The sequence below is a fragment of the Sabethes cyaneus genome, chromosome 2 (genome assembly GCF_943734655.1).
Source record: "Sabethes cyaneus chromosome 2, idSabCyanKW18_F2, whole genome shotgun sequence".
In the NCBI taxonomy this organism is placed as follows: domain Eukaryota; kingdom Metazoa; phylum Arthropoda; class Insecta; order Diptera; family Culicidae; genus Sabethes; species Sabethes cyaneus.
Genome location: NC_071354.1, coordinates 348,238 through 492,416, shown reverse-complemented (window position 1 = coordinate 492,416; position 144,179 = coordinate 348,238). Strand labels below are relative to the sequence as shown.

Sequence of the window (144,179 nt, the reverse complement as noted above, 5' to 3'; positions counted from 1 at the left end):
ACTGGTTATATAGTTCATGGGATAAAACCCTCATGAAAACAAATTGTAACATCATTTAGTTTATTATATATACCTTCATAAAAGAGCATTTTTCCCTCATTATGATGTACCGTCATTGGAATTAGCATGTTGTACCAGTCTGGCTACTATGGTTCCAATTGTAGTTGTGCCTTCATGTTTCTGTTTGCTGTAGAGCATGCTGTAGGCGAAATTAAATTGTCCCGGAGCTGCTACATTCTAATTTCGAAATGTGACAGCGAGCGAAAAATTTCTGGGGATGGGTTTTGTATTGAGCCATCTGAAATAGGATAGTTTCCGACACCCAGTATATGAAATCGAATTGCGTAGAATTTCTTGACCAAGGTACTTCATTGTTATTAAATTTAAAAATAAAGTGGGTTTGGAAGCGGCACAATCGTTAACAGCACAGAAAATACATGCAATAGTGGTTAATAAATTGTTTAACATGCCTTTCGATAGAACCTGCTCCACTATAGCTTGATAATCGATTGTTGAAAGTTGGTTCGTTCACGACGCAATTCTGAAGACTGTAACAAGGCAGACATCATAATGATTGTTTCGTTACACAAAATTAAGTATTGCGAAAAAACCCTGAGTGTGATCCTTTCTGTATTGTAACAGCAGCCGTCAAAGTTATTTATATTCAGTTATTATATCCTTTTTTAAAAATAATAGTTCACTTTTTAACTATATTGTTAACCGTCGACGTTTATTTTGCAAATTTATCATCATAAATGTAATATAAAAATTATTGTCTTATAGAAATAAATCCAGAAGGTACACTCAAAATAATCCTCTCGTTTTTTTCGCGTGAAAAAACACGTAAAAGTGTCCACAGGGAGTTACGTGATTTTAAGTTGATTGTTATTGGAACAAACACATTAGTATGCGTACGAACTACCTTGAATTCATGTAAATAGTATAGGAAAAGTTGAACAGGAAATATTCATACAACTTTTTCTACAATTTTGACATGAAAATTATATTGAATATGTTTTTCTTGGAAATGTAACATCAGGTTTGATCGGATTAGATTAGAGCGGCAAGTCCATCAAGGGGGGCTCAGTTGAAGGTCGAACAATCTCGTTGCCAATATACAATTTTTTTGGTAAATATTGTATATTTTCCAATAAGTTGATATTGTGTATAAAGTTTATGAAGAGATGTTTGAAATTAGAAGGAAACTTTTTAAATTTAAATTGCATGTTTTTAGAAATTCTTGATTGAATCCTAGATGAAACTTACACTAAATTAAAAAAAAAAAACTTGGAAAAATTTGTTTAATGATGTAAATATTAATAATTTTAGTAAAAATAGGACCAATAATATAAGCCAATAAACCAATTAGGACTAATAATAGCACCATCATCCTACTACCTATTAAATATCCCTGCGGTATTTTGTTTTCATGGTCCACCTTTACTCGATCTTTTAATCGGATGTGGTGGCTTTTCCATTAAAACATTATCCAAACTAACTTATTTATGTGCAAACTGTAACCCTCCTCCATCCGGCGGTAAATTCTACGTGCTAAGAATCTAGCAACGCCTACACTTTGCCGAAGTAATTTCTTAAAGAAGGCGCCCTGCCTGACAAATTCATCAGTGGGTTGGAGACGGTAACCGCAAAAGCAAAATGATTATATGTACCTCTATTCTAACACAGAAGCCTCGCAGGTACCAGAGTGATTTGGTTTTGGTGCAGAGTCGACCAACCATCTAACCGACATCGCCCGTTTTCAGCGACAATAAATATTTGAACAGCGTAAAGTATGTACTTTATGGGTAGCGGACTTTCAAACCCGAGAAAGTCAGAAAGGAAAAGGCTTTGTTTGATGGAAAACGTGTGGTATGAGGCGTGCCGAGAGAGCAAAAAGCAAATTTTGCTTTGCTACATCCTACCGCTACGACCCGTGCAAAAACCATCATACTTTACATCTCCCCAAGGGATTCACACCAACCGAAGGCAGGTTTCATCCCCTATGGTATCTTGCGTACTTAATTTGGAAGGATTTTTTCTTGCTTTATACGAACATGCTGAGCATAGTGCATACTGACAACGTGCACGTTGAGTGTGATACGATAATTAGCCTTCGGTTTACATCTTTTTCGCATGGTTGTTAGTTGCTCGAGCAAGCATGGAATGCAGCGTGGTCCACTTCTGCCTGCTTCCTGTACCTTGGTTAGGTTCTTTTTATCACTGAACCACGGATGGCTGCCGGTTTGACCGGAGTCTGCTAGATGGATGGGAAAATGATGATAATTCTGTTTACTGATAGCGCTGGAAGCTTTTTTTTTTTTATTCTTCAGTGCTTGGGCAGATGATATCGCGAATAAGAGAACGCCCGCCCTGAAAGCGAAGAATAATAAAAAAAGAAATGAATGTGAAAGTAGTTTTGGATGCAGACTCACGAGACAGTAGTTTATTTGAGCTGTAGAAGTAGTTAGTGGATATTTAGATTTTGATAATGTTGATGATATTATTTTTGAGAAACTTATTTTTTTTAAATTTTGATATAATATGAAGGCGCGTTATACCTTAATTCATAGCTTTAACTTGTTAGATGTCGATTATATTTCGAATAGAAGTTTAAAACATTTTTAGAATATATGTACTTGCACTGTATTATATGTACTTACTCACTTACTTACTTGATTATTCGGTTACTTACTTACTTGCATATGCATAATGGAATGTAGTTTCTCCAAATCAAACAGGTTATAACTATTCTACAGACAGCACCTCGATCCAGTAAACAAGTTAACAAGTATAAAATGCTAATTTGAGAATACAGTTGACGCCCCAGAGTGTGATAAATAAAAACAACACTTTTGTTGTGTAATTAAGATAAGAGTGGAGGGCTGAACAATTCTGCAGTTCAAGCATGAACTATTATGTAAAGATCAAAAGATCGCATTCCCAATTACAAAATTCCACGCTGCCGGTCAATCTTCGAAAATTATTTAAACAGTATTTATACACTTCCAGCAAACCTATATGTATATTGTATCAATATCAGGATAATACAGACGGCAAGACCGATTCGAAGATGATGCCTTGTTTTTTGTGGACCGAAAATTACCGGCTGCTGAAGCTCCCGTGTACCTATCATGTAACGAACTTATTTTCCAAATTCTAAAAACCAACTTCGTGCTGCATATCAATTAAGTAATTTAACTTTTCGATATCACCAAAATGTTAATATAAACAATCAAACTTAAGCTTCCAAATACTTAACTTTTAAAAACATAAGCTTCTAAAAACTCAACGTAGGATGTTTTGCGATAGAAGGTCAACAGAATAGATGAAAGTGGGCGAAAAACTTTTCGCCCAAATGTATTCCTAAGTGCGAGACCTACGAAGAACTTTTCTCATCTGTATTTCCAACTTGTACAACATACAATCTCAACCGTTGTACTAGCTCTATATGATATGAGAAATGAGTGGGTTGCTGATGCGGAAAGGATCATCCGAAAAGCGAACCACCGAAGCTAGCAACAAGACGCCAAATGAGGTCATTTGGAAATAACAAAACACGAACAAGTTTATATTCCACTCTCGAACTATGCCAAACGTCAACCAATGTTTGGAATATCGTTATTATTTCGTTGATGCTCCCTGTCATCATTGTTTAGTTATGTAGTTGTTGCTGAAGTTATTGCTGTAGCATAACTTTCTTTTTTGTGTACTGTTGGCCTTCGAAGCCGAATGAGCATAAACAAATTTTACTTCAAAGTATGAATTACCGTATGATATCGGCTGGTAATAAAAAAAATCGAAAAAACCAGGATAATTATTGAACTATTTTAAATACGTATATGTGTAAAGATTGTAATGCTTGTTGCACTAGAATTAAATGCAACATAACACGAATTAACATTTATGGATATACTTTACCGCAAACTTGCAGTATAGGGAACAAAAGAGACTAAAACTTTTTAAAATATTTGTTTATAATGAGCATTCTACGGAAAATAACGACCAAATTAGTGTTATGGTTTGTACTATACAATGTCGCAGGCTTAAAATAGGCGTAGCAACCTCATAATGCACTCCGATATTCAGTAAATGTTATTCAAGTAATTAATATATGGAAACGATAAAAAAAATTTATTGCTATCCTTTGATTCTACTACCAAGTTAAAGATTAGCAATAACCTTTGTTCGCTTCTTGTCGTTTCAGGTATTCTACTATGATGCTCAAATAAACAATGGTTAGTATGGAAATATTGTCTCGTATTATTGCAAATTGCATCAAAGACGCGAAATGCAAGAAACTTGCAGACATTTTGCAAGCAAAATTCCAGCAGTGAGCCGTCAATTATTCATGTCAATTTATTGGGATTGACACTTGCAATAAGTTGACATAAATATTTGACAGCTCGCTGCTAGCATTTTGCTTGTAAACTGTTTGCAAGATTTTTGCATTTCGCGTTTTTGATGCAATTTGCAATATTAGAATTTCAATTTAGTTTCTAGTTCAGTTACAGCTGACTGAAAATTTCCAAGACCTGTTATATTAACACGGCTGTAATTTTGTTATATGTAACATCTAAGCTGTGAGCAAACACAGGTTGATTAGATTTTTTCCCAATCTTTCTTTGTTTCTTAGCGTTCAAGTTGATATCTAAAACCTGGCCTTCTCTAGAATCGTGAGAAGGGTGCGTTGCGTTTTCGCAACGCTGAGAGGAAATAGGTTAATCGTGTAATCCACACGTTTTTTCACGACACTGATGAAAAATAGAATTATTAGGTTTCGGTAAAATACTTTTAACGATATTTATTATTCATACCACTGGATGCTATGGTTGCCTATATTTTAATTTCTATGATGTATCCCTCATTAGCAATTTTCGCTACGAGGGCCGCGTGTAAGAGAAAAAAAACCTCTCTGAAACACCTCGTTCCCCTAATTGTGCATGCACTTCAGCTACCAGAATTTTCACTGCTGTTACGTTCTGTGAAAATACTATTCTCGTCAGCGCTGAGGCACTCACAGAGCGATTGTTTTACACCACTACGGTGGTAGGTAGCTGATGAGGATGATGACTGTAAAACACTGAGGCTTTCGGCGTAGCAAAGGATTGTTATCGAATCTGACAAACGTACATAACATGCACGGTGAAATATGTTCCGACGCCAATAATCGTGCGACTGTGTGTGCTCCCGGGAAAAGATATGATAATTCTGTACAAAAACGTGACTTTTCCGGTTTTGCGCATGTCACCACAGCAGTGAGTGAGAGAGGAAAGTGAGTATACCGTTGCTGCTTGGAAATTCTAAAGTATCGCTATTGTACCAGTATTCTGGAGAGTGAGTGTATGAGTGTTTAGAAACACCGGCTAGACAATAGAGTAAATACGGCATAATTTGACTGGATCAATTAATAATTGCATTAACTGTCACTCAATTTTTACATATAACAACATTTGTAAAAAAAATTTTAGACATGGGTTCAAAAAATTATATCTCGCGTATATGTGAAAGTAATTATCGATTATTTTCTTAGGAGAATAGTAGTAGTTTTAGTTTTTTATCCTGTTCATAACTTCTTACTACACATGAAATAAATAAAGAAATTGAAATTTATCCACCATTATAGCAACCATAACAGGGATATTCACGTAGCGCTTGCTATGTTACGTATACGATGTCCCTGTTTTTATGGAGACGGAGCTGTTATGCGATTAGCGGCAGCATATATACATATACGCAACATAGGAAGCGCTACCCCTGATATATTCACAATTTACTGTAAATGCCAAATTAAAATTTAAAAATTTTACACATGTTTTTAAATTCCGCGCTTAGAGTTTTGTTTGGTGAATTAGAATAATGCAAAAAACCGTTATTTTTCCTTTTATAACTTTTTTTTAAATTCCTATATATAAAAAAATTAGTTTTGATAATGAAATGGAGACGCAAGGTGTGCTAAATTTAACTACAAGAAAACGAATATTTTTCCGGAATAGGTTTTTCGTTGTCAGAGATACCCGTTGTAAAGGAAAAGGGTCTTCCGCTGAATGTATCATTTTATCGCGCAGAACAAGTTTTTACTGCTTGTACTTGTAAAATTCATAATTCAATAATATTTATTAGTTAATAAAATACTTTTGAAAATCCCAAGTTTGTAATTACTAATTATGTTATTCCTTATATTATTTAATATTAGAACAATAAACATTGTAATGCCTCTCAGATGTCTTTGAGGTACGACACTGGTCTAACAAGTCAGTCGTCCTATGTTTGAATCTCAGCCTTTAGAGGCTGTTAGAGTCAACAGGAACGCGGCCCTAGTCCCGGAATTGTCCTGTACTCTATCAACAGATGCGAAGTTAGCCGAATGAAAACAGAAGGTCAGTTTTGGAAGCGAAATGTGCGCTTTGCTTTATTTTCAGTTTTTGCGGCTCGAGCAGCACGTTCCCCATAATCGTGTCACGAACTTGCTGTGTTTTACTTTTTTATTAAGGTGAAATTAGTCGTCATCAATTCTGCAAATTTCAAAAGCAGTTTTTTTGTTTAAAACAAAAATTTTGTTCATGAGAATATATTCGCTGTGTTCAGATTGGCAAGAAGAATGCAGTGAATACATTTCTATAAACAAAACCCCACCTTTGGGCTTAAAATTGCTTCCGAATTGGGATCTCCGACGAAAAAGTAATGATTGCTAGTTATAAAAATGCATAAATGCATTGTTACAAAAATTGAAAAATGATAAATTAGAAAACTATGATGCGGCAAACTGTGAAAAATATTAAGTCGATATTTTTTACGAAGATTCATTCTTCAATCTACAAAACCAAATGGACTCACAGCCCACAGCGTACCCAATCTTCATGCGTTTTGCCTCGTATTGTACTCGCTTCGACTGATGTTCGCGTCCACTTCGTGGGAAAACGCACACTTGAAATTGGCACGTCAAAACAGATGCACCACCATCATCTTCTGCTACTAGGGTGTAGGTAGCTACCAGCTACCTCTAGGAGCAACAATCACAGTTGAATAAAGAATACAACATGATTTTCCCGTGAACGACAACGGCTGAGATTTTCCATTGCAGTTACCAAACACGCCTACGGAGAGTAAGAGAGTGAGTGACATCCAACAGCATCGGTTCTTTCTTCGATATACAAATGCATCTGGGTGATTTACCGTTGCCGAAAATTTGAACAACCGTTCGGTTAACAGGACTCTCGCAGGCTTACTCAGGTGCACCACGGAAAATTTCTACTCCTAAGGTTGTTGGTGGTAGTGGCCATGGAGGTATTTCTAGCATAAACAGCTTCACATTGTGCCGAAGCCGCTTCAGTTTTGCTGCGAGTGTCAATTCGTTCGGTTCTGTTTCAAAGTCCGCACAAAGTAGTCGGTTCACATTCGGCAAGATTGGCTCTCCGGGGCAGCCAGGTGATTTAGTAATTTTTTTGCCAAGCTTAGTAGTCTGTAGTGGGTGTTTGGAGTATGATCATGAATCGGAAGGTTTGCGGGGGTTACCCCTGTTAACAGTCGTCACCGTACATGGGAGTGCTGCTCCCTCCTTACAAACAGTAAAAGAGGCGTAAGCGCTCCCTGGAGTTTCGTCAAAGGTGGAGGGATTCTGGGTGGTGGCATAAGAAGTTCTGAATATCGCAAAAGTGCGAAACAACCGTTCTGATCCTTATTAGTATGTATATCAGTTTAGAACTGTCAACAGTTTTCTTCGGCGGGTTTTCGATGACAAAGTGATTTAGTGTTAAGATAGCGCGCGTTCTCGCTGAGGATTACAGTATGCAGTAGCCGAAAGGTTTTCTTCGTGTGATGGAGCGCTACTTGCTAGTGGCTACAGAAACAGTGTGGAAATATCGTTATGAGTCACTGATACGGGTACTACGGAATTTTACGAGGTGAAAATTATGTGCTAAGCATTAGCATAACAAAGCAGCACTACTTATTCGATGTGAAGTAAAATATAAACCCTCCGATTCGTATGTCTTAGGGTGCTCGAGTAATTCTGTTGATGATCATTCTTGACATGAATAATTTAGTTTTGAATTCATCTCGGGTAAGGATTGATAGCTTTATAACCTAAAAATAGTAATAAAAAACAAATCTTGTATCATCATAAGTAACTGATTGGTATGGCAATTATCAATAAGTACAGATTTAATCAGATTTAGCCACTGAGAAATGATTCAAAACTAAATAATTCGGCTGTATTCTTTAATAGTCGCGAAGTGTTGAAACCGGTGAAATTTATATATTTTTTCACCGCAATAATAATTGACCACCCTATTGAACCTACTGGTGCGTAATTGGAAGGATGTAAAACAATTTCGACATTTCACAGGTCATTTATGTATTATTAGCGAGGTGTTTGTGCGTGAAGCGACCTACCAAGGGATATCGAGAAGGATAGTGAGTGATTGCGTTGTTTTGTTCGGACAGGACTTGGGAGTCGTATCATCCTACCAGTCGAATGTGCCACCGGATTTTAATAAGATTGTGTACTTTGACGCAATATCAGAAACTCCTGACTCCAGGGATTATTCACTAGAGACTCATTTTCGGTGAATCTGCTTATTTCACCCTCACTTTGGCTTTGTCAAAAGGAAGAAAAGCCACTCATTTTTCTTACTCAACGTCGAAAGCAGCGTTTCATGTGTGTAGAATAGGAGAAAAGCAAAAGTTTCTGATGTTTCTCCTGATGAAATAAAAAAACGGAGGAAACCCTCACTGAGTGAAACTGATAATTGAGTTTTGCGCGGGCGAACGGAAGTTGATGAAAATAGCAATTTAGACGGAAAATTTCCTCTTGAATGTATGTTCAAAGCGGAAATTATTTTTTTGTGATGCTATGGTATGCAACCAGTTTTTATTATGTGAAGTGATGAAAGAATTCAGGTGTATTATGCGATAGTGTTAAAAAGATAAAAGCTGCTATGCGTACCGGAATAAAAAAATTACCAAATATTTTTAGAACGGTTTTAAATCAAAGGCAGCTGGCACTCAAAAAATTGTAGTTGAATAAAAAATCTAGGAATACAAAATAGAAGACGTGCAAAAAATCTGTTATAAAACTTTTCGCTAAAAGAAAATATCTGAGTGTGAGCTTCAATGTTTGTTCGACATTGGGCTGGTGTAAAAAATGCGATTTCTAAAGTGTGGAGCAGCAACAACGTTGAACGTGATTTAGTGACGCAGCTCTTTTAAAATAGAAATTCGTTTTATTTGTTCAACTGGAAAATTTGAGGAAGATTTATCGCAGATCTCTCAGCGGTCATCTAATAAAATCTGAATAACACGACTCAAGAAATCCTCTGATACTCGATGTGAACGGTCCAGTTCTATGAAAATTGTAGTGTACAGATCGTAATCATTTCAAGTTCGTGTGGCTAGAATAACAGAACGGTAGGATTCAAAGCCTGAATAATTCGGATGTATTCTTCAGTAGCCATGCTGTGTCGAAACCGGTGAAAGCTGTGCTGCGCTTGCGCCTGTGGCCAAAGCACTCTAACCTAACAAAACTGGAATAATAATTGCATTTAGTTCATATTGTATACTCGCTAACCTCGGGCTTCTGGTCGGGGTAAAACACATACTTTCACTGGTAAAACAAAAAGCTCGCATGAGTGCTATCATCGTTCGGAGAAGCAGCTTTAGGCAAACATCCGGTAGCACAATAATAGCAGCATCCTCACGAGAAGCAACAGAGTCAGCAAGGTACCGTATTTAATTTCCTGTAGTTTCCTTTCTTTCTACTGAACAGTTGAGAAACTTTTTGCAACGCTAGATCTGAAAGGAAATAGTGACTGAGAGGGGCATAAAAGTTTTGTTGTACTTATAAGAGACGACGAATGTCAGTGCAAAGCTGTATAAGAATGATTATGTTTTAGATATCTAATTATTTTATACACGTTGCAGGCTTTGATTGAGTTCATGATAACTTTGCACTAATCTGACATTTACAATTATATTTATATATTTAATAGATAAATCTCTTTTCGAATAACGCAATGTAAACTTGAATAATGATCTAATAGTCTCCTTCTCATGGAGAATTTCGTAACTAGTTCCAGTTCTTAAACCAGCTCAAGTCCCAGGCACATAGTGTATCAACAACTCGAAGGAAATATAGTTAATGTTTTTCTACATTTTCTCGGCATGCCTTACGAAGCTTATGTTTTCATACATAAATTCAAATTTTGAATGCACTCGATAAATAAAGCTTTTAGCTTTCTTGATAACGTTAAGCTGGAAGTATCGCTAGCATTCAGTTTTTTCGCCAAATCATAATTCGAGATGGTCGGATAAGCCTTGACATTCCGAACGATCTCCAACCGCAGCTGACGATCAAGGATTCCCTTCCAACGATTGGTTTGTACTTTGCATCTGTCGGTAAGGTAGCAGCGAGCGTCTAAAGGACACCCCGATGAGAAACACCTCAGGGTCGGTACACTTAATTTAAAGTTAGCGGGGATCAGGAATTGCTTGATTAAAAGCCTTATTTAGCGTTTCACAAACTTCCGTTGTCTAAATATTATATTTCCCTCTTTCTTAACCCTAGCCAATCTTTTTATCCTATGGGGCCCTGTTCCTGCAATAGTACCTCTTCCTTCTCCAAATCCAACTTTTTCTACTCCGGGTTTTCACCTTCCTCTACCTGTCTACCTCTACCTCTACCGCCCGAAAGATTCGAAACTACAGGAAATAAGGCGACACTGCGACCCTTCGTAGCCGGACCACAACTATAGCGATGGGCGGTATCAAACGAGGGCGGTGACAATGTTTAACACCAGGCCAGCCACGGCAAAGAAATGCGGCAATGGCGAAGTCCTTCATTAGGTGACCACGATGGCGGTGGCTTGTATCGGCCACTGGCAATGACGATTTCTATATCCGAAACTACGGGGTTCTGTTGGTTAACAGAAAAATCGCACCATTACATGACTGGCGGGTTGACGATTCCGCAAAGCGGGAATAACCAGGGCAAAGTCTACATGCTGTCCGTTGTCTTGCGTAAAAACTTCACTTGCTTCTTAGACTAAGACACTGGCTTTGTATTCTTAAAGCAAAAACACGGGCTTTATAATTGTATAGCCTTTAATTTTACGTCTAGTTTTTTCAGATTTCTGTTGGGAAATGATCCTTTACCCTAAGACATGTGGTCATTCCCTCTTGATCAACGGTCATTGCCCTTGTTGCTGTATATAAACATTTGCTAGCCAATCATCAGCTATCTCGCCTCTAGTCACCCGTGAGGTGCCCGCGATTTCGCCTTCTTTTTCCTGTTGATTAGGTATAAAAATTCAATGGGAGGTATGTGGGCTGCGTGCTTTAGGAAGGTGTGGGTCGATCAATTCAAACTATCAGGAGTTTTAAAAAACTAATTAAGCGATGACAAAATTTAAACAAACAATCCATTAGACCTTCGTGGCCCAGATACTTTGCAGATAGTCATGAGAATTTCCTTGCACTTTTTAATCGCTCACGCCACAAGAATTTCAGGCTAATCTAACAATTTTTTTCTTCACGTGTTGTCTCCCCCTAGACATACTATAAACACCTTTATTACTTTCATTACTTTCATCTACCATTTACTAAGTCTCTTGAAAAAACTATCGTTTTATTTCAACAGATGTTCAACCCCACATTTTCAAGGACTGGTGATTCTTTACCGCCCGTTAAATGAAGTGTTTACCGTTAAACCGGGTAGTTTCGATGTACGAGCTCCATAATTGTAGCTCCATCATTGTCCTGTACTCTAATAACCAACTGCGAAGTCTGCCCAGAAAGAAGGGTCAAGTCTTAAAGACGTGTGAATACTAAAGGCTTTGTTTGATTTTTTTGCTATGCAAACTATTGACACAATTGATAAACCATACTGTCTATGAGCTAGTGTAGACAATTTATCAATAAATCTTTTTCTGTTTGGCTGATAGATTCAATTTGATAAGCATATCTGCTCTTGCCACCCAGTAAAGCAGATACTTGTTCACAGCTTCAAGAGTAGCATAAATTTGCAAATATATTCTATCGGACGCAAAACAATTTCGTGTTCTCGACAGACCTTCACTCACACACCAAATAAGCAATCTAATCCTGAATAGAGCGACGATGACGATGGCGCCATCGGACACTAAGGGTAAGCATAGGCATAGAGCATACAGCTTCAGGAACAACAGAAGCAGTACCGTTGCATCTCGGTTATGCGCCTTTTCGTTCATGACCGAAAATATGTGTACGAAATAATGAAATTTTTTACGACCTGGGCACGAAACGATATGATGTGTGTGAAGCTCAGCCCGAGTGGTTCACTCGTTTAAGTTTTCGAGCAGGATAGTAAACCCAAAACACAAATACACTGTGTGCTAGCGTGAAAGTTGATATGCGCTGTGTAACGGTGGGAAAGCATGGTGCAAAAAAAAACAGAACAGAAGGCCACTTTATTATGCGATGAATTTTTGCCTGCAATAGGAATTAATGCAAGCAGAGTATTGCTAGCAAAATTCTGTACTACAGGATGCTAAAAATTTTAAATTGAATGTGAAATCATAGTTGAAGGCAATCTGTGTAAAGATGAGATATCTATTAGCTTGATCGGGATCCAAACACTGTTTTTACTAAATATGAACATTTCATAATATTCTATACTCTACCTTTAAATTGACATTTAAACTGATAACGTGCGATTTTCAATTTGAATATCTATTTTGAAATTTCATTTCGTTTAATGACATTCTTTGCAAAAAAAGAATTTAATTACACTACTCTTTTGTAATCTGCTGGTTTTAACAGATCAATTACAATTCAAATGTATGGAGATAACTTATGGCGTCGAACAACAAAAAAAAATTATTTTACCAGTAGCATAAAATAAAATTTCAATTTCAATTTTGTACAGCCTATTTGAAAATAGCAATGCAAACTAGCAGTATTTAGTTATGACGTTCGTCGGTCAGTTAATTAACGGTTAATTTTTAGCTGAACCTCGGTAGATCTTTCCGGAACATTAAAAAAATCGCGTAAAATGTATTTATTATGTTATTTATAATTAGCCAAAAAGTGAAAATTGAGCAGGATAAAATACGCATGCAGACCTTGATTTTTGTGGAAAATTAAGAATTTGATTTTTGATGATAAACGGCTTATGATGTGACAAAATTGGTCTGATTTAGAGAAAGATGAAACTTTTCCTTTTAATTTAACTGTGTCTGCTAAAAAAAACATTTATGGTCTAATATAACACAGGAAAAATAATCGGTTGAGTACTGACTTTTAGGAAATGCTTATATTAGTTGAATTGAAAAGAAGGAGCTTCCAATTAAAAGCTTCTAGAGCAGCGGTTCCCAAATGGGGGTTCGCGAACCCCCAGGGGTTCGCCAAAACTTTAGTTTGCTGCAGAATAGTATAGGGAAATCCGTCAGGGGGTACGCGAACCAAAAAAAGGTTGGGAACCGCTGTTCTAGAGTATAGTTTGATGATGAGATGATAGCCAAACACTATTTTGTTGATTTTTTGTGGATGATTTTGGATATGTGACATGACATGTTCAAATGTCCCTTTATGGAAACCGGTTTCGGGTTCATAGTGAGTCCCTGGATCCAGATGGAGTGTACCACGGCTCGTAACTGCAGAAAACTGAAGATGGTGGTTTTATGACTACAAGAGAATGGCCAATATTGGGCTCCATAGAGATCTAAAAGGTCGGATGGATTCAAACAAGAAATAAATAAATTATACAAGAACTGGTTGGACCTCCCAAATGGCCTCGAGGTACGACATTAGTCAAACAAACCAGTTGGCGTATGTTCGAATCTCAGCTGGGAGAGACTGTTAGAGTCAATAGCATCGTAGTACTAGCCCCGCAATAGCTGAGGGCGAAGTCTGTCGAATACACAGAAGAGCTGAAGTTTCGATGGCGGAATGTAGTACTTAAGCTCTTTTTTGTTTTACAGGAGCTGGAAAACGTGACCAGTTGTTAAGTTTGTACATTTCCCTTTATTAAGAGAGGCCCATTGCTATGAACGGTTTTCTGCTAAGATAGGTGGTAGTTTCATACATACATATATGCAAGAGCGGAGTACATTTTGAATGACTTGATTTTTCTGTAACCTATAATCTCTAGAGCTGTAGTTGAGGCGCACACGTATTAATTTTATCCTTGTGTAAAGCTTATATAAATCCACGAAAACATTGAGTCATGTCAGGGCTTAGTTTTCATCACAGACCGATTAAGGCTCTTATATAGTAGAAAGTTTTAGTTTCCTGCACGACTGTTTTTTTCTTCATCATAACTTCAACTCTCTAGCCGATTCCAGGCCAACTATAGATAGTTCCTTAAAGTCCATCTAACCCAGAGCCTCGATATTTCTATTATTATCGATAGTATTTTCGCTCATTCAAAAGCTTACAATATGTAACATTTATTTTATTTTATTTATTTATTTATTTCTTCATCATATAGTTGCACAGATTATTCACTAACTTAAGGCCTTAATTCTATGTTTATAAGTACATTTACTGATATTGAAGTCGAACACACTTGACGTTTCATCAAAAGCACGGCAGCACATAGTCCACGGTTCATTGTGGCCGTAGTTAGTACGATGGGAACGATGCCATAGCATTGTATGGTTACGCAGTTGCCTATGAGGGACATGTATGCAAATCATACTAAGAAGTGGGCTGCAGTCAATATCCCCGTTGATTAGTCCGAAAATAAACATTCGCTGCAGTAGTTTTCTTCTGGCTGCTAACGTATCGATGTCAATAAGCCTGCAACGTTCTACATATGGAGGAAGATTCGTTGTATCGTTCCACGGTAGGACACGTAATGCATATCTTATAAAGTTCTTTTGGATGGACTCAATTCTATTCGCATGTACCGCGTAATAGGGTGCCCAAACAACGACCCCATATTCAAGCAAGCTCCGAACGAGTGTACAGTATAGCGATTTCAGCGCATAGATGTCTTGAAAGTCGTTAGTGTTTCTTTTCAAAAAACCGAGCGTTGCATATGCCTTAGCAATAATCGTGGATACATGCACTGTGAATCTGACTTTCGTGTCAATGTAAATGCCCAAATCCTTAACAGTATGGACACGAAGCAAGATACTGTGTCCTATGCTATACTCGTGATGCAGCGGCTCGCGTAAACGGCTAAATGATATGACCCAGCATTTTGATGCATTGATTTGCATGCCGTTCAATGCACACCAGCGTAAAAGTGAACAAATGTCTTCCTGGAGAGCGCAGCAGTCAAGCGAGGTTTTGATTTCACGAAATACCTTCAAATCGTCTGCGAACATAAGCTTAGACGATCGTAATCTACTGCACAAATCGTTTACGAAGAGAATAAAAATTAAGGGCCCAAGATGGCTTCCCTGAGGAACACCCGATGGTATCATAAAACTGGCCGAACTAACACCGTTAATGCTGACAAAGGCTGAGCGATCGGTTAAATAGGACAGCATCCACTGAGTAACCCAGTTGGGAAATCCTAAGCATCTCATTTTGTCAACTGCGAGTGCGTGTGGAACCATGTCGAAGGCCTTGCTGAAGTCAATATAAATCGCGTCAACTTGCCGTCTTTCTTCGATGCTGGAGATTAACGAGTTTACAAATACCATCAAATTAGTCGTCATGGAGCGTTTCTTTACAAAACCATGTTGATGCTCAGATATTATTGGCCGAACCGCACAATATACCACATCATAAACCACTTTTTCGAGAACTTTGGGCAGACAGCTTAAGATAGAAATCCCACGGTAGTTTTCGATATTATGGATGTTACCAGCTTTATGAATTGGAGTGATGGAGGCGACTTTCCACACTGTGGGAAATACTCCACTAACTAGTGACAGGTTGAAAATAATTGAAACAGGCGAGGCGAGGGACGTGGCGAATCGCTTAATGAACGAAGGTGGCAATCTGTCTGGACCCGGACCTTTAGAGGAGTCAACATTCAAAAGAACTTCCTTCACTTTTTCAACCGAAACATTCAATTGCGGCAGATGCATATCGTAACGCACTATACTGTTCAACCAATCTCTATGTTCGTCCGAAGAATGAACTGGAGGGGTGTTCGGGTATACATTACCAAAAAAGTTTGCAAAGAGGTCTGCAGCTCCTTCAGCAGCATCAGCGCGAGCTTCCTTGTAGAACACGTCGTGAGGTACACCGCCATTACGCCGCAGCTTTTTTACGAAAGCCCAAAACGACGACGGATCCTGCTTGGCATTCGACTCATTTCGTAATATGTACTCGTGGAAGGTTGTATTCAGCCGATTGTTGAAAAGTTTCTCCATGTCACGAAGTAAGCACTTGTTTTCCTCTGAACGTTGTTTAAAATAACGTTTCCTCGTTTTACGCAATCTGTTCCGAAGATTCCGTAGTTCAGAGGTCCACCAAGGTTGATTGTAAACAACGCAGGCCCTACGTCGTCGAATAGGAGTATTTTCGTGGATGATCTCGAAGAGAATGTCATAGAACTGGTGAACAGCGATGTTGACGTCACAATCCGCTAGAAGCGTCGTCCAATCTATTGAGCGTAAGCGAGCGTGAATCGAAGGTTCGTCGCAGGAGTTAAAGTCGTAATCAAACCAGTCATTTCCAATGTCGTCAGTATTACAAATATGTTGGGAATACTTATAATTAGAATGAAATGAGTAAGCCAATAAGTGACTAAAATATAGAAGATGTTTTCTTCTTTGCCTTTCTACTATATAAATATATAGTATAAACCGAAATCGAAAGAAGGGCCAGTGGGAGTGTCAGGTATTTTTTTCAAAAGCTGTGACCGAGTTATGTGAAAACTTGATGCGTACTTAAATAAAATGACAATTCCATCTACATCTTGCTTGACATCGAATGCGCCGCATTTCTCACTGCGAACTGTAATAGTCAATCGTAAGTTCATTTCAAGTATTTTCAATTATCATGTCCTTCTGGGAAAATGCAAAATGTTGTTTCTAATTTATTTTAATTTTCGTCGCTTGCGGTGCATGTAGTTTAAAGATGGTAACCAGCTCAGCTGGGATGGTAACGGGAACTCTTTTCTGTACCAATCTCTGCCCTGCAGGTTTAAGCGAAAATTAATAATAAGCGCAAGTTGATTGAATAAACAGCATTTTCATCATCGCCATCATCATCATCATCATCATCATCATCATCATCATAGGATGTAGCACCGGGTATGCTTATTTTATGTGCAAGAATCAGCTTTACAAATCCACTTGAATTCCTCGGTGCTTTGGTGACGCAGATGGCTCCAACCACGGAAATCAGTCTCACGAGAAAAGTGGTTGGAAAAAGAATAAAATATGGCAAAACTTGAACAAGGAACTTTTTTACCGGTAGTGAAATTTCCAGCTGGTTAAATGGTGGATTTTTCCTCGCTTCGTGCATAGTCATATTACCTGTTTGCAGAGTGCAATGGGGTAAAAAACGAATTTGTAACGAATTTTTCACTATAAACGGCTTTCGGGCAGAAATAATCGCGCTGCTTAGTAATCCATTTGGCAATTTTTATGAATATTTCTGGTGTAATATATTTTACTCCAAACACTCAGTTTGAATACTTGAGTTCGGTCCTGTCGTATTTACTGATGGACCGGTTACGCTTCGGTTTACCCTTGTCACTGCCCTTGGCTACACTGTCATTCATGCCATTCTACGGCGAGCCATCCGATAGCCATTTCATCCACCCGGCAGACCACCCACTCATTCTAAAAACCTGCATCTGTCAGGCAGCGGAGTCGGGATCAAAAATCACGCTCTATGAACTGGATTCTGTGGTATTGTTCAAATAAACGTCCAGGTGACAGATTAGTGCTGCTCACTGAACAGAAGGAATAAGCACAGTCATTATATTGGAAATAGTTAGAAATAAATAAATTGAGCGCTGTCACTAAAGTCGGGCCACTATTAGGGTCAGGTCACCGCGATTATACAGTTCTAGTAACTTCTACTATCTATGTAAAAGCATTGTAAAACTTCATACTCTGGCAGCTATTTTTAAACAATATTGCGAGTTTCAATCGCATATACAAAAAACGTGCACGATCAGTGCAGTGCAGTGAATTCAGTGACAAAACCTCAACTATAATGCAATCATAATTTTAGGCTCAGAAGCACGCTAGAGTCGCTAGAGAACGTTAGTCATGTGAAATGTGACGATATAAAGTAAAATTAGAACGATTTATGACATTTTGGAACAGGCGATCGTACTCAAACAGGCCGTTTTTTTGCAGAATTCATTTCTTTCATGTCTTTATATAGAATTTCAATACATATTTCAGCAGTCGCCCAACCTTTACAATATGACTCGACTTTAATAACAATTTTTGTCTCTATGTAAATGCCTAAAGCTATACCTATCAACTCTCGAGCAATCAGACGGAAATTCGATCGAGAAATATACATTATTTTTAGATCTTTGCAACGATGTATTTAGATTCCCAAACTTTCTTTTGAAACGGAAGTTATGGGCGAATGCCAAAAAGTGATCAAATCACGCCGACATTCTCTTGTTTGGCCATAAGCACACGCATGTTTGACAAAGAGTCTGTGTGACAAATTGAAGGATTTCTATGAGATAATTTTCATCTATTAACGCACTGAAAAAATAAGTACAAAAAATAGTTTTTCCCAATCGACATTCCTATGATGAATATTGGTACCGTCAGATGGGGTGAGATTGTGCCAAAAAGCAACAATGCTTGTTTGTGAAAATATATTAGATCTATAAAAAATGGTGGCTCAAATTCTTATAGATGTGAACCATAACATATTCTTTAATAACTTGGAATGGAAAACAGATAATATTGGCAAACTATTTTGCTTAAATAGGCTTTCAAAGTTCGGGGTCGAAAATACCCGAAAAAGACGTTGTCAAAAAATGTCCCTTATCAACCAACCCGTATCAATTTGTTATTCTGAAGGTATTTACTTACTTATCTAAAGGCGGGGATTTACTTTGGGGATGTTTTTCACTATGTTGTTTTAAAGCAACATTGCGCATTTCAGGGTTAAGAATGTATTGCAAAGTTACTATGCGTTGGGTGGCTTTTTATTACGAAAATAATATTTTTTCTAAATTTAACATTTTTCGAGCTTTACAGGGGTGAGATTGTGCCAAACTATATATAATGGCCGGTCCAATATGTGGAATTCTTATGCACAACAAAAATACGTTATTGTACACCAATATACTTGCATTACTTACTATCGAGCACAATATTTTGACTAATTAGATTGCATTATGATTTTAGGAGCAAACAGCATCATAATTCAAATTAACTAATGTTTATTTGAGCGTCTTAGTGAATACCTGAAACAATAAAAAAAAAAGAAAACAAAAAGTTATTTATATCCTTTAATTCTACTACTGTGTCTACTACACAGTAGTAGAATTGAAGGATACTTGTTTTCTTCTTTTTTATTGTAGCATCATAATTGCAGACTTACAGTAGTAATTAAAAATCATTTTTAATTTATCTTTATAAATTTCCAATCGTTTGAATAAATATTTTAATATGAGACAAATATGCTATATTCTCTATATATAGCTGGTTTTCAAGGGTGGATGTGGTTACGTGTCCTATGGCTATGAGATCTCGAACAAAATACATGGTTAACCTACTTAAATAATCCAATAGATTAGTTCTCTGAGGTTTTAAGCTCCCTTTCGCTTCCCCTTAATGAAATCTGGAGACGCTACTATCTATATAGAAGCTATCCTTAAATCAAATAACCATTACCGGTTATCACAGACCTCCCCTGAGTTGTTTTGTTTGTATGATGCACAACTATAGTTTATACAACTAAATACAATAATAGAATTTCTGATAAAATAAAAACCAGATTTGATTATGAATGTTGTGTTTTTTATAGAGAAGTAAAATAGGTTTAGAACATTCTTGGATTGTATGTACATAAGAGAATAAAAACAATTGACCAACAGCCCATCGCCGGTAGGATATAGGAAGTTAAACGAGTTTATTTCCCAACCACTTGCTGCTAAAAAACGAATCAAAGCACTGGAAACGGTAAGCCAAGATGATGAGTTTTTCACCAATATTCTTAAGATGAGTGGTGTTGAGAATGAAAAAGGGTTTCGTTGGATTTCTCACCTCAACGCTTGAGTACACATTCGAGTTTACTGCTTCCTACCTTTTAGGCTCGGTTGACCGACGGCAAAATTCTTTTAACCATTTTTTATGTTCACAATAAAAAAATTTAAGTTCATTTCACGTGGTTGATTTTGTTCTTATCATGCTACCGTTTTAGCTTCTTTTATTTCGTTGACATTTTTTTGCAACTGGAAGTCCATATTTCGACAGGTAGCCATTTGACAAAATGCTTGTTCGTGGCATTTTATAGAATAAAAAACTTCAATCGCTTACTACTTTTCTATTATTGTATGTATTTTTTATTATTATTATTATTATTGGTCTTTATTATTCGTAACTTAAGACAGTGTCTTGTAATGTCACATCGTGTAAAAGGTAGAATGAGTGTCACGTAAACTATTAAAAAAAAATTCTACTGTACGTTTTTTACCATTAATCATAAAGCTCATTGATTGAAGTGCTCAATACATTTCCTCTTAAATGCGGTATGAGATATTTCCAAAGTTAAGTCATTTGGCAAACAGTTCCAATAGGATACACCTCTGACGAAAAAGGTATCACTGTATTTTGAAGTGTTATGGCGACGTAGAACGAATTTGCGGCATCGAGTACTCCTGAAAGGCTGAAGTTTGTTGAGTAAATAGCCTGGTTCCTTGTTATCAATTAGCTTGTGTAAAAATAAACAGCATCTCATACGCCCATAGTTTTCGAAAGGACATCCAATTAACAGTTTATGTAAGTGGGACACACTAGAGAGTCGACTGAGGCCAAAAACAAAACGAGCGCACATATTTAAAGCTACTCTCAATTTAGATAAAATTGACGCAGATGCCTCCGAGAGTAGAAAGTCACAAGCAACAAAGTACGGAAGGATTAAGCTTTTAAAAAGTTTCAATTTTATAATGGAGCTGCAATTCATAGCGGTTTTATGCAGGGACCGTAAAGCAGCATGTATTTTGCCACATTGTTTAAATAGGTATTTATCCCATTCCAAATTACTCTGGATGGTAAATCCAAGACTATTAGCGCTATCGACAAAATTAATTTTTACATCGTTAAGTTTCAATATAGGTTTTTGACTAATATGACACGTATTTCTAGTAATAAATAAAGCGTTAGTTTTGGATATATTCAGAGATAGTCTGTTGGTAGCGCACCACACTTTAACCCTGGTAAGGTCGAAGTTTACTTTAGCCGCCACGTCGCAAGAAGACATGCACTCACAACTGAAGTATAGCTGCACATCATCAGCAAAAAGGTGTACTGTGCAGAACTTTAGTGTATCAGGAAGGTCATTAATGTACATTGAAAATAATAGTGGTCCTAATATAGATCCTTGAGGCACTCCCGATGTTATACAGATATCTCTAGAATACGAACCGTCGTTAAAAACCCTTTGACTTCTTCCGGTAAGGTATGAATGAATAAGACTTGATGCATGGTTTGAGAAATTGAAATTAGCTTGGAGCTTCGTGCATAAAATATTGTGAGAGATCGTGTCAAAAGCCTTGGAGAAATCTAGCAAAATCAATACAACTGGCCTGCCGCCATCAATAGCAATAGCAACATCATCTAGGACCTTAAGCATAACAGTCTTTGTACTGTGTTTGGCCCGATAACCTGATTGGAATTGCGATAAGAAGTTGTAACGTCGAACGTGGTCGCTGATTTGAATCTTCAAGATCTTTTCAAGAATTTTTGATAGTGCACACAGAATGCTGATTGGTCGGAGATCTTGTAAGGAACTCGAGTTAGTTTTCTTTTTAATGGGAATTACTTTAGAATTTTTCCACTGGCGTGGGAAATTTCCTGTGTTGATGATGCTGTTAAAAATGTGTGTAATAGGCTTAGTTACCAAGGGGCAAATGGATTTTAAGAATTTGGAAGGCAATTCATCGGGGCCGACAGCATTGGATTTCATATGGTACATTGCACTCAACACATCTATTTCACTGATACGTTGAAAATTAAATGAATTCTGAGATGTTTCAGTTGGGCAGTAAATATCAGACGAATTGGAAAAATGACTACCAAAGCTGTCATTAATTTCATCAGCGGAAAATGGAATGGTAGTATGCGCTTTGTAATCTTGGATGCCTGCATTTTTTAACCTTTTCCATAACTCTTTAGGCGGCAAACGCGAATGGAGGTGTGAGTCTAAGTATTGCTCTTTGGCCTTGCGTTTTAAAAAGGTTACTCTATTGCGGAGCCTTTTGAAAAGAACGTGGTCGCTATCGTCTCGAGAAATTTTCCATGTTCGATATGCCAAATCTCGATCTCGATTTTTATGTTATGTTTCGATAGTTAAATGAGCAGCAAAACTGTTTTCATGTAATATTTTTGCTAGATTTTTCAAAAAAATTTACTTTCGTTCATATTTTTTATTGTGTTTAGAAAGAGGGTTACGAATTTTTAAAATAAGCCATTGTGGAGTAAATTGAAAAAATTCTCTTGCAGTTTTTCGAGAAAATGGAAGGCCTCAAACTTTGACTTATTTTTTGCGACGAGCCAAGTGTTGTGAAAAACGAAAAATGAATGACCTTGAAAAATATCAACTCGGCTGATAGAACTTGACCCTACAACTGTTGATTGCCGGATCAAGTATGTTTCCAGTTACATTCGAATATAGCAAAGCAAAGCCTAGATGCTACAACCCGCTTTCGAAACTTGACCTTCTGTTTTTTTTTCAACAGACTTCGTAGCCAACTGTTAGAGTACAGGACAATTGGCGGGCTAGTACTATGATCTTATTGACTCTAACAGCCGCTCGCACCTGAGATTTGAACATGCGATGATTGACTTGTTAGTTAGACCAGTGGTGGTACCTCGAGGCTATCTGGAAGGTCAATATATAACAACATATTAATGTATAGAGTAAGGATGGGGAAAAGTGCGATTCAATGATTTAGCAGTGCAGATTCCGCGTAATTTGACAACATTAGTATGGACGGATGACCACTTTGACAGCTTTAATTCTTTTGTAATCATTTATTGTTTGGTGAGCAGTTGGTGACTAAAATGGAAATGTCAATTTAGTGAAGTTTGAATGTAATATTTCGTTATACTGCAAAAACGATATCAACATTACCTGTTGAAAAGTTGTAACAGTGTTTCACATTACTCAAACATCTTTGCTGAAAATACGATAAAAAATACTGAAGTTTTTGGAGTGTCTTAGTAAAATATGAAACCTAAAATTGAAGAAAAGAAAAAAACATATAGGACTAAGCTTTTGACCGTTTAGGAGTTTTCGTGAACCGTCTGGTGTTCCTCACTGAACACAAAATTATATGCCGAACTATAATGACCAAAAAGGCAAAATTTATTCACAATTTTCATGGATAAAACCGAATATCCCAATATTAAGAAGACTGGTATCTCTGTCTGTCAAGCGGCATTTTTTAGCGAAGGGGTGAATTTTAGTGATGTTAGTAAGCTTTCCAAAATTCTTTATTGGTTTTTGCTCGACTATGTTGGCATGGCAGTATGAATTGTAAGTTCTGACTAAACAGAGCCACGAGCGAAGTATGGACCTCCTGAACTTGTGCCTCAGGGTCGGCTTGCCTATCCAAGCTTTCGCAGGTAAAGGGAAATGCTCGTAATTGTCAATGGAAAACTCGCGTTTGGTGTTACGATGGGTTCACCACTCACTTCTGGATCCATTACTCCCACTTTCTTACTATCTAATCCTTCTATCTTTATATCGTTGACGGGGCCCTTTTTCAACTACGCACACCTGAGAAACTACTACAGTCGAAATAGGATCGTCGCACCAGTCCCGCCATTGTCCGGCAAAACTTCGGTGAAATAAGTTCCATTTGATATGTTGAACGATATGTTAGCGATATTGCATTTACATACAACATACACGATGTAGAATTTTTGGACTTACAACTGGAGATTGGTCTACCCCTAAAATAAAAGACAAAGTGGCAGTAAAATTTTCTTAACATTAAATCTATGGCTCGCCGTGAACTCTCAGGTTTAATAATAAATTGGCTTTTTCATTACTCTAACCTATCGATAACAGTAAAGACTATTCCGGTTTGTGCGGATTAGTTTAACCTGTCACCGAATGCAGACTACTTTACATCAAAAGCCCATTAACTAAATAAGCCGAAAAGCTCCAAGTCTCTATTTTTCTATTGCTCTCTCTGTCTACTATCCGTGTGCAGTTGTAGCATTGACACAATTCGCCTGTATGTACCTTAATCGTCCGGTTTTAATTGCAGTGGTTGCGCTCTTCCAAAGGTTTTCAAAGCTGGGAATAATCTCCCATCACCGAAAAAGGGAAAGCACTTTGGGTAAGAATCTGTCAGTCGCCGCCACCTCTAACAGCCATGCTTCCGGCAGTAGTCTTTTATACATATCCTATTCATTGGGTTTTTACCCTCCATCTCTCTGCGAGGTGAACGGTGTTGAGTTTCATTTAAAAGTTATTCCATATTTGCTTTGGGTCCGAAACTTCCAGCCCGGAACGAATCTGCACAAATACATATAAATACATATGTACATCTCGTGTAGGGGATGAGCGATTAAATAAAATAAAGTATCGTCTGACTCCGGGCGGTTCAAAACAATCTCGAAAGCCACAAATAAAACTATCTTTGGGTTTTTTGGGTTGTTTAGCTTTTACGGTAGGAATGAATGCTAGTTTTGTACATCACAAGCCGGCTCTTGGCAAAAAGGAACGATCCGATGAAAGCGTTTAAAACGATAATTCTTAAGACCCCTCTGACCTAATCCCAATCTGGTAGGCTAGTGGGTGGATGGGATACTAATTGCTCATGGCCGTATGTGTATCAGCGCCACCAAACCATTGCCGCATACTGATTCATTCCGTCTCATTAGAGGTTACAAAGCTCAGACAATAAATTTAACTTCATTTGAGTTGTCAACTTGTTTGAAATGTTGGATTTGGAATAATGCTACTGAATTCTCTCTTGAGTTTCACGATTGCCATTTGGTACTGGTATATTTCACTTAGAGAGAAATTGAACTACACTGACGAAGCTGATTTTGGCTACCTTGCGTAAATTTGACAGTTTTTCAAATATCCCGGACGTAGTCAAAAACCAAAACATAAGGTTTGCGCCTTAAAGTTGCCTTCTAGCTCAAACGAAGAAAAAAGTCCATTTATGAATCTACTATTTTTGGTTGGAATGAAATTTTCTTGATATGTTGGATACCATTTTCAGTGATCTCAACATTTGTTTGTCTTCATATAGATTAAACTTTATTATTTTTCAAGCAATCAGTTCGAGAAGTAATTACCTTATTCTTGGACCTTTGTTACGATGTATTTAGATGTTCCAGATGTACCAGATGTATTACCGATGCACTACTATGATTGCATATGGGTCATTCCACGCGAAGTGTCCGAGTCACCTGTAATCGACCTTCACGGATTTCAACCAAATTTGGTCAGATTGTTCGTTTTGGGCGAAAAAGCACAAATCCCAAGTTTGGTGCCGATTGACCCCCCCCCCCTCGATTAATGGGAGTCCCCCTCTTTTTAATGAATAGCCCCATTTTTGCTAAATGCATTTGCTTATACCTCCGTCAGGGATGGAAGATCAGTGATTTTGAACAAATCTGTGAGTTATCGCCACACGCACAGATCACGATCCGTACAGATCATGACAAACAGTGAATCTTCAGCGTTGATCACAAGATTTTGTTCTCTAAACAGTCTCAGCAGTCGATCATAGTGTTACATCTTACTTAGCTGCGAGAAAAAAGGTCACGCATGTTGTTTGTATTGTGATTCATACGATGCATACAACCAATCGTCTGTATCTGTTATATTTCCCAACGCAAGCATGCAATGAACATGATCTGACATGAGGTTTGTCATAATCTGTTCAGATCGTGACAAAGTGTTTGTCGCATACAAAGAGTGATGTCAACGAATCTGAATCTGATCGCTTCTATGATCTTGATCGCTAGAAGCGATTTTTTCCATTCCTGATCTCCGTAGATATTAAGTTTAGAAACATTCTTCTGCATTTTCTAGGAAAATTATCCAAGGAATCCGAAAAAGATATCAGTTTTTAGCAACAGTGCTGCCAAATATTGTTATTTTCGATTTGAAAACTAAATTTGCATTTTTCTTTCAATGAAGACAATTTGATCTCGAAAATTTCAACACCATCGTATTCCTCGGACTTTTTTACTTAAGAAACACTCATCACCCCGAGGTATTCTTAGCCGATTCCGAGATACAGCGTTTTGAAACAAGCAATTCCCAGTTTCTCGTGCCTTTAACCATGCGAGATGACCAGCAGCAGAGAGAGGTGACACAATGTCAACGGTGCAACAATACCATTCGCTTGCGTAAAGCAAAATGCAACATACTGATCACTCGTGTTTTAAAGCAGAAGTGTTTAGTTTTGGTAAATCTGAAGGAAATATATGCCCTGTATAAAGAAAAGTTCCCGAACGAAAAAATTGGATTTTCGAAGTTTGCAGAATCTCGGCCACCAGAGGGCGTGTTGCTTTTTCGCCCAAAACGAACAATCTGACCAAATTTGGTCGATATCCGAGAAGGTCGACTACACGTTTGTACTTTTTCTCGGTCACTTCGCGTGGAATGACCCATATACGTTTTGTGGTGATAAATTAGTTTTTTAGGTTGTTATCTGACAGACATAGACTAATACTTAAATAAATAAGTTTAGAAAATAATTCGTTGAAATCAGGTATGCTTTCTCCACCAAGTTTCGTTTTATGTCAATATAAGCTCAATTCAAAGCAGTTCAGTTAGATGATTTTAATCGAATACGAAACCAGACATTTCTATAGTTTTGTAATAGTAGCTTGACATGAAACATAATAATTCAATTTGTTGTGGTCTGTTTTACCATTTTTAACACATTTCATTCGGAAAGAGTATTTAATCATAATATGGCGAGATCATAACGTTTATTAAATTCGACGTTGAGTTTTTTATGTAATCACACGTGAAAATACTTTGTATTATGGGTATGAAGCTACAGTACATTCCTACTAGGGCTGTCGGTATTGGGCGCTTTTGGTGAAAACCGCTTTTGGTAAAATACCGGTATTGGCAGATTATTCAAAATCAATAGAAATGTTGATGTTTTTCAGTAAATCTTTTTATTTTGAAATTTTAGCTTCATTATTGTTGCTTAGCAAATTAGAATTTAAGCAGATATAATTCTCTTAGGGATTTATTTACCTTGCTAGAACGAATTTTATTGCCAACACTTCCAACAATTGTAAAAACTTCCGCTTTCTCGACGTCTGGCGAGCGGCTCTAAGCACATCAGGAATTTTCCTTTCATTTCTTCAAATTTATAGTAGGGAAACCTGCCTTTATTTATTTACAATATATCTTGTATTGTAGCTTCCAGCATAATTAATGCCCCGGTCTCCTACAGGCTCTTCACAATTTATCTCCATCCTCAAAACGGAACTCCTGCATAGCGTCATCCTCTTCATTATCGTTCACAAATATCTTCTTTTCTCTGTTATCAATCCCACTATTCGGAGATGGTGGGATGCAGATTTCATTTCCTTGTTTAATCAATGTATCACTCGAAAGACTTGAAAAATAATCCAAATTCTTTCCTGGTAGATCCTTTGTTGGTACGAATGCTCAAAAAGCGCAAAGATTCCCGTATTCTGATCAGGGCCCTGCATCTGCGAAACAAATAAATGAAGCTGACTTTCTCTTACCTTCGCTTCATACATGAAGCGACTTGTTTCATTCCCAAGCAGCACAGTTTTCGCCCTTTTTGTTGCAACAACTTATTTATGACTAGAATTAGACACATATCCGTTGCTACAACTGATTTGTAACAACCGTGCTAGTAGGGTTTGTTGAACAGAACGTTTCAAGCAAGCTTCAGCTAGAGACTGTGTCAAATGACGACGATTAGCAATCATGCACGATTTGTCTATGTTGAGTAGGTTAATCATAATATGCGTTAAACTGTAGGAAATGTTACTCAAAATCAGTTCAATTGCATTCTAATTGCATTGCATTGCTGGCCTTCTTCTGAATATTTGTTGGAGAAATACAAATGAAACTTTAAACCGGTCGTCATGATGAAGGGAAAATCGTTTCAATGAAGCTGATTGAGCCAGTTTTAAAACGAAGCGGCGCTGCATCAGTTGAAACTTAAGCTTCATTACTTCATTGTTAAATAACAATTTACTATTGTAAGTGACGTTTCTGGGCCCTGATCTTGTTTCCTAAATTCGTTACTTGAGTGCTTCGAATAATTTGGAGGCTTTTGAATAACAAGTTGTGCAAAAATAAATTGAAACGCGACGTCTGGCTCATACAACGAAACACTTTTACAGCAAACCCACCCACAATTTCACTCTCTTCATTGTTAGTAGTCGAAGAAACTCGTCGGCAAGTTGTTTTTCTAAGGGTTTTAAAATCTTTTATCAAATATAGTTCTTCTTCTAATAAGGGTTTGAAAAAACAAGCTGATTAGAAAATACCGGAAATACCGGTTTTTTACCTTTCCAAAACCGGTATTTCGGTATCCAAAAATTGATCGGTATTACCGGTTTCGGTACTACCGGTACTACCGGTTAGACAGCCCTAATTCCTACCAAATTGTCACCTGAATTATGTCAATGAGCATGATTGATTAGCGTCAAATATCGAATGAATCGGGTAGTAATTCGTTTTTTTTTCTGGCTGTTGCATCCGGTATCATGAAAGCATGCCATTCAGTATCAGTGTCTGTCAGTTGAGTCTAAATTCAGCCGTCATATATGTTCGAAAGTCATTTCTCATTTTAGCCATCGAATACGCTTGCCTGAGTTAGATCCGAATGCTTTCCCCATTGACCACCCATCAAAGGAATCGGAAGCAGAAAATCGTACAACAGTCTACATTCTTCGTCGAGTAGCAAAAAAACGATCTATCAATCAACCTTGGCTGCAGTTGCCGGGACTGTGGAAACGAACTTCTTTTCAATCTGGCCTGGAACGATGCATTCATGAACTCTCGCATTTCAGCCAACCCTTCCTTTCGATCGACAGTAGATGGGTCTGCTTCAGCAGATATGATGGCATTTTTTCCAGTAGACCAGTCTGCCAGATCAAATTTTGAAAGCGTTGCACTTGGTAACAGCTGTTATTCTTTGAATAGATTAGGTGGAAAAAGTGAAAATCCCAATACCTAAACAGTCAAGCTATCAGCCGTCTATTTCGTTTCCGCTTCGAAGAATTTTTCTATTCGTCATGTTTCTTGAACATGTACCTACCGTCGTTGCCATGTCGTTTATTAGTTCGTTCAGACATTTTTTCAATCCAGCTCAACTGGACCGTGTGTGTGCTTGCTACTATATTGCATCACCATAAGAATATGCCTATTATAAAATGAAAGTTGTTAACCAAATTCTTTTACAATCTATTAATTGAAAAAATATTTAGCTAGGGGTTTTCGGCTTTGCAGTCATGTAGAAATCGAGATCGCCTGTTTTGTAATTTGTAATTTTCGATCTGATGCTGAGAAACGGAAATTAACGAACGTAAAATTGTTGTTATAAAAACATAAAATTAAAAAAGAAGAAAACTTATGCAATTTAATTCTACTATGTAGATTTTATTCACGATAGATACGTATTTCGCCAAAGACTTGCAGGCTTCCTCAGTGTCTGTTTTCGAACAAGTTTTCTTCTTTTTTAATTTTAGGTATCAAAGCATGTCTAAGAGTTTTCCATCTAAACTGAAATACAATCAATAAAATATTCTTTGATCTCTAATAAATAACACAAGCTGATAGGAGACGTCAGTATTACACAAACGATTAGATGCAAAAAAATCTGATGACTGCTACTGAAATGTCATTAAAATTTCTTGGAATGGATTGTCAGAATACTTTCCTACTTGGCATCGAAACAGGCGATAATTTCTCTTATACAAGAATATTTATTTGATCAAACGTTTATTTGAGTTTTTTCAGTTGTGTTAATTTGCCAGAACTAACGAAAATGTTTTTCTGTCTCCAGACAACACCGCTCATTTTCATGATTATGTCAGACGTAGAAAAGCAAAGCCTTGGGCATATAAACGTCTTTTCTAAGACCACATAACCCTTCTTTATCGACATACTTCACAGCCGGTTATTAGAGTACAGGACAGTGCAACAATCCTACTGACCCTATGTAGCAGCACCGCCTAACTGAGATTCGAACATACGACGACTGGCTTGCTAAACCAGCATCGTACCTCGAAACCAACTAAGCGGGGTGCCAGACGTAAATATGTTTGAGAGTGATACCTATAAGTTTTCATATCAAGTCAATTATACAGCAGAATAGAATTTATAGGGGTCAATCCCGGCGTAGTGGTTAGCATTCACGCCTCTTACGCCCCGGGTTCAAATCCCAACCCCGCAGAAGTCACGAATTACCTAAGCAGTGTTAAAGTGACTATAACCAACAAAAAAATAGTAATTTATAGGGTAATACCCGTACACTAACTAGAAGAAAGACTTTATTCTATGTAGAACCTTCATTTGGATAATGGAAAATTCAGTATGAAGGAAGAGTAAAAGGAGAACAAAGGATTAACCCTTCCGTTCATTGTAGTACGGTTTCACCAAAATAAAAATTTTTGCAGATCTGGAGACCAGGCGACCCCATCAAACGTGTAGATAATATGAAGTTTATTTTCTTTTTCTTTATTATGTTTTAAACATTGGATCGACTGTATGTTAGACTATATTCGTTTCACTATAATTACTATATATAGTAATTAGCAATCTACTGTGGATAAAATTCAAGTCGTAAGGAAACGTTTAAAGTAAATCTCCCCTTAACTGTTATTTGTTGTTAGCTTCGCTTTTATTCGCTCGAAATTCAACAAAACAACGATAACCAGTTGCAAACATATAATTTGCATAAAGTTGTGATAATGCTGACTAAACATAATCTCAGCCCGTCCAGTCTCGACACCCCATGATAAAAACGTATAAATCATAACACTTCAACGTAATTTCCTTCAGCCCTTCGTGCTAAGAATACACATTGGGTTAGCATTCCGGGTGGTCTACCAAACGTCCCGCAAAGAGAAAAGGGTGCAAACATTTCGTGACACCGACATGACTTAAAGAAATTTAAATCAATTACACTTACTTTTTCTATCGCCTGCTGGACGTAAACACTACATGACTGGCTTAAAAATTGATTTAAACAACGTATAACAACGCTGCCAACATTCATTTCTGCCCAGCACGATATGACTGCACCTCCGTGCCCCATCACTCATTGCTGAGTACATACCTACTGTTTGGTCGAGGTGCCACGCGATCCCAGCAAGGCTCGTTATGCCGCCACAAAACATTCTATCGCGAAATAATCGACTTGTCGTGATGAAGTTTGCCGCTCTGTAGAACAGTGAACAGCCTGCCCATTTGTGATATAAGTATGTATGTTTGTGAAATGGTGGCAAACAAGAGCACATCGGTTCTGTGTTACCATGAAGTATGGTTATGGACACCAAACCGATCGACTTTTGGGGGAATGTGGAGGAGGTAGAGAAAAAAAATACAGACTGTACAACATGGATTTCCTGCGAGCCACATGCAGCCGACAGTACAGTTTCCGCATCGGGCGGTAGATGACAGGCCTAGACCAGCAAGACTGTGCAATTGGCCAACTTGATCGCTATGTAACAATAAACGGCTACTATTGGTGAGATTGAAGGTTGCAATGAGGAGGCCTGCAGGAGAAGCACGAAGAGGAATATACTGTCAACGAACCCCGGACACGCCAATGCCGGGAATTTCCGATTGTCGACGGTTGCACGGAGAAAAGATCTTGTTTTTTCTGCAGGGCAGTAGGTAGTAAGTGGAAAGGGGTATTGTTACTAAGTTACTGTGGTTTTCATTGAAAGCACTGAAAAAGACAATAACTAAAAATCAAAATACGCAAAATTGTGGATTGTGTGTGCGAAGTGGACTTTTTTAAATATATTATTCATATTATCATAAAGCCAATGAAAATTGTTTTTAAAGTTTTTGGAAAATAATAATGTATATATTAAAAGCAAGAATAGATTTGGGTTTTACGTTTAAACTTTAAGCAACCATTTTATTTTGCTCGATTAAAAAATTCTCTTTGTTTTTTTTTCGACCCCCCTCCCTTCTCCGGCCCAACACCGGAGGGACAAAAACTTTTTTAAATATTTGTAATGGCCTAAATCATATTTCATAAATGCTTACCGGGAAGTACCATCTTTACAGAAAAAGCCCTAGCAATATAAACTACTCTGAAATAAATCACTGCTGGTTGCCGTGGTGAAATGTTCAATTACCCAGAAAAATGCAGCCAGTTTTCATAATTCCAGTTGCTTTTTGTTGGACAGGTTGTAGAGCAGTATGTAATTGTTTCGCGTCTGCTTTTTAATTTTATTTTAAAACATAACACACGAGAATATGTTCTGGTGCAATAACTAGTTTCACTCGAATGGACGGTTTGGCATTTCTGTAAGTTATGTGGCGATACTATTCTAGCATTTATCGCTATTCAAGCTAAATAGGTGGCTAGAAAGATTTCACGCGCAATTTATTCCGCGTTGTTTGTCCCGTCCATATATATTGTTGATTGCAAGGAAGATCAATCAATCAATAAGTGCGCAATCGCTCATAAAAGTGCTATTTTGGCTTAAATCGTTTCAGTCTCTCCGGCGCACTTATTGGTTGGAATGTAATGAAAAAGTGCACCGAAGATACCAATACGATTTAACGCAGGATCACACTTCTATGAGCGATTTTGCACTCTAGAGGGTAAAATTTTCCTTGCAATCAGCAATACAATGACATGATTGTTGGCTGTATCATAGATAATCTGATTACCATTAGTGCGTGTGTTTCAAAAAAAAAATCGTTGTACCGTAACGTTTCATTTTGAATATATTTTAGATCGTTCTTAGTATAACCATCAGTATTCTTAAAATTGATTAGCAGTAATGTTACAGAAACGTTATCTATTTAAATTAGCAGTTGCACCTGAGCTTTGACAACAGATGGCTCCACTAATACATACATAACATTTCTACGTCATTCGGAAGCATTCGGATTGACAATCGTTGGTGTATACGTTTTTACTGTCGTAGATAATATCAAAAATTGGTAGGTAATATACAGCATATTCTGAAGTATTACTTTTTGCCAGGAAATCCTTTGCCGAAAGTGATCATTATATTTTGGCGTTTAGTTTTGTTCTTTGAGTAATTTTGAAAAAAAAGTTTGACTGAAGTTTTTGAAGCGTCTTAGTATAATACGAAACCTCGAATTAAATAAAAAGAAAACTAATCCAATTTAATTATACTATGTATATATATATATATATATATATATATATATATATATATATATATATATATATATACATATATATATAGTATAGTATATATATATAGTATATATATATAGTACATAGTACATATATAGTACGTCCATAGTAGAATTAAATTTGATTAGTCCTCCTTAAGTGGGGACCCTACTCTGGAAAGTCGGAAAAATCGAATTTTATTTTTTTTCATTTTCGAGACGCTTAACCCTTTAGAAATGTCATGCCAACAGGATTTTTTAATATCTGATCTCGTTGAAAACTTACGGCAAATATTGTGGAGTCACCCCAAGGGAAGTGCATCGCTGTACGAAACTTGAAACGCGTTTTTTTCGAAACCTTGTTTATTCAGCTGGCGGTACGTGTATCTCAGAATCTAGTGGACCGATTTGGCTGAAATTTTTTTTCAGCATGTAAGAATGAATTATCTAAATTGATACGCAGCCGTTTTTTGACATCTCAATTTTTTAATTTTTTATGAGCTTTTAATTGGCGATTTCTGAATAAAAAACACCTTTCTTTTGGAAAAATTGCCGCCATTTTGGTAATTTTTCGAATTTTCAAAAACCGCTATGTAACAATTTAGGTATTAACCTAAAGCTTCAAAATCATCCTTGAAATCCGTTCTACGATACTCAGTTGGTTCCCGGCACGTACCGCCAGCAAGGAACTATTTTCTAGAGGGCATTCACGCGCCCACCTGCCACCAGCATAATAATCACTATTCTGGGCACTATCACTATTATTCTGGTAAATACATACATAGGAGAATTTAAAAATAGTTTCATCCTTAATGGAAATTGATGTTGTCCAATTCCTATTGCGGTGGTTGCAAGTGTATTTTTGAAGAACAGTTCTAAGGAATTATAAATTTAATTTAGAATAAATGAAACTGAATTTTCCGAATTGTATAGCTCGCCGTACAAGACGAATCTTCCATCCGATTAGACAAAATTCTGAGGAATTAGCTGGTGATGCAGAAGCTCCGAAATATCCATCAGAATCGAACCTCCACCCTCCTTTTTCCCATTATCCAAAAATTTAATTCTACGACCCAAACCTGAAACCATCACCACTAAGATTAGGGCTCTAATTCAATTTCGTCACTGCATAAATTTGAAAACCATCATCTCTCCAAAGTCACTTAGTTCCTCACTTTTCTTTTCACATCTGCTCTGTTCCCTTTCCTCTGATATGGTTGGGCTTAGCCAAACGATGTGTGTCCGAGCAACCTGTACCACATTGCTTCAAGTACAAGCGAAAAGGAGATCATTTCCATAATGTTTTATTCAAAGGCTAGCTCTGTTCCTTCCGGATCGAACCGACATCATCACCAACATCATACAATAACGATGGTGATGATGATGACGACGTTCTTTCATCTTTAACGTTCGGAAATCAGTTTCCTATATGAAGTAGGTATACCTTGATAAAGCATTCTACGTCTAATTTTGGGGTTACACACATGAAACTATCGACTATCAGAAACCGCATCGTCCTTACAGCGGTTTAAGGCTCCATACCAGTCTACAGCATCTTTTGTTGTATAAAGACGTATATTTGGATAGTAGGTATATTTGCCGGTAGTTATCGTAATGTGTTAATTTTCGTGTCTACGAAACTCATCTTTGCAAATTATCGGCAACAACGGATGAAGGAATTGCTAAAGCCTGTGCTTTGCTGTAGATACTACTACTATTCGATACAATGTATGAAAAACGAAGCTAACAGCTATCCAACAAGCCGAAAAGCTCGTTTTTCGCTTTGTTAATTGAAGATAAATTTCGTCGTAATTCGATCTCTGCTTTCCGACAATTTAATTATTCGTTATAGCAACGGTATAAGCAAAATCAGGTTAGTCTAGAACCCTTCTTTAGTATATTGGAGTAGACAGGAGACGGTACTTTTACCAGAAACTCCTTTTCATAGATAACGGCAGTTGTTTGTGTTTCCAAGTCATGTAATGAACGCTTATGCGAACTTCTCGTATTGTTTGTTGAAACTAGCTCGAAAAATTGGCAGCTTTTTTTGTAGAGTGTTGCTTTAGCTCATGATTTACAGAGTGTATCAAACTCCCTATCAGCTTGGAAGTGTATTGTCTTGTGCATAGTCTACTTAAAGTAGTTTGATCAATTTCAAAATACAGATCCGAACCTTGACCATCGAAAATCTAAGAAAAGCTCATAGATTTATTTACTTCAGGTTTAGTGTGCCTAAAAAATTAAAAAAACATTTAATTTAAAACTGTTTAATTTTGTGTATTGTTCTAGGTGACAATTGTAATGAATTTGTTATTGTTCATTATCAAACATGGTACCAGCGGTCACGAAAACCAATCGAAAAAATTCAAACTCGGAAATTGTTCAATCATTATTCTAAAAAACTTAGTTCCCCGACAGGATCCTGAAGTGAACCGTACTGAAACATTGCTATTCTCGCTGTTAAAATTTCATGCATTTTCAACAATAACGGCCGCTCTGTAACCAGTAACTGTGTTAGCATGTAACATTATTTTTCCCACACCGGAACCGAAATAGATCGCCCATTGATGGTTGAACCTTTTCTCCCAACCCAAAACGAATTGATATTGCTCCACATCTGTCCGATTTAGCTAACCTTCGAATTGTATCCAACGCTCGAAGAAACTTTCTTTGGAAAGAGACCGAGAAATAAGGGTACCACCTGCGTTTCAGGCTGATAATGGTTAATGCTGTAGAATTCCTTCATTCACTTTAGCTTCCGACTGGAGTAAAAACAAATCCACCTTATATTAGTAAGAACATTTTTCTTCCGATTATCCGCTTCTTTTGTTACTTTCTTAGATTTGTTTTTACCTAATGGAATTCTGTAACGTGTAATACGTATGTGTACAATTCAACCAAAATATGAACTGAAAAAAAAAACAGAGTGCTCAAAGATTTTTTTTTTGGATACGTAGCTTTCGATTTTAATTACCATTATGTAGAATGTAGCGTGACCAATCAATACTAGATTGCAAAATATATCAGTTAAGAAAAAAAATTTCAGAAAATTTCATCAATGATGGAAAACTTTCAGACGGAAAAATTATGTTCCAAATGATGGACAAAAAAATTATATTTAAAATATATACTTTTCTTGTAAGCCGATTTCAATATTTTCATTTATTAAAATTTGTCGATAGCGCTAAGTGGTCATTCAATAATAACAGCTACGATCTAGGAGGGCGACGGAGGTATCAATTTGGCCAGTTTCGACAGACGTGGAACGGAGTTGAAAAATGTGACATATGTCGAGAAATAATATTTTTAAGGAAAGACAACACATGAAGTGTTTTGATGGGCATGCAACCATCTTGCTATCTCATGATGTCTGAACGTTTCCATCATCATTTAGAACTTTCCAATTTTGATAAAGTACTGAAAAACTGAAAATTGGAAATGATTCTGCGGCTGAATGTAACATTTTTGCCATCGAAATTAAACTTTTTGAGTGGTTTAATTCCAAAATGTTGCTCATATCGTGAAGTATTTCGATTTAATACCTTTTCAAGTAACGTCTGCATTGAAATAATACGTAATTTCATTTGCGCATGAAAAATTGTGAACGCTTCAAAAAAGTGTATAATGGTGGGGTGAAATGGACAACTGCTAGTGTGGCGTGTGGGTAAGGTGGTCAGTGAACATAATTAAATGGTTGATTTTGCTTCTTAGTGATATCTCAAGCATATAAATGAAAATTTAACCGGCAAACGTGAACTTCAAACAAATTAGCAGCGGCCAGGTATGAAACAGTTTTTGGAATGCTCGTTCATATCGCCGCTGCCAAACAATTTTCTATTGGCTGCCTCTAGTGGGAGGGGGTAGACTAGCACCTTCATTTTTTGCACGCTACACCACCATATTATACGTATTTAATTTGTCAAGGGTTAAAAATAATAATATGCTCTCAGTAGGGGGGATTTACAATACCTGTCCATTCTACCCCCACGCATTGTCCGTGTCACCCGCAGCACTAAAAAGTTCATTTTTTCGGACCATTTTCAATACCCAAAATACACATTGAGAAACATTTTTTGCTAAATATTTCACTAGTTGCTTTTGAAAACAATATATTGAACTGAAGTAAACTGTATTTAGGTTTTATAAATCATAAGTTCTATTAGCTGTTCTTCTTAACCTGTTCGTCTTACCCACAGTTTCCCTAATTCTCATCCATCACACTTTTTATGTAACATTCACGTGAATTGTTAGTAAGACCATTGCAAATCATATTTAAAGTTTTTGTCACCCTCCTCCCTTGAAAATTGGCTTGAAAAATCGGGGGGCAAAAAAATAATTTGTAGGATTTAATTTACAATAATTTGAGTCAAATTTATTTTTATAAAATCAATTGTCTGTGGGCCCTACCGTCTGAAAAACTCGAAAAATGAGTCTCCGAATTGAATTAACGCTTCTAGCACGAAACAGAAATGGAAATTCAAACAATGGAATTTCCGAAAATCGTCCAAAAAAATTTTCCTTCGTTTTTGTCTTTTTTCGTATATTTTTGCATAGAAAATAATAACGTATATATTACAAGCAAGAATAGATTCGGTTTTCACGTTTAAACCTTAAATAAAAATTCTTAAAATCCATGTTTTTTTTTTGCTCGATTAAAAAATTCACTTTGTTTTTTTTTCGCCCCCTCCCCCCTTCAGTGGCCGAACACCGGAAGAACAAAAACTTTATAAAATATTTGTAATGGCCTAACTCGCACTCATATTAACCAGTTTACGTGCGATCCCGGTAAATTTGATCAGTTTTCCCATTAACATGAAGTACATGAAGTTCATGTAAGTTGCTGTACAGAAGTTCACATAATTTTTCACGTGGATGCGGCGTGTCGATTTTTTAGAGTGTATCACATTTTGTCATGACTTGTCATGGTCTAAGACTTTTGCCCTGTTCTTGGAATGTAAAAGTTTTGCTACCTTAGTTTTAAATTAGGTGCACCTGCCTCATTGTGTCTCATCGATCTTCAATAGAGTGTCTTAAATTAAAAAATTAGTTCAGCAATTTCTACTATGCTACGATTTCATTTATATTTCCAACACCTTCTCTTTGTGAAAAAGGTATAACACCAATGAAATCACACCAGCTCTGCCATCCCCCAGAACTACTGGCGGCACGCAATCAAATGTCGAAAAGGATGGTGAAATCATGAGTGGGAATTCCAAATGAAGGTCTGCCTGTTTGTCTTGGTTCCGTGACATACTTGAGCATGCCAGCCCACCCGCTGGGACGATGACCCGTTTGCTTTACGCTTCGCCCCTGCGCCCAACGGCCTTTCGCACGTTCTTGATTAAGCAGATGCTATCACTGCAACATGTTCTCGTTGAGCCCACGGATGAAACCAGTTTCGTAGAGAAAATTGGCACTATCAAAAGATGTCTTTGGCTCGGTATTGTACTTCTCAGTGGAATGCTGAAGATTTTCAAGAGGAAAAATCGTCTTAGAGTGATCAGAATAAATTTAATAAAGACTGTCCCTGTGGAATGAAGTACACCCAGTGAAGACCAAGCTCTTCTTGGAAACCTGATCTATAATGAGTTTGTGGCAATGCTTACCGAATAATTTCATTCGAGAAACGTAAAAATAAATGAAATGTTATCTGTTTTCAAGCAGTGACAGGAATTTCGTAAATCAACAAATGCTAAAAGAATATTGAATACAAAACCAAAATAGTACTCAACTTGTTTGAATACAGTAAACTGCGTTTTTTCGCCCCTGCTGTACAGAAATCACAATATACGAAACGAAAGATTTAGGCTTAGAATGTTCTTCATCTTAAACATAACCCTGTGACGAAGTGAGGGATTGTGAAGTGGATTTTCTCATGCTCACGTTCGTGTTCATTGCCAGCTTGGGCCCCAGAGGCACTATTGAATGAATTTTCCCAGCACCCGTGTAATCGCATAATTGAATTAAAGTTGATATTACAGGAATATATTTGCATGCAGATGGTGATGAGATCCTAAAACGATTACTGCTTGAATGAGAGAGATTTTGTACGTGTGTATGTTTTAGTGATCTGAACGGGGAGAGATAAACAGCACGACGTGGAAATGAGAAAATGAAAATGTGCCAAAAGCGCTTTGAAAATTTACGTACAGAAAGACGGCACGTAGAAAGTGGGTCGGAGCTGGTATTTTTTTTACAAAGTCTTCAGAAGATATCTGCTATGAAAGTATAAGGCCAAAGTATTTGGCCAAATGAGGCGCAACGAATGAGAATATGTTTTATTTTTATACGAGAACGATGAAGTCGAAGTCTGGTATTTTTCAGCAACCACCCATATAGCCGTTGTTTTTTGATGAGAATCGAAACGACACCGGTATAGCTTGCAAATTTTTATTATTTCGTGTCTAATTTTATAAGGCACATCTTTAGTCTTCTAATATATTTTTAGATTTTGAGGTATTTCTGGGGTTTCTTTGAAATCGGTCATGCTCATAATGTGAGCTCGTTGAATGTTTTCAATGTACCAAAACTAAAGTAAATAATGCAAGTTAAAGGCTATCTTCTAAAAAGCCAGGATATCAATTAAGAAAATCAATGATTTACATACACTGAGGAATGCTTTTGATCATTTTCATCTAAAAACATACGCTCACTTATGCGTCGCATTGTCTACTTGATTTCAATAGTATGCGATTCTCAACTGTATGATTCTGCAGCTCTGGAGATTCGACCGGCTAGTTCGACTTGAAATCAGTCGATTGATTTGTACTATAACATTTAGAATACTTTTATCAAGCACTTTTAGACATTGACTAGTATAATCTGTTCAAATAAAACAAAAAACCTGAAGGAATATATTCTATGTAAATATGACTACAAAAACATCAGATCAATATCATCAATGGAAACCAGCTTCTAGATTCAACAGGTTTGATTTTGCAACAATCCTTATCGATTTACATTAGACAACAATCCATGTAAAGTTTGTTTGAGAAAGAAAATAAGCTGGTCGAATCACGCTTCATTGAATATTGGCACCAAATACCATGTTAGCGACATTTAGGATAGTGATAATGATATTACAGGTATTCAGGTACAGGTACTTGAATATTTGCAAACCGTAGGTTACTTTTACCCCAACTATGAATATTTTATCGCCGTTCAATAATACTGCACTAAACGCTGCGAATCAAGGTGTCCTTTCATTCGCAGGGCTATGGTTCCCCACCAAGTGTATGAAATGGGAGGAATCATTGCCACTAAGGAATAACAAAATCTTCTTCGTCATCCGACCAACCTTCCTAACCTTACGGATCTAATTTAATCAGAGAGGAGGAAATATTTTCACAAATATAAACATAAATATTCATGCTTGAATAAAGCCACTTCACCCAACTCATTCCCCTGTTTTGTCGACGTCAAGTCAGCCAAAGGGCAAAAGGCTTCAATCTGCCGAGTAGTCGGGACTGTTGATGAAGGTGCCTGTGTTAGTGGCTTCTTGACTTCATTTCAGTTTCATGCCTATCTAGTCAGATGTTTCAATGCTAAACCATAGAGATCAAGCGAGCTGTAAAAGATTTATCGAGACCAGATGCTTCATCATCGATTTAAATTTCTAACATTTCGGACTTCCTATATATTTTCTTACGAATGAATGAATGCCCCCACAAAACAAAGGAAAGAAAGACAAATGGGTCAAGGTAAAGACACCGTACCTACATGAAATAATTTATTTATCCTCGAACATGCAATGCATTATTAGTGCATAGCGCATAGGGCAAAGAATAATGCGTTTAAAAAACAAGTATCCTTTTTTTTCAATTGATTCACTGTCATCGGTAGAGCTCAAAAATGTCTCCAGTGCAATCGATTCTATTACTATCCGTTATGGCAAACAGCAAACTCAATTTTCACATCCGCTTTCATGAAAATCCCATCACGAGCTGGAAATGGCTGCAGGCATTCGGCAGCAAGTGAAACTTTTTAGTTTCCACGGCGAATCGAGGCCGGTCTGACCCCTTGGCGCCGCCATGTAAGCCAGTTGCCAGTAATTCGATTTTATTTTTGTTTGCTTTCTGTCTCCCTCATTTTAGCTCTCTTTCAATCCAGTGGGTTGAATGACAACAAATAAGGATATATGTTGTACAGTATTCCGAAGTGCCTGTTGACCTTCGTTTTGACTGCACGCTTGTTTTGAGTACCAGAGCAACGATGGAGTGGCAATAGAGTCTTATGGGCATTCTGAAGACATTTTGCTGTAGTAAATAGGCATGGAGGGATGAAAAGCGATTTTCGATTTTAGAGTATCATATGATGACTCTTGAGTGAATAATGCCTCTTTTGAAACAAACAAGTAGGTAAGCCAGACTATAAGTAAGTTAAAACTTCATGTGGCTTCAGGAAGTTAATTAAACAAGCTGTTTACATTTGCTACCTATATAACGTATGCATTTAAAAAATTGACTTTTTTTGGATGGTGATAAAAACCCGATTTAATCCACCTAGTGGTGAAAGAAACCTTTGTTATACGGTCTTACTTGCTATTTGAGATAGAAATCGACACGTCTTCGGAACATAATTCATCTATTGGTTCTATTCATCGTTGCGTAGCGCGTTGGTTTACATAAAATTTTTGAAAATTGAATAAGTTTACAAAATTTGAACAAAATAGGAACACTTTTAAATTTTGATAGTTCCTTTTTTCATGAAATTGCTGAGTAAGGATAAGTAAGTTGTTATTAATCTGAGTAAGTGCAAATAAAAGTAAGTTGTAAGAGGAAATTTTATCCTTTAGCATATACATTGTCTAGTAAAGGTCTAGTTTATAGGTTTTTGAGCTATGCATAGTTTCCTGTAATGCCATTCTATTTGAATCACATCAATAGAGTTTTCTTGAATAATTTTCATCAATTTTTATTAATACACGCTGTTGTGTTTTATACAACACGTGTAGGGTTTTCAACGCCATATTGTTATAAAGTTACAAATCGTTGTTTAACTAACGTATATTCTTCAACAAACTTATTGTGAGCAAAATATCATAATTATTCAATGCCTTAATAATATAAATTGTTGGGAAAATTTATGCAGCAAAACTATCAGCAAATGTAAAATGTTTGAAATGTATCCGTCTGCTGGTAGTCGAGTAATTCGGAGTCAAAATTAGGGTATTCTTTATAATCAAAGTTCTACAGTTCCTAAACAAGCAAACATACAGGTATACTATTTTCAGCAAAGTTGTGTATTTTTACTATTTGTACAATTTTGTAGTACATGGAAAAGTCATACAACAATTACAAAAAGAGCAAAAATAGAAAAACTGACTTTACAAATTTATATACAATAAATAAGATATTTCGATTAAGATTAAGATATAAGATCTTCGCTGCAGAGATAGAAGGTTACTGTCTTTAGCAAAATTTCTTATAATAATATGCTCTATAACTTTGCAGAACACATCAATGTGTTATATTGAGACTGAAGAAAAATATTTTTTTTATTTCACTTTTAGGGGGATTAATAAAAATTTAAATTCTACCAGACGATAGAGCTTTCAATTTCAAGAAACTCTTCCAAAGGTTCGATAAACCTAAAACCAAGTTTTCCTAGTCAAAACTCTAGTGCACACGTTTGGTTTGGGGCTATTGTGCGCGCGAGTAACTGTGTTACAAAAGTTAGCGCGAGTGTTCGACGGTTAATATATTTCAACCGGTAATACCAATTCTTATGAAATTTTGCATATATATTCGTAGTGTCAAAACCTCTCGTTTGATATTAAAATAATTGAAATTGGGTAAGTTATCTTGGTTAAAATCATTATAAATTATTGCTAATTTTGGTGTGGTGTATACGGTTGCTCATGACTTTCAAATTAAACGTCCAATCAAAAAATCATTCAATAGTGATCTATTAGGATATATTATCTTTCAAATGAGACTAATAGCGCATAAATCGGTTTGGCCATCTCTAAGAAACAGGCGATAATTATTACCTTGTCAAAACAGGTTTTTTAAGCATAACTTTTAAACTACTTGTTTGTTTTCAATTAAAAATTCCTGAACAATTTAGCTTTAATAAGGGCTTTCATTTGATACTAAGATCGTTGAAATCGGTCATGTAGTTCACGTATTTTTCACATTTTTGCTTATAACTTTTAAACGAAACGTCGTATCACGAAACAACTCAATAGTGATCTACTAGACAATAACACCTTTCAAACAAAAGTAATAGCGAACCATTCGGTTGAGCCATCTCTAAGAAACACACACACACACACACACACACACACACACACACACACACACACACACACACACACACACACACACACACACACACACACACACACACACACACACACACACACACACACACACACACACACACACACACACACACACACACACACACACACACACACACACACACACACACACACACACACACACACACACACACACACAAATCCATAGATAAGCTTGCCCGCAAAAAAATTCTACAGCTCTATCAGTCGAACTCTAACCGTGATGGCGAAAATGAAGAAGCTACTCCGTTCAGAAGTGTGCGCGGTACCCCGCTGCATCGAAAACGGACATCGTGCGGCACTTTGTGGACGCCGGATTCGCCCGTTCCGGCATCTACAACATCTTGGCACTATTGGACAACAATCAGAGCATCGAAAGAAAGCCCGGTTCCGGACGGCCGCCGACGCTGAGCGACAAGAAGCTCCAAAGGATGCTGAAAAGGAAGACCGGTGAAAAAGTGGCTACATCGCTGCGTGCGCTTGGCCGGGAGGTTGGTGCAACCGGCCAAACAGTGAAAAAGTACCTGGCGAACATGACCTGGCATACATGTCAGGAAGCGGCAGTTCCGTGCACTGGTCTCGGAGCTGCAGGTAATGACGCACCGGCAGCGACTGAATAAGATAGCCAAAACGATTTTCCCGGCGAATCGCGAATTACAGTGGTGATGGACGCCGAGACCTATCTGCCCCCGGATGGCAACGACTGACAGGGCACTTCGTATTTTACTTCCCCCACGAAGGAAGTGAGCTCCGAGGGGAATTTCATTTCACACACCAAGTTCCCCAAGAAGATGCTGCTGTGGCTGATAATCAGCTAGAAAGAGATGTCAAAGCCGCTCTTCTTTCGCTTCGGACTAGCCATGGACGATGAAATTTATGGTACGAAGTGCCTACCGGAAGTTGCGTCGTATTACTATTTGGACGACAGTACTCCCAGGAAAGCTCACAGAGCAAGAGACCGTAGATCTTGGACAACCGGGTCGGCATGCACTAGGCAATAGGAGGGGCTACGCGTACAAATCGTGCAACAATTACGGCATTCCTAGGAAGTTCGAATTTGGGGGAATGAAATCTCTATTTTAACATTTACTGGTTAATTACCACAAAAGTGTGCGTGTGGGTGGTTAGTGTTTTCTAGTTAGTGGGCAACTGGGGTTTTCGTTGCGGTACGTACCGGATCCTGGGCGCTGAGGTTCGTTACTGGTTCAAATGCTGCTTACGGGTGGGCGATTTCGGGTTCTATTGTTACAGTTTGCTGGCATTCCAGCAAATTGCAATGACGGACTGGCTTGTCAGGGAATGGCTTTCTTCTTCGACGTCTTCCTTCGTTGACTCGATCGGTGGGCCACGGACGATACCGATACCGAAAAGGGTCCTCTTTTACGATTAGGGGCTTCTGCCCGAGGATTCCGCGGTCGGTGCCTGGTCACCTTTATGGTTAGGCGTAGATGGTGTTCACCACCTAGGCCGACTCGTGTGCGTGTGAGGGATCGACAATTGGATTAGAATCCGAACCAAAATGCCAATACAAAAGGCCCTGAATAATTTTGCCGTATTCAACTAGTTTTGACTACTTTTAGCAAACAACTTTTCTCTTCCGCTCACTTCTTTCACACACGAACGAACGTCGCTACATATCTGACCATTTGGCGGTTTTTCTATTATGTCTTTGCCCTTTCGTTACCACCCACCATTTTCTTCTCCTTTCGCTGCTAACTATGCCCACCCCCTTCAGGACTGAACTTTCTAACTAACAATTTATGTTTTGTGTTTCTTACTAACCTACTAACAACTTAACAAACATATTTCTTTTTTATTACTTAACCCTACTAACAATTAAGAACATGGAAATACAACAGTTATTAAAAAATAGCACATTTAAAAAATCCTAAGGAGAATTTGTAACAACGGTTACAGTCGTTCATCAAGAAATACCATAGGGGCGAAGATACGGTGTTCTGGCCAAATCTGGCGTTGTCCCACTACTAGAAGCGATCGTTGGAGGAGATGGAGCGGCTGAATATCAAAGTCGAAGAACCCGCCCAACGGCCCTCAGCTGCGTCCCATCGAGAATTTCTGGGTAAACCTGAAGCGTAAGATCTACTTCAACAATTTCCACTTTGTACAATCTGAGTTAATGGAAGTATTATGAATATAGCAGCAACAAAACAACATTTCACTGACCGTAATAAGGGACATTTTCAAATAGAAAAGAGTGTCTCCTAATTTTACTAGCTATACCTATTAGAAAATGTCAATGAGTCGTTTGATAGTAACATACTGCTGCTATTTGCTATTGTTTGAGCAGTTAATATATGCTGTGGACGCTTATAGTGCGATGTGATGAAGCGGAGGGATGTCGTGATGTAAAATTAGTCGCTCATGTCACGTGTCTCATTATGATTCACTGTTAAAACAGACCAGTGGATATCTATTATTGTTTATTCCGTGTATTTAGCTAAATTCAATGTACTAAACCGGGGGTAGGTCCCCGCGTATTGGTTAGCATTCACGCCTCTCACGCCGAGCACCCGGGTTCAAATCCCAACTCCGCAGAGGTCACGAATGACCCAGGCTGTTAAAGTGACTATAATCTAACAAAAAAAATGTACTAAACCAAGAAAATATGTTGCACAGTAACTGTGCTATGTTTTCAATGTTTACAAGCGCTTGATCTAGATTATTCTTACATTAAAGCAAATATACTATATTAACAATATAGTTCACTCCTCTATAATCCTGAAGACACGACTACTAGCGCCATTGCGGCATAAAAGGTTACCAAAGTACACCGTAAATTGAACACGTCTATCGGAAACAACTCAACTTTCAGTATAGAGTTTAGCCATTTCTAGATAGAATTAACAAAAGGGCGAATGTCACAAATGTAACCCAAACGGATGAGTTATTTTCTGCTGGACCAGTATAAGAAAATCAGCTCTCGCTCGGTTTGTTAACGTTTGCCACATTCTCTGGTTTGCTGGTTCTATCTTCAATTCAATTTAATTCAATTCTCCATCATCCCTTTTACACTCATGGAGTTGCGCATATGAAGATAGAATCAATAAAAGGGCGAATGCCGCAAGCGTAAAAAACCATTTGAGAGTTGATTTTGCTAGGCTCGTCCAGCAAAAAATAACTCACGCGTTTTGTTTACATCTGCGGCATTCGCCTTTTTGTTAACTCTATTGAGATATGTGAGTGTAAATGAAGAATTATTGTCAAAAATCTTTCTGTTCCTCACACTCTTTAATGATTTCCTGACCTTGCTTGTTTTGAAGACTAAACATTTACTGGTGGCAGCACCTTATTTTCGTAGCGGCGTATTAAGTGAAAATTGACTAGACGGTTTAAAATAAAAACGTTGCTACAATTTAAACATTTGGTTGGATCGCTAAAACCAAGACTTTTGTCAATTTTTCATGTAACAAACTAATCCGGTTAGTTTTCTTATTGTTCATATGCTAAATTTGTGAAACGGGTCGTATATACATATTAAATGAAACTCCCTCCACTGTTTTCTTTTTCCGAATTAATTCTATCAAAAGGTAAACTATTTCGATTTCCAGTTATGTTATAATAAAATACCATTAGGCAAACGGATACGTGGGCAAGGTTTTGTCGCAAACCGTCAATCAGCAAAAGTAGTCTGATTTGTTCCCTACATTTCATGAATCCAATTTTTTTCATTCCTGATAACAAACGTCAAGGGTTAATACAACAGAGCATGAATGAAAAATTATGACAATTATAAATTAATTGTTTTTAGTTGATTCCTGCACGCTACTGAAATGTCAAAAATGTTGTTCAACTATTACGTACACGTCCGACATTATGGTTCGTAAAAACCTGGATAGTTTCTAGTATTCACAATTAATTTTTATATCTAATGTTACAATTTAGAAGAATGACGTCATAGGGTTAGAGATAGCATATTCAATCTACCGCACCTTTTACTTATGCATTGGTTGCACGCTTAAAAATGTTTGTTACAAAAAGCTTTTAGTCACCTTTTTGTCCGCAAGAGGGTGTTACTTTTGCGTCTTTTCGGATATATATGAGATTTTGCGAAGTGAACTATATTGTTAATATAGTATATTTGATTAAAGACACCCATTGGTAGTATTTCAACTCTACGTAGCGATGAGAGTCGCGCACTGAAGCCATCGTATGTCTGAAGAACGAGCTGCTTTTCTTACTATAAGTGTGAATTTAGTGACATAACATACCATACTGCTGATAATTCTTCCATTGTGAATGCGAAACTCATTTTTATTTGCCTCGTCGCTTCACAATATGGACTCAGTGAGAATTCAGAGCAACGACAGATGCGTGACGTAGCGGAAAGGTTAAATTGCATATCTGTATCCTGCTTCCCTGACACTACCACGCAATATGTTTTCAACTTTCAACTTCAGCTTTCAATCTCTGCTGCGCTCAAAATCCCACATCCAACAGAACCCCCGGAGTACGGAATAATATTACTTAAAATGAATATACCATCAGCTTGACTATTATTATCATCTATAGGACCTTCGTACTGGTAAGCGCAATTGTTGTGTACAACACTTGTTATAATTAGACACCAAACAAAATCCGCATATCGACGGGATCCAGAATTCGTGGAAAATTGCATACTTGACTTAATAAAATGGATTGTATAACACAACCCTAAACCATAAATCTTTTGCAACCTGCAACCATAGCTACAACTGTTTTGGTTCTCGTTTCAAATTCAAGTGGAACATTCGCTCACTCCCTAGCGCTCAGAAGAATCCTTTAGCAATTTTCCAGTAGTCATATACCAAAACAGCACCAACGACAGTGCCTGTCCCTTCGGGGCTGAGGTTTCCGCAAATAACAAGCTCATTAAATAGTTAAATTTATTCAAACATTCGGAAAACTTGTCTCGGCTCCCACGTTCGTCGTCGGTACCGACTGTCCAGCTCACCACATTGCAACCGCTATCGCCGAAGCTGATCCTCTCGTTTCATTTATCCAATTAACTTGCTTCAGAGAGCAGAAGCTGAAGTGCATCTCGTTACCAGCCTTCGTGCACTTCCAGGAATACTTCAGCTGGATTACATTCCCCACTCAATGCATAACATATGGTGTGTTCAAAGAGAATTCACAATCCGGTCACTAATGAATTTCCCGGTGGAAAACTGCTCTTCAGTGGTTACCGGTAAGCCCCTGAAGGTGGTGTATACTCCGCACGTGTAAGTCAATGTTTCAGTAGCAACGAACAAGTACTTTCCTTTAGTAGTCAGACGCTCAGCATAACATTTGGATAGCCCAAACTCGTGAATATTTCCCGAAAAAGGTAATTAACCGAACATTCAGAGTAAAGCCTGGTAATTGCTTTATTCGGTTGGCTTCCATATTACAGGCTAAATACATGTGCTACAATATTATTGGTGCTCTCGATAGCGGAATAAAATATTGTGACTAAACTGAGTAAAATGCTTAAATTTTTGCAGTATTTTCGTAAGTTTAATAAACGACCAGCATTGTTATGCATAAGTATTCAAAATAAAATATTTTTTTTTTGTATGGAACCTGAAAATAATAGCACAACATTCAAAATTTTACACAATAACATTAACCGAAAGCCTCAAACACACCCGGCTCATAGCATGGGGTGAAAAGAAGTCATCGTCTTAATTTTTAGACTTAAATAAATTATTATTAATATCCATTCTGTACGCTAGTATCAAAAGGCTTAATCAACATGTGTGAACTATTAAATTGTTTATAATTGCTTATGTTTCTGTGACACGAATTTGTTTAATAATACATTTTTGCTTTCAGGAGCACATCCTTAGCGCAAAAAATTGACTGTATTTTAATATTGAAGTTCAGGGCGCAAAACTATGCATGCCAGGCTCGTCTCTCAATGTACCCTGCAGCAAAATATATTCATATTCCCAGTAAGAGTCGTATCCACAATTACTAATAATCTACATCCTTTAATTTGAAATGAATTATTTCTGTTTCCCGACTTCACACTAACTGAACTGCTGCTGCATTCTGTAGCATGAGCTAGAATGTTTGTGAATATATTGGTGTATGTGTTTGTGTGTTCCTACATCCTTTCCATCGTATAGCACTGAAAACATATGCAAGTCTGCTTCCTGTGCATAATGTTTCAAACTAAAATCACAAGCTGTTGCTGGCCCGAGCAGGATAAACTACCCGTAACGGAATAAAAATTACCTTAAAGTTGATCAGTAAATCGCCGTACGTTCATCTGAAAGTAGAAAATTAAATTCTAAATTTATTCCAAACATTATATTCCGTCCTTCTGGCGCCATCCTGCTGTTTACAGCAATACCGCTGCAGGGAAGACAAACAAGTAAAATTTTACCTTCTAGCGACGAGCTTCAAAATCATTGGTATCAAGCATCTTCATCGAGAACCGGAAACTTTGTCCGAGTCACATTTGAGAACGTAGCATACCCATACGCCCCCCTTGTCTTTTTCGGATTGCAAATTGCTAGCTCCACGACAGGCAGCAACTAAAAGTTCTTCCTCGGCTCGCAATCAGGTAGAAGGAAACAGTTTATGATTCCAGTTGTTCTTACCATTCATTTTTCCCGGGACAGCATTTACGGCATCAAGGGTGTCGATTAAGCATTTGATTAATTTTACGAAAAAAAACTTTACATAATTTGTATAAAGTTTTCAAAGAATTAAAAATTTTAAATCTTTACAATTTCTGTTTGGTCTTCGTAAAGACCAAAAAAATCTGTCTTGAAAAGGATAAACATTAAAGTCATAAACGTTCAATATACTTGGACTACAAAAACGGTCTGCAAAGAAATTTTTTAAAACTTTTATTTCTTTATAGTTATTAGGTACAAAATTTGTAAGATTTGTAGCCCAAATCCCATATTTTCGCTTCTGTAAATTTTACCACGATAACTTTCATTACTTCAATACCTCCCTTCCGAAACCACCGCAGCTTCGCACAGTGTATGTTCTGGACAGGCGGGTTATTGCTGTTGTTTCCACTTGACTGCTTAGGCTATGGTTGGGTTGATCTGATCTTCCGTTTACTCATATAGTCGCCTGTAGCTTAGGCCGGAATGCCCAGGGCTCTCTCTACGTATGCTTAACTAAGGCGAGTGAGGGTGGGTACCTGTTACCTTTCTCCAACGAATACTCATTTGCCAGCGCGTAGAGCACTAGACAATCTCACCCGGTTTCAAGCTGTGATCCGGAGATGCAGCGTTCAAGATTGGTATATGAATGTAGAAAGTTCCTGTAGTTGTTAATATGAAAACTTTTCGAAGTATATAATTGGTGTGTTATTATTAATATTTCAAGATTGCATGCTGGGTATGAGTATGTAGTGTTCATTGCGTACAACAGAACGGAAAACAACTGCATTTGCTAGGTGGGTGGGGTTTGGTTTGTTCTAGCGTTGTCGATACATTGGATCTGCTCGGTTTGGATGAGTAAGCTTTAAGAAACTCACTCCTTGCTATATTCTCAAGTGAACAGTTCATGCCTTCTATCGACGGTTTCGAATACCGACATGGAAACGTAGTGCGCACCAACCCAAGATGCCATTTACGGCTATTGTTTCTTGTAGCACTTATATATACTTATTTAAACGGGGTTTGTTTTCTCAGTGAGGTTTATTAATACTTCTGATATGTTTTCAGCGGCCGTTCATAATGTTTATTGGAAATGCTTAGATGAAAAGTTTGTTTTTGTAAGAATTGGTTCAAGTTACGTGGAATACTATGCATTTTATTATTGTCTGATATTGGTACTTTATTACCACTAAAACGACCGAGAAAAGGTCAATTTAACCCCCACAAGTTTTCGCTTATTGTCACAGTATTGTAAAACCATTCTGTTTTACCATTTTTACAGGAAAATATATTTAATCCTCTGACGGGTAAGGTCGTCTGCAGATGGTCTTCGCTTTTAGAGCCTTAAAACCACATACAAAATTTATTTTTAATTGACAATGTGGAAAATGTGTTCAAAGCAGATTTCATGCTTTACATACCTTATTTCAATTTAAAAAAATAGCTTAGTAGAGCGTTAGACCTGAAAAGCAAAAAAGAGAAATTGGGTTATTTCATACCTGGTGCTTCTCCAGTTAAATGTTTTTGACAGAAAATCAAAACATGAGTTTCTTTCAAGTGTTTTTTCATGAAAAAATATGTTTTTTATGATCGAAAAATTAATATTTTTTGAAACGATGGGTAATATTAATATATATGTATGACCGCATTTCAAGGTCAAGACTAAAAAACTTGAGATTAGTCTATCGAAAAATTACAAAATCATCATCGGAAACTACAGACTAACGAAACTCCCAGTATTTATATTTTTCTGCGAAAGCTGGGAGTTTTTGTCAAAGTATGTCAAAAGTTTAAAATGAATAATTTGTTGTTTGAGGCATAATTTTGTAAAGAAATAATGGGCCTAAGTGCAATGGAAACGCATGGTTTTTGTTTTCACATGCGTAACACATAACACTATGCAAATCCATTGTATTTTTGCAGCTTTCATTTAAAAAAGTATTTAAAAACCAAAAATGTTGCATATCTGATTTTTTTATATCTTTTTAAAAACAACTCTTAGCATTGCATCAACAATATAAAAAATAGGGGTCTTTTGTATCTACACACCATTAAAACACAAAAAACGAATATTTAAAATAAAATTTAAATATTTAAAATTTTTGCAATCAATAAAATAAATTGACTTCGGTCCAATTTTTTTTCTGAAAAGCTGGCATAGATGGCATAGAAAACCCTCACAAGGAGTACTACGAACTTTTAAAAAAATACATTACAAAATAATTACAACATATTTGATACTAATATTTTTATGCATATTCTGCGTATAAATACATAGGACAGATGCCATATAGTTAACTATAAAATACAAAGAAATATTCATGAAACCTTCCAAATTTTCATACCGCGTGGTTGACATGACAATTTGGGAAAAAGGTAGAAAACACGAACGCAAATGGTAGACAAAATCCGGGGTACCTAAAATCGCTAATAGCTTAAATAAGCTGTAGATATAATCTTTAAACCACTATAGTAGTTTTAGTGTTAAGAGGTTTTCATTAATTTGTAGCGAGTAATATGAAAAAAATATATTTTTGCCTCTACACGCGCTAATAAATATTCTCTTTTGGTAAATCCCACCCGTGAAGGCAGCTACAATTAAGGAAGTAGTTGCTTTAACCATTGGCGGAGGTAGCGCTCATTTCTAGCTATAGCCCCCGGCATTTTTTTCGACCATTTTATTGGTCGACCAAGTCGATTTTTCTAGGGGGGGCTAAATCTTTCTTAGGGGGGGGGGGCTTAGCCCCCTAACCCCCCCTAGTTCCGCCAATGGCTTTAACTATACTATTCGCCTGGGGTTTAAAAACTAGCCAACAACGGGCGCATGCCATTCACAAACACTCGGAATTAATCAATTATATACAGCTAATGATTCCGCTGAGTCTCACTGGCGTGATTTTATACCAGCGTGTTGTTCTATCTGCCTTTTTTCCTCTTAAAAAATATGAAGTTTATTCCTAGACTTGCTATTTTCGGGCAATATATCATTAAGAGGAATTTGCTGCACTCATACATGTGAACACTGAATGTATTCAAAGTTGGCATCAAGAAGCACTACATTTCATTAATAATTTTTCTTATATTTTTTCTTCATTCACCGACAGGATATCCGATTCGGACTCTAACGGACACGGCAGTTGTGGAGCACCAACGACGGCGCAGGAAGAGACGAAAAGGCTGAAAATGAGGAAGAGTATTAGATCGATGATGTGCCTCGTGATATTTCTGCTGATTTTCATCATGAATTATGGTGAGTGTTTTGCTCGGAAACGGAACGCGATCACAGTAGAAATTGAAGCACGGGAAACTTTTCTACAGCCTAACAGGAAACTGCTTGCTACTCAAGCGTTTGCTACTAGTCGGTTGGTTGTTCCAATGAGAGAATGATGAATTATTATGCTTCTCGAATCTAGGACGCTATTAATAAAAACAGAAACAGATTTCAAATATATTGATCGCTAATATTAATAGATGTTTGAGACAGATGCCTCGGTCTTTTCGATAGGCCTAAAACCTTAACAAATCAGTCGCCGTATGTTCGAATCTCAGTTAGAAGACACTGTTATAATCAGTAAGAGTACCATCACAAATAAAGGTAACTCTTCGTTTTGATTCAAAATTTCGCGGTTTTTGAGTTCCAAGTCGCCTCTGCAATCTATAGTCTCTGTAGCAAACACTTTTGGTCGCCTATGAAATGGCAAGAAAAATAAACTTTCCATACCGGGGAAAACAGAATCGAGAAGTAAAACTTTCGCGGTCGCGGAAGCTTTTGTCAATGTTAAACTGTTACCAAAATTGGGGTTAATGTCAGCCTTATACTTTATGCAACGTAATACGGGCGCGTTTCTTAGCACTGACGCTGCACACTAATATTAGGATGCGAATGCAAAGATATTTTTTGTATTACCTAATTTTGAAAATTCAGTAGGTGCGCATATGTCCACCCAGGAATGATTCCTCCTCAGAGCAAAAAAGAGAACAGGAATATTTGCACCTTGCTAAGTTTCAACATAATTCGTTCTTCTCCGTTTTGCTTTGCCTTCACTCTCTCTTAGTACAGACGGCTCAACGACCAATCTGCAAACTGAGCGACCCGCTCATTGAGGAGTAGTAAAGTGTTAATATTTCAAAAAACACCACTGCATTTCATACGAATGTACAATTTCATACGAGCGAATGGTGGATATGGCAACATTCGATTTTGATTTTTGATTTCTTTTCCTTTGTATGGATGGATTTCACAACTGTTACAGCAGCTCTACTCATTGTGAAGAAGCGAAAAGTTACACTTTGTGCACAGACAGCGAGACACAAGTCCGTGTCCGCCAGTTTTTAAACTTAAGCTAACACTAAATGCACTAAACTCGTATTTTCCGAAGGAAAAATTGCATAAATTGTGAAATTCCTGCAAAAACTGAAACTGTAATTGAACATCTGAGCTTATTGCGCCCAAGTAACATTTTGGGTTTTATTACACTCTTAAGATGGCATTTGGGACCAAAAATGGTCATGAAAACCACCATAAGAGTACAATAAAACTCACAATGTTGCTTGGGAATGGTGCCTGAAGACTTCGCGATTGAAATTTTATATTCCTAACGGCAAAAGGTCATTGCTAATAATCCAGATCGATTTCTTCTCCAATTTTCTATAATTTGGTAAATTCTCAGGTACAGTATGTTGTAAGCTGAAGGTCCCTATTCCCCTGATGTGGCTGTCGTCTCAGAGTGCCTGACTGGAAAACCGAGCTAGTAAATATTTGATTAAATATACATACTACATACATCGAATAAGTTAGACACCAAGCGCTACGTGAATACCCCTATTGTTTACTGATCAATAAAAGAATGGTATTCGTTGTTCAGAGACTGAATGAGTATTACCGCTACGATATCACATCATATACCGATACGAAGAAGCAACTCATTCACCGAGATAGATTAGACATTTTACGATATCCGCATGCAGGGACCTGATAAGGTTGTTCATTGAGGAATGGCGTGATGTCCAAAGCAGGCATTTCCAGTAATTTTGCAATTTTCGGCCTTGATCAGCAATGGAATAGCAGTACACTGGCGGTATTATATGCTTATGCTTAATCTATAAAAATGAATTGAACCATTATTATTACCAAAACAAATAGCGTACTTGTGGCACCATCAAAAGTCACGTACAGTATATCTGATCTACTATGGCTGTGAACCATTTCGCGAAATTTTTAACTTTTTAGTTAAAATTTGACAGTTCGATAGTTATTTCTCCTCGAGTGGTTAAAATCAGTTCAGATTGCGAACCATTTCATATTTGACAGATTGATAGTTGTTTTACTCAATGAGAGCATATATAAGGTGAGGATGAAGATATGTTTCTATAACAGCGAATTTATTTATTCAGTCCAGGTTGGGATTGGATGAATTTTTGGTGTTCATTTGCTACTATTTGATGGATAAAATTTATCTTATTTCATTTCGGGTTGAATAAACAAATTTGTTATATGTTAAACATCAAAATTTACATTGGTGAAAAAAAAAATTCAAGAAAAAATCAGTGAAATACATCAAAGCTCTTTCCTCACCTGTGGTATATCTTATTGGCTCTCAGAAGCGAACCACCGAAGTGTCAAAACTAACCATGCTCCCGAGCAGGGTTATTTTTGAAAAACCATCAAACTGTCAAATTTTAACCAAAAAGTTAAAAATTTCGCGAGATGGTTCACAGCCTATGTAGAAGTACTATTCTTCTTATTAAAGTTGCACGAAATTGTTTGTAATTCGGTTGTATTTCGAAGTCTTTTTTACAACGATTTCATCACATCTATGCCTTTGTCATTAAATAAAAGTATACTTTAGCGAAAAGATAAGATTCTTGTTAATACTCATTTCATAAATAAATCATTTCAAAATCTCAGGTAAAAACAAAATTATAAGCTTGAGTTCTTAGGACGAAACAATGGAATCAAAACTGAAAAACTGACTAATAGTGGAACGGACAATGATTGATTTCTGCTATTTTATTGGGTTGCGTTGAAACACTGTCACTCATTTCTTTTCTCAGTTTTTCTTTAGTTTCCCTAAACTGAAGTGCATCCATTGCTAGCTACCAGTCACGTATCTACATGGCGATACGAAAATATTTTATTTTCCAAACAGTGTCACGACCATTCCTCCATTGGAATTCAGGGCTGTTTGTTATCTCAACAAGCGCATATTGCGTTTTTTGCCGTCGGTTGCCGTATTTTTCCCCCTGTTGGAGAAACGGAGATCTTAGAATACATAATCACAAATAATGAAAGAGCTTTTATCTTGATAATGAAATACCGTATTCACGTTTATTGCCATTTTTCAAGATTTGGTAGTTTCCCATTTTCGATCTAACGTTGTTTCGTTCATACTACTCTAACCGCATCACATTGCATTTCGAGATCTCCCTGTCATCGTCAATGTTTCTGGTTTTTAGAATTGCGTTTCCATGCATTCATTTAGAATTGGCTTTGTTTTGTTTCCATTTTCTGCTAACAATCTACTCTGCCTCTGATAAATCTGACCCTATTTAAATTGAAATTGATAAATTGCTGCTGTTTATTGAAAAGTTGGCACATCCCAAGGGAACGTTTTAAGACGGTTGAGTGCTTCCCACCGTATTGCCTTATGTATAGTCATTCGTTGTTAAACGTAGTCGTTAAGGTAAGCTGCGAAGGAACCAACGCTTTACATGGCAGATTGCAGATGGCTGATTGAAACATAAAAAGTTGAGACGACATGGAACCAAATGGTTCGTGTTAGGGGTAAAAACTTGCGTACCGTACAGCAAAGTTGAATGACCATTATGCGAAATAAAGTTTGCTTAAAGTTTGAACGTAATCCAAGATTACAAAATAAAACACAATTTCAAAATTCACAAATTCAAAAACTATGAGATTAACCAAACAAATAGTTTAAATTAAACAGTTAAATCAAATGTTTTTTTAATATTGGTATACATGTCATCTGTTAAACGGTCACCTCTTTTGAATATTAGTACTAAACATTAATGCACTTCAAACACACGCAACAACACCGATGGGTAAACGGGTAACGGCACAATATACAATGCGGTCGACAAACCACCAAAATCAAAAAGACTATGGGGAGTTCTCGACAATGCGCGAACAGCCATTTCAATTCAGGCGAGCGAGTGTAGTAGAAGTGCTAGAATCCAAAAGTTTTATTAGTGCCCAAGTGCCAAATTGAAGATCTTTAAAGAGAATCAACATCCGAGACCCTAATCCAAGCATTCAGGTAACAAAAGCGGAAATATTAAACTTAAATACCGGATGATTTTGTTAAAAGGGTAAATTTTCCACCCTTAGGACCTTTTGGTACCTTTTAGTGTATTTTATTCACACTGTTGTTTTGCGATTGGCGATCGCGTTTCCGGAAGCTTGCGAGCAACCGAAGGCACTTTACACTAGTTTCGGCATAGGCAACTTGACGGTTGGCTACGCCTAATCCGCAAAAGACCAGCGATTGGTCCTCCTCCGCGGTCGTAACAGCAAAGGATCCCCTTCTCGATCTCGCGAAAGTCGGAATCGCCCGTTGCCAGCCGATTTCTGACAACGAAGGAAGCGCCTGAAAGAACTCACCTGGAATGCCTTTCCAGGTCGCCCATTCGCCATCCGTTAAGAGCATAGTCGACGCCATTTTGCCAGTCGGCAGGGAGCACGCCAGTGTCTACATCGCACATAGGAGTATTTGCCCCAAAAAGCTGGCCAAAATTCTAAATTGCTTTTTTCCAGTCGATATTGATAAAACATGATCAGAAATTAAATATTTCCTAATTCTGCATATTAAGTTCAAGAAATTGCCAACTAATCCCCTGTAAAGTGCAATTCGTGTCTTTCTCTTATATTTGTAAAAAACCGATTAAGAACATAACCATTTATTAGGTGTTGGGATGTGTGTATGTATGTGTTTCTGTATGTATGTGAGCTAGTAGAGGTGTATGTGTGATGTAAAAGTGTATGTATGTATGTAAATGTGTAGGTGTGTACGTATACGTATAGAAGCATCACATTCTAGTCTTCTGTTTCATAGTCGCTGCATTTCTCATGTTCCTCAGTTTGAAATTGATTTACCTCCAACATATTCAACGTTTCGGTCGAAAAAGGTTTGCTTTTTTTTCTTGGTATCGGCCTTGAGTTACTAAGCAATGGATCCGAACTAAGCAGAAGTCTATTCAAAACATCTCTGTTGCATTGTGTTCTTGAAAACTTCCTACCAAAGTTTTATTTAGTACAGTATATTGTTTTTTATTAAGAATAATTTAAACATACCTTCCGAAGTTTACACTATAATTTCGAAAGTGTTTGAAACCGTGAATACATACCTAATATGAGAATAAAAGAAATTTAAAATTAACTAAGCCCATCATGTACTTCCTCGAATCACTCTAGAACTCGATGGCAAACCCAATAGAAGTCAAATCATATACCTTAATGCCCAGAGCCGAATAACTTCCGTTAACCTCCACGAAAATGGTCAGTTTACTGATTTGTTGATCGGACGATAATCATTACTACGGTACATGTACGCTAACCATAAGGAGGGTTCTCCGTAACATTGAATTGATTCTCTATAAATGACTTTGAATGAGTGTGTCAAATGGTTCAGGGCGAGACAAACGCAGACTGTGACTGTTGCCGGCGACCTGCAAGTATGCCTTTCTTACCCCGTTCGAAAGGTGCCGGTCTTACTCCCATGGCACGTTTTTTAAGAAGACGATTTTTATAAATTTATTAATCATATTTCTACTTAAATCTCACTGATGAAAAACCATACTAGCTAGAATATATAAAAACTTAAAATTTAGTTTGAAACTTCTTCTGAGAAATAAAGCTTAAAACCTACTCGCGAAAAGTTACAACGGGCTGCGCATCAGCGACACTCGCGTTTTTTTTTTATTATTTTGATATTTGACGATTTAGTAAGCTCGATCTGTTTTAAAACATCTGAAATAATGAATACAAATATGTTGAGTGTTTAATAACACAATTGATTAATGCATTCTAGTAAAACTCTATTGGTGCTGGTCTTATCTCCTGTGCCAGTCTTACCCGCACGACTCCTACCTTAAAATAATTAAATGTCTAAAAAACGACAAAGCGGAACCATGCGGAAGATTTTTCGATTCTACTATATTCTGTGATGTTTGACCTATCTGATGGTGATTGAAATTTTGCCGGGACATGCTCGGAAGGTTACTAAAACATTGATTAAAGTATCAAGATCTTACCACTATTTTTGGGGTAAGTTTCGTAATCACCATTCGTATCGAAGACATTCATTTATTTTATGCAATTATACATGAAAACTATTGAAAAACATTCTTCTTTGCTGATAAATACTTACCCATGGTGAATAGACACTATTTCACTCGGATTTTTAGGTTTTTGCACTAACGAGCGAAAGAACGCATTTTAAAAGCGAAAAAATTTACTGCCGAATGGCGTTCTAAATAGGTCGCTTACTGAGCGAAGAAAAGCATGAATTCAATTCAAAATCATACTAACGTAACTAGTACACTATGCTGAGATTACAGATACTACATATAAATAAAAATCATGCATTTCATATTTCGGACTTATGGCCAACTTTTTGGTTCAAATACTCCTATGTGCATCGGTTGCACATCGTCAGCGGATATCAGCGGGCGATCGCCGGTCATACTCAGCCGCTACCATCAACACGCAGAAGGAAGCAGTGAGTAGTGAAGTCCCGTGAACCACTCCATCAACACACTACACGTTACAATAAAACACTTTACTAGAAAGAAGTTGGCCGTTTCAGTGTAAAATCTTATATCGCGAAATCTCTCCTGTTTGCCTAGTAACGCGCCGATCTTGCAACAAAATCCGGGTTTCGTGCTGCTGAAGTTTGTCGGGGAAGCAACTCACTTGGGAGTTACAACTTAGCCATACCCGAACAAATAAAAATAACAGTTTTATAACAAGATGAGTTCTAAATAACAAGTAATTTTATAACAAAATCTCTTTTGTGTTTTGTTATGAACTTGGCCAGCAAACATCAATTTGATTTATATATCTCGGTTGCAACTGAGAGATACGAAATCATATCACCACATAAGAACATATAAGTACCAAAATGTAGGCAATATACGTGCAAAAATTTAGACAATCATTTGTAATTCTATTTTGCATTCTATACAACGGTTTTTATAACACGCAGCTTTATACTCCTCAATATCCGATTGTTTACAATCATCTATACTGCTTTATAATTCACAGCCATAAGTTGTATATGAGGGCAGGCATGACAGAAAAACTACTTATTGTACATTTCGTTTTGACAGACATACTCTAATCATTATGCAATTTCAATGTAAAATTGACGTGCATACGACTAAATGTGGACTTTCCATTACAATCTTGTGTTATCTGGGTGGTCTCGTTAGTAGTTAAAATAACAAAAATTGTAACAAAATTTGCTCTAAGCATATAGTAAATCTATCAAATTATGATATACTTTGATCTAGTTTATATTAATATAGTTATAGTTTATATATATATGAGTTACTAAAATCAGCCTATTCTATCCTGCTGTATAATTAAATTATAGCAAAGCGTGTTATAAGTAATAGAACGAGATAGAATCTTGGTAGAACATTTGGTGTGTCGTAAGTTTTTCTATCACATTTATAACAAAGTTTGATAGAAATAGCAACATGGATTACAATTCTGTAATATTTTTGTTAGAATCTTCTAATCGGGTATACTTACTTACTTATCCTAGTGCGATGTCCCTCAGGATTTGACCTGCATAATAATGTTCCGCCAGCAAACTTGGTCCATGGATGTCCGTCTCCAATTTCTCGACTGTCCCAAACTTTCCAGGTTATGCTCCACTTGGTCTAAGCATCGTGCACGCTGCCCTCATCTGCATCTGGTACTAACCGGATTCGAGGCGAAAATCATTTTTGCGGGATTGTTGTCCGGCATTCTCACAACATGTCTCGCCCATTTTACCCTTCCAGCTTTAGCAACTTTCTGGATACTGGGTTCGCCGAACAGCTGCGCCAGCCCATGGTTCATCCTTCTCCTCCATACACCGTTCTCACACCACCAAAGATGGTCCTAAGCACACGACATTCAAAAACGGCCAGTCCTTTCAAGTCCTCGACGAGCATTGTTCACATTTCGTGCCCGTAGAGGACTAACGGTCTTCTTAGCGTTTTGGTACATTGGGTACATGGTAGGTATATTTGGTACGAGGGTGAGCCTTACCAGACCTTAGGGTCTTGTGGAGTCCGTAGTAAGTACGACTTCCGGCAAGAAAACGTCTGCGTATTTCTCTGCTGCAGTTGTTATCCAATGTCATCAACGACCACAGGTATACAAATTCGTCCACCATCTCGAACTTGTTTCCGTCGACTACCACGCTGTTGCCTATGACTGCTCAGCAACCGCCTGAAACGCACTTCCGACAATGTCTTCGTAGTCAGCGAAATTGATAATTTGGCTGGATTTATTGAAGATCGTGCCCCGCATGTTAAAACCAGCACGTTTCACAACACCTGCTAGCGCGATGTTGAACAGGAGACAGGAAATACCATCGCCTTGTCGATATCCCCTGCGTGCTTCAAACGGGCTTGATAACGCGTCCCATATCCTCACACAGCATTATACACCATCCATCGTGGCCTTAATCAGTCTTGCCAGCTTGCCGAGAAAGCCGGCCGGTTTTCGTTCATAATTTTCCATAGCTCTTCACGGTCGATAGTATCGTAGGCGTCTTTGAAATCTATGACGCGACACTTTTGGAGGTCTTCCCACGGCTACCACTTGTTAGCGGTGAAAAATGATCTGAGATAGCAATTTATAGGGGGCGTTGAGAATGACAATCACTCGATAGTTCTCACATTCCAACTTGTCACCTTTCTTTTATGTTGGACATATTACTCCCTCCTTTCGCTCCTCCGATAGCTGTTCTGCATATAATACATAAGATATATAGTATAAATAAAACTTAATCACACTTTCAAGTATGCTGAAACAGCACAGTTTAAACAGTCAAAGCAGAATGTCTTTATGTTCTCTTAAACTGGCTGTTTTAATTGCAAATTCTAATTATTGCAATGAATGTAATTTAAACAGCGTTAAATAGTCACCAGAGTGAACACATAATGTATAACATGGGATAATTCTACGTACCTATGTACTGCTAAATATACAAATAGTCCCTCCGAAAAATAAATTAAAAAATAAAAAGCGTAATATCGCAAGTCGCAAGCAGCGTTATCGCTCTTGCCTCCCAGATGGCCTCGCGGCACGACACTGGTCTAGCAAGGCCTTCGTCATATGTTCAAATCTCAGCTGGAAGCGACTGTCAGAGTTAATACGATCGTAGCACCAGCCCCGTAATTGTCATGTGCTCTAACAGTGGACTATGTAGACTGTCGAATAAAAACAGAAAAATATTAAAAACCGAAAGTCTAGTCTATTGATAACGGAATGTAGCACTCAGGTTTTGCTTTGCTTTGCTTTTTAATATGCTCAAGTATGTTTTCTCACGGTTAATTTCTACGACTTTAGAGTTAACGCAGTTTCTTATGACGATATTTGAAACGCGGTCGTCTATGACGACTTTTAACTCAATAATAGTTTTCACGCGCAACGTATCCCCATATAAAAAGTATCGCCATTTAGCGTTTCCTGTTGTATAATACAAACTACCCACAGATTCATTTAAATTAATATTTTATGCAATAAAGCATCATGTAATAAATAATGTGTAATAAACAACTATTATAATGGCACCTACAGCATCCAAACTAATAAACCAAAACTACACTATTCCAGTCCAATAGTGATACATTGGAAAAGTGAATCTAAAACTTTAACACGTTTATTACCAACGTCGAACAATATTCCTCGCGCTATGAAAGGTCACCAGTAGACATTCATAGAAAAACCACACATTTCGTTCTCCACCATGCGCATCGGCATCGCTTATAAATACTTACTTCTTCAAGCTTTTTCCAGACTGCATGATGGTTTATTTCGTTTATCAGTTCATTGTATCCGGTGGGGCGCTGTCCGAAGAAGCCGTCGGTCATTGGGTGGAAGGTAATTTAGGATAATGATCTATTATTACGCTGATAAGGTTATATTTCTCTACTTGCAAGCGAAATGTTTTAGTGAAGAGAAGTTACACCATTTTTGCTCTAAGAAATACAAGAGCACTGGCGTCATTTACCGGCAGACATGCCAGCTACGCGATTCACCGTCAATATCCAAAGCTACGTAACTATATTTTCTTAGCTCAACTCTAACATTTTTCAGTAAGCAGCACATCGAAAAGCTCGCTATCTTGAAGCAAAGTGGCATGTCAACGCGCTACTTTGTGCAGAGTAGTTAAATGAGAAGGCTTGTAAAAAAGCTTTCACACCTTAATATAGCACGCACGTTCCTAAGTAGATGTGTTTTGTGATATTTTTTCTTTTCGAGTTGCCTTTCCTCGCTAAATGCCAACGGAGTGGAAAAGTGAACCCATCCCGTTGATAAGCACTTTTTAGATGGAAAGAAATGTTTAGTAGAAAAACAGTTTTTTCTATGTCAGCCCACTGAACACTTTCGCAATCCTTTTTTTCTAAATGCTGTCGCTGTCCCTATGACACAAAGAAAATCATTGTTAAATTTTATTTGGTCTATATTATAATTGTCTACTGGTAACAGTAGAAAATTCTTGTCAAGAATGCCCTATGCGATGCCGAAAAACGCAGCGCTGTGTGTAAGAACACTTAACATATGCTTGTATTTTATCAAGAAGTTGGAAAGATGGTGATGGCGTAAAATGTACCAGTCTGTTAACATGTATGAAAGCGACAACTGACTAGGTAAATGCAGAGCATGACGGTTTTCCAGTAGTGAGTTTTGTTCTTATGAAGTTATTGTATCATGGTATTCCATCCTACAACAATTTCAACATCGCAGAAAGTTATGTAACTGAGTGGGCCTCAAGACTTCAAATATTCTAATTATAATATCGATCAGTGTATTTTCACATAAATAAACAAAATTGTCATCCAGAAATTTTCTTACTAAGTTTTCATCTTTTCCTTTTCCCTTTCTCGTTAAGTGAAAACATGTTGTTTGAGTGGAGCACATGCCAAATCATTAAGATATAAATTACTACTATCGCAAGCGCACCATGATGTTATATATTATTATATTCAATTTGATTGTATGCGAGTTTGCCATGAATTTGCGACTTCTAAAGAGAAAATGTTGCCATGTAAAAGATATTTATCAATAGAACATTATTCCAGCAATCGATTTTCACACCACGCATTTGATTATTTGCGCCGCTTCCTGCCGCAGGCAAATACATTTCCATTGAAAACGACATACAATATACTTGTACTGTGATGCCTCCTGTCACTGGAATACTTTTTTTGTGATCAGTAAATTTTGATACTTCACTGGCAGTTGCCACCACACTCGCAGCTGGTGCCTCTGAGTATGTATTTTTTTATTTTTCCTGTTTCGAATGCGATTTTTCATTAAGGAGTTTCGAACAACTGAGAGCAGCATCCTACCAGTTTTCTTACTACCATAAAGGCTCCTTAACTACACGTTAAAGATTTATAATTGAATCATTTTTCGAGAAAGCCAAAAATAGTATGATTGCAACACATTTTGTTCAACACCATCCGTTATAAAATATTAATGAACATTATAGCTCACTGTAATTGCCCTGTACCAGGTATTAAAAAATAATTAGAAGCAGTTTTATCAGACAGAAATAATTGAATGTAACGAGCCGTCGATGGACTGTATTGTCTGAAAGAACAATTATATGTAAATGAAACTAAATATAACGAAGCCCTAACGTACATACCATACCAGAAAGCGTAACTGGTTTCTTGTTGATGCAAAGTATAACAGTGAATAGTCAGTTTCGACACAAATTGATTTTCAGCACGCAATTAATCAATTACTACAGCCCCCAGCAAAATAGCGCCATTTAGAGTACTTCTGAGATTTAGTTTATGTAGGGGTGCAATAATGACCGTACAGCAACAGCATTAGTTGATAAAACAATCAAAATTGGACCGACGTTTTAATCTCAGATTAGTTAATAAGATATCTCTTGTTGACATTGGTATAGGAGTGCTCTTAGGTTGAAAAAATGGAAGGCCGCTTGAAATACTTATTAGTGTTCACAACCGGATCGCTTGCTGGATGATCCTAGAAATCCTGTAAATCTTTTTCCGAAGAAATTTTAAATATGATGAGACTGGCGTCTTCTGCACAATAAATTACACTAGACGTAGGCTATTTATAAGTTTTTTTTTTAATTCATAACGTATCCATTTTAGCGGAGCTATCATAATGGTAGGTTTCCAGAGTAGCAGAATCCTTTTATATTGCATATATATTTTAAAATTTACTGAATATATTTTAAAATTTTAAAATTTGGAAACTTCAATTTCAAAGCTAACGGGTAAATAATAATTTCAATTTGGTAGATTTATGTTTTTAAAACAATTTAAGCTACGCAGACTCAAGTCACCGATAATTAACCTAATCAACCGATAGTTGTAACTCCATCGTTAGGTTTTTAGGACAGCAAATATTATCTTGTCTCGATAACATCTAATATGATATCTAATGAAAGGATTTCGACAGAATTTACATTAACGATCAATAATAAACCTTTGCAGTCTTTTCGAATACCTTGGAACGATTCGGTAAATCTACAGTTGTCGATGCGTGCATGGCATGTGAACGGGATTAAGCTTCGTAGATATATTTCATATGCTTCAAAAGCATATGGATAAAAGCCGACTAAAAGAGCATCTACTGGTCATGTGAGCTTGTGCTTCCCAAGCAGAATCGGAGATTAACTATTGCTTATTCATGTAAAGAAACCATTGGTTTTATACCCAGTGCCGCAAATTGTCGGAAAAAGCAAGAGTGGACCAGGAAGACTTATGAATATTCCGGAAGCAAGTTTGCCACGTGAACGATTGGAGACGAATCGAGGAAAAAACTTATTCGCTTCCAAGAAGTAAACTTAATCGTTCAGTTGCTTTTTGCAAATGCTGGATGAGATGATGTAGTTGCAGAACACCAGTGTTTGCTTCTATGAATTGATTAAAGGTACCAAACAAAAAGCATAACGTATCCAGCCGCACATTTGTCTCAGAAATGTATCTGCTCCTTTTAAGGGTAATATTTGTTAGCTATCTTTGGCTGCTGATTTCTTGTATTGCATCTTGCCGAGCACGGGTAACATAAAAAGTGATTTGGTTTTTCTAAACTTGCAACGTCATTAATTGGTTACGAAGTTCTACGAAGGTATCATAAGTTTTAGGTATGAAATTAATTTTAGGTCTAGCTTCGTTTAGTGCTCTTTTTCCTCTTTATTCGTAAAAATTCGAGTCCACGGTGGAATAATCGTTCTGACCTATAATCTAAATTTATCTTAAAGCATAAAAATTTACACTTACTTTAGTATATACTTTTTGTTTTTGTTCTTTTGTATCAACCGTTTCGTGTTTTCTGATTTTCTTATATATTTTTGTTTATGTTTTTATCAGAATTGCGATTATGACACCCACAGCAGTGCCACGGTCAGTTTTTGCTCGATTGCAGAGCTGTCACAACTGGGGCGCGTAAATCCAAAGGGTGGTCCTTTGACACGTATGCTGCTAAATGTCCGAACAAACCGGAATATAATTTTTAATGAGAAAAACTTGTCTTGCTCAAGAAAAATAACTTTTAATAGCACTTGCTCTTTCTATAGAATTTAAATTTAGGCAGGTTTCGTAACAACTACTCTCTAAATTCGATTTTATGTGGAATAATTGTAAGTAATGATTAGGCAAAAACGATAGCGTTTATTTCATTGTACTAGCAAATTGTGGGTTTTGGATAAAATTTTTGACGCTATAAAATTCTGTTCAATGATATCTATGTTCCACAAACGATTTTCACGTAATCTCTTCAGTGGCAATCTTATTTGCAAATAGCGTCTGAGACTTTGCTAAAATTATCAATTTAGCTCATTTGTTTGATTATTTGTTTAGTTTGTTCAATTTATTTTGCTATAGCATGTTAATAATAAAGAAATTACTAATTACAAAAATCATTTCTAGTTTTGAAATTTTATAAGTTATGATACTCCCTTGTTTAGATTTTGAAATTTTAATTAACAAACTCTTTACGCACTCGTCGCTGTTCGCGTTTCTTAAAATATCTATTAAGTAGCCAATCATCACAAAATTTGAATTTTTATTTGCAATAAATTTTGTCGGAATAGAAATAAATTTCGTTTTTTCTTCGATATAACGTAACTTCGATATAGCGCAACGAAAATAAAAATGATGTTGCTTTATATCGAGGTATTACTGTACTAATAAGTTACTAAGAAAAGTGCCAGAAAAAAATGTGTCTAGAATTTTCAGCAGTTTAAAGTTTGAACAAAATCGGAGCACCTTTTATCATGGAATTACTAAGTGATTATCATAGTTTTCGTTTAGTCTTTAATTGATCAATTAAGGGTTGAAAATGCTTCAAATTTGTTCAAATTTTGTGTGTGTTTTTTTTGTGCTTTTTTTATTTCGCGCTGTCATTTTCAGAATTATGGTGGTCACAAAAATCATCATTTTATTTTGCTATCCTTTTTTTTTCTATGTAGGTATTTGTAATCACAAGAAACTTTGAGTATCAGTCTAATAGTTTTTCTGTAAAGTTTTCAATAATACCTTTTAGGTATGTGGAATCAAAATCATTTAAAATAGTTCAGTGGTTTAAAAGTTACATTAAAAAGACAGGCAAAGATGGTGATTTTTCCGACCAGCCTATTTCAATATGGAGTACCGTGCCTCGATAGAAAAATATGTGGTCCAAATTTTCCGAAAAGGAACCGACACTTTGAACGAAATCGAAGAACTTTTAACTTTTAAGGCATTTTCGAATCGATGACTATCTTCCCAAAAATAACTTATCTATTTTATCAGTAAGTGGTTCATGGTTACCCGTAACTAAAACGGTTAAAAATGTATATTTAAAAAAAATATTTTACCCTTACAATCAACTGATGACTTTAATTATTAACTTTTCAATCGATCGTTAATCGTTTACAACAAAAGTTCATTACATCCGAGAAATAATGGAAAATACTTCAATTCAATTGTCTATGTTTATTTCTTTTTTAGCAAGAAATTGTCGATAGAATCTAATTCAGCTAGAAAAAAGTGATCTAATTATCGTTTAATCTACCTCTCTTTTTCATCCAACCACTCACTATACAGGATTTTGCATCGCGCGGCCCGACCCGTTTATCTCTACAATTGATATAGATACACCGACCGTAGCGCCCAAATTTATGACCCGAGGCCACCTTTATAAGGCTATCATAGGGGACTCGATCGAACTGCCGTGCAAGGTGAAAGACCTAGGTGAGTAAACCATGCATTCGTACAATCCAGCAACTTTATGTGTTTTGTTGTCCCGGGCAAACATAAAATGGATGAAATATCTGCAGCCAGCTATCCTGGGAATGAACGCAAGAAATAGGCATAAAAAACCTTCTTGCTGCCCAAGCGGAGTTGAAGCTCTGAAATTTGAAAATAAATAATTTACATTTCTGGTCATCCACATTTTCGGTTTATTGTAAATTTTTATTATGAAATATTTTTTTCAATTATAAAGAGCTTATATATTTTGGGCCACTATTTAATTTATTGATTTTTCTTAATTAACTAAAAGTTGCCTAACTATTAGACACACGACATGACTGTTTTCAGTGGTGGCAGTGGCCTCCGGCATTTGGTTCGCAAATATAGCGTCGTTTTATTTTTGCCCACTGAGACCAGTATGACGTAGTTTTATAATAGCCTAACCAACTCACATATTTGGGGTTTCATCCTCTTTCTATTTATTGTGTTGTCTCTCTTCTACATATGTGCGCGTCCAGGATCCTACGTGCTGTTATGGCGCCGGGGGACATCGGTGCTCACGGCAGCTAATTTAATGGTGACACGTGATCCACGCTTCAAGCTGGTAGAGGGCTACAATCTGCAAATAGCGAACGTGAAAATTCAGGATGCCGGCGATTATATTTGCCAGATCGGTGATAACGAGAGTCGGGATCAGGTGCACACATTGGAAATTCTCGGTAGGTATAGGTAAAGCAAACGGGTTTGGTCCCAGTTTAGGGAATTTCCGCACTCACACTGGACTCATCGAGTTTGAGTAGTTTGCTTGAATCGGAACCACTTATCGTTGTATCATTGCAGTGCCGCCGACGATACGAGTAGTCCCGCAGAATCGACAAATCACTGCCCGGAAGGGAAGCACCGTAACGCTCGAGTGCAAGGCATCGGGAAATCCGGTACCGGCCATTTATTGGCACAAAAAGGTAAGCTGTTTAAAAGTTTCAATCGATTTTCTTCGATGCTTGCGAGGTGTGATTGCTAGTGGATGGTAATTAATATGTCTTTGTTGGATTCATTTTTGCGAAAGTGTTCGAAAAACATTTGATATAACAACTGAAAGCAGCCAGTCGGGTTATGCTTGTAGAATTTCATGGTGCTTATGTAATATATAAGCATATATTTTGAATAAATATATTGGTGGAATTCGTGTGAATGATTTTTCCTTTAGGTGCGTCCTTTGAAAGGTGATCAATACCCCAATGACGAAATTTGTTTGCTACAGTGAGATTTCGAATTTGGCAGCAAACGCGTGAGCTAAAATCGAAACCGCGCCAAATTAGAATCTGGTTTTGATCTGGGAGAATTTTTATCACTATTGTCCGATTTATTCACGAGTTTAACCCTTGTATAGTCACAGCAACACAAAAGTAGCAGTAAAAATAGTAAAATCATCTTTTAGAAAAAATTAAAGTCGTTGGTTTTTTTTTCATCTTATGTACACATCTTATGTACAATGAAGTCATGAAATCATAAATTGTGAATTGCTGTGAAATCATGCCATATAAGGTAGCACAAAATCATGAATTCATGAACTTGTATTATGTTGTACCACAAGATAATCGTGATATCATAATTATTATTCATGGTGCATTTTCATAAAACATACGCTAAAAGCCTGAAATCATGAGTCATTTTGCTCATTTTGGAGATTGAATTTCTATCCGTGTATTAGTCTTATACAAATTTGAAAAAAAGTTTATGTCGCCCCCCCCCCTTCCAAAATTCTCGAAAATTGAAGGGGCAAAAAAATAAAGTGTAATACATATTACGTTGCATTCTTTAGTGATAAGCAGATTTTTTACAGTTCACCGAGTTTACATCTCTAAATTACCCAATATGTGCAAAGTTAAAGTAATTATCAGCTTAGTTTCGATCAACTTTCCTTCACCAACTGAGTTTTTTGATTCCTGCTACAGGTCGCAGGCGGTGCCAAAGCCGAAAATTGGATGTGCTTGAAATCAGACTTTTGGCTCCATTTCCTTTAAATCTTATTCCATTTTATTTTAACTTGCTTTAAAAGAACCGAATTAGATTGAGGCATCAATAAACTAAACAATATATTAGTGACATTTGGTACCGCTTTTGACGGACATATTCCGAATTGCAGGACGGTTATTTTATGCTGTCATCGGTAGTAGATAGATTAAAATAGAAATACAACAAATTAGACACTCCGGAATATCAGCTTTCAGTGCTTTCGGGGCTCCAATTGATCGTTTTTTCCGTAGTGTCCAAGAACTTACTCTAATTTTGGATGTTGGGGACATAAAGCTTACAATTTTACCTTACAAATACAATATTTTACCATGCATTAAATGCATGCAGAAAGGATGTTACTGAATTGTTCGAAACTTTTCGGACTATTGTCATGTTGTGATTATTATTGGGATCAATGGTGGCCCCGACATTAACATCAAATCAAGTCATGTTAAGTTATATTGCTTTTGTACTGTGCATCTTCTCCTGCTTTAAAAATGGAGTTTTAGTATGGATTATGGCAATGTGCGAAACTGGAATTAAATTGGAATAACATTTTCATTGCTGGGCAGTCGTAACGGTTTATCTCTCCAAACATTTCAATGATTAGTTCGGTTTGAACTAAAATTTAAGTACTGTACAACATTTTTGTATTAAATATGCATTAATATGGAAAAATAAATTCTGGTTTCTACTCCTTTGTTTCGGTTTTGAAGGTTTGATGTTATTATTTTTTTCTTCCCCCCCCCCCCCCCTTGAACAATATTTGGAGACCAGGACATAAACTTTTTTCCAAATTTGTATAAGCCTTATTACAGTTTGTAAGAATACAAACAAAAATCTAACACATATTATAATGAGTATATTGATAATCGAAATACTTGGAAATAAGTATCACAATTTTTACTACAAATGTGTCACCGATTCAAGAAAACATTCTAATTTTGATGAAGATTTTGAAAAACTGATTATTTTTGTTGAATATGAATATGAATATATGGTACTACCACCTGCCTTAGCAGAACATCCGTTCATAGCAATGAGCCTATCATGTCAAAAAGAGTTGAACATATTCAACGATTGGTCATGCTTCCCAACTCTTGTATGAAGGGCCAAAAGGGAATTGGTCGATAAGCAACATCACTTACACGTACCAGGGATTTAGAGAATCTCCTTCCAAGGGCTAAGTCACCTGAGTCAATCGTTGAATAAACCGTCTTAATGCAGAATGACTCCAGCAGGTGGGGAGAAGAGCCCGCTCATTATCCACGATGTGTTGTTAATCGGGCCAAGATTAACCCTAGAAAGTTGACTGTTTCACTCTCCCTAGGCCCACCGCTTCAAACAAGTGCTCTGATGGTCCCTCCCTCTTCCCGATTCTAGTTTATTTATGAAATGTGGTATATATGGGTAAAAATAGAACAATCTCACCAGCAGTCCTTCGAATGGAATAGAGTTGCGTCCTTTTAGTTTCCATAAATGCTTGTAATAATTAATTTAATTTTTCTTCTGGTATCCAATATCCATGTGCAGTATTAACACTCGTATTGGCCAAAGTCTTCACTATAAAGCAGTAAAAGCTTCATAAGCTAAAACGACAAAAATAATTAAAATAACTTATATTATGCTTACCAGATCGTGTGGCTCCACCTTCTGCCCAAAACCTCGATTATGAGATCAAGCAGCCGGGAACCACACAGTATCGCACCTCCTAGCTTGGCTACTCAATAGAGCATTACCGGGTATGGCCACGTGGAGGCGCTAGGTAGGGGCTTGGGATAGCTAGAGCTATATTGGACGCTCCTCATTTGCCTTCCCCATTTCATACCCAAAAACTGATTATTTTTGTTATGTCCAAAATCATAAAGCATGTACCTATTCTCAATTCTTTATCCCTTGTCTTTACCAATGATTGGTTTCTATACATACGATTGCAGTGCCAACATGATGTGCTTGTGTCGATTTGTTTATCATATAAAGTTGCAAGTCCGAGTGATTGTTTTGCTAACAGTACGGCAAGAACTATCACTACTAGCAGGATGTTCTTTCAGACCGTAAGTATGTTCCGGATGAGAATACTTCTCTTTTTTCTCCCCTGCGGTGATAGTATAGTTTTTCACTCAAAGCGACTTCGAAAAGTTTATTTGCTTTGAGTAAATAGTTGGTGAGGGTTTTTACCTTCCAGTGGATATGAGTTATGGTTATGGAGCAGTGCAGTTTGATTATTGAATGTTGTTGAAGTTGAATGAGCTAGAGCGATGAATAGGTGATACTATGAATGTGACTGCGTGTGGTCGACGGCAGGTGTTCTTGTGAATATATAATTTCCAATTATTATATTCAATACAATTCAACTGCCAATGCACTGCATCGTAAATGTGAGTAAAGACTGCAGGATATTGCATATTAGCTTCTCAAAACGGAAACATCCAACTATGTTCAATACGATTTCAATCAAAGGCAATATATTTAAATATATCTACCAGGATAAAACATGATCTGTTCAGAATATGGAGACGCCTTATTATTTTTACTTGAAACTTGTTGGCGTATGTATTTCGATTTATGTCTTTCGCTTTTTCCTAATCAATGTGCAGGAACATGTTTTGCAGCTAAATATAGTATACAGCAGTCTCCCGAATAAGGCGACGGGTGGTGTTGTACGCCCATCGCTATATCTCAGCTGTCCATTAACCAATAAAGTTGCTTTTTGATAGTTGACTATGTTATACCCGATCGTAACAATGTACCAAAAATCAACTTTATTGATTTATGGACAACTATGTAATCGCCTTGGGCGTATAGCACCACCCACTGCCTTATCCGGGGACTGCTGTTCTAGTGTACAAGAAATCATCATTAGAACACTACCTTCAAAACAACATGGGCCAATTAGGGTATATTTGTTTCCGTTACACATCTGGGTACATTTATTTTAACAATCAATCTTCATCAGAATTTATCCTACGTTTTCACGTAACGTGTGAGACCAAAAGCCTAGCTGGTACGTGGATGTAGATGTAGACATGTAGTGTAGATACCAGCAGCTTTTCCTGCCACGAGAAAGTAGTTAATCGTATCGAGTGTAGATTCAGTCTACCAGCGAGAGTCTTTTCAAGCTTTTCAATCAATCCAATAGTCACTCACGTCGAGCACCCGTCAGGGCAACGATGAGTCAATATACCATTCCTTTTACTTACTGCTGCGTTTTTTTTTTATTTCTCATCCTTTTCTGCCATCGTTTCCGTATAGGATTCATTCACGGGTGCATCGCATCTGTCGGAGAGCACCACATTGATTTTAGAACGGGTAGACCGGCATCACGCTGGCATCTACCAGTGCACGGCGGACAATGGTGTCCGGGAAGCAGTGAATGCCGACATCGACGTTACGGTATTGTGTAAGTATTTGAATCATTTTGTATTATTCTAATCACTGTGCCTGCTAGTCGTCTTCTACCACAATCTATTTTGCTTTTTTATTCCGTTCACCGAACTGAAGTGCATATCTGAACAGTCAGCGGAGATAGCATAATGACGAAGGTTAACGGTAGCTATCTACCTATTGTTGGTTAGAGATATTTTGTGTGGTTCGTTTACAAATTCTATAAAACTTACTGCAGAGAATTGAAGTATTGCAGCCTTTGACAACATTAAATGCATTGAAAGTATAGTGTATTATTGTATTTCAAACATTTCTGATTTTGAAGCTGTAACTCTATAATGTATTGCAAATATATTTTTATTTACTTGAAATTCAATCTACGTATTCCACTAAAACGCTCAAAAACATTGACAGTGTAAAAATGACACTTATAGTTAAATGCACTGGTTAGCTGTGCCAGGGATAGCTGTAATTGGTGACAGCGCTGTCATGTGGAACGAATTGAGTAAAGTAGAGAAATTATTGAAGGAAGGGTAAAGCCCAATTATACACAAGCACGCATAAAAATCAATAAAAGCATATCGCTCACTCAATAGCGATTATATCAAAGAGATGCAGTGCGGGTCATAGAGCAAACACCCGGGCGATATCACAATAGATCAACGATACTGGTCGCAGTGATGAGTCCATTATAGAAATAAAGCTCGACATTTCCAAAATTACCAGGCTATTTCACTTATTGATTTCATCATGGCGTGGCCAATATTTGCCAAAAAGAACCAGAGTACGCAAGCTTAATATGTAGCTTACCTCTCTCCAGCATAAACCATTTTCGTCGGAATGGGTGAATTTCCTATCTTGTACAATCCGAACGTCGAAAATTTCTGTACATTTGATCCGTTTTCAAACGTTTGTTTTCGTTCAACAAATTCACAGGGTGCGCAACTTGCGCGTATGTGAAAATGAATAGTGTTAATATAAGAATAATAGAATAAAAGAATAAAATTTAAATCGCTTAATATGAATGATGTATTACACACCTTACCGGGAGGTCATGGTATACTTTTCGCCCATGTATGAGGAAATCGGAGACTGGCAAAGTAAAGCAAAGCCTAGGCTATACAAGTTACATTTCGTTATCGAAACTTGACTTTCTGTTTTTATACGACAGACTTCGCAGCCAACTGTTAGAGTACAGGACAATTGCGGGGCTAGTGCTGCAATCCTGCTGACTCTAACAGCTTCTCCTAACCGAGATTCGAACATACGACGACTGGCGTAGTTCAGCATCGTACCTCGATACCAACTGGGAGACTGGCGCACAATAGTAATAATAACCCTAAGATTCCATTCAGGAACATTTCAGATTCAGATTAGTAGACTAATGATCTGTCTCCTAATTTTTGTAATATTGCGCTTTTTTAAAATAAATTTGTCCACTTCCATTATCAAACTGCATACCTATTTAAAATTAAACTGTTAAAGGCACAGCTTTTGCCATAACAGCGAAATTCTTTTATTATAAATGCAACAGCGTTAAACCTAGCGGAAGAAAAATGCAAACATTTGAGTAAAAGTAAATATTTCCGCCCAAACTGAAACTCTTTTTACTTACCAAACGAGCATAGTCGATGTGGAAATCGAAGTTCCATCTGCATTGTGTAGGGATTGTTTTTCTTTTCCAACTCTCGTGCGCTTCGGTAGCTCTCGAGTGAAGCGGAAATGGAGTGTTGTTTATTTGCCGAAGCAAATCGTGAGAAAACACGATCGGGCGGCGCTCCCAGCCAGCGGGTGCATCAGAAAAAATGCGAGCAGCATACTTTGTGAGACTCCACACACACTCCAGACTCCACTCTCCAGAGGCTGCTGGCTATGGAATCTCACAATCTAGGAATGGTTTTATTCAATTTTCCAATCAATACACTGTTTTTGTGAATAAATAATTTCGCTATGTAGGGAAGCTGCTCTTCCCGCAGTTAGCTTTCGCAATTCAATATAAATGCATATTATTGTGCAATTTTATACAGCTTGCGAGACCAGATTCAAATGTTTAAAAGTCCACATTGGAATAAAAAATGTCTATCTAGAGAGTTGGTTGGTTAACGAAAAGCAGTTGATGTCTTAATTGTTTTGTCAGTGAACTAAGCTTAGACAGAAGTGGCAAAGAAGTTAAAAACGGCTCATGTCTAGGTACTGCTGCCGCTTGACAAAAATTAAATTTATAGTATATCGGGGTTTCAAAGAAATGAACTTTCAAAAAAAAAATATTGTACGGAATGGTTTAGTGAAAACAATTTTCATGAAATGCTTTACAAATTTAATTTCTTGTTTAACTTTTCTGAGATTTAAAATTTATTGACTTCATCGTTGTTTATTTTTCATTTTTTGGTTTATTGTAACCTTTTTTAGTTTTATACAGAGTCGCACCATAGTAGAGATTAAATTAAACGATTGTATCAATATGTTACGACTACAGATCAAACTGTAGTAGGGCACGAGAGGGTATTTTAAGCCCATTAAGCGATGGCATCTTTTTTTCGGCCTATGGTCTAGTTCTAGTGGAAGAATAGGTGGTTTTGACGTTCTTTGAATAAAAAGTAATAGATAACTTACAGTTTTGAGAAAATAAGGCCATTACAAATATTTTAAATAGTTTTTGTCCTTCCGGTGTTGGACCACTGAAGGGGGGGGGGGGGGGGCGAAAAAAAAACAAAGTGAATTTTTTAATCGAGCAAAAAAAAAAATGGATTTTAGGCATTTTTATTTTAAGTTTAAACGTGAAAACCAAATCTATTCTTGCTTTTAATATATACGTTGTTAATTTCCATGCAAAAATCTATGAAAAAAAGACAAAAACGAAAGAAATTTTTTTTGGCCGATTTTCGGAAATTTCGCTGTTTGAATTTCTATTTCTATTTCATGCTAGAAGTGTGAACTCAACTCGTACACTCATTTTTCAAGTTTTTCAGGCTGTAGAGCCCACAGACAATTGATTTTATAAAAAAAATTTAACTCATATCCTACAAATAATTTTTTTGCCCCCCGATTTTTCAAGCCAATTTTCAAGGGGGGGAGGTACACAAACTTTTAAATTGATTTGCAATGGCCTAATTAAAACATATTAAAATTATATGTCGGCGCAGTACTTTTATTGGCGAAAGAAAAGGCAAATAGGCTGAATTTAGAAACCTGCTGAAAATACCCTCCCGTACCCTATCTTGCATTTGTGAACATAGGAAAAGTTTTACATTGCTAACCACAAATAGTAGGATACATAAATTATATTAAAATGTTTTTAAGAAACTTGTCTTTAAATTTAATAAAAAAAAGCCAACAGCTAGTTTTCTTAGTGGGTTAAAAAACTTACTTAGCCAGTTATGCTTCAGCTCCAGGTTTTTATTAATATTTCACTATCTGAAATTTCCGAGGCATGCAAAACATTCTATAGGCGACAGGTTTTCATATTTCTCGATGCAAAAGGGTAACAGAAATGGTAAGCAGTAAGACGCAACTAATCGAGCTCCATTCCCGAAAGTTTATTTGAAAATGTCTTTCAGTATTGGCTTCTCTCGGCATAGTTTTACTCGGTGCTCGGTGGGCTTGCCTTCGTTATCACTGTCGTTAGTTGCACTCGTTTTTCCTATGCTCGTTTTTCACTCCAAAGAATGCGAAAACGACAGCGGCAGACGCGATTTTGCTATTTTTATTTAATCTAATTTACATAAGCTCACGGTCGCTCTGCAGGCGAGACAAATTGAATTCGAATTCGGGACGATGAGGATACTCTACTAGTCTAAGACTGATGGAAGAATACGGTTGTTTGTCGAAGGACTAAAGACGTCAAGCTTCTGCGTTCCGTAAATATTGGCGCTGCATAAAAATGTAGATTTAGAGACTATCTTTCAAAGATGTATATATTTATACTAAATTTTATATAAGCATTTTGCTGTGCCGTATATTTAGTATTTAAATATTATTTGCTATATTCAAAATTTCAAATAGACAGCAATAGTATTAAGTTAGCTCAAAGAATTAGTCATTCTTTATTACCTGTATTCATAATAATGGTTAGATCAAACAATCTTTTTAAGCGTAAACTAGTGACATTTGATATTTTTCTTGTACTTGTTCTTTATGCTGTACATTGCAGCTCCCCCTGACATCACGGTGGAGAAAACCTGGGTGCATGCCAGCGAAGGTTTCGATATCGATCTAATGTGCACGGTGCATGGGGATGTTAACTCAGAGGTAAGTTCCAAATTCAGCTGCGGAGAAACTAAACTATAAGATGAAAGCAACCTTTGTACGTGTCATTAATTTTTCCCTCAGTTGCAATCAACATGATAAAAACACTGCATAAAAACTGTAACTTAAACTGTTAGTTATGTATTTAGTTTTCTATACTGTTAGAATGAAGCGAATAAGACGAAATAAGAGTATTATATGAATTTACATACATTACGCTCTTTTTTAGGTTCAATAATTCTAATGTCTGCTAAGCCTATTTAATCCTGGTTTACCGAAGAGATTATTCTTCAAAATGGGACAAGATCAAACATTATTTGATCATTGATACAAACTGCAGATTTTCATAAACCACCGCCAACGATACATCCTTCGGGCTTGATGGCTTCACACATGAATCTTCAATTTAGAACTGCATCGCCAGTGCCACAGAAAATCGAACGCGTAGATAAGGATGCAAATAGGACATAGCTGTGAAATTGAGTTATCTTGTGACAACTCACAAAGAATTTCTCGAACAGATCTCGAAGGATTTCAGCAGAGGCAGCAGCTTACATTTTAAGTAAATATTAAAAAACAGTTGTGTTTTTACAAAGTTTGACATAAAAATCGGTCATATACTTGTTTGGGGACGGACAAATTGTTAGTTTCGATAGAACTTGACGGGAGTACAACGTGCACCAGTATCACATTTTTGTTGACTTCAAAGCAGCATACGATACAGTCGATCGAGACCAGCACTGCAGATAACTCATGCATTGCACGGGTTTCTTGACAAGCTAACGCGACTGAGCAGAGCTATATTAGATTAAGTGATGAGTTTCATCCGCATCTCGGTGATACTCTCGAGTTTCTTCGAGAGGCGACGAGGGCTGAGACAAGGTGACGACTTACGAGTATCTTGCGTGCTTTTTCGACATCACAGGGTGAGATGCATTCGTGTTTATGAGATCGCTGGTGACCGGGGACAACAACACTGATAAGGAGATCTAGCGGTGCATTCAAGCCGAAAATCGGGGCTATTTAGCTCTTCGCAAAACATTACGTTCAAGGAGCATTACGGCGCCGTACGAGCTGACAGTGGACGAAACTCTCACCAGACCAGTGAGAAAAGTTTTGCTGTATCTTTTGATTTACGCTGCTACACTGCTGAGACTTGTTCAGCTAAGTTGTTCTGCCAAATGAATCAAAATTGAGTCAAAGTGATCGAACCATTCCTGATCCAAAAGAGTTGAGTTTGAGGTTTTCATTTCCCACAGGACAACAAGAATTATTATAAAACTATTTTTAATCACTTCTAAAGAAACAGGTGCATCTTTATCAATATATATTTGTTTATTTATTTCGATGATGGATTCGTTTCAACTGCTGGGTACTTTTTGAGAAATCAACAATATTCTACGTTAGACCTCATTTTAGGAGTTTGTAAGATAATTAAAACTAATTATTGATTTGATATTTCTATTGAAAATTATGGACAGTCGTATTTTGGAATGGTTGTATTATATTGTTGATTATAAAATAATCAAAAAATTTGAAACCTAAACTACAATTTCTATATGGTTCCTTAAAAGTGTTTCAATTTTTTAGATCAGTGCTTTAAAGTACAATGTAAACTAAGACTAATTTATCTTGTACATGAATAGTCCCGTATACAGGTTTTTATTGATTAAATTTTCACACTAAAAGACAAAAACCAACTATTCCCAGATGAATATTATAAACCTATTCTGGTGAATTCCAATTCGAGTGCAGTATGAAAAAAAAAATAAAATGCTCAAATAATAACTTCCTCACTTCGTGTTATACCCTGTCATACATTAATTAAAAACTTTGTCTTTATTGTTCCATGTCGAGTTGAAAAGTTGGTGGTTGAAAGAGGGCAAAGCGAAGTGCCAAGGTGCTGATAGTTTGCATCTGTATCGTACCTTTAGAAGTGGCGGAGCAACTATTTTCCTACCAGTAGAGCTCTGTGGAAATGCTTTTAAGGCGGGTTGTTGGATTGTGCCATTCCACAGTTCGAAAACTCACCCACGATACAAACCACTTTAATACAAGTATGTATATATATACGTCATTGCATGTTTGAGGGTGACAGTGAAAGTTGTGCCTCTCAACTCAGATAAATATTTTCAAAAATCTTATTCGTTTAAATCGCTATACGTTTTCCGTTGAAATAGACAAGGAACATAATTGACAAGTCGCAAAACTTTTTTACCTCAAAAAAACGTATTTGCTTCATGGGGAAAGATGAAACGATACTGTCAGCACAGCTGAAAAAAACAAACAGTTCGAATCCAAAACACTTTTTTTAGTGTAAATATTTGATTACATAAAGTACTTAAGAGCTACTATCCTATATCATATTGTATGTTCAATCACAAGTGGTGGCTTTTCAACATTATTAGAATTGCATTACTTACTATTATTACGATTTATTACGCTTTGTGACACGACATTGCTGTGATAGCAGCTGGCTAGACCTGTCCAAAACATAGCTAGGCCTTCATAGCACTTATAGAAGAGTAAAATACATTTGTCGGGTGATTTTTCAAATAGACCTATGTGAAAATGAGAGATTCTCTTCGCGTCTCCTCTCTTCCGCTTTTCACGGCTACATAAATGCATAGAAAAGAAAATTTTCAAAACAGTTAGCCAACTAGTGACTCCGGCAACCGATTCATGCAGAGCTGACGTGTTAAAATGCATTAGTATCGCCGTAAAATACGGAAGAGAGGAAACATGAAGAGAATCTCTCATTGTCATTTAGGTCTATTTGAAAAATTACCCGAGATTTGTTGAAACCCTTCCTTTTGTATACTTCCAAATTCATGGTCTTATCCGTCACAAAAACCCGGGTTTTCTTGTAATGGACAAATCATGAGTTTTTTCGCGAACTAATCTGCGAAAACAAACTCGAACCTGCTAATAAATAACCTTGCCACGAGCAGGAGCCTTGGATTTGACCCTCGATATTTTGTTGAAATCGGCTTTCGCATATCTTTCATCCTGCAGCAAGCCGCATCCATCGCGATACGTCAGCTGCTTGTCGTGCAACTTACCTGGTTCCTGGCCACTGTTTGTTGTTTAAGGCTTTGCTTGGGTTGTCTACTTGCTCTGTATCATTTGTAACAGAGAAATCACAGCATCATTGAAAGATACGTCGGTCACGATTTCGGTGGTCAAAGGATGCCCACAACGAGGAGCTCTCTCCCTCTTGCTTTGATCACTGGTGGCTGACGCGCACTCCTTCACAAGCTATCACTGATTATTAGGGGCAAGTTTGAAGCATTTAGGTCAAGTCGTCAAGTCGTTTGTCAAACTAAACAAAGTTCAACGCCTTTCAGTTACCAAAGCTATGCATACAACTGTAGCCTTGGAGGCAATGCTGCGCTTGCTGCCTTTGCATATTGCATCTTCATGTAAAGAGGGAAGCCCTAGGGGAAGCCGAGCTCGGAGCACTAAGATTGCAAAAAACTAAAACTATAATCAAAAGTATCTAAATCGGATATCTTCCCTTAGTAACTTCAGTCTCTGGCTGCATGAAAGCAAGGTCCAATACGGACACGGACTTTTCATATGAAGTGATTGAAACAGATCGCTCGATGTGAATCGAGGGCAATGAAATTGCTGACAACCTGGCAAGACAAGAATTGGCTCAACAATTTATCGGCTCTGAATCATTTCTGGGCACCTCCACATCCGCCGTAAAAGACAAATTACTGGCATAGGAAAAGCTAGAAATAGTCTCTCGTTGGAATCAAACACAGGCTTGTAGACAAGCTAAACAGTTTATCTACCCGAAGCTCGCAGTGGCCAAAAATTACTTAACTCAACTCGTAGTGAACCACGCACTTTATCATTTAAAGAATATCGGCAAGATATCATCTAACACCTATCGCTTTTATAACCCTAAACTTGAAAGTTCAGCGCATCTGCTTTGCAATTGTGAAGCTCTTGCGTTATCTAGCCATAAATATGTTTCTATTTTTCAACGACGTGGCTACACTGCTTGTAGCCGGATGCGCACTTATCTACGCTGATGACCTTAAATTGTTTCTTCCCGTGCGTTCCATCGACGATTGTCAACGGCTGCAAGAATCACTAGACGTCTTCGTGAACTGGTGCAAGTTGAACTACTTGATTGTAAGCACAGCAAAATGTGAGGTAATCACATTCCAGCGCATCCAGAGCCCAATTATCTTCGATTAAAATATAGACGGGAATACTTTCCGGAGGGTGGATCACGTTAGCGACCTCGGCATCGTACTCGACTCCAAACTTACGTTTAACCGTCACTATTATACTATTATCTCGAAAGCATCTCAACAGCTTCCGTTTATTGCCAAAATTGGGAGAGATTTCATGACTCCTCACTGTTTGAAATCGTTATACTGTGCGTTAGTCAGTCCTGTGCTTGAAAATGCAAGTATAATCTGCGGGTCCTATCAGCTCACCTGGATTTTAAGAATCGAACATATTCAAAGAAGATTCATCGGTATGGCCCTTAGAGATTTGCTTTGGAGAGATCCTGAAAATCTTCCTCCGTATCAAGAACGTTGTCACCTGCTAGACTTAGACACTTTGGAACGGCGCCGCAATGTTCAATAGGCAACGCTAGTGGCAAAAATACTTAATCATGACGTTGATTCACCGACCTTACTGACAAAACTAAACTTTCGTGCATCGCAAAGACATTTACGCACCACGGTGCTATTGCCGAGTTACATCGAACCACGTTTGGGTACCATGAACCATCAATGGCTACATGTATCCGGACATTCACGCAGGCTGCCTGAAGGACTGTTCGAGTTTGGAGAATCTACCGGAAAATTTGTGTACAAATTGAAGAGAACTGACTGGATTTAATATAAATTTGTTGACTTGTGCTATATATTTCATTAGACCTAGTCAGATAGATATAATTTATAAAGAGAAAAAAAATGCTTCAGTAGTTTTTTTTCTTATTCCACATGAAGTAGCAACAAAGCAAAGCAAATCCCAGTTGCTACATTCCGTTACCGAAACCTTCTGTTTTTATACGACAGACTTCGCAGCCAGCTGTTAGATTATAGGACAATTGCAGGGCCAGTTGCTACGATATTGACTTTAACAGCCTCTCCCAGCCGAGATTCGAACATACGACGACTAGCTCATTAGGCCAGCGTCATACCTCGAAGCCAACTGGGAGGCACATGAAGTATGGAGCCTAAATCCTAAAATAGGACATTGGTTTTATTAATCGTGTTGTACCGAATTGAAGTGCAGAATTACAACTCCATCACTGGGTTCATCTCCATCATTAGGTATGAGCAGTCCGTAAACTACGTACAGCAATCGGGGCCTGCCACAAAGACGATCATTAAAACCATCGCAGTGGTCTTTAAACTCAATGCGCTTCTAGAATACAAAAAAATCTAGTGAACTGGTTTAGTTGAATACATACACAGAATCTTCTAACATTTCTTGACTCTGCACAGAGACAGATCCTATATGGAAGAAAATATGAAAGATTTACCTGATGATTCACCAATATTGGCTGCTTAACAACTCCATAATGTTTACAATGAACAAATAATAAAAAATTGCTGAACATTTTATCTATAAAACGATATACTGGCGGTAAGATTCCTTACAGTGATAAAAAGTCATTGGTCTTTAACAATTTTTATTCCAACGTTTTAATCCAATTTAATGTTTGAATTGGTTTTAATAGACCATTCTGTCCTTTCATATAAGTCTGCTGCTTTTGTTGTTTACGCATCATGAAGGCATCATCAAGGCCTGTGAAATTTTAGGAAACATTTTGCTTATTATGTCTTACTGCTGAAACACTAATTATAAATCCTTTTTCGTAATCGTCCGCAGATGTTATGGTATCAAAATTCGTTCCTATTGGACCCCACCGATCGGCGGTCTATGTACTCCAAAGGCGACAAATACACGCTAAACATCAGAAACTTTCAGCAATCTGATTTCGGTAACTACAGGTAAGTTTGATACAATTACAATTATTGCACAACGCGAATAATAGAAGATACAAAAGCTTGGGAACGGTAGTTTTTTAGTTCAAATTTATATTTCATTTTGAAAATAATTAATTTTTATAATATAATTTTCCTATTTCAAAGAATGCTACAGAACAAGCCCGCCCAGCTAGCTTCGAGGTTCGATGCTGGTATAACAAGCCAGTCATCGTATGTTCGAATCTCGGTGGGGCTGTGCTGCTAAAGTGAATAGCATCGTTGCACCAGCCCCGTAATTGCATTGTACCCTAATAACCGACTGTGAAGTCTGTCGATAAAAAAGGATCAAACCGTGGAGACGATTATAACTCAACGCTTTACTTTGTTACAAAATATTCCGACGTAAAATCTTCTAGAAAAAGTTTGAATGTAAAGCAAACTCTTCTAATTTGAACTAAACTTTTGGGGCGGCCGAAGCCTTGGGCTTAAACTTCTTTTCTAAGACTTGACCCTTCTTTATTGACAGTGAAGTCGGCAATGAGAGTACAGGATAGTTACGGGGCTAATGCAACAATCCTACTGACTCTATCTAGCAGCACCACCTAGCCGAAGTTCGAACATATGACGACTGGCTTGTTAGGCTGGCATCGTATCTTGAAACCAACTAAGCCGTTGGAGGTCGACAAATCATATTTTAAAAATTATGGATTGCTCTGAAATTATGTCCAACGATGTGTTGTATCAAAATTGATTTCTAAATATGAAAACTGCAAAAAAGAAAGAAAATTAACATTGTTATGAAAATCAGTAAAAAAAACTTAGGATAAAAAATAGAAGTAATTTGCAGCTTTGAGATTTGAGATGGAGCAATACTTATCAACGGATTTCGTAGAATGGCGTCTTTTACGAGTTTTTCCTAATTAAGAATTTTTTACGTTACATATGTATTTTAAATGTGAACAACAAGTTCTTATGTGACTTACAACAAAACCATTATGCTTCTAAATACAGCCGTTTTCAACAAATATTTGAAGAAAAGTTTAGTTCATTTTTTTTTATTTTAGATACGTGCGTATCATATGTTATTCGCGTTTCACTACTTTATCCATAAAATTTCTAATAACTACATTAAATTTTTGAAATTTGTCCGAATACACCTGGTTGATTCAAAATTTACCTTACCGAAGTTTTTGGAGCGTCTTTGTAGAATGCGAAACCTGAAATTAAATAAAATAGAAAATTTTTCCAATTAAAATGAACTATTTATATTTATTTGCGACAGTTACGTAAGTATCTGTAGTAAATAGTAGAATTTAATTGAAAAAGTTTTCTTTTTTATTTAATTTCAGATGATTTACTTGTCCCATACGGTATTCAGAGTACATTCAGATACTACAACATTTTTGTTTAAAAGCCAAAGGGAACTATTAATTCTCAGTCCTGATTTGGTGAGATGTTTTTAGTTGAGCTATTTGTAAAGTGTGTGCAGTCAATTTGAACATATTCATTTTAATATAATCCACAATCGAACTCAAACATGGCCAGTTACATTTCCAACTCTGTAGTGCCAGACATTTTCCGTAATTGTGAATTTTTTTTGTATAATAGCAAATGTAAAAGCCTTCCAAATAGCTAGCCTTACTCTACTCGAAGGTTCGCAAAGCAATCTTTAAGGTAGAACCCCATTTTTTGTTCACAACTATCAATTTTCCTCATAATAAATCATACTAAAATAGGGATTTATTATCTTTTTACACATAGTTTGCCGCCTCTCCGATCTTTTCGCCTAAAGAAGTATCCGTAATCCTTGTGCCGCATACAAAACCAGGCATAAAGGAAACTTCGGCAGTCACTGCAGCCACAGAGGATATCGTTTTCCCCGTCGGTCGTTGGAGGCGTAATCGTGATGCTTTCGCATTTCCAATTTCTTTCGTTGCTGCCGCTTGGTTGCCGTGCGCCCTGCCAAAGGCGTCTTTATGATAGTACTTAGCGTAATCATGTAAATTTCAATTCAACTTTTTCTGCTCATAAATCTTTCTGCCATTCAAAACCGGCTGACTTGTGCTACTTGAGAGTTGAAACGAGCGGAGGACGAGCAGCCGACGGAAACGATGAATCTGTTGAGAGTCCGCGAGTACTGTTAGGCAGGAAGGAAGTAAGGGGCGTGAAATGAAGTAAATTTACAGCACCATTCAAGTGTAATAAGTATCATTATCATGGATATGAATTCTCAATTTGCGGATAATCTTTCACTCTCAACCTTAAGTCAACCCGAGTGGGCAGCATGGTATGCCGTATCGTAAATCTGTTACTGTGTTGCAAAATAGCTCCATGCCGACACGCGGGATACAATCCGAGATTTTATAGAGCTTTCACCTGATAGGAAAGTTCAAAATAGAACATATTAGCGTAATTTGTTACAAATTTAAATGCTGAAAAAGTGCTGTTTCTGGCAGTGAGAATATTTAAAGTGAGATATTTCACGAATTCATTCTGTTTGTTTATTATGAAACCGTACGTTACTTGCACACTTTGTACCTACTATTAGTTTTAACATAATAGGGTTGACCCAAAATACTATCCGCATTTCACGTTTCAAATGTCTCCAGTACATAAAAAATGCTTATTCCGCAAGTTGGCCGATCCAAGCAAATGTTGCAGCTAAATTTTGAAATGAATTTAGTAAATTTTAAAAGCCAAAAAACCTGGTTGACGAATTGAGTTTTACTTACCGGAATTGTTTAAACGACGATTGTTAATATGAACGTCAATCAATGTAGTTCAATAACGGTGCAAAACTCCCCGGAACAGAGTCGTCTTTTATGCAGATAAAACTCAATTTAGAAGTTTCTAGTTATGCTCAAGACAGTATTGCACTGTAAATTGATCGATAACTGTAACATCGATAATAAAAGAAGAAATGTGTGTAAATTATATTTTATTACTAAAGAAAATACTATTTAGTAACTACATTGGATGATCCACCGTTAACTGAAGTTTTTGGAGCATCTTAGTGGAGTACGAAACCTGAAATTAAAGAAAAAAAAACTATTTCCGATTAAATTGCACTATTAATTTTATTCAGGACAGATACGTATTTCGCCTACGACCTACGTAGAAAAGTTTCAGGCCTTAACTTATTTGGCTTGCCGTCCTAAGACATAGGCAGATTTTTTTTAATGGCCATAAAGGTAGGTCGATACTGGCAACATTTCCAGAACTGATTTCACAGAAATGGCCATAATTTGGTTGTTGTTCGACAGATTTTCATTCTCTTTTCACCAATCGATTGGAAATATAGTCTTGTTTTGGGACAAAATCTGAATATTATTAAATTTCCATGACAGAAAAAGATACAAGCGATGAAAAAAATCACTTTTTGACTGGACAACCAGGACAGCCCGGAATATCTCCGGTGTTCTCTGGCTGCTGCGAATCTTGAAATATTTCAAACAAACTAGCAAACAAACTATCCCCGTCGAATGCAATGGGTTTCATCTAAAAATGTCTTATTTTGTATAAGTTATGGCGGCTTGAATTTCATCAAAATTTTGCCTGTTGTGATTATGTTGTATATATACATCTTTTTCAACACATCCAGGACACATTAGACAAACCGACAACAATAATATTTAACATACTCAAAGATAGTATTAATTTTTACAATTTCAGTTGCGTCGCAGACAATGCACTCGGTAGGACGAAGAAATACATTGAAGTGTCTGGCCGGCCAGGACCAGCCAACTTTTTGTCACCTGCCTACAGTACCCACCTCGATCGATACAACCTTACGTACACGATTGAATCGATACCACCGTTGGACGAGATTAAACTGCTGTACCGGAAGCTAATGGTATATACTTTGATTCCTAAACACATAGTTCTTCGTTTTCCAGCCATGGGTTTAATAATCGATCATTGAAGATAGCTAGAATAGAAGTGACAACAGCTTGCTTCTGGCGCTAGTGCATATTAAAGCGCCAAAAGCGCTGACAACTATCATTTTAAAATCAGCTATCTTCAATGATCCATTGAGATCGGGTTCCTTCTGTTGACCCAAAGGTTTTATCGACGAGATTATCGCATGTTTTATTCAGTTTCTTTTACGTTATTAAGGTATTAATATCATAACAATTAAACCCTCAACCTGTTCTTTGTGGAGAGAGTTAACTTTTAGTGAAAGCTGCATGATCGAAACAGCTGGGTACATTTTGAGGCTCTTCAAGGCGATAATATGCACAGCTAAACTAAGCAGAACTAAACGGGCAAAAACGGCGAAAATGTCAGGATCAAGGACATAAAATGTTTAATGTATTATTGCCAATTAATTAGGACAGTTTCATAGATACTTTTTATCATCATCTATAGTTACAATAAAATGTCCTGTGTCATCACCTACAAATTCTGTCTTATAGGAAAATCTAATCGTTTGAAAGATACAATACCTTCTGTCAACATAGAATATTCGGTACCACACTCTTGTGTATTCTATTTCTGCAACTAGCTGCATTTGTGTAACAATGCACTAGTATGCTTCAACGAAGGATGGAAAAATTATATTTTTTAGTTTGGGTTGTGAATACGTACTTTTTCCTTGGTTATACACAATCAAATCACAGAGAAAATCTTTAATCATTTCTTTGATCATTTGTTTCTAAAATAGGGAAACCCATTTCACTCTATCGATAGAGTATGCTTCATGCCGCAAATCCCTCCGGGATTAATTTTAAATAGCAATAAAACTGAGAATATAAACTCTCAGATGACTTCTGTTACTAGTCGGTTGTCATTTACGTTTCGTATCGAAACACAGTTATTCGATATAACAGGTTGATCCGGAAACACCCTCAGAATGGTGGAATAAACTTTTTACTCCATGCTTGATATCATAGTAGCGTCCTCCTGCCTTTAATCATCCGATGTTAATCTTATTATTCGCTCAATCCTCTGAGTCAACCATCCTGATGATTATACTACGCCACCACAACCGATACAGTCGTCATCGCAATGGCTTCAGCTGTCCTCCTCTCTATTTGCGCAATTTATCATTTTATTAATCTTTAATTACTTTTCCATTGCCGTTTTATGCTGTCTTCCACCAGTCGAGCAGACTGTTCAAGGGTTCAGACAAGTTGCGACTGGCGATGCTTGCAAGACGAATCCATTAAAGTGATTCTTTGTGCCGTTGCTTTTTTCTTGCCCATGGAAAGCTGCAGTGAAACTAAGGAAGATAAAGACGACGACGACGGTGGCTGTTATCACAGTTTCATTAGTCACAATGACTTTCCGTATTATGCGATGGCCCTGCTTTCATCGCTCTGTCTCTCGCTTAAATCAACCCACAATCGTCTTCATCACCGCCTTCGTTGATCTAAAAGAAGGAGCGAACCAAATGCACAGTGCACCGAGTACATCTGCTGTGAGTGCTCTCCTTATTTAGCAAAGTCCCAAGCACATTGCATTGATTCGTTCTTTCAGTTCTATACCTAGGTTAGCTCACTAGGGTCATAAAATTTGAGTGAATCAGTTTGGTGGGAATTTTTTTACGAAAACATATTTGACCCGATAATCGAAATTGTTCAGATTTTTTCTTTACGAGCATTTATAAATTAACGCTGTAACAATTGAGCCGTCCCGAGTTATAGTGGTTTATTGACCATTTTTATCGAAAATGAGATTTTTGCATAAATCGTATTCTTTTACATAGATGTACTCTGCAAATAATAAAAAAATTTATAAAGTAGGTTTCCAACCTGCTTTTTTCATGTTAAATGAAACAAAACAAAATGCCCTGGTCTATGTACATGGGCCATATAAATAATCGATATTCGACCATCTCTTATTTCAAAACTGCGATGGAACACATGGGTCGACTTCTACATGTTTAACCTGTAGGGATCGAGCGGGGCGATAAGAGAAAAATATTGTTTGTTTGTCTGTGGTTGAGGACTTAGAAGCAGTAGAGATAGGGTCACGTACTCTCCGCACTGAGAGAGTAATACTGGTGTGAATAGGGAGAAAGGAGAAATAAACTCAGTCTTGTGATTGATCGTGTCGCGTAAAGACGTATTTATTTCGCATTTAACACAGTTCGCATTTAACAAAATGTCCGTCAATTCGCGAAATCACCACAATGGCGCAAGTTGGTAGGCTTATTAGTGAATTATGTTCAGTTATTATAAGTAAATGAGATGTTTTGCTAGACGCTGAAATATTGGCTCAGATGTTAATGGAATTTTAGATAATGTGCGCGTGATAAAGACATTGAAAAGTCGCGGTTTTGTTGTATGAGCCTAAATTAAAGGATGATGAAATATGTTTATTTTAAAAATACACGGGTTGGATTATTTCCTCAAGTGTTAATTTTGATTATTCAACGATGTTCATAGGATGTTGGCAGTGAAAACACAGGTAGATGGGTGTAAAAAACGGGGTGCATAGGAATGAAATGTGTGCATGGCGGCCATGCTGAATAGGCGCCTATACGGGTGAAATAGTGGCAGGAAATGAACTTGCGATAGCGATGTGTGAGTGTGTTGGAAGTACAGTTTCGTTCGGGGACAAATGAGTATTGACAAGTGAGTGGAAAGTTTTAATTCGTTGCTTTTTGCCTTCAGCTGCTATTTGCAGCGCAATGGATAATGGAAGCTAGCTATGTGACGCATACATAAACGAAAAGCAGTAGCCGAACAGTTTGGGGTAAGGATGTATGCGTGGAAAGTATGGCATCGTACGGCAGCCATCGAGTGGAAAGTTTTTATTCGGTTGCGCTATGGGCGCTGGTTGCAGCGCGATGGTTTGTGAAAGCTTGCGTTTACAGCGGAGGGGGAATAAGCTTGGGGGTAACGATGTGTGTGTGCGAAGTATAGCATCGCTTGGCAACAGGTGAGTGGAAAGTTTTTTATTCGGTTGCTTCCTAGCTGCTGTTTGCAACGCGATGAGTCATGAAAGCTTGCGGCAGCAACATGTACGCACTTACACAGGCGAATTAGTAGTGAGTGCCTGGGGTAACGTTGTTTGTGTGGGAAATATGATATCGCGCGGCAACGAGTGAGTGGGAAGTTTTATTCGGTTGCCCTATATGACCGCTGTTTGCTGCGCGATGATGTGTGGAAGCTTGCGCTTACAACATCTACGCGGTTACATACACTATCGAAACAGCAGTGGGAGAATAAGCTTGTGGTAACGATGTGTGTATTTGCGGGAAGTATGGGTATGGCATCGCACGGCAGCCGTCAAGTGGAGTTTTTAGTTGGTTGCGCTATAGCCACTGTTTGCAACGCGTAGAGTTATGAAATCGGGTACCGATTTGATATTTGGTTAAATATGAAATGCCTTCAAAATTTCTAATTTACAATTCTTATAAAGGATTAAGGTTTTTAACTACATTAAGGAGCCAAAGTTACATGATCATTATTTGTTTATGTAGTTGCGTTTTTTTCTAGCAAAACATCTCGGTTTTATTAGTTTCATTTGTTCGTTTAGGCGTTCTAGAAAACGATTTATATTTCAAATTTTGTTTTAAGGAGCATTCGGTATTTATCGTAATATAAATGTGGCTGCGTTTTTACAGATGGAAATGCAATTTTTAAGTCATTGCTGCTAGTTAAGGTAGCTATGATGAAATAATGTAAGGGTTAATTGCATTATGCTACCTGTAGGGATAATTAATAAGTACTTTTTGCATGCAAAAATCCATTTCCCCGAGAGGAAAATAAAAGGTATTACATTTTACTGAGAGGGTCATACAATAATACATTTCCCCGAGAGGAAAATAAAAGATATTGCATTTCTCTGAGAGGAAAATAAAAGGTATTACATGCCCTTGAGAGGGTCACAGATTGATATATTTCCCCGAGAGGAAAATAAAAGGAATTAGATTCCCCTGAGAGGGTCACAGATTAATACATTTCCCCGAGAGGAAAATAAAAGGTATTACATTCCCTTGAGAGGGTCATACAATAATACATTTCCCCGAGAGGAAAATAAAAGGTATTATATTTCCCTGAGAGGAAAATAAAAGGTATTACATGCCCCTGAGAGGGCCACAGATTAATACATTTCCCCGAGAGGAAAATAAAAGGTATTACATTCCCCTGAGAGGGTCACAGATTAATACATTTCCCCGAGAGGAAAATAAAAGGTATTACATTCCCCTGAGAGGGTCATACAATAATACATTTCCCCGAGAGGAAAATAAAAGGTATTACATTTCCCTGAGGGGAAAATAAAAGGTATTACATGCCCTGAGAGGGCCACAGATTAATACATTTCCCCGAGAGGAAAATAAAAGGTATTACATTCCCCTGAGAGGGTCACAGATTAATACATTTCCCCGAGAGGAAAATAAAAGGTATTACATGGCCCTGAGGGGGCCACAGATTGATACATTTCCCTGAGAGGAAAATAAAAGGTATTACATGCCCCTGAGAGGGCCACAGATTAATACATTTCCCCGAGAGGAAAATAAAAGGTATTGCATTTCCCTGAGAGGAAAATAAAAGATATTACATTCCCCTGAGAGGGTCACAGATTAATACATTTCCCCGAGAGGAAAATAAAAGGTATTACATGACCCTGAGAGGGCCACGGATTAATACATTTCCCCGAGAGGAAAATAAAAGGTATTGCATTTCCCTGAGAGGAAAATAAAAGATATTACATTCCCCTGAGAGGGTCATAGATTAATACATTTCCCTGAGAGGAAAATAAAAGATATTACATTCCCCTGAGAGGGTCACAGATTAATACATTTCCCCGAGAGGAAAATAAAAGGTATTACATGCCCCTGAGAGGGCCACAGATTAATACATTTCCCCGAGAGGAAAATAAAAGGTATTGCATTTCCCTGAGAGGAAAATAAAAGATATTACATTCCCCTGAGAGGGTCACAGATTAATACATTTCCCCGAGAGGAAAATAAAAGGTATTACATGCCCCTGAGAGGGCCACGGATTAATACATTTCCCCGAGAGGAAAATAAAAGGTATTGCATTTCCCTGAGAGGAAAATAAAAGATATTACATTCCCCTGAGAGGGTCACAGATTAATACATTTCCCCGAGAGGAAAATAAAAGGTATTACATGACCCTGAGAGGGCCACGGATTAATACATTTCCCCGAGAGGAAAATAAAAGGTATTGCATTTCCCTGAGAGGAAAATAAAAGATATTACATTCCCCTGAGAGGGTCATAGATTAATACATTTCCCTGAGAGGAAAATAAAAGATATTACATTCCCCTGAGAGGGTCACAGATTAATACATTTCCCCGAGAGGAAAATAAAAGGTATTACATGCCCCTGAGAGGGCCACAGATTAATACATTTCCCCGAGAGGAAAATAAAAGGTATTGCATTTCCCTGAGAGGAAAATAAAAGATATTACATTCCCCTGAGAGGGTCACAGATTAATACATTTCCCCGAGAGGAAAATAAAAGGTATTACATGCCCCTGAGAGGGCCACGGATTAATACATTTCCCCGAGAGGAAAATAAAAGGTATTGCATTTCCCTGAGAGGAAAATAAAAGATATTACATTCCCCTGAGAGGGTCACAGATGAATACATTTCCCTGAGAGGAAAATAAAAGATATTACATTCCCCTGAGAGGGTCACAGATTAATACATTTCCCCGAGAGGAAAATAAAAGGTATTACATGCCCCTGAGAGGGCCACAGATTAATACATTTCCCTGAGAGGAAAATAAAAGGTATTACATACCCCTGAGAGGGCCACAGATTAATACATTTTCCTGAGAGGAAAATAAAAGGTATTACATTTCCCTGAGTGGGTCACAGTTTAATACATTTCCCTGGGAGGAAAATAAAAGATATTGCATTCCCCTGAGAGGGTAATACAATAATATATTTTTCCGAGAGTAAATAATCGGTTTTATTTTTCCCTTAGGGTCATAACATAAATACGTTTCCCCGAACCAAACATATTTTTTATGGTTTTAGAGAGGGTGTAGAATCGAATAGTGTTCTATATTTCTGTATTAGCAGGAACAGCGAAATATGCGAAATATTTTGCTATTAACCATTTGAAATCCTATAATTTAAATAAATCTTTCCGAATAGGTGACGCTAATTGACGAAAAGAATAAAACAACAAGTAGTGAGTAGATTTTTACATGTATTTTTTAATTATTTTCTTTTAGTAATAAAAAAGCTTTTAAACCCAGCGTTCGTTTGCTGGCTAAGGCTCTTGAAGCAGAAAGACGTCGAAGTGCATTGTTAGCAGCCAAACTTAAAAATGCTCTAAAATTTAAAAGATCTTGCAACAAATGGATTGAAGAACCAGCCGAAGACGCGGAAGACAATTTTGAATTGATGCCCCGTAACTCTACGATGCGTGAAATTTCGCGATCCGCTGATGAATCTTCATTCTTACCTTCAATGTCGTTCGCTTCTCTGCAGATTGCAGAGTGCAAGCCTTTAGAAGGGGAAGATGAGATCAGCAGGAAGTCTTATGAACAATGGAAAGATCAGTTTGAGGCGGCAATGCAATTTGCCGGAATATTCGACGAAAACATGAAAATGAGCGCTTTTCGTATGAAAGCAGGAAGCAAACTAATCGACGTGTTGGAAAGTACGCCTTCCTCCAGTTCTTCGCAATCACTTCCGTTCTCCAATGTTATGCAGCGATTGAAAAATTATTTCAGTTCTCGTGACTATATACTTCTGCAGCGACAGAAACTCCGAGCTACGATTCAAACTGCAGGAGAGAATGACTCAAAATACGTAAAACGGGTAGTAGCAGTTGCCAAACTCTGTGACTATAACAACGAACAGGTGTTAGAAATGGTAGCAGATGTCATCCAAGCTCATGCGTTGAATTATAGGGTTCGTGAAGCCAGTCGTAAGATTATGAAGAAGGAGGGCACGCTTTCAGAACTGGTGGATGAGGTGCGCTCTTGGGAGATTGAAAAGCTCAATGAGGAGATATTTGCCAAGAATCATCCGCAAGCCAAACCTGTTGCAGAATTGGCCGCATTGTCATATGGGCAATCTACGAGCAATGAGTTTCGTTCAGTTGGTGGCTTTCCGCGCGAATTGGCAGTCGGTCGTCAGAGATCATTTGATAATCAACAAAGAAACTGGAGCACGACCCGAGGAAGAGGTGGATTCTCAACAAGAAGAGCAACTTCTCGTAATATCAGCGTACGTAGTAATCCGTGCTGGAGGTGTTCCAGCAAATTTCATTCGCCTTTTAATTGCCACGCAATTGACAAGGTTTGTCACATTTGCCAAGTCAAGGGACACATTGAACGCGCTTGTCGTCAGGCGGCACCAAATGAATCGAAGCGTCGATTTGTGTCGGAAAAAGAGACTTCTCCAGTTCCTAATAAGAGAAAGATTGCGGCGATTACTACAGAAAATTTTAAAGAAAACGCTTTGTTTGAACGCGAGAAACCATGTGCGAACGTTGCTCTCTATTCAGCTGCTGGTTCAAACTGTGCCCCAGATGTTTTTCATATTAAACCAGAAAAAACGGCGCAAGATCAGTCTCGTCCCGGATTAGAGCACTTTTCCTTGAATTCTCTCAGCAACATGAAAAATGAAAACGGTGCTATTGTGGGCTTCGTGGCCGGAATTCCTGTAACTTTTATGATAGATTCTGGAGCGGATGTGAATACAGTAAACGAAGTAATTTTAGATAGTTTGATGAGTAGTGACCCAGTGAGAAGTCCGGTTTTTAGCCTAAAGAACGGTAGAGACATACCGTTGAAAGCTTATGGTTCCTCAGATGAAATACCGGTAGTTGCCTCATTTGTTGCAGAGCTATACATTTCAGATGATCGTCCTAAACTTATGGAAAAGTTCTACGTAATTGGAAATGCTAAACCCCTGCTTGGCAGAAGTACAGCGTTGAGGTATAGTGTGCTTCAACTAGGATTAAATGTTCCAGTTTTAAAATTTCCGGAAGGCAATCGTATACGTCTCCTACCGGGAGAAATTTTTATGTTAACGAATCAAGGCGAATTTCCAAAATTTAATGTTCCACCTGTTATGCTTTCGTATGATAAAAATATGCCGCCATCTAGGAATGTTTTCACTTGTATTCCCCCAGCTTTTAAAGAGGAGACTGAACGAAGGTTAAAGGATTTGCTATCTTCTGGAATTATCGAGCGTGTTACTGAGTGCATGGACAAATCTTTCTGTTCTTCACTTTTGGTTGTTCCCAAAGGGAAAAATGACATTCGGCTAGTTGTCGATCTTCGAGGTCCGAACAAATGCATTATTAGAACGCCGTTCAGAATGCCAACCTTAGAAGCAGTACTCGCGAATCTCAACGGAGCGTCATGGTTTTCCACAATAGACCTTTCCAGTGCATTTTTTCATGTTATGCTACATGAAAATAGCAGACATTTGACAAATTTTTTTGCAGGAGATGGAATGTTCAGATTTAAGAGACTTCCTTTCGGTCTATGTAATTCGCCAGACATATTTCAGGAGTTGCTGCAAACCGTAGTGCTGGCTGATTGCCCTGGTGTAGTAAATTATATGGACGACATTCTAGTTCACGGAAAATCAAAGGACGAACACGATAAAAACTTAGAAATGGTTCTTCGTCGTCTCCGCGAGCATAATGTTAAGTTGAATACTGCCAAGTGTATATTCGGTAAACAATCGGTCAAATTTATTGGTTACTGTTTATCCCATGATGGATGGAGAGTTGAAGACGACAAACGTAAAGCTATCGAGAATTTCCGTAGACCTGAATCTCTATCGGAAGTGAAAAGTTTTCTCGGGCTAATGAATTTCACGGAGCGCTTTATTCGCAACAGAGCTGAGAAAACTGAAAAGCTTAGAACACTTATTAAGTCGGATAATTTTTATTGGTCGGAGGAGGAAGAACAGGAATTCATTTTTCTCAAGAACGAAGCATTGAAATCGATAGCTAGACTTGGTTATTTTGACTACAAGGACAAAACTGAATTGTATGTCGATGCATCACCAATCGGACTGGGAGCAGTTCTTACTCAATTTGATTCGGCAGGAAATCCACGTATAATTGCTTGCGCATCTAAGGCACTCACTGTTGCAGAGCAACGTTATCCTCAGACTCAAAAGGAGGCGCTTGCGATTGTTTGGAGCGTTGAAAGGTTCGCTATATATTTGATCAACATTCACTTTACTATAAGGACCGATTCAGAGGCAAACGAGTTTATTTTCGGAGGATTTCATCGAACTAGCAGACGGGCTATTTCACGTGCTGAAGCTTGGGCATTACGGCTTCTTCCTTATGATTTCCGTATAGAACGGGTTCCTGGGCATCTTAATGTTGCCGATGCGCTGTCCCGGTTAATAAGTAAGTCACAAGTGGATGAGCCATTCGACGATGAGAATAATAAACATATGCTGTATGCCTTAGATGCAGCGACCATGAATATTTCGTGGATGGAAATTCAAAACGCATCTGAAACTGACGAGGAGTTAAAGGAAGTTAGTTTGGGTATTCGTACAGGCAAGTGGCCTGATCGACTTCGGCGCTACGAGATTCAGGCGAAATGCTTGAAAACGCTTCATCCGTTAATTTTCAAGGATGATTTAATTGTTCTACCCAAGGAACTTCGTAAAAAGGCATTAGAGACTGCGCATCAAGGACACATCGGTTGCGGAGCAACAAAACGGATCCTACGAGAATTTTTCTGGTGGCCCAATATGGCTAAAGAAGCAACGGATTTCGTGAACAAATGTGAGACTTGTCTAACGATTTCCAGAAAAAATCCTCCAATCCCACTTTCTAGCCGTGAACTTCCCAATGGTCCCTGGGAAATTTTACAAATAGATTTTTTGTCTATACACGGTTGTGGCAGTGGCCAGTTTCTTTTGAGTGTCGACATCTATTCTCGTTATTTGCACGTAGTCGAAATGAGGCACACGGATGCCCGAAGTACAAACGCAGCTTTATGTAAAATGTTTATGGTGTGGGGATTACCATTAATTATACAGAGCGATAATGGCCCTCCGTTTCAAAGCGCTGAATTTATCGATTATTGGGAGGCAAAAGGGGTAAGAGTTCGGAAGTCAATTCCTTTAAGTGCACAGTCCAATGGGGCTATCGAGCGACAGAACCAAGGTGTAATCAAAGCTTTGGCGGCAGCAAAAAAGGAGCATAGAAGTTGGAAAGAAGCTCTAGAGGAGTATGTACACGTCCACAATACACGGAAGCATCATTCCCGTTTAGGGATCACCCCATTTGAGCTGCTAGTTGGTTGGAAGTATCGCGGGACTTTTCCAAGCCTTTGGAGTCGCAATGGAACATTAGACAGGAATGCTGTCCGTGAGGACGATGCAGTTGCCAAGTTAACCAGTAAAAAGTTCGCTGATAGTCGCCGAGGAGCAAAAGAATGTCATATTGCAGCAGGTGATAGAGTAGTTGTTGCTATTCCCCAGAGAACTAAGACTGATCCAACATTTTCTATGGAAAAGTTTACCGTTTTAACAAGAGAAGGGGCTAAAGTAGTCATCATTGGGGAGACTGGTGCCAGATTGGTTCGGAATATACAGGATGTCAAGCGTCTTCCAGATGAGTCACCTTCAGATACTGGTATAAAATTGTCATTACAAAAAGATATTTCTCAACAAACCTTAAGTATGACGCTATTTCGGTTTTTGCTGTTATTTTAGCATATATATATATATATATATATATATATGTACTCGTTTATCAGCTTATTTTTTATTTCAGATATAACTCCGACAATTAGCGCTGACCAAAGGGATACTACTAGTTGCGCTACGACCACTATACCACTGGGACTAGGTAGTAACGGAAATCTCATCTCGAAGAGACCACAGAGAGTAACCCGGAAACCTGAAAAATTCAAGGATATGATCTTATATCAAGTCCGTACTGAAGAGTAGAGTTAGAGGAAGATGTAGGGATCGAGCGGGGCGATAAGAGAAAAATATTGTTTGTTTGTCTGTGGTTGAGGACTTAGAAGCAGTAGAGATAGGGTCACGTACTCTCCGCACTGAGAGAGTAATACTGGTGTGAATAGGGAGAAAGGAGAAATAAACTCAGTCTTGTGATTGATCGTGTCGCGTAAAGACGTATTTATTTCGCATTTAACACAGTTCGCATTTAACAAAATGTCCGTCAATTCGCGAAATCACCACATAACCCTTTCATCTAATATCCATATTGTTGGGATTCTGCAATTCTACATTATTTTCAGTCATATGCGGCATATCATATAGTCATATCTTCAGAAAACCGGAAGTCGCCATCTTTGATTCCAAAATGGTGTCAGAGCACTATATTCCACATTCTGTCGTCATACTCTTTCACAAATACCCTACACATTAGAACACTTGGTTTAGAGAAAATATATTAATGGAATTTTTATAGTTTTTTAGACAATTGCGTCTTCTGTAAAATTTGCAAAATGGTCAATAGGCCACCATAATTCGGAACGGCTCATTTATTTTCCCTGTCTTCTTTTCATGATTTTTTGATGAGAATCGAGCCCAAAATCAAACTTTCCTAAATTGGGACTCTGCGTAAATATAATTGAGCCGAGAGACCTATACTTTGAAATTTAAAGTATCAAGGATCTTTAAGGGCCGACACTTTGTCCAAAATTGCAATGCAAAAAGAAATATGTTAGAATGAGTTCTATATAGAACCCATCTAAGTTCTGAATTGAGATTTCCATTTGATTATTTGCCAACTTATGTAATTAATCATTATTTATTTAGTTTGGAGATAGCGGTCACATCGGGAAAACTTGAAAAATTGAACTTGAAAAATGAAATGTGAAAACCGCAAAAGTTAATGGAAAAATTATAAATAAATTTGATTTTCTAGTGTGAAAAAATACAACTAATTATAAATTCATAGTGAAAATCAATTAAGGCACCCTAATTGCATGCATATTATCGTTCTATACAGCAAGCAGAACACACCTCAAAAGATTTAATATAATTCTGGGGTTTCCCCACAGAAACCACAAATCGTTAGACTAATTATTCAACATCAATTTCTCTTTTCACGTGCTGCTCGGACGCTTTCGCATTGAAAATAATTTGATCGGATTCAATCTGACCAAACGACACGGCCATTTACAACGACGATAATGGCACCGCTACCAAATCACATCTCACGTCCTGAAACACACCGTCATTCTCGTTGGAAACGACCAATCGAACGGTGACCTACAATGATAACGTCACACACAATCCAACGACTACCGATGGAATCACCACATTATCTTGATTGTGACCCCCGCCCTAATACGAATTTTTGTGGCACATCGTTGGCCGTTGATTTGATTACAAAAAATACTTATTTTCATCTGCTATCGCGACACGGCCTATATCCTTACAGATGAACGAAACATATCAACATCCGGGAAACTGGGAAGACACGATTTTAGTGCCAACGTTAACCCGTTCCGATCCAACTCATTTTATTATGTCGCATGTGATAAAAGGGTTATCGCCAAACTCGGTGTATGAAGTAATGATCCAGGCGCGGAATATGCATGGCTGGAATGAGGTAAGCAAGACCCGTTTGAGAAACAATGTTCATTTATTAGATTGAATATGTTGTCGAGTTTCCGTCTCTAAATTTGTGGATTCAATAGTTATGGTTCAAGAATTCAATAGTTACACATTACTATCAACAGATACAATTACAATTACATAAATGTGTTGACATTATTGATTCATTTACGTGAAACATGCAGACTCAGACCTAATAACAGAGTCTTTGGTAGGCCAAATAATAAAATTTATAGCGAAATAACTCATTCTCATTAGACGGAAAATACGGAATACAAAACAGTACTTAACGAGAGGTAATGGATTTTTAGCAAGTCTCCCCTTTCATGGAACCATTTTCATGCATGTACTCCCACAAGGAGCAGAATCTGATAAATCACGGCACGTGTGAAGTTGAAAGACGTGTCATAAGCTAGCTTCCTCTGCAACATGAAGCGTTAATCTGATTAGATAATAACATTTTTCATCTCATACACCCTCTAGGCGCAAATACCGGCTTCCAGCTTTGCCAGTCACTACCATCAACTTCAAAATTAGACAGGCTTAAATGTACTTAGAGAATGACGTTTATTAGATTATCATCCTTCATCGTTGTAGGCATAATTTTATGCGAAAATATTTATTAATTATTCGCAGCAAGAAAAACTGTTCGCATCTGGATGTGGTTTCTTCTTCGTATTTTTTCTTTAATCTCAAAAATCAGCCTTCAAGCTACGCTTCTGCTATAAACGTAGAGATGGGAAGAGAGAAATTTCTCGACCTATGATTTGGAAACCGGCTTTTAAAATCTGCCTATCTTCCAGTTTTTCTTACGTTCAGACGCAATTATTCGTTTGCATAAATAAGCAATGAAGTAGAATCAACTTTGCACCACCAACTGTTGAATTTTTACCCACATAGAATAGCCAGGCGGGTGACAGAAGACGAAACAACAAAAATAACTTTTCCAAGGCCATGAAAAAGTTGCCTGTGCAATACACTTTTTCAGATAATGGCGTTGCCCGTGTTTTATCACGCTGTTACTTATATTAGTAATAAAAAATTAACTAAATTTTTTATAGCAATTTTACTAACGACAATCAATATTTTTCAGCGTAAAAGCTATTTATTTATTTTACGTATAGGATATATACCTAAATCACAACGCAATTCCAATATATTCTGAAAAACAATGCTTGGTAGCATTTTGCTAACCGAATATCACCTGCAATTCCCACTAAAATGTTTGCTGAAGTTTGAATTATGTTGCCCTATGAATGCTTTCTAAGTCCCCTTAGGTGAATCAATCCATCCCCGGACCGGTACGCGCATCACATGTAAGCATTTTATTAACAGAATATTGCTTAAAGTTGTTAAAAAATTGTGTTAAATATTTGCCCTAGAAGGCATTCAAGTCACCATTGAGTGGATTGGTTCCAGTGCCGACCGGCGTGGCGCTAGCAAACACGCTAGTAATCGCTGCCATTTTGATTCGTGAGAGTCGTTCATTTGCTTGCTCGTTTGCTGAGCGAAAGAAAGAAAGAAAAAAAGAAAAAAAAATGCACCGGTAGGAGCGTTGTTGTCAAATTTGAAACTCCCGGATGTTTCAGCCGTTCAGCTGGTCGGAAAAGTAACAGGAGCGCGACCAGCTAAGAGGTAGCGCGAACAAATTTACCCGTGCCGCCAGGCTGGCAACCCAGTTTGTCCAGCTCGCGAGAATGAGAATAATATGACGAACGCGCAGCGTCGCAGAGCTAAGCGGGAGAGCCCGGGTGAGCAGGAATGAATGCCCAACGCCGTACGATCGGTTTGGGGGCGTTGACGCAACGCAACCCGACTGGAATACGCTTCGGCAAAAAGACAACGTTGCACGAACGGTCGAACTGTTCGCTTTCGTGCTTTCGCCTGAAGCTGCCTGAAGCTGCACATCTGCGCCGCCCTGGCAGTGAAACGGGAAAACTGCAAAAAGCGCAGGAGCAAACTGCTCGATTGCCTGAATGTCGCTTGTAACCGTTGTATAGCACGCAAGTTGCAGTAACGCATGGTTGATAACGTTGCACCTAACACAGCCAGCGTTAGTTACCATTTTGCTAACTGAAACGCTCACTTTTTCACTTTGACTATGCCTTAGAAGGCGCACGTTTGCACCATGAATCCACAGTTAAGGATTTGGGAATTCTGCTGGACACTAAAGTAACATTCAAGGACCACATTTCATACGTAGTGACTAACGCTTCTTCACAGCTGGGCTTCTTATTTCGCTTTGAGAAAAAATTCAAGGATATCTATTGCCTAAAAACATTATATTGCTCAATTGTGCGACCTGTGCTAGAATATGCGTCGGTCGCCTGGTCCCCGTATTACCAAAATGAAACTCAACGCGTCGAGGCTATTCAGCGAAAATTCATCCGCTTCGCATCCAGCTATAAAAGTCGTTGTATGCTCATCAACTTGGATTTACTAGAGGAGAGACGAAATGTGGCAAAAGCATGTTTTATTGGTGATCTTCTGCAGGGTAATATTGATTCCTCTACACTGCTCAGCATGCTGGATATCAATATACGTCCCCGTAGTCTTCGATCTCATTCGTTTCTCAACGTTACTCCAGCAAGAACAAATTATGGCTTACATGAGCCAATACGTAGTATGTCTCGCATTTTGAACAGATCCCAAGTAACATTTTTGTTGTATGATAGCATATTAAACTATTGTACAGCTAATCCCGTGGAACAAGTGCCTGATAAGCTATTATACAACAAAAATGTTACTTGGGATGTTACTATGTATTTAAATTTAATGTATCGCGAGAAACAAATAAGTGTAGTTTTAGACGTGTTTCTTGTTCATTTATGTTGTATATTTGCTTGTAGTATAATTTATCTGTAGTTGTGTAGTTAACTCTGTCATTGGGGTGATTTTTTACCTGTTAACTTTAATAAATTATGAAAAAAAACAATGTGCTAGATTTCGTATCAATTTATATTTGCGTCAATAAAAACGAAATCAAATTTTGACAAAACATTTACAAAATGACCGCAGGGTGTCCCAATTTCATGAAACTTTCCTCGAACAACTATAAAAGAAAACAATTTTATATATTAGTAACAAATTCGAGGTTGCGCTTAATTTACTTAAAAACTCTAAAGAGAATTTGGAAAAACATGGTTTAAAATTGTTTTCAAAACATTTTTTTGTGCTTTACAATTTATAGTCTTTTAGTAAAGGGTGTCTCACATCAAACATCTCCTTCCTGTCAGCAACCTCCTGTCATCAGCTCTCTTTTTTGTCCCACCGTCACTTAAGGAAGAACCGTCCAAACATTTCGGAGTCTTCCCCCTGTGACCCCCTCTTTTGTCAACCCCTTCAGTTCTGATTCCCTTACATCAAGGAACATATATGAAAGTTTGATAAAAAAAAATAGTCAAAGCGTTTCGGAGTTATGCCCCCCCTTTTAGGGACCCTCGCCCCAGTCAGGGAACGTCTCCCCCTCATTTTTGTTAACCCTCAAGTGTTGATTCTCTTATGCCAAGGAACAATTGTGCCCAGTTTGATGAATAACCGTCTTGGCATTTCGGAGTTATGGCCTCCGCCCCTGTTGCGAACCCCCCCTGCCTTTTGTCAACCACCCAGTGCTGATTCTCTTATATCAAGGAACATGTGTGCCAAGTTTGGTGGAGATCGGTCAAGGCGTTCTGGAGTTATGGTGGAACATACAAACATACAAACATACTCACGCTCATTTTAATATATATAGATTTCACGATCGCGTTATTTGTTATTTCTGAGTTATGGCCGAAAATTCGGTTTTCTAAACATTTATGACTTTTCATGTTTTAATAGTGAAAATTTCACGAAAGCCTTATTTTTGTTCCAGATTTTTGGTCGATGATACATGACTGGCCGTTAATTTTTTTACTCAGCGACAAGAAAAATAAACCGAAATTCTCATCATTAAAGGATTAAAATTCGGGACAAAGCATTTTTTTAAGAAGTCATAGTACTTTTTCAATTTTAATATATCGAAATATTTTTTATTATTCATATCCAAAAATTAACATTTTGAGTATATGTGTTTGAAACCGTTTAGATGATTTTCAAAAGATGACAAATTACAGCTATTTGTACCGCGCATGTCTGAATAAGTGATTACACTGCGAATAAAAACTTCAACGTCGTTTTTCTCGAAACCGGGTTTTCAAAATCGGTGCCATGAATATCTCAAGAACGGCTCAAGCAATTCACTTACTTTTTTTACATTTCAAAAAATTATCTAGTCTTTGAATCATCCTTTTTACGACATTGCAATTTATGTATTTTTTAAAAACGTTTAAAGTCAACTTTTCGACTAAAAAACTGACTTTTAAGTTTGAATGTCCGCCATTTTGTTATGCGTTCAAATTTTTAATAAAAGATAGGTCAAAGATAAAATAATTTAATATACTTTCATGTCGCTTTGGAATTTTTCATTTCGGATAAGCCCCCGAGCGCCAATCCATGATACCGTAATTCATGATTTTTTCGAATGATCCTATTCAAGGACAGTAGGGAAGGGGGAAGAGGTTCCCATTTGTAAACAAAATTGTGAATATTGGTATAAAATGCAATAGGGCACGGGAGGGTATTTTCAGCCAATTAAGGTGAAACGGTACTGAATCCAGGAGGAGGATGCCTCATATGGGCGCCTATTTTCCGTCCATGTTTGGATTCAGTACCGATTCACCTTAAGCGATGGCATCTATTTTTTCGGCCTATGGCCTAGTTCCAGTAGAAGAACAGGTGGTTTTGACGTTCTTTGAATAAAAAATAGTAGATTACTTGCAGTCTTGAGAAAATAGTTATAACATATTAAATTTGTATGTCGGCAAAGTATTTTTATTGGCGAAAAAAAGCAAATAGACTGAATTTAGAAACCTGCTGAAAATACCCTCCCGTACCCTACTTAGAATGCAAAAAACTCGAATCGATTCGCCTTTCGTGTTATGTAGAAAACAATATTTGAAACAAGGCAAAAAATATTGTGTAAAAGTTACTATGCCCCCTTAAATTAACTTAAAATGCTCCTGGATCAATTGCATGCTAATAAAGAATGTAATTAAGCTCAGTTATATGTATATTTAAAAATTAACTACGTACTATTATAGTTTATAGGAAACCAGAACGCTAACATTCGATGAAAATCACAAAACATAACCGAGTGATTGAGATGATTCGTGCGGCCCGCGGACTAATTTGAAAGATGGTGAACTTAGGAAAAACATTTTTGATGACATAGGAGTCCCTCAGTTTAATCGTTATGCCTCGCGCATGTTGGGAATCTGAATGCTTTCCGGTTCAAATCTCATGGTGATTCCTAGAAAATTGTTTTTGTTGTCGCCTATTTTACATTTTGTTATGTACAGGAATGGCCAGAGATTATTGCGGCCCGCGGCATTCATAGGCGATCTGATTTGGCCCGCACCATGCCTATACCTGGGCACCACTGGTTTAATCATTGGACAATAAAGCAACGATGGTCCTAAGCTTGTACAAGAACTGACATAGCATGAAAAAACCGCATTACTTCTCATTATGCATGTGTATTTGACAGTTTTTATGTTTATGGCACTGTTTACAAATGGTTTTCATTTGTACGCAAAAATCTTCCGATGAAAATTTATGTAATAGTATTAATTTTTTATTTTATATACATGCTTTTGTTTTTACCTTTGTTATACTATATAACAAAGGTTTAGAAATTGGTCGACAAACACGAAATAGATCCAAGGCCCGGAGGGCCGAGTCACATATACCAATCGATAGGGTTCGACGAACTGAGCAATGTGTGTGTGTGTGTGTGTGTGTGTGTGTGTGTGTGTGTGTGTGTGTGTGTGTGTTCGCCCCGAAATTTTCAATCGCCTGTTACTCGGAGATGGCTGAACCGATTCGACAGCTTTTACTTTTGTTTGAAAGGTATTATTGCCTAGTATATCACTCCTAAATAGTTTCGTGGTATGACTTTTCGTTTAAAAGTTATAGGCAAAAATGTGAAAATCACGTGACACGATTTTCTCCGGAACCACGCAGCCAATTTTAACGATCTTAGTACCAAACGAAAGCTCTTGCTATTACTAAACGTTTTACCAAGTTTTATTGAAAATGGACAAGCAGTTTAAGAGTTAGCTTTAAAAAACCTTTTTTGACAAGGTACAAATGAACGCCTGTTTCTCAGAGTTGGCCAAACCGATTTAAGCGCTATTAGTTTCATTTGGCAGGTAATATAGCCGGATAGATCACTATTGAATGGTTTTTTGATTGGACGTTTAATTCGAAAGTTATGAGCAATCGTATACACCACACCAAAATTAACAATAATTTATAGTGATTTTAACCAAGATAATTTACCTAATTTCAATTATTTTAATATCAAACGAGAGGTTTTGACACTACGAATATATATACAAAATTTCATAAGAATTGGTTTTACCGGTCAAAAGATATTAACCCTCGAACACTCGCGCCAACTGTTGTAACACGGTTACTTGCACGCACAATAGCCCAAAACCAAAGAAAACGTGCGCACTAGAGTTTTGGCTAGGAAAACTTGACTTTTAGTATATCTAACCTTTGGAAGAGTTTCTTAAAATTGAAAGCTCTATCATCTGATAGAATTTGAATTTTGATTAATCCCCCTAATAGTGAAATAAAAAAAAATATTTTTCTTCAGTTTCAATATAACACATTGATGTGTTCTGCAAAGTTTTAGAGCATTTTATTACAAGAAATTTTGCTATATACAGTAACCTTCTATCTCTTCAGCGAAGATAGAAAAATCTTATTTATTGTATATGAATTTGTAAAATCAGTTTTTCTATTTTGGCTCCTTTGTAATTGTTGTATGACTTTTTCATGTATTACAAAGTTGTACAAATAATCAAAATACACAACTATACTGAATATAGTATACCTCTATGTTTGCTTGTTTAGGAACTGTAGAACTTTGATTATAAAAAATACCCTAATTTTGACTCCGAATTTCTCGACTACCAACAGACGGATACATTTTAAACATTTTACATTTGCTGGTAGTTTTGCTGCATAGAGACAACATTTTTTCATTTGAAGAAACGAGAGAAAATTCCAGTTGAGGCCAATTGTGGTACACCTCACACGCTGCTTGCTTCGTTTCCGTAATGTCGGTTAATGCTGATCTATTTTCCTAACAATTTAAAGTATTAATGCATTGAATAGTTAGGAAATTTTGCTTATAACAAGTTTATTGAAGAATATACGTGAGTTAAACAACGATTTGTAACTTTATAACAATATGGCATTAAAACACCTACACGTGTTGTACAAAATACAACAGCGTGAGTACCGAAGGTTAATAAAAATTGATGAAATTTATTCAAGAAAACTTTATTGATGTGAATCAAATAGAATGGCATTACAGGAAATTATGCATAGTTCAAAAACCTATAAACTAGACCTTTACTACGCAATGTATATGTTAAGAATAATATTTCTTTTTACAACTTACTTTTATTTGCACTTACTCTCATTAGTAATAACTTACTTAGCGATTACATGAGAAAAGGAACTATTAAAATTTATAAGTGCTTCTATTTAGTTCAAATTTTGTAAACTTATTCAATTTCCAAAATTTTTATGTAAACCAAACGCGTCGATTTATATCTCAAATAGCAAGTAAGACCGTATAACAAAGGTTCCTTTCACCACTAGGTGGATTAAATCAGGTTTTTTATTTGAATACAACAATTCCACGAAAAATAGTCCTATTGCGAATTAAAGCTACTCCAGGTTACCAGGTTTGTTTAAACCATGTGTACTTGAACCTTATCTGAAAAATTTTATTATCGTGTATTTGATTTGGCCTGCTCTTGAATTAGGGTATTCACAAAAATCATTATTTTAGTCTAAAGACTAAAGAAAAAATTAGGAAGTTTGAATCACCGAATCGTTCCGGAGTTAAAGGTACTGACAGCACACTTTAGACACTTCTATATGAATATTGCAGTATAATATCGGGTTGAAACAATTTTTTTATATAACGTTGAAAATATATTGTTTTCTAAATTCTCGCCAACGAGCTAGTTTTCAGATTTTTTGAGAGCTAAATAATTTGTTATCATTACTTTTGAAAAATTCTAAATATTATAATTTGATTTCTTTTATAAATAAAGTTTCGGTGATGAGACGAAAATGAATGGTGCATTTTTTCAACTGCAAGGAAACGGATACTCGCAGTTTTTCAGATTATTATCTTGCTAACAAATTTGTTTCGAGTAACCAGGAGAGAAACAAACATAGTTTCCCTTGTAAAAAACAGATCTTGCCATTAGGCCGCAGGAAATATAAGTACGCTTCGAGAGAACCGTAAACAGAGAAAAATTTGCGGGAAAGCAACAGAAATGAAGGATAAGAGCATCGTAGATTAGAAGGGGAAATTATCATCCCTTGAGAAATATATTGTAATTACTAACATGTTAACTACTTGCTGATTATTGTTAATGAATATCGGCACTAACTTTTCAAAAGGGCCAATCTGCAAAATGTAAACAAACCGAGTGAGGGTTATTTTCTGCTGGACTAGGATAGGGAAAGAAACCCTCACTCGGATTGTTTACATTTTGCAGACTGGCCCTTTTGAGTAGTTGGTGCCGATATATCTTAAAATGTATTCCTTCTTAATAGTAAGCTATCAAATTAACTTTAAGACCGGTGCAATATATTGAATGTCCAACCATTGGACAATAAGTGTTCAACTATAGGAAAATACGGTTTCAGAAGTGTTTAATGATTGGGCATTCAAGCGTTGTCAAAAAATCGCATATTTTTCCACGAAAAGCTTATTTATTTCGTGAAAATGGCCATGTAATGTGAAAATATTTTGTATCTGATTCAGATTTTCAAGTTTCTGTATATTTGTAATTATTTGTTTAGAAAATATCGTTAAAACTAAAAACACAGGGGTTTAGCTGTGCGATCATTGGCAAATTACCCTACTGTTCTCACATGGTTGACGCTGATGAAATTGTCCTTTAGTGGTGAGTTTTTGTTTGGCAATTCCTCTATAAAGCTTCACTGGTAGTTCGCCGTTTAAAGTATTAATCAGAAATATTCTCCAAAAAGCAAATAAGGCTTTAAGTCAAATATTGAATTAGTGCTGTATGAAATTTCACACCTTCTTTGTGGGCCCATTTCCGCAAACAGGTTTCCCCATCCAATAAATTCATCCTTTTCCGACTACGTTCCGCTGACTAAGCCTGTATAGCGCCGAACTCGTGAACACGATAATGAAGAGCAATTAAATCGGGCCGGAATTAGTGGAGAATAATTAATCAACTCTCATGCGTCAATGCTCGCTGCTCATCGCAGGATATTGCTTTTGGAAGCGATTGAACCGAGCGGATCCGTTGAGAGCAACTCGTATTTGTTCACAAACAATAACATCAACAGTGTAGTGGTAAAATGTGTTTAATTATAATAGCACCCCACATAGGCAACAATAAGCGATATAACAACGCAATAACAGGTCTTGATTGCTTGCTTGACTCGCTACAACACAATGCCGACAGCAATACATTATCAGATTGCCCTTTCCTGGGTCATGAATCGTTTAAATTTAATATGTATGATTGCTTTTCCAATGGACTTTCCAGCGTATTGAATGAATTTTTATTCTCTTATACCTTATGGCATGGAGGATATGAAAATACTTCAATACCGGATATCATAATAATTTGTTCTAGTATTAACTCGAAATATGCCTCCTTCCTAGTTCCATGGAAGTTCCTAATGCAGTATTTTCCACTCAAATGCCGATAATTTCCCGTCCAGCAGTGGAAGACATGACAACGCAGAGGAACAATATAATCGACCTTACCCACATCGATCCTAGACAGAGCATATCTCGCTTTTCTAATGTAAACGATTCGAGTCTCACCATGAACAATACCAAAGAGAAAAATGTTATAACTAAAATTAGCATATCGTTCAGCAAACTTTTTTAAATAACCCTCAAATGTGTCAAAATATGGTTTGATGGATTGGATTTGAAACCTTTATTTAAGAGACCTTCATTCTGCGGTTGGTCCGCGGTTTGCGAGACCGTGTCTCCGAGAAAAATCGTACATTAACACCTAATTTGCATTTCCTTTGTTCTGACAGGTACATGAAAAGAAATGTTCTAATTTCAACTCCTATGGTTAGAAGTCATGTCAAATGGCGCTTGTGGGGTTTCTCAAACAAACGATTCAATTAGACATAAAGTCGAATGTTATATTGATTTTCTTTTCTTCATCTATTTCTAATTATATTACAGATTAGCGATATCCATCAGTTTTATACAAGGAACTATGAGCTAGCGTTGAATGAATTGGAATTCGTGATGAGTTCTATCTCTAACAGTAATGCTTCTCGATGGCTGTTTAGTCCGCTTGTATTTTATTTACTGGGATTAATCACAGCACTGGCTCAATAACTATCGACTTCATGCTCGGCCTGTGTCTAGACGCAAATGACATCAAAATCATTCCGCTTTGGCTAGTAAGTAAGTAAGCAATTATTAAAACCAAATGTAAAACCTTAAGTGATAACTTCGCCCCAGTGCTCCAAGCTCCAGCAGTGAGCAACAGTAAGTTAAACCCGTCACAACTAGTCTCTTTGTGACTGCCATCGAGATCAAAATAAAACGGTTAATATTAGATGAACTGCATTAAGATAGCACTTTTTACTACGGACGGACACCTAGCGTCTAAGGTTAATGCAATACAAATCAGAGACCGAAAAATATGTAGATTTTTGTATCAATTTCGTGATATATAAACTAAGAAATATCCAGAGGAGGTGTATTAGGAATCTAGTCTTACTATAAGTCTACCACAAATCAATTCTATTCTAGTATAAAGGTACCGCGTTCTGAAAATAATGTGTCATGTTGCAGGACCTTCGTTCTTCAAGCAAATTGCTGCAATTTTTGGCTTTTTGTATATAGAATGCAAAATCAGACAGTATTTTTAAAGATCTGAGTAGTAAAGCGAGTTGAGAGCGCGATAAACGTCCAATAGAAAAAAACATGAACTAATATTCAAACTGGCAATGCAAACGACCGGAAAACTAAATAAAAGCATGGTTGGTGTTCTTAGTGAAATCGTGGAAAAATAAGTGATTAGAATATGTCTGTTAGTCGTTGTGTCTGTATATGTGTGTAGTCTTTTATGCATATATGGAGTTGAATAGGGCTGCAATAGGTATGGTCGACAGAAATTTCATACCGGTTTTCCACCGGTTGCAAACAAATAGAAAGGAGCACATTCAATACGGTACCGGGATATTTTTTCTGTCTTTTTGAGATAAATCATACCACCCATTCTATGGATTACTGGTAGTATTTCAGCTTTGGTTGCGTTTATTCGTTTCTGCTTGGGTTAATTGGATTTGATGTTTGCAACTTTAGTGGATTAATTGGGCCAGATTCGTGATGAAAAAATACGTTTTTGTGCTGCTTTGCTGCACTGGTAAGGTAGATAAAGGTGTGTGGAACAGTACATAAATCCAGCTTTTATTGAAAGGATCGAACTATCAGTTCACCATTGCAAAGCAATAAATACTTAATCAGCGGTTTGAATGAGCAACTGAATGTTTTAAAGCTAATGTGTTGTATTTATAATATCGGATGGAAAAGCATTTAACAATCATTTTTTATTGAACCGTGATGCAATATATCGTTATAATCTATTGGCTACATACAAATCTTTTATTTGAAAGTCGTCATCAGAACTACAAGTACGAATAATATAAACATTTATAAAAATACGTGAAAATTGATTTACGACAAAGATTACTTATCATTTGCTTTTATGCTTTCTTATGAGGGAATAAATGTGTTTTTGTGAAGAACGAACATTGTATGTACTGGGAAAAATGATATGCAAACTGTGAAATATAATCGACTGTCCAGTTGGGATTATGGGGAATGGTTTTATATGAATATTATAATTTTTTCATGCGTAATTAAAATGTAACTCATTAGATCTTCATTTTTTTTTGTTTTTAAATCTTCTGCATTGAAATGAGTGCATTATTCTGTGGACTTTAAAATATCATTACAGACAAGGCTGTAACGAAAATTAAAAATTGAAATGGTCTTTTGTGAAATGAACATAAAACAATGCTTGGACAATACTGATCATCATTGCGTGAATTTGAAATACACCTTATCATCAGCAATTTAATTCACATTCCTCTGATTCTCAGGCATCTCTCTGAAATTCCACGCAATTATTTTCGGTGTAGTCCAAATATCGTGCTACATCGAACAATGTGAGGGTACTCTGTAGCTGCTGGGTTACCGAGTCTGCTTTGACAAACCGGTGGTTATGGTTTTAATTTTTATTCTTATCTGAGGCCATTCGAGGCCAAATGACTTTTGCTTGAGATTATTCTCAGGCTCCTCATCACCGTAAAAAAAGCAAAGTCTAGGTGCTACATTCCGGTATCGAAATTTGGCCTTCTGTTTTTATACGACAGACTTCGCAGCCAGCTGTTAGAGTATAGGACAATTGCAGGGTCAGTTGCTACGATCCTATTGACTCTAAGAGCCTCTCCCAGTCGAGATTCCAACATATAATGACTGGCTTATTAGGCCAGCGTCTTACTTCGAAGCCAACTGGGAGGCATCACCTCAACACCGTACCGTACCTTCAAGTTAAATTATAAATAACCCCGATTGCACCTGATAGTGCTAAAGCGTACCGCTAATGTAAATAGCCTAAAACGAATTTTTCAAATCTGACCCCCCTTATGTTAAAAATCCTTATATTAAAAAATCGAATTCAAACAGCGGAAAATCAACACTGTAAAGGAAAATTAGCTTGCCGCATCTGGACTACGGCAATTAAAGAAGTTTATTTTACCTAGTGGTATCAAAAGCTTTAAAAAAAACTAAGCATAATGGCAGGACACTGTCAGACCAATCCTCAATGAAGATATACATCAGCAAAGCGAAGACCGTTTAGAGGGCATATTACCCATTAGAGAGTTAACCAGGTATTGAGTTTTAGAGATGGAATCGTAAAGGCACATAATTCCGATCAACTTCTAATTTCGATCACTCAAACCAAGTAATCGATCTTAAGAAAACTGAATCAAAAATCCTAGTCAGCGTGAAAGCTTATAATCAAAGCATGCTCATTGACAATGAATTTTAATTCAATCTTCTAAAAATCGATTATTTTAGTTGAATGATCTGGATTAGGAGCTGAACGTAATTATGTGCGTTCACGGTATCAAATATTGATAAGAGTGTAATATAATGAATTACCTGCTGCAATGAATATTTTGTTCTCAGTTTTATTATTCGCATTTAAATAATCCTATTGGCAGTCCAACTAATTCGTGTATGGAGTGTAGCACAAGTAAACACTATTTTATGGTAATCTTTTCCTGTCCATGTTTAGATTATCCTTTATAATGCTTTTACTCCACTACACTTTTCTCAACATATTCATAATCGATGAAAACCCATTAGATTGTCAATAGAAATAGTAGCTGAAGAGAGGATGTTTTCTTGCTAGTCAACCTGTGCCTGTATTCACGACTATGAACGTATGTCGATAGATATATATTCTAAACAAGTCGACTAATGCATGAGCAAGTTTTCTCAACGCTACATATCTACGACTCGAACTTATAACAGCGTTTCGTTCCAGAAAGGTTATTCGAAACTTTCCTTTTATTGCCGCATCGTCGGAATGAGGCGGCACAAGGAGGCTGCGGTCAAAGTTCAACTTCTCAAATCCCGGTACCGTGTGCAAAGCTCAACGTAAATAAATAGATAACTGTGCAGATGGCAGTGAATAGTAAAAAGCTTCATAGGTGTGTTTCCTTCCGAGTCCTTTTTTACCCAGATACACTCGGCAGAGAATCAGAATCGGTCACGAATGGAAGCTGGTCAGATCCCAGATTGCGGTGAAAGACGAGTTTTACAATCTATGATGCGATCATTTGATAAATATTTGATTGAAATAAAGTGCCTTACGGATGATTTCGTTTCGGTTGTATTCGGTTCAGGGTTTTCACGATAGGAAGTGCGTGTATAGATATAGATAAATAGGAAAACGGACAGCCCAAAGTGTGCTGCAAAGCTGAATTTCATTAGGCGGTTTGCTATCAGTAGGTGTCCACGACAGTGGATTACTTTTGTATCGTAAACAATAGCTAAGCTAGAACAACCTTTGATGATTGGTGTGATTAAATGTGTGTATAGTAGACTGATATTGTGTTTATTAGAATAAATTCTGAACATAGCAAATCTCCGAGAAATAAGAACAATTGCTAAAACGATGTTGCAGTTTTCTTCCAAAAATTGACATGATATGAAATATTTTGTTTTCCTTTTAATTTTCGAATTAATTAGTAGACACTACACTTGTCACCTTTAATTGAATCATCCATGCAGGTATTTTAACTGTATATACAAATCGAAAAAATAAGATACAAAATGATGGTATGCATGTATAAACTACATGCTCACAGGATCAGTCGCTAGTAAAACGAGAGAATGCAATACAACGTAAATTTAACAAAAGCAAAAGGAAAACATATTTGAAACAATGTGTCGGTTTAAATACGATTTAACAATCAAATAACCACAAACTATTCTATGAGGTAAATATCAAGTTCCAAAAGAAATCCGACAGGGAAAAGAGTATTGCGAACGGCATTTACGTAAATGATGATATTTACCGTAACGATATCTGGTTCAATATCAAGATGAATAATACAAACTTAACAAAAACACATGTAAATAAATTTCGTAACAGTAGTAATGACAAGTGAAAACCAAAATCTGTAACATTTACGGCCACAGACAGGAGAATGTAGATCCCAGAATAAAAATCATGAAACGAAAATAAAACACCTCCAATGTTTTTTTTATTATTTGTTTAACGTTATTTGTTTGATAACTTGCATATCGTGCTATGGGGTGCTAAATGTATTTTGAACCGAGTGTAATGCGTATATGTTTTGCACACACGATTACGGTGCATAGGTTCAAAAAAGATTGATCCACCCATTTTTTCTACGGATGCAATAAAAATATATTGCCATTCATTAAGAAGCAAATTCAGCACAAGAAGGTAAGTGGCGTAACGCAACGGATGAACAATTAAAGAAGCTGAATGAAACAATAATTTATTAATTTGGCATTCTATTGTTTGGAATAACGCCATTCGGCATAATCACAATGAATCATTTGGTATAACGGCCATTTAGCATTTTACAAATATCATTTTATAGTCAAATGGTCGATTTCCTAGATGATTCGAGGCCCAGCGGCCGCACGTCACCTCTGTTTAGGTTTATGCGTTTCACTAAGTTTACCGATTGGGAACTATTTTTCCTTAGTACTCGCATGGATTTGTCTTTTGGTAATAACTGTGTTTCGTGGTGGAATTTTTGTGGTCTATCCAAATGTGCAGTATTTGTTTTATTTGATATCCATATATACCGTTCAAATTTTAATTCAATTGTCTGCTTAGCTATGTTAATCTTCATCTAATCTTTATGCGGAAATTTGAAGTTGAAAATTTCAAATATGGACTAGAACGGGAAAAATATTGATAAATTCAGGTGCAGCGATGCCAGCGGCAGCTTTATTTTAATGTTAGAGTCGTTTACCAGTTTAGAACTTTTGAATTAGATCTTTTGAATTGCGATTCGACCGTTCTAATATTATTTATTTAAAAAAAGGACAATTGAGTAATTGAGTATTTCTTACAGAAAAAGGTAGCCACACGGTGCGATGTTACGTCGTCAATTAAGTTGCAACAATTATGATTTCGTTTGAGACAAGAACAGAAGACAATCGTACAAAAACACAATTAGACAAGAGATCATCCTTCACAAATGTACAGAACACGTAGCCTATTAATTTATAATTAATAAAATTAATATAATCGTCCATTTATTGTTCGCACAAATAAATCTGCTGAAACGAACAAACGCCGAAAAATCGCACAGTGTGGTGCTAATAGCGCGATTTCAAACTCTTTCTGAATAATAGAAGGCACAAATCTGTTTTGTATGTACGCTTAGTTGAGTAGAACTTCTGTTGCCGGCTTACAATCGGAAGAGATTTTCGTGCAAAATTAATGACTATTTGATATTCATAACCGTGACTGCCGCGCAAATAACCTCATAGGATGCACGTGCCAATCCACTAACAACACAATGCATTCTGGACATGATATGCGCAGGAGAACGAAAGCATTAGTTTCATTTCACACCTTATGTCACTTGCAGTCATGTTATAAAAGAATATATTCTCTTCCACAAAACGTACTATAGCCAAGTTACTTTTTCACTTAATATTTTCTACAACACTATCGTTATTTGCAATGCGCAGAAAGAACCAGCCTTCTTCTGGAAGGGCGGCAAGCCTTATACCTTTGCTGTCTGTCAACGGCGGCAGAGAGTGTGAGTTGTTGGAACAACTAATAGCACTCGAACGGTACAGTAATAATAGAAAACGAAACGTCAGCAGGCTTCACTTCAGGATGTGCCATTCAAAGATTTGCAACTGAAACGGCTTTTCGGAAGCAACGAAAGTAGTTTTTATCCATTATTTGGTTTAATCAAGACGAAACATCTTTTGATAGACACTGTTTTAATAAAAATCAAAATGTTCAAACAGTTCATTCATTCAAAATAATGATGGGCATAATTAAAAACAAGTTTAAATGATTAGTGAAACAGGCTACATTTTATCTACGCGTCTGCATCTACGGTGAAAGCAGTTCTTCAATAGACATCTCAATGTCAATGTAACAGAAGGAGACGGAACGGAACTTAACGTAGGAGTGCCTCTCGATCTTGAACAAATTCGCCCAGAAATCAGTCAGCTGATGAATAATTGAAACATCGGAAAGGACCGCCTACTAGCAAAACTCTACAAAAATGGCATGGAACCACTAGCAACGGCACTTCACAGGATAATTTCATGGATTTGGGAAGAGGAGAATCTACCGGAGGAGTGGATGGAAGGTATGGTTTGTCCCATTTCCAAAAAGACGCACGGCTAGATTGCTGTAACTGCCGCGGCGGCATCACGCTGATCAACGCCGCCTTCAAGATGCTCTCCCAGATTTTGTAACGTCGTCTATCCCCAACAGCAAGAGTCGCAGTATCAAGCGGATTTTATGGGACCCGTGATTAGGGATCAAATTTGGATAGCGGGAAAATTCCCAAATTTGGTGACAAAATATTGAAAGATAAAAAAGATACGGAATTTTTTGGTGTCAAACTAATTATAGCTGTCTCTGAAAGACGCTGTGTCGCTGCGATTATGGCACTCACATTTTAAGTTTAGGCCAGCCAAGGCACACATCTTCCACACGCTTGTTAGGTACGTGCTACTGGAGCCACAAATGCTGCTACCTGAATGGTCAACGTGACATCACTTATTATTGGACAGCGAGCCATTAACCAAAAATGATGCTCCCAATTTGACCTCCGACTGTGGTAATTCTACTGGTACGAGGTAATTGAACGCATTGAGTAACCGACAGGATTTTATTGCAGAATTAAAGGTGAAGTAGAGCTTTTTATTACCAGACCCTGCAAAATGTTGAAACAAGGATGTAAGTGCTTGTGGGTAAATGAAACCGTTTTCTGATATATGAGACTATTATTCATTTTTATTAGGTTTTCCTCTCCTGTCGTCTAAGTTTCCGTCGTTTGTCGTTCATAGAGCTGTGCGCTCTTCTAGTCATCCATATGATGGCATAATCGCTTTTGCGAAGAAGCCGAACCATCGATTCTTCATTTCTGCGGGTGAATCTTTTTACTGCTTTGCTGAAACGGCGAATTCTGATATATTTTTTCCCTTTCAGTCGATCTGATTCATTGATACGGGGTCAGCAAATTTAGCACTCACGTATGACATTATAGGAAAGCAGCAATGTAGCTTGCTTGTTTCAGGTGAATCAATTCGTTTTTTGTCAGTCTAAACAAGTATTTGAGGTGAAAAGTAAAATGGGACTTTCATTCATAGTCGTTTACTTCAAACATTCACACCAATATCCATTGCCATTTTTGTTTTTCTTGTCATAACAAACGAACTCGTAAAACAATTGATTCCGTCATTTTCCCTTTCTTATTCCGGTTGTCTTTAATTAATTATTTAGCACTTTGATTTTTATTATCTTGCAGAGTCCTTTTAGCTGAGACTAGATAAAAGTGAAACCAAGCAAATTCGCCTGCAAGAACATGAAACGCCCGATCCCAAAACTTGAGTACCTTTTTATTTTTATTATCACAAAAGCGGAAAAACTGTTGCAATAAAACCTCATCTCGGAGCACGTAAGTTTATGAACAAGAGGCGCTAAAATGCTGACGACCGTCTGAGCACTGGGCATGATCGAAAAATGTTTGATTCTCCATACTATTGACAAATTTAGGTTACCGAAAATCATTAGTGCGGAGTAGTTTTGCAGTATTTTATTAATTAATGCACAGCTTTTATTAACATGTGATTCCATTCTTTTTATCTCTAACATTATTGGTTTCTTGCATTCTTGTGAAATATCTACTTGATTACACGTCATTAAGGAAATAGACTTAAGCAAAAGAACAATTTCACAATGCATGGCTTATTCAATTAATTTTTTGACACGGGTGCATTGTCATGGTTGATTTATAGATTTTTATTTTAAAACATGAATTTTATCATTGGATAGTTCTTCTCATTTCCTTGTATATTTCCAATAACGCTAAATATTTATTTGTTGGTAATACATATAACATAACAAAGTCAAAAAAAAACTTTTTTACGTGTTATAAGGCTTAAACGTTGAAGTTTTTTAATTGACGTAGAGTAAACGGCAGATTAGCTGTTACTTTACAAATCACGATCAACATGTCAAAAGGTCCAATGTGCAAATGTGCAAAGATTCTCTTTGCGTCTTCTTTCTTACGCTTATCTGCTGATGCAAATCCATCTGAATGCATCTGAATGTAGAATGTATCTGTTTTGCATGAAACGGTTGCTGGCGTTATTGGTTAGCTAGACTAGAAATAATATTTTTAGTCATCGGACGTATTTCAAAACACCCGAATTAGAAGACATGACCGACAATTAAACATTAAAAAAGCATATTTTTTATTTCGATTTTATAGACTTTTTGCTTATTTCAATACTGATTTTGTATTGTCCCGACCACGGGAAGTAGATGGAAATCGACCGTACACATAATTATTCCATTTTTAGTCGGCTGTGTATACCCATGGATTTATAATTAGAACGCAGTGGTCTAAAAGCAAAAAAACGTGCGCATTGGACTTTTGAGTGAGAAAACTTGGTTTTAGATTTATGGGACCTTTGGAAGAGTTTCGTAAAATTAAAAGCTCAATCGTTTGATGGAATTAAATTTTTGATTAATCGCCCTAAAAGTGAAATAAAATTTTCATTTTTCTTCATTTTCAATTTAGCATATTGATGTGTTCTGAGAAGTTTTATAGCATATTTTTATGAGAAATTTTGCTGAAGACAGTAACCTTCTATCTCTTCAACGAAGTTAGAAAAATCCGGTTTCTTATAAATCAATCGTTAAAATCAGTTTTTCTATTATATTGTATGACTTTTTCATGTTCTACAAAGTTGTACAAATAGTAAAAATACGCAACTTTGCTGAATATAGCATACCTCTACCTTTGCTAGTATAGGAACTGTAGAACTTTTAAAGTGAAAAATACCCACCTTTGACCCCGAATTACTCGACTATGCGCAGACGACGGTAAATTAAACAAAGGTGTCAAAGTTGGAGTATTTTTGACTTTAAAAGTTCTACAGTTTCTAAACTAGCATATATAGAGGTATACTATATTCAGCAAAGTCATGTACTTTTATTATTTGTACAACTTTGTAGAAGATGAAAAAGCCATAGAACAACTACGAAAAAAGCTATAGAAAAACTGATTTTAACGATTGCTTTATAAGAAACCGGATTTTTCTAACTTCGCTGAAGTTATTCTGGTTACTGTCTTCAACACAATTTCTTGTAATAATATGTATGCATGCATGTATGTATGTATAAGGGTAGCCACCATCACCTCAAGGGTTTCCCATTGTATGCAGGTAGAATTACTGCAGAATCGAATTTATCTACCTAGCAACTTTCATGTCAATGCTGTTCGTAAAGGACCAAAAGGGGTTGGGTGCATCTATAAGCAATGTCGCTTATATGATTCCACGGGAATATAAGCCACTCCTACCAGCATACACTTCCGGTTTCTAGATACATAACTTCGCCGTACAAACTTATCTTGCGTAATGATTTCTGTGCTAGAAGGGCACGTCAAAATCCTCTCCGACCTTATATGACTTGGGCTGGTTACCACATCCCTCATCCAGTCGTCGATTCATTCGATACCATGATGCTCCTTCCCCTTTACGAAAATGATGGTATATGGCAATGTAATAAAATGTGGTATATGAATATACATTATATGAAGATATATAGACAAAAACAGAACAATCTGACCAGCAGTCCTTCGAATGGAATAGAGTTGCATCATTTGAGTTTACATGATTGCTTCCATTATTAATTTAATTTTTTCTTCTGGTATCCATGAGCATTATTTAAACTTCGGCCCGAGTTCTTATTGTACAGTAGGAGGTGCTTGCTTCATGAGCTAAAACGAAACAAATCATTAAAATGACTTATGTTAAGCTTACCTACTAACAAAGGTCGCAAAGTTTCTTGTAATAATATACTCTAAAACTTCCCAGAACACATCAATATGCTAAATTGAAAAGGAAGAAAAATGAAAATTTTATTTCACTTTTAGGGCGATTAACCAAAAATTGAATTCCACCAAACAATAGAACTTTTAATTTCAAGAAACTTTTCCAAAGGTTCCATAAACCTAAAACCAAGTTTTCCCACTCAAAGGTCTAATGCGCAGGTTAATAAAATCTTTTATCAATCGCAAAAATATTCTATCATGTACCATACCCAATTCTATTCATTTAAAAAAATTTGTTTTCGATAACTAACTCTTTTGCTTTCAATATAGTCTACTATTACATATAAAAAAAGTTTATTGATCATGTTATCATTGTGTCTTCACAGGCGTATGTCAGAAGGTCACATTTTCTTTACGGAGAATAAATGCTTCCTTCGTTCAGCAATACCTGCTGCGCTAGTGATGACTGTCATTTCATATAAACGGTAGAAAGGAGCGATAAGCGAGAATATGACAGTTACTTTCTATACTAGGAAATTTCGTTTTCAATAAGCTTGCCATATGTTCCGGTATGAGTTTATATGTGTCATACACAGACTGCAGATAAATATAACGTGTTTTGAGATTTTGATGCTACATTATTCTACTGCTTAAAAATATTATTGCTCAAACAATTCAGTAAACCGTTATTACTTATTAGATATATACAAATGTTCATGTGACACGACTATAACTTTGTGTGTAAACTTTTTTATAAATCTTAAATTAAGATTGTGTCACTTAAGATTTTTCAGCAAGGTTGATAATATTGCAATGTTAACTTAATCAGAGCTGCAAAATATTATGCTATTTTCCATACAATTGTGTAAATTTCTATTAAAATTAGAACATAATTTGTTTGCATTAACTACCAATACAAATAACTACCAATACCATACCAATTCTACCAATTCAATAACAATAACTATTTTGCGTCCGCAGTTGAAATATAATTATACATCGCTTAACCTACACTCTTAAATAATTCTACCTGTAAATTGGTCGGATTTAGTTAAAGTTAGGTTGAAACTACTCAAAATGCCCTTAAAGTGTACAAACTCAGATTTTGAGTAGTTTTTCAACCAAAAAATTGCGTTATTTGTCATAGAGAATAATTCAATTATCGGTAGCAAGTAGCCAAAATTGGTTGAAATTTTTACCCAAAGTTTGAGTTTGTACACTTTAAGGGCATTTTGAGTAGTTTCAACCTGGCTTTAACTAAATCCGACCTATTTACAGGTAGAATCATTTAAGAGTGTACGCCAATAAAGTGATCGATCTTAATAAAAAAAATCTACACTCTCGTTAGACTTTTAACAAAGGTTGCGTACATTGAAATAACTCGAAAATATTTCTGTTGTGAATGATTTGAAAGTAAAAAAGAATTGTCATCTGAATAAAAAAAACCCTCTATGCAGTATGCATTGCTACTACGAAAAGATTGTGAAGTGCATTTGCAATATGCAGCATTGAAAAATTTGATTCTTACATGACACAATTTTCTTTCCGTTTTTGAGAACCAAACGCTCTTTACAGAACGTTCACCACAATATGCACGAGCGGGAAATAGTGTCAACCTGCAACGGCTCCGACAACTGAACCAAAAAGGGGGAAAATTGCTTCCAAACAGCTGATGCAATGCATTTCCACCATTTCCGTGCATTGCGCACCTTTTGCAGTATTTCCCGCCGTCATCGACCAAATATCGCAAGCGTGAATTAAAATTCCGTGCAGAATTTAGCGATGATTTTTCTTTTCCGCTGTGAATACTCTGTAGCATCCTGACGAAGGCGTACTTATTCATGTTAGTTGTTGCACTTCCTGGTATGATTTCAGTTCTTTCTGCCGCCCGGATGGAGCCCGGCTATGTTTTCAAAAGTACTTGAGCTTGTGCCTTGTGTGTGCTGTTAAGTGCAATTTTGATTTCGACAAACGAACGAAAGCATTTAGCGTTTCAATGTACTTAGAGAAATACTATACAATGATTTGAAGATTTAGAGATGAACCCTATGAAATGAAGACACAGTTTTTTGTTAGATTACAGGAAAACATTTAATCAGGTTGATAGAAAGATCACAGTTTAATGTATAAACAGGATGTTTTGGCATTCTTTAAGAACGTGGTCGTTATTTAGCATTTTAGAGTTACGTTATTATTTGATTTTTTTTTTGCGTTTACAACCACTATGCTCTGAATTGTCTGTTCTTTCATGCCCAGGAAATTTACGACCGAACTTATCAAAAAATTTTGGCTTATACCAGATGAAAAACGTATTCAACTTTCTTCAGCAAAAACTTTCCATTTTTACAGCATCAACGTTGAAAAACAACCTTTACCTGAAAAAGCCCATCAATTAAGAACACGAACTCCTCCTGCACGGATCAGAGGACTAGCTAACAGAAATGATTTTCCTGGCTGAATAAAAAGTACTGCACCGAAATAGCTGAAAAAACTTGCATCGAAAGCAGTTTTCTGGAACTCTGGAGCATATTACAAAAGGACGGGATTTTTTACCTCTCAATAGTGGCAATGCGCAGCTTGACTAGTTCGAAAAAGGGAAAACTTTTCTCCTCCGTTAGCTCCTTGGTATACTATTTTCAAAGCCTCCCGACACATGACGACGAGGACGACCGATGCAGTTGGTGAGTTCTTTGTGGTAAAATCGATGAAGTCTTTCACAGTGCTTTTCTTGAATTTCCATGGGGTTTCTTTTCAAACGCCAACTTGCATCGGAACTTTGAGGTTTTCGGATTGATTGGGGATTGGTTATACGATACGGGAGCAATAGAATAAAAAACCGCGTTAAGCGGCACGACGGAACTGATTGCAAATGCATAACATAAAAGTGTGAGTGTAATCGATAGAACAGTAAAACCCACATGCCAATACTGTGGTAAGTTTGCAGTGAAAATGCAAGAAAACCCCAAACCAAGAATCGTTTGGTTTTTGCATGTTCAGCTATTCTAGTTTGAAAGTTTGTAAGAGGGCTAGAAAGAACCATGTTATGGCATCAAACCACACACCGTATCCTATTGTATCACAGTACGAAGGTAAAAACCCGATTTTATCAAATAACAGAATATCTTATTATGATAGCTGATTTAGTAATATATTTTTGACGATTCTAGACACGGTTTTTTACATGTCTGAAGGGCACTGGGTTCAAAAATGCCGCTGCGACAGTCACTAAGATTGTCTTTTGTAGCTGGCCCCATACACAGTTTACTGTTTACGGATACCCATTGATGGAGTTGAGGTAGGTTATAAGACTGTGCCCCAATTAGGTACTATATGGTTAATAAAACCAATAACCTTCTTGGGATAGAGTTTCCATACAGAGTATGGAATTAACAGGTAGCTTCCGAAGAAGCTGTACCTGGAAGACGCAAGAACTCCACATGAGCAGAGCAAGTGCGCTGAACTTTCTAGTTCTAAATTGCAAAAGCGGCAAATGTCGGTTGGGGTTGCTAATTCTCTTCAAGGGGCATAAACGACTAAAATTTTTGAAAAAGTCGTAAACTTTGTATTTCACATTTTGATTGTGCAGTTTGTTCCTCTTATTTTGATACTAATTTTGTAATGATCCGACTACGAGAAGTGGCCGAAAAACGATCTGCTCACCGGACATTGTCCCACTCTTTACTATTTAAGGAGACATACACGACTAAATTTTTGGAAGTGGCCAAAAAACGATCGAACACATAAGCATTCCAGTGCGGTGTGGAATAACCTCGCCGGAATAAAACGTTGCTTCTATAAAACCACGATTTTCAAACTTTATGTACCTATTACCCCCCTTCCCCTTCCGTTCCACTCTTTGCCCTCCATTCCCAAAAAATCCTTCTTCATCTTCATTACTTTCCCTTACCGTCCCTTCATCAATTGAAGAACCATCGTTTCAAAAAATATTAATATATGCCTGATCGCAGGTCATGACTAAAATCACGAGGTGTGGGAAATAGGATTCAATAGGAAAAATATTCATATCATTGTGTAATTATATTTAATATATAAATATTGGAAACCAAAACCCTGAAAGTACAGTTAATCGAAATAGGATTTCGAAACTTTTTTGAAATATTGACTTTTCTGTATACTCTCAAATTATTAAAAACGATAATTATAAAATCTAAAAATAGATTGGCAGCTAGTGAGATACACATGTTAATGTAGTGGATGTTAGTTAGTTGAACAAAAAGCCAACTCAAAGCAGAATTGGTTTCGTGGTAAACTTTTTAAAATATAACCAGAGAAAAAATATACCCTAAAAGTATTATAAAATGCTGGAATGAGGAATGGAAACTTTTTACACTGTTGAAAAAAAGACTCGGAATAATAGTGAGATGAATTAACTTCTTGAAGTTAAAAAAAAATTGCACAGGCAGTGAGACAAAAAAGGGTTGTTCGCCTGTTACAACCCTTTTCTTGATTATATCCAACCAAAAGTCTAATCAAAGTCTGTGTAAATGTAGAACGGCTGCGAAAATAAGAAAAGGAATACATACCAAAATAGTCTGACCGAGAAAGCATTCACAGCATAGAGAAAGCATTTCAGAGGTTTTGCTCCCTTCGCTTCTGCTGGCTAAAACTACAGCTCCTCCTGTAGCTGGCAATACTTGCTTTTGACCGGCGGTCGTTCTAACCGTGACAAGTCCAGAATGTGAAATAAATTTTATGAAAATAGACGCAATAAAACCTGGAGATAATTGAAAAGCAAAAAAAAATACCCAAAAGTTTTAGCCGCTGTAGGAACATTGAAAGGGTTAAAAGGGAAATCCCTGGAAGCAGCGGAGAAATCTTTCTTTGTACTTCTTTTTCAATAATCTGAAAATGATTAAAATGGTGATGACGGTAAGTAGTACGTGCCATGGCTGTAATTTTATAATTTCACTTTAAGGAAAGGACCCATGAAGAATAAATGGACTTGCGAGAAAATAAAACAGAAGATGGTTTCAACTGAGGATGAAGTATCTCGTGACAGATTTTATCATGTACTAATTAATTACAGTATTCGTGTTCGTAATAATTGAGAATGTAAGCAATATTTGATGTCATTCAATTCAGATAATATGAATTCTGATATTATAGTGAAATATTTACTAATTCACAGCATAAAATTTATATTTTACTGTCGAAAACTATGTACGAATAACACCTATAAGAAAAATTAATAGAAATTTTAAAATCTATAACTAAGATAAAATTCTTATTATATACCAGTGTTCGTGAAGGATGACAACGATAAGCCTCATACGAAATAACATTCATCAAAGTGCATCGTTGAGCACGTAATAGAACGCCGAAAGTTATAAACAAGCATGACATAATCATAAATAACGGCTATATGTATACTGTGAGTACCGAGTAGTGCAGCATAATTTTGAAGCGATATTTATTCCTACCCGCGGTTCACCGTTTGTCGTACATCGTCATTTGGGTGCTTGCGTTGTACATGTACAACAACAAACTATAACAATAACAACAACTACAGCGGACCAACCAACAACGGTAGATGTTGATGCTGATAATGATGATGATGCGACAGGGTAGTGTATATCAACACTGAGCCGGTAAACAACCGACTGTACACCCGTCTAACTTCGAGTAAACGGGAATTCAGACCGGAACTTGCATTTTGTGCCGGGTGACGGTTTGAGACGGCAAACCAATCCCATGTAGCATACTTCGCTCCACAGTTGGTACATGATTTGTTATGTCACCTTGTAGGGTAGTTTATGTTGAGCTGAGGCAAGACATTTTTGGCAGGATTCACAACCATATTTATGGACTGCTGATACTAGTACTGCTAGCATTGCTTGTGCGCTTGTCGCCATCATTCCGGCTGTCTGCCTGTTCAAATACAACGGTTGACAGCGATCATGCAAAAGATGACAGGGCTCGAATTGCATCATGGTAAAAGCAACAAGGGTTGTTCCATCATTATGGGCCTGTTTCTGTCTGACGGAGCAAATGGAGATCCTCGTTGCTCTCTTTGTATGTCTATCCTGGTTCCTACCAGCTAACAACAACCACCAGCGCGCGATTTTCAAGGACAGTTTTTGCAGAGGCCTTCATCAAGCTGTTGTGTCTTTCAGCTCACAAAAAGACCGTTTTAATTATGATTTATGAAAATGCTGCATTAGATTCAGTTGGAAGTCTGAAGCGGTCACAGTTGTGCTAGAGAAAAATTTTAATTAATCATCCGGCGATTCAAGGAAATCTTGAAACCGGAAGTAACAAGAATAACATTTGTATCTTTGTGTTTCTACAAAAGAATCGAGAACGTTGGCTTTAACTAAACGAAAATTTTCACTTAATTTACCGTAAACATACTTGTTTGAAAAAAAAATCACATGATGAGATTTATTAAGAGTTAGAGAGTCATTTAACCCATATGACCCAGCGTATGATATATCATACCTCGTCTTCAAAACCTGTTTACTGCTGAATTTCAATAGTTAGCATTGTTAATATATCACTACAAGAGAGATAAGACATCAATCTGATGTGTGTGTGATATAATTTGTCAGTTTTTGTCATTTCATCTGTATTTTCAACAGTGCAAAGTTGTGACAAATGGCGGAAAAAAAGTTGAAAAAATGGCGAAAAAATTTTTGTCTCCAAAACGCATGAAAAAGTCTACATTTAGAGACGAAACATTACCTGACATGTAAATTAGTATTTATATGTAAAGTCTATCACAAAATTCGATAAGAAATCTGTAAAAAACTTTGTAATTTGTTTGTTTCAAACTGAGCCTATAAAATATTTAACCTGCGATATTTTGGCCTTGAAAGCATTCCAAATGACGATTTTGCGTTTCCCGACACATTCGAGCCATGCTATAATAGATTACAGAGTTTCACTTCATTTGGTCCAAATTTAGGTATACCCGGGTCATAATGGGTTAATTTTAAAATAATCTGCTTCAATTGTCGCATTGTGTTCTCAACGTGCACTTGCGTGCCCAGAGATGGGGCTCCACAATTTCAAGTCATTCCTGACCTTAGGAAATTTTTTTACGTATATTTGCATTAAAATATTTGAGACTTCCTAAGCCCAAACATGTTCGTACCTAGGGCTGTCGGTATTGGACACTTTTGGTGAAAACCGGTATTTCGGTATTGGCGTAGAAAATACCGGTAATACCGGTAAAATACCGGTATTGGCAGATTATTTGAAATCAATAGAAATGTCGATGTTTTTCAGTAAATCTTTTTATTTTGAAACTGTAGCTTCAGTATTGTTGCTTAGCAAAATAGAATTCAAGCAGATATAATACTCTTAGCGATTTAATTCCCTTACTAGAACGAATTTTATTGCCAACACTTCCGCTTTCATCGATGTCTGGCGAACGGCTCTGAGCACATCAGGAATTTTCCTTTCATTTGTTCAAATTTATAGTACGGAAACCCGCCTTAAATTATTTACAAAATATCTTGTGTTGTAGCTTAGAGCGTAATTAATGCCCCGGTCTCCTACAGCCTCTCAACAATTTTTTGTCCATCCCTAAATCGGAACTCCTGCATAACGTCATTCTCTTCATCATCGTTTACAAATACCTTCTTTTCTCTGTTATCAATCCCACTATTCGAAGATAGTGGGATGCAGATCTCCTTGTTTAATCAATGTATCACTCGAAAGACGAAGAAAGACGAAAAATATTCCAAATTCTGTCCTGGCAGATCCTTCGATGGCAAGAATGCTCTTAAAGCGCAAAAATCCCCGTATTCTGATCAGAGCCCGGCATCATCGAAACAAATAAATGAAGCTAACTTTCTCTTACTTTTCACTTCATACATGATGCGACTTGTTTCATTTGTTGAACAGAACGTTTCAAGCAAGCTTTAGCTGAAGCTACTGACTGTGTCAAATGGCGACGATTAACAGTCAGGCACGATTTGTCGATGTTGAGTAGATTAATCATAATATGCGTTAAATTGTAGGAAATGTTACTCAAAATCAATTTAATTGCATTCAAAGTCTAGGCTGACCTTTTTCTGAATATTTGGCAGAGAAATAAAAATGAAACTTTAAAACCGGTCGTCATGATGAAGTGAAAACCGTTTCAATGACGTCGATTGAAGCCATTTTTGAAACGAAGCGGCGCTGCTTCTGTTGAAACTGAAGCTTCATTACTTCATTGTTGAATAACAATTTACTATTGCAAGTGATATTTCTGGACCCTGATCTTGTTTCCTAAATTTGTTATTTGAGAGCTTCCAATAATTTGGTGGCTTTTGAATATCAAGTTGTTCAAAAATAAATTAAAACGCAACGTCTGGCTCATACAATGAAACATTTTTACAGCACCTCTACTGTACCTTAAACGGGTTCAAGAGCTATAATTATTTGACCCACAATTTCACTCTCTTCATTGTTAGTAGTCGGAGAATCTCGTCGGCATTAACACCAAGTTGTTTTTCTGAGAGTTTTATAATGTTTTTTTCAAATTTAGTTCTTATTCGAATAAGGAGTTGGAAAAAACAAGCAGATTAGAAAATACCGGAAATACCGGTTTTTTGCCTTTCCAAAACCGGTATTTCGGTATCCAAAAATTGGCCGGTATTACCGGTTTCGGTACTACCGGTACTACCGGTTAGACAGCCCTATTCGTACCCCACTTCTAGGCACGCCAGTGTCAACGTGTACAATTAATATATTCAATGGACGTCCGCTAATTCAAAGCCGTCTTTTCGACAGCCAAGCGCGCGAAACTATCTTTCGGCGTTTAGAAGGAAATGAGATGAATATATGCTTTGCTTTTGCTACTTGATTGTTTTCAAAGTACTGAAGAAAATTATAAGTAATTATCAAAATACGCATATATCTGTGCAAAATCTTTGTGTAGCAAATAATTTGTGGTTCGAATTTTTTTTAATAGGTATTTATTTTAAACAGAAATTTTGTCTAAAATTAAATTAAATAAAGAGAAGAACGCTTATTCAATTTAATTCTACTATGTGTATTTTATTCACGACAGATACGTATTTCGCCCACAACTTGCAGGCTTCCTCAGTGTCTGTTTTCGAACTCAGACGAACTCAGACGAAAACAGACACTTAGGAAGCCTGCAAGTCGTAGGCGAAATACGTATCTATCGTGAATGAAATATACATAGTAGAAATAAATAGGATAAGTTTTCTTCTTTTTATTTAATTTTAGACAAAATTTCTGTTTAATTATCGAAATTATCCGTTTAGGTTTTAAATTAAGATCGCAAATAATAATCACAAACAGCAGGTATGAGAATATATTTAATCTTCGTAAGCTGGCAATCCCAAAAAACAACCGTACCACTTTCGTCAAACAGTTTCAAAAATTCGCAAAACATCTCGTGATAAGCAGCAAACTGAATACGGAACTGATTTCCTAAAGCACGAATTTATGTGTTCATATTTTACCATCATAAACTTTCACCCAAGTGACCCAAGGGACTTTGACAAATGCGGTGGAACTTATAAAGTGGGTAACACGTGTTGGTGACAGCTACCCATTTACGAAACTCGCATCCGGCGTTTGAAAATCAATTGGTACAGGTCCCTCACCAAATAACGTATTTCCCAAACTATTCAGCTGTGCAAAGGGGTCAGATTATTCAGCTCTACGGAGATCAAATTTCCTTTTGGCGAAAGCTACCTTACGATTACATTACGAAAACCGTTTTGCCTTTCTACTATAAAAATATATAGTACTAGCTGACCCGAATAACTTCGTATTACCACAAATTAAACTGTGTTGTACATAAATCGTGAATCTCGGATGACCTTTGTCACAATCTCGAGTTTTGCAAGTTTCTGAGGAGTTCATGGGTGGGTTAATATACAAATTTTCCTCAGAGTAAAATAGAAAACAACTCCCCCATTACTTAGCCTGATAAAATAAAGCGGATAGCATTAAAATATACGCCATGATTATATTACTTTTCACCGAACACCATTTAGCGGAATACCACTTCTCGGTTGACCATAACGCGGAATACATAGTTTCGCGGAATACCATTTCGCGAAAAACCTTACGCGGGATGTACCATTTCATGTAAAATGTTGTCGTGGAAAGTACCATTTCGCAGGGGTTATCCTTTCCTTACTCGCTGTCGCTCCTCGTTCGGGTCCAACTGAAAGAAAGTAATAGAGGTCAATAGACCTAGTTGTTAGGTTTATGATTTACGTATGATTTGTTTACCCTATATTTTATAATTAAAAAATTGCGATTGCAGAAGTAGAATCCAACTCCGAACGTAGATTGTGAATCTACCCTAATTATTGCGATAGGATCGCACCTTTTGCTACTTTCCGTTGTAGCCTATTATCAGCTAAAAAAACGAATTACAGTTCTCTTCCAATCCAACCTTCGACCAGATCGGTCATAATTTCGGTTTGTTAATAGAAATTAAAGTAGTGAAATACAAAGTTTTTGGTTAAGTTAATCCCTACACAACGCAAATGGTTTAATTCGGAAATATTACATCCCATCACTTCATCACCTGTGATTTAACCCGTCGTGAAACACTAAGAAAATAAATAAACCTAATTGATCGTTTTTGGTGGTCTTTTTATTGACTTGATAAAACATATGGAAGAGTCCAAAATTTCTCGAGTTCGATTAGTTTTTAAGTTACGCAAAAAATTCTGTTTTATTTGTATGAAAGTCCTTACCCCCATCACATGGGTAGGGGGACTAAAACCATAAAAATAATTCCTGCCTTCAAAACCCCCCACATGTCAAATTTAGTTCCAACTGGTTGATTGGTTCTCTAGTTATGAAGAAATTTGCACATATTTCATTTGTATGGGAGCATCCCCTCTTATAGGGGGAGGGGTCACAATTTCCCTCCTGAAGAGGGAAGGGGTCTCAACGCACCATAAAAAAAGAATTTGCCTCGTAAAACACCCACATGCCAAATTTAGTTCCATTTGCTTGATTATTTCTAGAGTATGAAGAAATTTGTATTTCATTTTATGGGTGCCCCCCCCCCCTCCTGAAAGAGTAGGGGTCCTAATTCATCATAGAAATTACTTGCCTCCAAAAACCCCCACATGCCAAATTTGGTTCCATTTGATTGATTAGTTCTCGGGTTATGAGGAAACTTATTTTATTTGTATTTTATTTGTGTAGGAGCCCCCCTCCTAAAGTGGGGAGTGGTCCTAATTCACCATTGAAAAAATTCTTGCCTCCAAAAACCTTCACATGCCAAATTTTGTTCCATTTGCCTGATTAGTTCTTGAGTTATGAGGAAATTTGTATATCATTTGTATGGGAGCCCCCCTCTCCCCTACATGCAAATATTTTTTTAGAGGGTTTTTAACACAAAGGGTCATTCACCACTTAGGCATGCAAATTTTCACGCCGATCGGTGCAGTAGTTTTCGATTCTAGAAGGTCCTGCGGGCCGAGTGTCAGATACCATTCGAATCAGTTTCGAAAACGCATTTTCTCTCTCTGTATATGTGTGTGTGCGTGCGCGTCTGCGTGTGTGTGTATGTGTGTGTATGTGTGTGTGTGTGTGTGTGTGTGTGTGTGTGTGTGTGTGTGTGTGTGTGTGTGTGTGTGTGTGTGTGTGTGTGTGTGTGTGTGTGTGTGTGTGTGTGTGTGTGTGTGTGTGTGTGTGTGTGTGTGTGTGTGTGTGTGTGTGTGTGTGTGTATGTCACGCTTTTCAATCTCACTCACTTTTCTCGAAGATGGCTGAACCGATTTTGATGATCTTAGTATCAAATGAAAGATCTAGTTGCCTCATAGGTCGCTATAAAATTTCATATTGATCGGACTTTTAGTTTAAAAGTTAAGTACAAAAATACGAAAAATAAGAGACTTTATTTTCTTAGCGGTCCCTCAATCGATTTGAACAAAATTGATTGCAAATGAAAAGAGACCTTTTAAAAGCTTTAAACTCCGATTTTCAAGGTGACCAGGCGGGTGATTTAAATGTTACATAAAGAAATGTAAAAAACCCGAATTAATCCACCTAGCGGTGTGACCTGGCCTTTCTACTGCATTTAAAACATATTTTTGTAACATATTTGCATTAATTAAATGACGAACATCCTAGAATTCCTTATTGCTACGGATTAGCGCTTTTAGGTTTATTCGAATTAAAAAGTTGGTGGAAAAGTGGTCTAAAAGTATATGCATAAGTAATAAGTAAGTGATTGATTGTAACTGATTATCTAAAGAAACTGAAATTCAAATAATATGTAGTAATATTTTCAGTGAAAAGTGAAAAAAATTTAATTTTTAAAGTCAAAAACCCTAGACCCCTTTAACTAAAGCAACTAAAACTAAAGTTACTTATTCAAGAAACATTTTTATAGCACAGTAAAACGGGGTAACATTGATCAGTTACACCAATCACATGAATAAGTGAAATAAACAACTTCTGCACTCTTTCCTGGACTGATCAATGTTACCCATGATGATCAATGTTACCCCGTCTTACGGTACTCATAAAGGCAATATCGAGTAGTTATCTCGAATGACTGTAATGAATGAATAACCTATAGAGGTAAGAACAAGTAGATATATCGAATGACTATTACCACCGTCGCAAAAAATGTAGACAAATTTTATCTTAGCAATTCGCAGTCAACACAATAAATCACAATGTCCTGCGAATTTCTCCAATATGAATCAATCACAAGAATAGGTGCAATCGTAATATTGCACTTGCCATTTAATTTCAATTTTGTGCCATTATTTATTTCCATAAACTTCTCTCACTCAGTGCAAAAAGCCGAACATTGTACCTCCTGCTAGTAGTTGATGATGACGGCTCTAAGCATTGCAAAGGCGATGGTAGGTCGCTGGTAGGTACTGGCAAGGTGAGTTCGAAGCGATAACGACCATGAAATATTTTACATTCACTGCTGTCGACAAGGTGGCCCCGTACTTTGCAATGTGTTGAAACCATGTTCGAAATCGCGCATTTCTAATTCTCTTTTGGGACGCTTTTTTCAGTTTATTTATCAAACAAAGTTTTTACACGATCCGCGACAGGCGACAAATAAAAACAAATGTACATATGTGCTGTACACGATCTTTCACATCAGAGCACGCAACAAACAGCAAACTGCCGGCCTAAAAAGATTCTGTAAAACAACGCCGAAACAGGTGTGAATTATAAATGACGCTAAGAATGATTAATCATTATTCATTTTTCACTGGCATTTAGCGTGTATATGTAGAACGGTTAGTAAAATTCAAAACCCGATTTCAAAGGACGATGTCAACAATGTCGTACGTTTTAGGCCGAGGGTTTAATACGGTTTCGGCTAACTAATTCATTATGGTTAAATTTGTTTTTTGTTCAGTTTATAAATCAACAAATAGTTATAACACGAAGGGGAACATTTTCATGATTTTTCAAAATTACTATACAAGTTTAGAGCAAAAGGTCTCAGAATGTAATGAATGCATACGTGCACAGTTTATGAACTTACTAGCTGACCCGACAAACTTCGTATTGCCACAAATTAACCTGTGTTGTACATAAATCATGAATCTCGGATGATCTTTGTCACTATCTCGAGTTTTGCAAGCCCCCCAGTGGGCGGCGCCTCCGACGGCGGGTCACCGGCAACACTCGCGACCGGCTCGTCCTGAATGATCTAGTGTTACTATAGATAGTTTTTGTGGTCTTGTTATTGATTAATGTTTTATGGAAGAGTCTCGAATTTCTCGAGTTGGATTAGTTTTTGAGTTTCGCAAAAATTTCTGTTTTATTTGTATGAGAGTCCATATCCCTCTACCACAGGGGTGAGAGGTCTCTAACTATCATAAAATAAATTCAAGACTCAAAAATCTCCTACATGCTAAATTTGGTTCCATTTGCTAGATTAGTATTCAAATTATAAGGAAATTTGTATTTCATTTGTATGGGAGCCCACCCTCTTAAAAGGGAAAGGGGTCGTAATACACCACAGAAAAAAAAATTCTACCATCTAAAACTCTCACATGCCAAATTTGGTTCCATTTGCTTGATTAGTTCTAAAGTTATGAGCAAATTTGTATTTCGTTTGAATGGGAGCCCCCCCCCCTCCTAAAAAGGTAAGAAGTCCTAATTCATCATGGGAAAAATGGTTGCCTCCAAAAACACCCACATGCCAAATATGGTTCCATTTGCTTGATTAGTTCTCGAGTTATGAGGAAATTTGTATTTCATTTGTACAGGAGCCCCTCCTCTTAAAGTGGGGAGGGGTCCTAATTCACCATAGAAAATTTTCTTGCTCTCGAAAACCTTCACATGCCAAATTTGGTTCCATTTGCTTGATTAGTTCTCGAGTTATGAGGAAATTTGTATGGAAGCCCCCCCTCTTAAAGGGGAGAGGAAATATAATTCCTCTTATAAAGAGGGGAGGGGTCTCAATTCACCATAGAATAAATTCTTGTCACCAAAAAAAACACCCACATGCCAAATGTTGTTCTATTTGCTTGATAAGTTCTCGAGTTAGGAGGAAATTTGTATTTCATTTGTACAGGAGCCCCCCCTCTTAGAGTGGGGAGGGGTCCTAATTCACCGTAGAAAATTTTCTTGCCCTCGAAAACCTTCACATGCCAAATTTGGTTCCATTTGCTTGATTAGTTCTCGAGTTATGAGGAAATTTGTATGGAAGCCCCCCCTCTTAAAGGGGAGAGGAGTTACAATTCCCCTTATAAAGAGGGAGGGGTCTCAATTTACCATAGAATAAATTCTTGTCACCGAAAACACCCACATGCCAAATTTGGTTCTATTTGCTTGATTATTTCTCGAGTTATGAGGAAATATGTATTTCATTTGTATAGGAGCCCCCCCTCCTAAAGTGGGGAGAGGTTCTTATTCATCGTAAAAAAAATTCTTGCCTCCAAAAACACCTACATGCCAAATTTGGTTCCATTTGCTGGATTAGCTCTCGAGTTATAAGGAAATTTGTATTTCGTTTGTATATGAGCCCCCCCCACCGTTTTAAAGTGGGGAGGGGTCCCAATTCATCATAGAAAAAAATTTTGTCTCCAAAAACACACACATGCCAAATTTGGTTCCATTTGCTTGATTAGTTCTCGAGTTATGAGGAAATCGGTATTTCATTTGTACAGGAGCCCCCCTCTTAAAGTGAGGAGGGGTCCTAATTCAACATAGAAAATTTTCTTGCCCTCGAAAACCTTCACATGCCAAATTTGGTTCCATTTGCTTGATTAGTTCTCGAGTTATGAGGAAATTTGTATTTCATTTGTATAGGAGCCCCCCTTCCTAAAGTGGGGAGAGGTTCTTATTCATCATAGAAAAAATTCTTGCCTCCAAAAACACCTACATGCCAAATTTGGTTCCTTTTGCTGGATTAGCTCTCGAGTTATAAGGAAATTTGTATTTCGTTTGTATATGAGCCCCCCCCCCTTTTAAAGTGGGGAGGGGTCCCAATTCATCATAGAAAAAAATTTTGTCTCCAAAAACACACACATGCCAAATTTGGTTCCATTTGCTTGATTAGTTCTCGAGTTATGAGGAAATCGGTATTTCATTTGTACAGGAGCCCCCCCTCTTAAAGTGAGGAGGGGTCCTAATTCAACATAGAAAATTTTCTTGCCCTCGAAAACCTTCACATGCCAAATTTGGTTCCATTTGCTTGATTAGTTCTCGAGTTATGAGGAAATCGGTATTTCATTTGTACAGGAGCCCCCCCTCTTAAAGTGGGGAGGGGTCCTAATTCAACATAGAAAATTTTCTTGCCCTCGAAAACTTTCACATGCCAAATTTGGTTCCATTTGCTTGATTAGTTCTCGAGTTATGAGGAAATTTGTATGGAAACCCCCCCTCTTAAAGGGCAGAGGAGTTATAATTCCCCTTATAAAGAGGGGAGGGGTCTCAAATTACGCTAGAATAAATTCTTGTCACCGAAAACACCCACATGCCAAATTTGGTTCTATTTGCTTGATTAGTTCTCGAGTTATGCAGAAATTTGTGTTTCATTTGTATGGGAGCCCCCCCTCTTAGTGGGGGGAGGGGTCTCTAACCATCACTAAAACCTTTCCTGGCCCCAAAAACCTCTACATGCAAATTTTCACGCCGATTGGTTCAGTAGTTTTTGATTCTATAAGGAACACAGGACAGACAGACAGACAGACAGACAGACAGACAGACAGACAGACAGACAGACAGACAGACAGACAGACAGACAGAAATCCTTCTTTATAGGTATAGATTAATGAAAACAATATTCAAAAACATTTTACTCTTCTATTTTGCCAGAAAATACAAGCGAAATTTTCCGATTTTTGACGGATAATCCTTATTTCAAAAGTTCATAACTCTGGAACTAAGCGTTGTAGATGTTAATGTAGATGTAAACGAAAATGTTAGAAAATTTTCTTAGCATTCCGATGGAAAAAGTTTTTCAAAAAATTCCATGATGGCAGATAACTCAAAAGAAAAGTCCGAAAAACAAAGTTTTAATTATTCTATTGTAAAGTTTTTGTCGTTAAAAGATAATGATTTGGAGAAGGAAATAATATTTTTGAAATTTTCTTGAAAGATGAGCTAATATGGTTAGACTGATATCTAAGAAAATTTACTTACATTTTCAGAAAAGAATAATTACTCTGTGACTGTTGGCTACTGAGATATGAATATTAGAGAGATTTATTAAGGTTTGTTGTAATATGAATGAGTAACAAGCTTAACACTATATTCGGGTTTTGGACATTATCTAAAAATTGAAATTAAATTTCCTCCTATAAAATTTTTCCAGGAAGAAAATTATAGGTATCAAGTTCATCATGCAGATAAAGAAATCTGTTACATTTTGAAATAGGTATATCAAAATGAAAAAACGGGCAGGCGCAACTTCTTGATATCCTGTGGCATTTTCAAGATATGTTTTTCAAGATTCTCCTCATTATCCCAAAACGCGTGATAACTTCTTCATTTCATCAACATTTTCAAAAAATTACGTATAATATTTCCAAAAGTAATGTGTATTACAATTGGAAGGTTGCCAGATTCCTTTTTCTAAATTTAATGTCAATCTGGATTATTCTCAACTAACCAGCAATAATTTTTTATAAAGTAATAAATTTTGAATAAATGTATTTTCTAGGACTAATTTTTACCACAGTACTAAAGAAGGTAGTATATAATAATCGAAAAGCGCGTGTCTGCAAAATATTTACTTAATGAATATTTTGTGTTACGAAATAATTAAATTTGCTTACTAGTTGTTTTAAATACTCATGCTATTTAAATAAATGTTAAAAAATTCAAAACATATTTAAATTTATTCACTCAAATTTCCAATTAATGGAATAGAGAAACACTTTATTTCTATTAAACATTCTTTAAGTTGATTTTCACTATATTTTACGCCTGTGACTGGATTTCCATAATTTGCAAATTTTTAGGTCACATTCGTTCAGTGCACTTGCAGTTCCACTTAACAAGCATAGGAGTTTTGCTATACAGAAGATTTCAATAAGCTTCTGAGTTTTGCCATACAGATGATTTCTAGATAGTTACCAATTTAAACAGGTGGTGGTCATAGGTATAGAAGTGTGTACCTAAAATTTATCACCCACGAAAAGTAACGGGAAAATAAAAATTTATTAGGAGGACGCAAAGAGCATCAGCATATCTCACAGTGCAAAGTTCTGACATATATCATCTGTCACTATTCGCTCGCAGTTGCAACGCGCATGCTCCGCTAAAGATAGCGTTGTTTTTGTCGATTTCTCATAGATGTTGCATATAACAGTCAGGTTTGAGTCTGAAATGCTCGAAATTATATTCTTGATACTTTTTTATTCGAGTAATCCGACAATTTGTCGTTTGACTTGAGTTTTGGGTATTGTCTTAATCTAATTTATATTTATTCATACGACAGTATCTATCTCGATACCACTTTTTAGTGATTATAATTTTAATCGACAGTTCACCAGCAAAGCATATTTTCTCCATTTTGACTCACAAGTGGCCTGAAGTGTTACACTTAACACAAAACTTTATTTGGGAAGTCACTGCTAAATTTCTGCTAGTTACCGCTCCGCACTGCTGATATATTTCGGTTCTGACCGGCAGTATATATCAAATGTATACAAACCGCGCATATCGCTCGAAGTTTTACGTAACATCCGCGAGAAGTCGCTGCTGGGTGTGTTGAAGTCATGACTATAATATTCACTCCTTTTTATTGAAACTGGTATAACCGCCATCCGCAACAACTACAACAACTATTGTGAATACTCAAGAGAGGTCACTGTCATAAAGCTTAAATCTGTATGGAAAATAAATATATTTTTTCCATCTTTATGTATGAGATCTTTGATTATTACATGAACAAATTATTTCGTTTTAATTGTTATATGAGCAAACTTTTTAGCTAGTTAGCTAGATTTCTGGTTAAAGAGCTGACAGAATGAAAAGCACCACAAGTCAGCAAAAATACGATTCGTTTTTCTGCAACTTACAAACAAAAGCACTTTTCGATGCTTAGGGTGCACAATTTAGTCTGCTGATACTCTAAATTTTGTGGAATATAGTTTGGTTACGAAACGGGACACATAAATAGTTCAGTTTATACTTGCATGTTCAACAATCGATCAAATTTTATACGTCTTTATTGTCTACTTCATTATGGGTACATATAATTTAATGTCATTAAAATAATTAGCAATTGGAAGTTACCTTTGATTTTTATCGATCGAATGGTGGTTGTAATTAATCTGAAAGCGCAATAATGGCCAAATATCGGCCCAAACAATGCTCAAACAAAAGCAAATCCAACCAAGGGAGACAAACACTCACCTGCGTTTAATGGTAGGTGTATGCGATAGTAGTTATCTCTTCAGGATCGTACAGGTCAGGGGAACATCACAAAATTGTATCCATTTTTATTTTATGACAACCACAATTATAAACCTTAATATATACTGATTGCTTGATAGAAGGAATTGTGTCTAAAGTTTAATATTCTATCATTTTTACGCTGATTATTTTAGGTATTTTGCTGCAAACGATAACAGTTGACGACCAACTGGAATTCAACCATGCAATAATCCAAAATAACGCCCCTGATGTGGCCTTCCCATTCCCACCACCGAGCAAATAATTAAAACGAGAATGGCAATGAATAAACAAAATTGACAGGACAAAATGTGATGTACTCTATATTTATTTATTGATCCAGCTATAATACGTGCTCAGTTATCAACTAGGAAATTTGTACTTTAACTGTAATAATTTACAGTTACGCCGGTTTGACTCGATATAGCAACGAACATCCGAACTTTGCACTCCAAGGATCGACGGAGAAACTGTTTACTCGCATCCGCAGTTGGGACAGGCTAACCGAAACGTGCACGTTGCAGTAATAGCGCACCCAAGATAAAATCAGATGAAATATTCATTTCGTTGATCTGCACACTTTTCCACCTCGCTGCGCTTTCATTGAACGTGGGTCTGTTTAACTGGTCACCTGGCAGTACCGGGTTGAGAACAGACAAGCGCACGAACTAGGTCATCCATGGAAAAAGCTCCAATCAGTCAGTACTGCGCGTGAATTCCTCGTGTGAATGCATTCGGAAATTCAAGTGCCAACTGTATTGCAGAATTTTGGAGCAATGATTGGACGCTGCTGGCACAGACTACATGCTCCCACGCTAAGCGGCTTTTGCGGTGCAAACCTCGTCGATGACGGAACATCCATTACCTCGATGAACGCATTAGTAGTGGCGTGTAGGGGAGGGTCTGCACCTATCGATACTAACTGGTGAGCCCGCATCAAATGCAGTTCGGCGGGTAATGGTCGTTAATTTTGCGCTAATTACGATCGCCACCGAAATCGCCGCATGCCGCAGTGCTTGTGTGTTGGTCGGTTACGAATAATGGTCTTGGTAGATAAAAATAACTGATTCGATTCAAACGGGAAAGGAAATCTTCATCATCTCCGAAAATTTGTCATTATATTAAATATTCGTCTTACACTTGTATGTACCATAATAACTTTAATTTGAAAGACAAGTGCTGAATTAAAATATGTCCTGAGTTTGTACTGATCCTGCCCACACATTATTCATGATTATGAAGCAAATGACTGATTGGACTGAACGATGGCAACGATTTATACCGGAATACCTTCCAATTGAGTCTCTAACATCCTATTTCCGGCTTAAATTGGGTCTTCATTCCCTTTCCAATTTTGCCAATGCTGAAACTAATTCGACCGGTACGTGTTCTGCAACTGTATCCCCGGAGAGAATCCCAATCGGATGTTAATTTTTGTCCTGGCAGCTGCTTCCTGCTGTCAGGGTTTGTCTGCCGCCAATTCGCAGACGCACTGGCCCAGGCACAGATACTTTATTCATCGGACACTCGGAAACTGATTTTAAATTCGATCAGAGAGCAATGCTGCACAAAAACCCAGCGCCGTGAGTTTTTGATGCTATTAATAACTGTTCTGTTCCCGGTTGGCTCTATCGGTATTGTTCAACATCATATCATCCAACCAAGCTTGAACTAGTACTGTAGGCGATGTGAGACGTGACAACGACTGCGAAAATTGTGTGTGATTTCGAACGCATTAATGTTTAATGAAACCGTTTAGTGTGTCTCTTAAAATTTGCCCAAAAAGGTATCTTACTTATCACAATAAAACATGCACTGAGAACCTATGAGTTCAATAAAAAATAAATATTCATTTATGTCCAGGTAATACCACTGATTGAAAAATTTGAGTATTCGAACCCAGGTTTCAAAACTGTGTGATACATTTGCTTTTATTCAGGAGTACAGGTATCACTCGATAGTACGTACATTTTCCAGTAACACTTTATTTGCTTTATTCCCAACTTCACAAAGGGCAACATCACTGATTTAAAAAAAAATTAAAAATAAACGTTTATATAGATACCTCCCAGTTGGCTTCGAAGTACGACGCTGGCCTAATAAGCCAATCGTCGTATGTTCGAATCTCGACTGGGAGAGACTCGTAGCAACTGGTCCTGCAATTGCCCTGCACTCTAACAGCTGGCTGTGAAGTCTGTCGTATAAAAACAGAAGGTCAAGTTTCGATAACGGAATATAGCACCTAGGCTTTGCTTTGCTTTGCTATAGATAATAAGTTTTAGCTATAAGTTTAATCTCTTCGTACTATATCACTCACCGTACTATTATATCTTTAGGGTGGTTCACTATAGCCGTACTATTTTTACATAACGTCTTTTAAACTGTCCTATAAATCGTAAGTTTTAATAATCCTAACTTGTCTACGTTTTTCGTTTTTGCTAACTACACAATAGCACATTTATGCACTACAATTTGCCTTATAATAATTTTAGATTAAACGATATTAAACCGCCGCGCACTACGTTTTAGCTTCAGGCTAGCACAAATATTGAAGTCGAAAATCGACTTTTTTAACTGAAGTTTTCGGAGCGTCTTAGTAGAATACGAAACCTGGAAATGAAATAAAAAGAAAACTTATCCAATTTAATTTTACCATGTATGTTTTATTCTTAACAGATACGCATTTCGTCGTTCGAAAACAGACACTGAGAAAGCCTGCAAGTCGTAGGCGAAATACGTATCTGTCAAGAAAAAAAATATATACAGTAGAATTAAATTGGATAAGTTTTTTTTATTTAATTTCCAGACTTTTTTTAAGCCTCGTAACTGTATATAACTGTAAATAATAAAGTCAGACATTTGAGTATTTTTATAGCGGTAAAGTTGTGTGTAGTGTCCTTAGTTATAAGGTGTTTCACCTAAAGAGTTCGTAGTTCCTTAAATTTTGTCAAACTAGAAAATACGCGGCCTAAAAATGCTTTTAATCCGAACCAATTGGTATGCAGACCTCCTCAGTATACCCATTTTCGAGAAACAGTGGACTCTCGGCAAAGTTAATCGTCAGAAAAGTTAATTTTTCGGAAAAGTTAAGCAAATATTGGCGCTCTGATGCAAAGCTCTAAAAAATTAATTTTATTCTTAAATTTTCTGAGCTTTTGAATTTTTTGTTTTCGAAGTGTTCATCCATATATGTACATATATGTATTTTCCTTCTATGTTTACTATTAGTTTTTCGATTCATCGTCCACCTTCCACAGTATCATAAGGAATTACATCATAGCGGGGATTAAATTGAACTCTCGTACCAGACAGTTGAAATTGTAGTTCGATACGGGCATATAGCTACTGCAGGCTTTTTGAGAACATGTTGAAAAAGTGCAAACTCAGATTCAATTCAAATACAAAAGAAGGAAAAAAATTCAACTAAATTTCGTAGAAGTTCAGTTCTTTCATACAGTTTAGTGTGTTTCACAAATCTTAGCTATCCATTACATCGTACACCATTGGTGTTGATAGCATACATAGGGTGCTGGATGGCTTCGTCTACGATGAGTCTTCGTCTACTTCCCTGATATAAGCACGAAAAACCAGCATTATTACACCCCTCTGGCATTCTATCAAATCTCGACGGACCGGGTCACTACGCCCTCTACGGATGACGGT

At 37.1% G+C, this 144,179-nt stretch overlaps 1 protein-coding gene across 1 annotated transcript; it reads left to right on the top strand.

Moving 5' to 3' along the window:
- Positions 1 to 47,982: 47,982 nt before the first annotated feature.
- On the top strand, positions 47,983 to 111,405 carry LOC128738637 (limbic system-associated membrane protein). The gene is made up of 12 exons (XM_053833930.1): positions 47,983 to 48,104; positions 48,175 to 48,299; positions 53,463 to 53,608; positions 68,674 to 68,820; positions 69,339 to 69,539; positions 69,661 to 69,782; positions 74,089 to 74,236; positions 78,371 to 78,468; positions 84,334 to 84,455; positions 88,104 to 88,284; positions 100,771 to 100,941; positions 111,247 to 111,405. Exons 3-12 carry the CDS (start codon positions 53,542 to 53,544, stop codon positions 111,403 to 111,405), a joined length of 1,416 nt encoding a protein of 471 aa, XP_053689905.1. The 5' UTR covers positions 47,983 to 48,104; positions 48,175 to 48,299; positions 53,463 to 53,541.
- Positions 111,406 to 144,179: the final 32,774 nt, after the last annotated feature.

Bases quoted from the DNA above. Each gene is read 5' to 3' on its own strand.
- LOC128738637 (XM_053833930.1), top strand. From the start codon at position 53,542: ATGAGGAAGAGTATTAGATCGATGATGTGCCTCGTGATATTTCTGCTG. The intron at 53,609-68,673 runs GTGAGTGTTTTG...CTCACTATACAG, and splicing joins GATTTTCATCATGAATTATG to GATTTTGCATCGCGCGGCCC. The intron at 100,942-111,246 runs GTAAGCAAGACC...ATTATATTACAG, and splicing joins ATATGCATGGCTGGAATGAG to ATTAGCGATATCCATCAGTT.